General features: G+C 43.8%; 7 protein-coding genes and 2 long non-coding RNA genes across 18 annotated transcripts; 4 read left to right on the top strand and 5 right to left on the bottom strand.

The window, feature by feature from the left end:
* Nucleotides 1–2,458: 2,458 nt before the first annotated feature.
* tiprl (TIP41, TOR signaling pathway regulator-like (S. cerevisiae)) lies at nt 2,459–6,980 on the bottom strand. 2 transcript variants are annotated; one of them, XM_030360530.1, is made up of 8 exons: nt 6,705–6,980; nt 5,497–5,638; nt 4,805–4,984; nt 4,538–4,634; nt 4,193–4,324; nt 3,909–4,004; nt 3,524–3,586; nt 2,459–3,136 (listed from the first exon to the last, which is right to left on the bottom strand). In XM_030360530.1, exons 2-8 carry the CDS (start codon nt 5,619–5,621, stop codon nt 3,014–3,016), a joined length of 816 nt encoding a protein of 271 aa, XP_030216390.1. In that variant the 5' UTR covers nt 5,622–5,638; nt 6,705–6,980; the 3' UTR covers nt 2,459–3,013. The 2 variants fall into 2 exon arrangements, with proteins under 2 accessions (XP_030216390.1, XP_030216391.1); XM_030360531.1 differs by having other exon boundaries at nt 4,805–4,949; nt 6,705–6,750.
* Nucleotides 6,981–8,453: 1,473 nt separating this feature from the next.
* Nucleotides 8,454–16,310, bottom strand: riox2 (ribosomal oxygenase 2). 3 transcript variants are annotated; one of them, XM_030360520.1, is made up of 11 exons: nt 16,226–16,310; nt 15,090–15,531; nt 14,860–14,979; nt 14,417–14,545; nt 13,994–14,097; nt 13,580–13,682; nt 12,524–12,692; nt 12,152–12,240; nt 11,553–11,660; nt 9,250–9,417; nt 8,454–9,146 (listed from the first exon to the last, which is right to left on the bottom strand). In XM_030360520.1, the coding sequence occupies exons 2-10, from the start codon at nt 15,516–15,518 to the stop codon at nt 9,253–9,255; spliced, it is 1,416 nt and encodes a 471-aa protein (XP_030216380.1). In that variant the 5' UTR covers nt 15,519–15,531; nt 16,226–16,310; the 3' UTR covers nt 8,454–9,146; nt 9,250–9,252. The 3 variants fall into 3 exon arrangements, with proteins under 3 accessions (XP_030216380.1, XP_030216381.1, XP_030216378.1); XM_030360521.1 differs by having other exon boundaries at nt 8,454–8,755; XM_030360518.1 differs by having other exon boundaries at nt 8,455–9,417.
* A 7,586-nt stretch (nt 16,311–23,896) lies between these two features.
* sim2 (SIM bHLH transcription factor 2) lies at nt 23,897–37,482 on the top strand. Of its 2 annotated transcripts, none has more exons than XM_030360513.1 (11): nt 23,897–24,753; nt 28,888–28,970; nt 29,901–29,990; nt 30,340–30,448; nt 31,242–31,327; nt 31,758–31,957; nt 32,316–32,422; nt 33,075–33,222; nt 33,746–33,914; nt 34,983–35,124; nt 35,952–37,482. In XM_030360513.1, the coding sequence occupies exons 1-11, from the start codon at nt 24,579–24,581 to the stop codon at nt 36,746–36,748; spliced, it is 2,106 nt and encodes a 701-aa protein (XP_030216373.1). In that variant the 5' UTR covers nt 23,897–24,578; the 3' UTR covers nt 36,749–37,482. The 2 variants fall into 2 exon arrangements, with proteins under 2 accessions (XP_030216373.1, XP_030216374.1); XM_030360514.1 differs by having other exon boundaries at nt 24,666–24,890.
* A 13-nt stretch (nt 37,483–37,495) lies between these two features.
* LOC115546777 (uncharacterized) lies at nt 37,496–40,261 on the top strand. Of its 2 annotated transcripts, XR_003977267.1 has the most exons (4): nt 37,496–37,888; nt 38,018–38,317; nt 39,075–39,204; nt 39,320–40,261. It is a non-coding gene; the product is annotated as an uncharacterized LOC115546777 (long non-coding RNA). The 2 variants fall into 2 exon arrangements; XR_003977266.1 differs by having other exon boundaries at nt 37,496–38,317.
* A 137-nt stretch (nt 40,262–40,398) lies between these two features.
* hlcs (holocarboxylase synthetase (biotin-(proprionyl-CoA-carboxylase (ATP-hydrolysing)) ligase)) lies at nt 40,399–54,707 on the bottom strand. 2 transcript variants are annotated; one of them, XM_030360510.1, is made up of 11 exons: nt 54,301–54,707; nt 53,871–54,011; nt 53,365–53,527; nt 52,180–53,192; nt 51,042–51,221; nt 48,811–49,088; nt 44,283–44,350; nt 43,680–43,840; nt 42,588–42,702; nt 42,033–42,246; nt 40,399–41,243 (listed from the first exon to the last, which is right to left on the bottom strand). In XM_030360510.1, exons 1-11 carry the CDS (start codon nt 54,580–54,582, stop codon nt 41,072–41,074), a joined length of 2,787 nt encoding a protein of 928 aa, XP_030216370.1. In that variant the 5' UTR covers nt 54,583–54,707; the 3' UTR covers nt 40,399–41,071. The 2 variants fall into 2 exon arrangements, with proteins under 2 accessions (XP_030216370.1, XP_030216371.1); XM_030360511.1 differs by having other exon boundaries at nt 54,277–54,422.
* A 7,510-nt stretch (nt 54,708–62,217) lies between these two features.
* Nucleotides 62,218–87,994, top strand: ttc3 (tetratricopeptide repeat domain 3). Of its 3 annotated transcripts, none has more exons than XM_030360507.1 (46): nt 62,218–62,371; nt 66,550–66,629; nt 67,004–67,046; nt 67,155–67,314; nt 69,129–69,207; nt 71,528–71,581; nt 71,829–71,961; nt 72,803–72,888; nt 73,121–73,215; nt 73,918–73,980; nt 74,172–74,226; nt 74,347–74,506; nt 75,239–75,269; nt 75,362–75,470; nt 75,590–75,608; nt 75,727–75,787; nt 75,872–75,956; nt 76,558–76,713; nt 76,837–76,917; nt 78,154–78,263; nt 78,351–78,477; nt 79,142–79,264; nt 79,350–79,451; nt 79,535–79,627; nt 79,936–80,000; nt 80,183–80,325; nt 80,871–81,185; nt 81,476–81,745; nt 81,825–81,871; nt 82,127–82,183; nt 82,364–82,440; nt 82,708–82,851; nt 83,440–83,923; nt 84,073–84,120; nt 84,216–84,353; nt 84,440–84,579; nt 84,804–84,872; nt 84,977–85,073; nt 85,269–85,372; nt 85,449–85,533; nt 85,807–85,908; nt 86,009–86,271; nt 86,394–86,508; nt 86,964–87,098; nt 87,200–87,292; nt 87,445–87,994. In XM_030360507.1, the coding sequence occupies exons 1-46, from the start codon at nt 62,350–62,352 to the stop codon at nt 87,571–87,573; spliced, it is 5,247 nt and encodes a 1,748-aa protein (XP_030216367.1). In that variant the 5' UTR covers nt 62,218–62,349; the 3' UTR covers nt 87,574–87,994. The 3 variants fall into 3 exon arrangements, with proteins under 3 accessions (XP_030216367.1, XP_030216369.1, XP_030216368.1); XM_030360509.1 differs by lacking the exon at nt 62,218–62,371 and adding an exon at nt 65,284–65,512; XM_030360508.1 differs by lacking the exon at nt 62,218–62,371 and adding an exon at nt 65,285–65,586.
* Nucleotides 87,995–92,249, bottom strand: vps26c (VPS26 endosomal protein sorting factor C). The gene is made up of 8 exons (XM_030360529.1): nt 92,078–92,249; nt 91,354–91,497; nt 91,020–91,169; nt 90,419–90,499; nt 89,617–89,691; nt 89,380–89,530; nt 88,887–89,039; nt 87,995–88,243 (listed from the first exon to the last, which is right to left on the bottom strand). Exons 1-8 carry the CDS (start codon nt 92,132–92,134, stop codon nt 88,161–88,163), a joined length of 894 nt encoding a protein of 297 aa, XP_030216389.1. The 5' UTR covers nt 92,135–92,249; the 3' UTR covers nt 87,995–88,160.
* Nucleotides 92,250–122,188: 29,939 nt separating this feature from the next.
* LOC115546778 (uncharacterized) lies at nt 122,189–129,107 on the top strand. The gene is made up of 3 exons (XR_003977268.1): nt 122,189–122,317; nt 123,056–123,160; nt 128,801–129,107. It is a non-coding gene; the product is annotated as an uncharacterized LOC115546778 (long non-coding RNA).
* A 10,610-nt stretch (nt 129,108–139,717) lies between these two features.
* On the bottom strand, nt 139,718–140,486 carry LOC115546775 (putative nuclease HARBI1). 2 transcript variants are annotated; one of them, XM_030360534.1, is made up of 2 exons: nt 140,106–140,486; nt 139,718–139,952 (listed from the first exon to the last, which is right to left on the bottom strand). In XM_030360534.1, exons 1-2 carry the CDS (start codon nt 140,474–140,476, stop codon nt 139,778–139,780), a joined length of 546 nt encoding a protein of 181 aa, XP_030216394.1. In that variant the 5' UTR covers nt 140,477–140,486; the 3' UTR covers nt 139,718–139,777. The 2 variants fall into 2 exon arrangements, with proteins under 2 accessions (XP_030216394.1, XP_030216395.1); XM_030360535.1 differs by having other exon boundaries at nt 139,718–139,838; nt 140,106–140,477.
* Nucleotides 140,487–141,802: the final 1,316 nt, after the last annotated feature.

The following is a 141,802-nucleotide window of genomic DNA, read 5'->3' as shown; positions in this document are numbered from 1 at the left end:
CTTCCCCAGTAATCTGTTTCCTGTAGCCCACATATGTGTCTTGTAAAGAACCGCTGGACATCTTCTAGAACTTTGATGTCTTCCAGCTTGTGGGGGTTCCATAGTGGGCAACAGCATTCGAGTTTGCATCGAATAAGCGACTTCCATATCGTAAGCATGACCAGTATAGAACGGTCTCGAAACACTCCTAGCGCCCATGCAGCTAGTTTTCTAGCCCCAGCGGCCGTCTGGTTTATGTGAACCGACCAGTGGTAGTTGGAAGCCAAGGTTACTCCAAGGTCCCTGACGGAGGCTTTTGGCTTCAGGCTGAAACCTGCTAGGGTTTGGTAGTCAAAGTTGTAGCTGTTGGTGAAGGGCAGTTCCTCTAGTAGTTTGCAGTTACCTGCCCGGTAACATAGGTACTCAAACTTCCCTTCGTGTAACACCATATTGTTCTGCAGTGACCACTCGACAACTCGGTTGATATCTTCTTGAAGTAGATGCATGTCGTCTGTAGTACTGATAGCAGCAGATAACCTTGTGTCATCCGCAAAGCTTGCCGGTGTAGCGTGGTCTACAGTTTCCTCTAGGTCGTTGACATGGAGGAGGAAGAGTAGTGGGCCGAGTACTGTACCTTGTGGTACGCCACTGAGAACGTCTTCTGGTTCTGACTGGTGTCCGTCCACAGTAACCACCTGTGTTCTGTTGGACAGGAAGTCCTTGATCCAGTCATAGAGCTTCCCCTTGATACCGTAAAACTTGAGCTTACGTAAGAGAAGACCATGGTCGACCTTGTCGAACGCTTTTGAGAAGTCCAGGTATATGACATCTGTTTCTAGTCCAGCGTTGAGGTTCTTTACGATACCGTCGTAGTGGGCCAGGAGTTGGGTAAGACAGCTTCTCCCTTTAAGAAAACCGTGTTGTTTACTGGAGAACAGGGAGTTCTCCTCCAGGTATCCAACTAAAGAGTTTCGTATAACCCGCTCAAAGATTTTTATGATGTGCGAGGTCAGTGAAACAGGGCGGTAGTTCTCTGGTTCTGCCTTGCTATCTTTCTTGTGTATCGGGATGATGTATTGTTTCTTTAGGGACTCCGGTATCATCCCTTTGGCGAAAGAGCGCTGCCACAGCATGTGGATTGGGCCACAGAGGTGCTGCTTACATGCTTTCAGAATGCTTGCAGGTATGCATTCGTGGGAGTTAGACGAGTAGGTACCAATCTCGTCGATTGCTTTGATGATATCGTCAGTGCGAAACACCAGGTCCGAGATGCTGCAACTCGGTGGTGTTAGTTGCTCCGTGGTGTCTTTGAGGTTTGGGTTAGAGGGATCGCTGAATACTGAGACGTATTGTCGCTGCAGAATATCAGCCATAACCTTTGGGTTGTTCTCCAGGTCGTTGTTGCTGTTCCTCAGTGGTCCCACGTTGCTCCTCAACTTAGAGTATTTCTTTGCATAGCTGAAAAAGAAACGTGGGTTCGTCTTTACAGTAGCAACAGCTTTGAGCTCTCTTCGATTTAGCTCGCTATGTATCGCGTCCCTGATATCGATGCACAGCAAGCTTATCTCATCCTTGATGTCTTGTATCGCTGGTGAGTTAGGCTGCTTCTCCTCAAGAGCCTTCACTCTGGCCTTTAGCTTCCTTCTCTTCCGCTTCAGCACTTGCCTTTCTCGGCTCTTAGGTTTCTTCGGTCCGCAACTTGATGGAGGGAAGAGTTTACGTTTGGGGCAGTGTTTGAGAGCCATTTGTAGCACGGTGAGTCGTAGTAGGTCCATGAATTGGGTGCCATCGTCGTCTTCCTCCTGATGACAGAGCTCTGCTAGCTCCTGCCAGTTAACCTTCTGGAGGTCCTCGTTCATCTTCTCGAAGTCACCCTCGTAGTGGTTGATGGAACGGAAGGAGAACGTTCGAGCAAAATTAAAAGTCAAGAACACACTAATGGAAAATATATAAATATGAAGGACAGATGTTCCCCTTTATGCCATACTGTACCTCGGCTTTCAGGTAAGTGGGCTGCAGAGCAATGGCCGAATACCAAGTTCAGCTTGTCCATAATTCTCTTATCAGGATTCGAACTCTCAACCTAACTATCCGCTAATGATAGTCGTATGGTAGTTATACAATAAAATAAATGGTCATATAGGAAAAATGGGCGTTTGACTGTTCTATGAAGTTGTGGGAAAAGTAAACATTTTTCAGGCATAAGGGTAATGATGAATCTGATTCTAGAGATTAATATGATGAAAGAATTTTGAGTCCAGGTCAATCTGGTGAAGAGAAATCTATTTGGTTTTATGGGTAGAGGGGCTTATTGGTAACCATACCCGAAAATTTCAAGTTTTCGACTTACGGCATAGGCTGCAGTATGACTTTTACAGAATTCGAGGGGGAAATTAACGGTACAGAAACAATAGGGGACCAAGCTCGGACCCCTGATTAAAGGACTTGTTTTGTGAAAGGACCACACTGGAACTACAAATAAATTGTCAATACATTTTATTATCATCAACAAACATTCCTTACTTCTACACATTTCATCAGTTTAAAGTACATTTAATAGCAAAGTAAAATGAATGTTCTTTTTGTGCTAGTTCAAAATGTTGGGGGTGGTATTTCATTCAGCTGTCCTATGGAATAAACCTGGCAGTCACTTTTATCAAAAGCTCCGTGAACATCAGAAGTCAAGAGTCAAGATCAACTACAAATGTTGAGAAAGCATGCGGGGGATTGTAATTTATGCATGTTATATTCAACATATGCAAACTAATGATTTGATGCATCAAATGCTTTTGGAAAATAGAATGCCTTTTATTATCTGTTAAAATGTTTGTAAGAAAGCATAAAATAATGTAAAAACCCTTATCTGGTGAATTATTTGCAGGTACCGTGCTTGTATTTACGATCACTTGAAGTTCCACTTGAAATGAAAACTGTTGCAAATCCTTCGAGACATTAACCATTGTTTTATATACAAAAACCCACTACGTGCACAGACGTGCGCGCAAACACATACACACACACACACACACACATTTCATTCAGCAATTGTTGTCTGGGATTCATTCAAAGGGAGCTCCAGCTTTTCATACTTGCTTAGCTTTAAAGTCAGGTACTGAGCGATCTCATTGGGATCCGTGTATTTACAAGCAGGAACGTCCTAAAAGGAGAAGTTTTGAATCATTAAAAGCATGTATATCCACTCATTCAACTAATTTCTCAATCATCATACATTTCGGCAATTCAAATATGTCTCTAAATATGTGCTTTTCCACAATAGCTGTTAGCAAAGCATCTTCTGAGTGTGAGTGTGTGTTATTTGAAGACACACATTGATGACGTTATTTGTCACAATAACCTTATCATAACACATTTTCAAATCCATATTTCACACCACTAATGCAAAAGGTCTTATTAGTTTAGGGATCGAGGGCTGATTGACACTGCTCTGCTCCAATCAGAACTCTGGAGTTTCAGACTGAATGGTCCACTTACAAGACAACATGGTGAGAACATCCTGTGTTTGGTACTTATCATCTTTACCAACCTTAAGGTCTGCAATTTTGCTTTCTTTTGTGCTGAACTCCCGGAGCATGTATTCACATCCCGCCTGAAAACATAAGATTAGCATTCATTATCTTTCTGCAGCAGAACCATGGAGATCTTTCTGTTCAGTACTGTAGAACCGTGAAGAGGTATTTCTGTTTACTGCAGCAGAACCATGGAGATCTTTCTGTTCAGTACTATAGAACCGTGAAGAGGTATTCGTGTTTAGTGCTGCAGAACCATGATGCGATCTTTCTGTTCAGTACTGTAGAACCATGAAGAGATCTTTCTGTCCTATGATGTAGGAACGTGTAGAGATCCTTTTGTTTCGTAGCACAGCCACATGAAGAGGCGTCTGTGGTCCGTGGTCCTGCGGTGCTACTTGCCTCATGGTAGAGCCGCGTGTCGTTTATCCGGATGATAACTCCGTCCACTCGAAGGAAGAACCGCAGCAGCACAAAGAAACTGGTGGGCATGACCCTCTGACAGGAGAACCAAGAAAAAAAACTGTCAGGCACAGCGAGGGAGGGGGGCAGGTAGGTAGGTCGGTAGGTGTGTGTAGGAGACTTTCTCTTCTTGGATATGCAAGAAGAAGTCGGCGTCCATCCATTTATTTATTGGAGGAAAGAGAGGGATAAACTGAAGGAGCGAGGATCAGAAAGCCACTCACTATTTTGACGCTGATCATGGAGACCCCGTGGTCGTGCAGCTCGTCCTCAAAGAGCAGCACTTCATCAAAGAACATGATCTGCTCACGGGCCTTCAGCTTCTCCAGGTCGATCCGGTCTGACGTCTCGCTCACCTTCAGAGGAGCGCATATTAAACTACTGTATCTTCTGCTGTATCTTCACAGTCCAATGGAGCAACCACTGAACAAATGCAAGGCTATAGAGGACATCACGTCTCCTTGATTTGTTACCGAGCCTGTTTTTTTTTTCTATAGCACAAAAACGTTACAGGAAACATGGAGACTGGTCATTTAAAGTCAATCTTTATAACTTTATAAGTGACTCACTGTGATCTGCGTGTCCCCTAGTAAGGTGCCCCGGTAGTCCGTAGTGTATGTCCAGTCGTAAGGTTTCACCACCTCTTTGGAGTGTTCTGAATCTGCCCTAGGAGCCCAACACCACAATATTATGTACAACCACACAATAACCCTGGTCTGATATCTTTGTGATTAAATGTATTCCTTTCTTAATCAAAACCAAAATCATTCTAGTAACAATGCATAACATATAGTAACCATATAAAGCATGTATTAAGCAATAATAAGTCTCCTTGCCTACTCTCCTGCCACTCCTGTGCGCAGGCGACTTTGACAGAGTCTTCCATGTTATTGACTCTCTTCAGAGCGTCAATGGCGTTAAACTCAATGCCGTAGCCGTCGGCGTGCTGAATCCGCAGGACGTTGTCCCCAAACAGCATCTCTGGAAGGGAAGGCAGGTTCATATCCTCTGCCAGACTGGAGTCACAAAGTTATGAGAGAGTTTACACAAACAACAATACTGGAAGTACTTCTATAAAGAAACTATTATCATAGTCACAGTAATATCAAATGACTGGAAAAGGAATCATAACATAACAACATATTGACTTTCCTCGACACATCAACAAAGTATCTTTGGAAATAATGTTTTCTGAACAACCTTCCCATACACTCAGGAAAATAATGGCGTTACTTCCCATTCAATGCATTTATTCTGATACCATTGAGATAATTTAAGATATGCAATGAATTTGGTAAGTTTGAAGCTGTCCTGTATTCAATTTTAATACAAGTTTACTCATGATGAAATTAAATCAATAAAAAAAAGAGTGAATATAGGATGTAAAACATATCATACTGCAGGCTTTAATGGAACCGGTTCTTGTGTTATTGTGCTTAGTTCATACGTCTTAATAACAAGCTCAGGAGAAATGTTTACATTTCCTTTTGCAGTCACTTTAATTTATGCAAGTGTAAATTAAACTCACTGCTCAATATCCTTTGACTTCATGATGTGTGTTTTGGTTGCAGTCACTTTCCACGGTCCAAATGCAAAGTCCTGTTTACTGCTCTTAAATCCATGTGACGTCATGTTTAGAATTTGGGCAAACATCCACGAAAGAAATGCGTCTGATAAAGAGCAGAGAAAAGAATAGCAGATGTCAGATCAAAATCATTTATCAATATAACTATATGATATTCGGCAACAAATAGCATTTACAAAAGTAAATTTAATACTTCCAGCAGAGTCCAGTTCTTGTTTGTTTTTAATTGAACACCATGCAACATGACTATCACATCTAGGTTGCTAGATGTGATATGTTTCACATACGCATGATTCGAATGGGAGTAACACGCAGATTGCAGCGATTAAGAGAGGGACCTATTGGTCGACATGTGCCGTGTTTCTAAACATCTTGCAGACATTGAGATTCATCACAACAGGTTGCCCTGTCGTCGGGATGAACATGTTGTCTGCCGCTGGTCATTCATTCCTTATAAAGCAAAACTGGAAAGAATGTCATTTGGATTTACATCCTGCTCCTGTCTCGCTCTTTATTGATCGCGAGGGACTGGGAGACAGTCACATCTCCCATTGAGTTAAAGCCCCAATAGTGGGGAGGGCGTTTAGAAATATCTTACTAGTATAGTGACTGATCTGCACCTGAATGTGGATGTCTTTATAATAATCAAAGTAAAGTCACTGATTGCACCTGAAGGGGTCTTTATAATTATACCTGAAGGTGGATGTGTCTTCATAATTATAGCTGAAGGTGTCTTTATAATTATACCTGAAGGTGGATGTGTCTATATAACCATACCTAAAGGTGGATGTGTCTTAATTATTATAATATTTTTTTGTTGGTCTACGTGCAGATCCCCTCGTAATGCTAAAGTCAAATGGGTTGAAAGCATCAGATCGTTTATTTTGACACGTTGACGGTTTAAAACCCGTGATAACAATCAGTTCAGACCAGCATTAAGGTTTAGTATATTGATAGATATTAATATTTGGTCATATTGGACGAATGAAGCTGCCGTTTGGAAAGGAAACGCTTCCAGAATCCGGTCGTCATTCTGATGATCTAATCTGCTCCCAATGACACAATGGTTACATTATATATGCATAATATGTGTACATATATATGTCCAAAGTAAAACAAACTACAATCCGCCACTATGTGTTCATTCTTACCTCAGGTTTAGTTGATTAGCGTTGGTATCGGGAGTGTTTGTATATGTCGTCCGACTGCTGTCCGTTTCCTCAACATTTATTCCGTATGGTCGATTACATTACAGCCACCCATGAGACATATACGATATACGTCGTTCTACGGTTGGTCATTGAGTCAATAAAAATGGCATTATTTTAACATATAAATGTCTACATACATAGTATTGCTTTACATAGCAGTTTGCATTACTGTACGGTTGCACGGAGCATAAAGACAGACGCACCGGACACTGACTACAGTCTGTGATGATAGGCTATATTTCTACAAATGACTTACTATTACAAGCGATTAACATGACGAAACAACACGAACTAAGCTAACATTAGACTATAGCCATACCAGATAACTCCATACCAGCTAACCCTAACTATTTCTATTAAACTCTGAACCATTTTGCAACAGGCAACTGTGTGTTGGTGCGTCTTATTGCTTCCCACGTCTGCGTCTGCATCTTTCCCACTCCTGGCTAATAGTTTCAGCTTTTGTACTGTATATCAGAAATGATCACCCTGTACCACACTGCTGACTTGTTGATGTTTTGTGAGCACTCACGCATTTCTCTAGGTATCTTAAGTTTCCTACTGGAGTCATCAAAACTTTGGACTTTGTTATTGTAAGAAATATTGTGTTGCAAAAACACTTTGTGTCTTACCCTTAGCGTTACCCTAACCTTAACCCCAGTAACATTTCTTCATCATAAACTACAAGTTACGCAAAATGGCATACAAACATCCAGTCCAATATGAAAGAAAAAAGCTAGCTTCATTAAGGAATCGAGCCCCTTATCCCCGCGTTAATGAGTTGTTCTCTGACCACTAACCCATCAGGTCTTAGTACGTGCGATTCAAGAGTTAACCACTTGACAATCTTTAAACTTCGGTTGCCTAGAAATTGTAAAGACAGTGATGTGTGTACATTGTGCGAGCATCCGTCACTCGCGATGTGTGTGCAGTCCAAAATGAAAGAAAAAACCTTGCATCACTAGGGAATCGAACCCCCAATCATCAGTTGGTCGTTGGTAACTGTAAACAAAGAGATCGCATTTTGTTTAACTGCTAACTAACAAACGGGTTTATGCGTTCACTGAACAAAGATTATGGAAATAAAAGACCACTTTTCCATCAGAAAAATCATCAGAACCGTTATTACCAACCCATAGACACTAAAGCCAAAACCTCTCACATTGCACACCCATCGCGAGTGACGGCTATGCGCACACATGCACACACCCATAGCGAGTGACGTAGGACGTAAAGTCCCGCCCAGGTCGAAGTGGCGTCGATTTAGAGAGTCCCCCACATCAGTACCTGGCAGCCTGCCTGGCAGGCCCTTCTTTCTAGGTCCATGGGCAGGCCCCATGCAGGACCCCAGGAGCAGCGCATACTTCCGCAATCCACCAGTGCTCAGTGGCCAAACCTGGTATTGCAGTTCTTTTAGCGGGCTGTGCTTTCTTTAATAGGCCCATGGTCAATGATCGGCAGAAACATAAAAAAATTGAATTTACTAAATGTAAGGATTTTTAGGTCAAATAATGTTTACTGCATTATTAAATGCAAAATATTGAACATTTATAAAGTAAAAGAACCCTCATAATTGATAAGGATGGGTGAACCTTGAATACAGATATTCGTTTTGCGTTCTATACAGATGAATACATTTGCTTTAGGCCTACCCTGGTGAACACAAAAATAAACGCAACCAACAACCAAAACGTTGAATAACAGCACTTAAATGTGAAGTATGTTTAATTGAGTGGCATCTATTAGAACAAACAAGGAAGGAATCGAAAATCATACCCATGAGTCACATATTAAAATAGTTTTTAGTTTGGCATTCATTTAACCAAATAAATATCAGGCATTTTAATAAACAAAGATGGCTGACTGGATGTGTCTTGTCTTGTTGCTCTGATTGGTTGTAGGTCCATCCAATGGCTCCAGAGATGCTCTGATTAGTTGATGGTCCATCCAATTGCTCCAGAGGCATTTTAGTCTGAGCACGATGATGACACCATTGGAAATCGAAAATGAACAAGAGTTTCAAGACTAATACGATTTTGTCAATTGTTCTGTGAATCTTGTACATGTAGAATATTGAGCAGTACGCACCCAATGGTTTGCAATGTGTATTAAGCTTAGAAAACGAGACAAAAAACAGCAGAAGGATGATTATGAATGCCTGCTTATGGTATAACGTCGATAGATTACCATGTAGTGAACTTGTCACAGCCATGAGAATAATTAACAACTGTCTAAGTGTCAACATATTAATATTCATGAGCAGGCTAGAACCTATGCCATTTTAAAATCCATTCATATATTTTGTAAATTCCTATTTTCAAACAGAGATTTACAAGGAAAGCTCCAGCCGGGGACAGGCCACCAGAACCAGGGACTGTCGACCTAACCCACAAAAAAAATAAAACTCACAAAAAAACGAAAAGGTCAAATGGTCTGTGTCTCTGTATTCTTTAAAATAGACAATGAGTTTATTCCATTTGTTTACATTTCAAATGGTGGTCTCGCACACTTCCAGCAAACTCTCTGTCCAGAGGGCCAGAGCCATATTGACTTTGGCCTCATCTGATGGAAGCTCCAGTTCAGCTACGGTTAGCTCCTCTACCTCCTGGAGCTGCCTGAGGGCCTTGAGGTGGGACACAGGGAAACGCAGACCCTGTTGGAGAATCACAGAGCACGGAAGGATTGATGCACAATCATTGAGTCCAACATAAATTACCACACCTACCATAGATACTGCACTGGTCCAAAGTTCGGACAAATGTACTCATTATTTTATTTTTTTGTGAGGGCATCAAAACAATGAAAGGACAGAAAAAGAGGATCGAACGTATAATTTGTCGGAATCAGAATCTCCTTTATTTGCCCGTCTGGTGGGCAACTGAACTGCAGTCTGCTTAAGCTCACGCATTCTAAATTGTTACTAAACTACAACCATTTCAAATATTAGCAATTTAAAGTGATTTTTGCATGTACAAATTCTACACGTAATGCCTTTAAAGGAAGACCAAATTCTAGAGGCACCTCATTTACATGGTTACATTACTTATTGACCATGGTTTTAAAACCCTGAAAAAATGTAGGTTAAGTATCAAATTGTCACCTGTCAATTCAATGCTTTGTTTTCGAATAAATAAATAAATTTGGTGCTTTTACTTTGAAGTTTGTATTTTGTTGACAATATGGAGATTAATAGAAAACGGTGAAAATTGACCATTATGGTCCATGCCCGCACCGACAACAAACATTTGTTCACATGCTGTGCTACGCTGCTATGCATTCTAATCTAACAACAGACATTTCATACCAGCCGATGATTAGGTGGACATATGGATACTAGAGCCAGGCTGGGAATGAGGCCAAGACACCTGGATTAACACTAAGGATGTACATTTCCGTTCGTTTTGCTTTGATATTGTAACGTGGGATGGTGCAGGTCAAGGTTATGGTCGTTTAGCAATAGCTCAGATTAGCATTAAGTGACGCTAATCAGAAATTGGGATTATCCTCACGGTACCTTTATGACATTCTTTGACCATATTAAGCCAGGTCTCAATGGCACTATTCAAGCATGCATGCGTTCAAGTACGTAGCTCCGAGATCCCTGCCTACAACAACTCTTTAATATGTAAAAGTGAGACTTCACTGATAAGACGGCAGTTACTCACAGTAGAGCGGAGGAGCACGCGCACTACTTCAGAAAAAAGAAAAAAAGGTAGGCGCCACCTTGTCGCGCTTCATGTTTTTAGACCTGACTTTTACAATATGCACCCATTAACCGGTAACTAACCTATACATTTGTCAGAAAAGAAAATTGAAACACAAGAAAGTGGCGCTTTCTTTTTGGTGAGGTGCTTTGTCCTAATCTGGTACAGCATAGTGCTAATACTACTACTAACCTATATGTAACGAGGAAATATAACATGGTACGGAGGATCTGTAACGAGGATATGTAAGGGCGATATGTAATGAGGATATGCAACAAGGATATGGAAGGACGATTTGTAACAAGGATATTTAAAGAGGATATATAACGATATGTAACAAGGCTATGTAACGATGACATTTAATGACATGTAATGAGGATATGACACAGGGATATGTATTGAGGATATATAACAACAATATTCTTACTCACTGCTTTTTCATCCTTTTCCTTTTCTTTTTGTTTCTTTATAAATTTCACATTTATTTAACAAATTTGCTGAGCTTCTCAAATTATTGATTCTGTCTTTGTGGGAGGCAAGACCTGGGGGTGGGTGGGCTTGGGGGGGGGGAGTATGGTTGAGTATTATATGTGTTATGTTGTCTTACTTGTGTATATGTGTAACTGTTTCTTGTATGAAATATAAAATACAATAAAAAATTGATCACAAAAAAAAAAGGATATTCAACAAGGATGTACAACGAGGGTATGTATTGTGGATATGTAACGAGGATATGTAACGAGGATATGTTACGTGGATATGTAACGAGGATATGTGACAAGGATATGCAGCAAGGATGTGTGACAAGGATATGTAAAGAGGATATGTAGCAAGGATGTGTAACAAGGTTACGGGGATATGTGAAGACATGTAACGAGGTAACGAGGATATGTAAAGCTAGGCCGACATGCAGAAGTATTGTCGGCGGACCCCTACTCTCGTATTGATTGGATTTTTGGTGACAGCAGAGGACCTCAGTTCATGTGATTGTACGCCATAGCGTACAATCTGGAAACAAGCAGCCTGTGTCCTGAGGCGAAGATCTCTTGATTCAAAGTAAAAAACTGAAACTAAAAAACATTACCTGAGAGACTTCATCCTCCTCCTCTGGGTCAGATTTACCGATCATGTGGACCTCTCTTTGGTTCCGCAAGGAATGCAAAACAAAGACTACCAATTCTGTTGCCTCGTCCTAATACACCGACAAGGCAGAGAAGGAATAAAATAGCATCCATTAGAAAAGGTCAACAGTCATATTGTGCCTTTCAATTTGGTAGAACCTTAAGTTGTTGTTCTTAACCAGAGTGTTCCTCATCAATAAAACATGACCAGCAACGAGTCAATCCATCCAGGAAAAGTTTCTCTATACAGTAAATAGTTCAATTCTAGTCCCCTTTTTTGCCCCTCAACCAACCTGAAAATTATTTAGCTATAACTTAAGCTGCTCTTTGTATTGCAGATGGGAAAAGATTCATAGTGCAGGATTAAATCAAAAGTAATAAACACAATAGTGCATATTTTGTACAATAAAAGTGCATTTATTAATAGTTGAATTTGTTAAACATAAGACATAAATATTTACGTGAATAATTATGGATTTACAACTCTATTTCCTGCTATGGATCCTTACTCATTTCTTTGAAAGTCAAATAAATTCACGACTGTTTTGTGTATTTAACTTACTGTTCTTTCCTGGTTGGGCTCCACTGTAATGACGATGTGGTCTCTAAATCTCAGACGTACCGAATCCTTCAGTGCTGGAATCTTCCCCGCTAGAGGGGGGAAACATACGTTAATAAACCAAATGTACAGCCATAAAAATAAAAAAAGCCATGGACATTTCACACCAATACAAATACTTTATGTAAGAACGTATACACCGACATTTAGTTCCATATGTACATATATATATACATATATAGCCATTTAAGACAGATGAGTGGCCACCTTTTAAGTAACTGGATCTAGAAAATCAGAACTGGATCAAAGGTTATTTCAACAAATCACTGTATGTGATTGCTCTAAATAACTCTCAAAAACCACACAGAGCCTTACAGGGTGCTATGTCCTCCTCGTTCTGGGTGTATGGGGGCAGTCTGCTAGTGACAAAGTCCCGCCTCATTTCAGTTGAGTTCGGTGCAACGGCTCCACTCTCCAAACGGTCCCCCAGTCCCCTCAGCATGTCTGCCATCCGCTTGCCGGCGTCCAGGTCGCCCCCGCTGCCCTGATCAGGCCAAAGAACAACACCAAAATAGTCCCACACAGAGGGAATGAGTCTGTGATGGTTAAAAGTTAAATTGATGTGTTTTATCAGAACCTTTTTTTAGATCATTGAATTTAAATACATTTTCAAAGCAGTGATATCCTGTTATTCTTACATCAGGTGTGGGAAAAACACAAAAGAATATGGCTGTGGACGTTAGTGTCTTTATATGTTAGGAAGAGAAAACTAAATACATTATAGGTTGAAGTTAGCTGATCTATTATACATGGTTGGGAGAAAATCGTATATTTGTGTAATGATATTGTCTCGTGGCATCTAGCAATGAGGCTGCACATTGCAACCAACTGAATGCACCCTGCACCCTCTGAAATGACGTTGTCATTGTCTAAGAAAGCACAGAGTGGCCAGGTGTCAAGGTGAGGTGATTCCTTGACAGATTTATAAATGTATTTACATTTGTGTATTTTTGCTTACAAGAAAGCGCTTCGATTACACATTTAAAAAAGGCATCCTCTAAAGACATTTTTCCTTCTGGGCTGCTTCAGAAACGGCGGTGCAACATAAATTAACTAATTAGCACCTAAATATGAATATTATATAACATTTTCCCAATCAGTTCCACTGAGTGCCAATAAATCCCTAAAAAGCCGATCCTGACTTACACTGCAGTGTTAGGATGTGCTTTTAAAGGAGGGAACGATTGGCCAAGGTACTGTACTTTATACAGGCTCAGAGGTCAAGTGTCGTTTGGCGATAAAAGTTCCAGAAGATAAAATTGAAGTGTTCAGGGATAAACCAATAGACATATACCTATACCTTAAGTTCATGACAGCAAAGTCCCATTTCAGAAGTCAAAACTGGGTTTTTTCGTGGTGAAGAATTCTTACCAATAAATGCCTTCTGGGCATGCCCTGTCGCAGGCTTATATCACTCTGCATCGTGTCAAACAGCATGCTGGGAAACACATCCAACAGCAGGTTACCCCATGACCTGAGTGGAGAGAAAGATGAGAAAATAATGTTGTGAAGTCAGCTCACAATTGGTCATTTCCTCCTATTGAAGTCTAAGCTAAATAAAAATACACAAAACTTTAGATCTTCAGAAACTATCTTTGTATCCGCTCTACACAGTTTGTCGGTCTGTATGTAAAAAGGTCCCTTTGGTGACACGAACACAAGTGGATAGCTGAACATACGGTTCAGCTATATAAGGTGGACACAAAGATATAACCATCGGTAATCCCAGTACATAGAAGAGGACACAGAAACCCCATTGTATTAATAATAACCATGACAACGTACATGTTCTGGTAGGTGCTGAGGGTCAGGTGGGTGGAGTGGTCTACTCCTGCTGGGGTTTCTGCTTGATGGATGGTTCCTCTGGGGAAGTAGAGGAGGTCACCCGCCTGTGTGGAACAAACCCATACATCAGTTTTCTAAACTCTAAAACATGTTCTCTGCGTCCAATAAGATCTGGTGCACAATAAGGTCCTGTTATTAACCCTTGCGGGGCTACACTCAGAAGTTGTCGAGGCCCCCCTGGAACCCAGGAGTTGAGGTTCGGTTTTATTTTAGAATTTGGCAGATTAATAAAAAATAACTTTGACACATATCAACAACGCCTGAACACTCTCTGCAGTGTCAAAGCGGAATGTGGGTGCTGGTAGAAACACCTTCAGTATGATGTCATGAGGATGATGTCATGAGGGGTTGAGTGATGGTAACCTTGAGTATGATGTCATGTGTGGGAGTCCCGATGCGGTGCTCGGGCTCAAGGCCGTACTCGCGGGCCAGCGGCACCGTGGGGCTGTAAAGACGCCAGCGCTTCTCCCCTTCCAGCTGTAGAATGAATACCTGACCAAAGATAAAGAGAGACACACTCACTCACTCTGAAGAACCAGGTACTGTCGATTATGAGTGGCATTTGTCAAAGTTGCCGTATCTATCCATGATGAGGAACATAGCGAGGCAGGGAGTGGAGACACAGTGGATGCTTTGCGGGTTGTTTGCTAAATATTGCCCTATTCTCCTTTCTCTTTACCACTCAGGATTTTTCAGTAATGTGTGTCGTCGTCTATCCTATACCGTCACATTGACAACAAACAGGCAAGGCTACTGGCTTGACCAACACATTGTCAGGACGGGTTCTGGTGTTGGTTGATTTGTACCTCGACATCGTCGTAGTGTGGCGGGAGGCCCTGGGACTCCTGGGGCGTCATGTAGACGTTAGAGCCGACCAGAGTACCAAAGAAACACTCCAACTTCTCCTGGATTCTCCACAGCTCATCCTGACAGGAATCCAACAGAGTTTAAGATTTCACTATGGCTCGGATTTCTTAATGTGTGCAAATACGAATACAGCTAAACATTTTGAACACTCCCCATCCCCGTTCCTCACCTTGAATCTCTGCGGCTGGTGAAACTGGATGGTGGCTTTCTTCTGATGGAAGTCTTTGTTGAGGACGTTGTGGTTCACACGGCCCACCTTGTTCATGACCTTCTTTTTGCCTTCAACACAGCGGCAGACGTTGAGGTCCGTGCCGTATTCCAGACCCTGAGCACACAAAGCCTTCATGTCTGAAAGCTGGAACAGGGACTGGTAGTAGGAAGAATTGGCAGGATCAGACCGCTGTAGGTGGAGGGGCCTCTTCTCCCAGACGTCCCTGAAGAACTCCTTCTGGCCCATGGGGTGGATGAGGCTCTGGAAGAGGCCAGCGGGGTCGTCTGAGCTGAGACAGGCCGGCCCGGTGTGATGGGACTTGGCTGTTTTAGGAGCCGGCCCCTCAATGTGGCCAACGGAGGCACCGGTTTTCTTTTTCTTTGGCATAATTTGATTTGACCTGAAACAGAAAGCCAACTGTAGTGAACAACCACAAGGACAATTTCTCTTTTTGAGCTTTTTTGTTTGTGTTGTTCTTACAGTTTAAAGCTCAAGAAGAGAAATTGTACAGAGTATGTTTAAATAAAAAGGTATTTCTATAGTAATAACATCAAAGTGATTTTAGGTGTTTGGTATGAAAATGAAGTTTAATTAAATTGCTAAATTAAGTGTGCTTGTTTATAATAAAATAAGGTATAGCAAGAAAGGAGAAGTATGATACAACATAATAGGGTGAGAACAACAGACGCCAAATGAGGAGCTGTCTAACCCAGTCTCAACAGACTGTCCACCAGGTCAAACGAGATGTTTGCAGAGGATCCCCACAGCCTAATGCTGCCACCACCAAACTAAACTGTGAGGACTGCTCCTCACTGTTTCTTCAGTAAACACATCTCAGCACATATTTCACTTGGTTTTATCAGACCACACGGGTAGGTAAACCAATACAGAACAGCTTACAACTCTAGACTCAAGACTGACTTGCGTAAATATGATAGAGGTTGCAGTATAGTGAAGCAGCCTCATGGGACCCATGTGGGTAGACGTGCTGTCCTGGAACATGGATCATTTAGTTTGATGCCATGACGTGGCACAGGTTACAGTTTCACGATGCTAATTTAACTTTGGTGAACATGATTTGTGGGATTACTCACGTTGTTGAGAAAATATCAAAGCGTGTTCAATAGATCCTAGTGGCATGGATATATATTCTTCATCTGTGTTTTGAGATGGGTGATTAACTCATGAAGGTGTTTTAGCGCCCCCTACGGGGCTGGAGCACCAACAGCTCTGTGCTGCTCTTAGATCCCATTGAGGCCCATAATACTAATAATACTAATACTAATAAATAATAATACATAATTTGGTTCAACTTCTGAATAGTAAAACTCACAGGATTAAAAAGGTAAGGGATCCAGAGGTTTTTATAAAGGCGTAGAACATAAACTTTTTACTTTGATTATCATCCAAGTAATTATTTGAGGATCTTGGATGAAACGGACTGATACACATATTTTTGGCCAGTGTAATAATGCCAGTGATGACCTGACCCCACCAGACACACATGTCTGTGTGTCCCAGTTCCCTCAATGCTCTGAGGGCGGCGCTGTCGAGTCAGTATAAATGCCTTCAGACTAAAGTCCATAAACTGTTGAATTCCATGTCTGTTTACTACTGTCCATGAAGCCAAAGCAAATCTCCACCTACTGGACAATACAATGTTATTCTATGATATATATTCTATGATACTAAATTAAATGTGTGTAACAGATACAAAATATCGTACAACTGCATCATATCACATTTGATGAAGGACACTAATAAATTAATTGAATATCAAACATATGTTTGCTATCCAGTTTTATAGAAAGTGGCAGGATTGAAAGATGAATGCTGAGAGCTGTTTGACTGAATCAACCCCATATGGAGTATGATCTGTATGAAGTGATGAGGGCAGAAAGGGTTTGGGTGCTCTGGACTCATTTCAAGACTGGAGGAAATACAAGCTCGTTTCTGGACCATGAGGTGTGAGTAAAGAACAAAGTTTGTGTTGTTCTTACAGTTTAAAGCTCAAGAAGAGAAATTGTACAGAGTACGTTTAAATAAAAAGCTATTTCTATAGTAATAAAATCAAAGTGATTTTAGGTGTTTGGTATGAAAATGAAGTTGAATTAAATTGCTAAATTAATTGTGCTTGTTTATAATAAAATAAGGTACAGATTGAGGAGGGAGAACTCTTTTGAGGTGCATTCTGACAATTTGAGGCTGTGCAGACCCAATATTGGTAATTGTGGTAATTTCTTTCAGACCCTTTCGGTCTAAAGCATAGCAGGCACGACATATTTTGCTTGAAATGGCAGAACAGAGTTTTTAGAACAGAGTATGTAATTGCAGCCAACTTCATAGGAAACAAAAATTCTGCCTAATATCCAAGCTACCCTCAACTGCTGGAAACACTTAACATTTGTTGTAATTATATGTAAACCTTAATGAATCTGAATACACTGACTTGTTCCAATGTGGTGTGCATGCAATGACTAAAACCTACTTCGTTTTAATACTTAAATTTACATATTTTTGTTTTGAAATAGAAAATGAATTTCAAACGAAAACAACTTCTTGTGCCCCTAACTGACAGTTAACTCCTTTCCTTGCAGGAATGTTGAAAATGTGAGCAATTTGAGCTATGCTGACAAGCCTATTGATTATCTGCATCTACATTGTTTACTACTGAGGTCTTTTTCCCTATTTCACCTAACTAAGAACCAAATGGAAGAGGAGACTGGGGCCTGAAGACCACTGATCAGCCCCATATCACCAATAAGACCACTGTCCAGTCCAATATAACCCAGTGGTCTGTATACCCCTGATCAGTGCTACTCTCTATTTAATGGATCTCAAAAGTTGCGACAAAAAGGCTGTCTGTTTAATGATCACGCATGCACATTTGTGTGTGTAAATCACACACACAACCTACTTCAATATATGTGTGTATGTGTTTGTGTGTGTGTGTGTGTGTCAGTGCATTTTTTTTTGTGTGTGTGCTTCTGTGTGTAAGTGTGTCCGTGACTGTTGAACGTACATAAGTATGCGTTGTGCGTGACAACACGGGCTAAGTAAGGTTAATTAGGCCGGCCTTTGTGTGGGTGGAGGGTCGACAGTGCTGAAGTTTGTTCAATTCTGGATTTGTATAGGATTTTTTAACTTTCAGACACAAATGGTTTCCACACGTTTCTTTTCACCACTGGAGATATGAAGAGCACACAATTAGGTCCTGACTGACTTTACAATGGTCTGTTACAGACATGTTACAAACATCATGCAGAGATCATTGAACGATGGGTGTTCCCCTGACATGAATGAGTCAGCCACATGCCCCTAACAGGCCATCGACATACAACTCAACAAATAAGAAGAAAGGTGGCTTGATAATTGTTCACATGTGCTTCCCTTTTCTGCCAAACATTGACTTTCAATGAAATTATACTAGCCTCTGTGCAATGAGCTGTAGTTTGACACAAAGATTTGTTTTCGTTAAATTGGCACTGTTTGGTGCATCAGCATTTTCCATATAAAGAAACGTAAAATTCTATGTTGCATTATATTCATTCATGCAGGCTAACACGAGAAGCCAGGGCCCTGCTCAGCATGAATGAAGAGGAGGGAAATAGCCTCAAAAGGATTATTATAGTATGGCATCTAATTATTGGAATTATTGGTAGGTTTTTTGGTGCTAACTTTAAAAAATATAATCTTGACCATTTTATAAATGCATGGTTCCAGAGGCCCTTTAGGAGCCCTCAGAATGTTGTGGCCGTTTCTTACAGAATAAAGTTACCATCGGCCTAACTAGTGGATTCAATAAGGTTACTATCCCCTAACTAGTGGGTTCAATAAAGTTACCATCGCCCTAACTCGTGGATTAAATAAAGTTACCATCGCCCTAACTAGTGGATTACTGTAATTAAAATAACCATCACCCAGGTAGCTGATTCAATAAGGTTAACATCACCCTAACTAGTTGATTCATCATCACCCGAACTAGCTGATTAGTAAAGTTACTATCCCCTAACTAGTGTAATGGAACAAGTTAGCATCACCCTAAATAGTTTATTGAATGAAGTGTTTGAGTTTGTGTGTGTGTGTGTGTGTGTGTGTGTGTGTGTGTGTGTGTGTGTGTGTGTGTGTGTGTGTGTGTGTGTGTGTGTGTGTGTGTGTGTGTGTGTGGGTGGGTGTGTGTGCGTGTGTTTGTGTGTGTGTGTTATTTGATGTTGTATCATGCCTGTATGCGTTGCAGACCTCTTTCTATTTTTTTCTGAAATGAGTTTAATCTCAATAATCTTTAATCTTATAAAATAATACTTATTAGAAAAATGTCAATCATTATATTGCGGTTGATGAAGCTGAAGGTTCTCATATATTTAATTAAGACCTGGGGTACCCCACATGACATACAGTTAGGAGGGGAGGGTCTCAGACTATATATTACTGCAACAGAGGAGCTGATCAGAGATGAAGGACCAATGTACTTTTCAATCACGATTTCATGGCTATGGTAGAAGTTTTCAAATGTTTCTGATGTGATTGGAACTTTGAGCATGTGTTCTGTTTCTCCACAAAGTTGGAATGCCTGAAACAATCAAATGCAACAATGTTATAACCCTGGAAGTCATATCGTCTGAATACCAATCACAAAATAGACACTTGTAGACAATGGTAGACTTGGCTATCTGAATGGGTTTGGAGTTCCATAACATAGGATGATACTGAACCAGTGGTCTGAGAGCTGTCTATGACAGATGGTAGTAAACAAGACCTAAAGACATTCAACGGCCTGTTAGTGACCATACCGAGGGTTTGTGGTGGGCCTCATTCTAGCAATCATTTCCTCATGGAGAGAGAGAGGCACGGGGTGAACATTCTGAACTCAGCAGATTGTTGACAGGATGGAAAGAGATCTGTCCTGGGACCTGTTCCACAAAGCTGGAAAACCAGTCAGAATTTACAGTCGTTTAAAAAAATGGTATCAGGTTCCCAAATGTTTGAATTATTCATAAGTAATTAGCCAATAGTCTGATGTAGTGCTATGAGGAGAAAGAATCATGAGTGGATGGTGCTAACGTGGACTTTAAGGTATTACATACCAAAACAGTGACACTGGAAACAGAAAACATTTTGCTTCAGCCTCAACAGCCGGCTGACATTTTCAAGAATCCTACAAATGGATGAGAACATTCCTGACATGGATGTTCATTCTTCAGAGTCTCTTTTTAAGGGTAGCCTTGGTATCCAGGATTGTCAAACAGTCATTGAAAAGTATTAAATGTTAAGTTCCCCTAAAAAGGATGGCCTTCAGTCCCGTACTGGAAGCTGTTCTTCCATTTGGTGACATGTTTCCAATGTTCACCAACACTGAGCATGCTGTAGCATCTGGTCTTAGCTGTAAGTCTGGACCAGGTAGCAAGTCTGTACCTTGTGTCATTTATATTCGCTGAGTTAGTAAGTTCTATGTAGGTGTTGATGAGAGTGAATTGCACATGTTTAACATCCATTCTGAAGCTGTGTTATTTGTACGATTTGAGCTGAGACTGCAGTGTATTCGAATGATAGATAGATAGATAGATAAATACTTTAATAATCCCAGAGGGAAATTATTTGAATGCTGCAGAAGAACAGTCGTTCTCTGTATCAGTCAAAGCAACAATACAATGACAAAGTGTGGATTCAACATCCACCATTCACAGTCATTAATCATGTCCACGGCAACACCCAGGTGAATGCCTTGGTAGCCACTAGCCAGAGTGATGTCTCAAGTGAGGAGATATCTTTCTCAACAACAACATCTGTGTCTGCCCAGCTAGGAAATAATCATTCTCTACGACAGCCTCATAACAAATACGGTTGGTGTTCACCAAGCGATCTATTATCTATAAAGGATCCACTTCGTTGGAATGGATGCTGCAGGAGTAAGGCACACCTGGCGTCTGTGATGCTTGCAGAGACAGATACTGTCTGGACATGCACCTGAGATCTGCTCACACTTGAGGCCTCATACAGTTTGGCACTGAAGCCACAACAAACCTCCCTGTGTGTGACGTGCAGAAGAACATGTATGAGTTGTAACTTAAAGATCCATTGATAGTTTTATAAACAATGCAAGCTCTGTGGTCATTAATAGTCTAGTCTTTAATTATTTAGTTAGCACATTGAGGATTCTGCTCACCATGGTGTGCAGGTGATTTTACTGTAAATCCTGGCTCCTTGGTCTGTATAAATCAATACAACTATTCATTTTCCAAATAATAATTACAAAATAATAAACAAATACAAACATGGCTGTGATTAGGCAATTCAGGAGCATTGCCTTGTCGTGGACATGACAGATGAGAAAAAACACTTTATTTCATATTATATTCCATATTCTTATTTCCATATATGTGTCCCTATCAGTGGCGATTGCTCTATGGCTGCAAGGGAAGCTGGGCTTCCCCTAAAATGTCAAAAATTAAATGGTCAAATATATACTGTTGTGTTAACGCATCATTGATAAAAAATGCGTTAGAACGCATCCATCTCGAAGAAGAGTTTGTTAAGAATCAGCTGCTTATCGCAGGTCGAATGACCGTAGCGTCACATTGCGTTTGCCTGTTGAAGCTCAGCGTCCATTGACTTCATCAGCTGCATAGAAAAGCTTTTTTTATTGAATTGAAAGTCGACGGTCAGTGGATAATGCCGCTATTATGTCCCTCCCACGGACGCTCAGCGTCTCTGTGGGTGAATGGAGGATTGGGCTGGCCTGGACTCTAGGCTTCCGCGTGATGATTGGAGGGTCTGCGAAAGACTGAGTTGGCGTTTGATTGACTGCGATTTTGAACCATTTATCGTCGCCGGAGCTCTCATTAGGCTTCAGTCCCATAGCGGATTTTGCAAGTGAGTTGAAGGAAAAACTGCAACCTATTTCTTGATATTTTCTTTGCGAAATTGCTAGACAATATCCATCATAGGATACATTTCATACACTTATACACAAAAGTTTAATATCGTTTTGGTAGTTGGCCATCACTTTGATTCAGGGAGACTGAGATCTGAACTTCAAGTCCTGTATTCAGATCAGGACTTGCAGGGTCACAGGGGAATGCTGTGGGATCTCTTGGAGTTCCTTATAGACATGTAGTTGGACAGTTTTACAAACTGTTCTCATTAGGCAACAATTGGAGCTACATCAGCAGGTGTAGATAGGAGCTTCTCCTGTTTGAAGCGGCTCAAGTCCTACACTCTTAACACAATGGGCCAAGGCCCTTTAAAGGAGACATATTATAGTGTTTTCCCAACAAGTAAACATCGTATTTGAGTTCCAGCAAACATGTTTTTGAAGCTGATTGTTGCAAATAGCTTTTAGAAGAAATAAAACTCGCCTACTGCTTTTCCTCTCCGTTTCAGTCCCTTGAGAATGCGCTGTTTCTGGTGTCTGTATCTTTAATTCAAATGAGCTGCTGCCCATTGACCAATGAGCTGACAGACTGAACCACAGCATGGAGGAGAAGGGATTATGGCCGTTTGCGGACTCCTGGAGCTCTATATCTATATAATATAATAATAATAATAATATTATGTATGGGTATTTATATAAAATTATATCTAATATCACAGCCAAAAGCTATGTGCGCCTCGGATGATATTATGAATCATAAAGACCGCGTCTGACGTCTCTGGTACTTCCACAACAAGTAAAGACTTGTAGTGGGGGATATCTCGGCCATGGTTGAGAAGAATTGGGGGGAAATGAACGTTGGCCTTGACACTCTGAAGTCCATGAACTGCGACATGGAGGAGATGGGGATTGTACCCCGGGAGCTGAGGTGCCGGACTGCCGCCAAGCTCCTCCCGCGCAGGAGATGCCAGCTTCGGCTGCAGTCCGGCAGCTCAGCTCCCGGAGTACAATCCCTTTCTCCTCCATTTCTCCTCCTCCGGACTGCCGCCGAAACTTCGGTGGCAGCTCTGGCGGGGGGAGCTCGGCGGCAGTTCGGCAGAGAAAGGGATTGTAGTAGGCTACTCCCGGAGCTGAGCTGCCCCCGAGTTCCCCCCGCCGGAGCTGCACGTCCGCTGGTCCACAAAATCTTAGCTATGCTCTGATTGGAGGGGAGTGGGGAAGTGGGAGGTAATATTCAAGTGTTCCCCCTTAGGAGGGGGCGCCGAAACTGACTCGCTCGTTTCGTTACTGTATAGGCGGGGTAGGCCCTACTTTTCAGAAATGCATATCTCACTCAAAAAAGTTATGTATAAGACTTTTTTCAAAGTTTGTATGTATGTGGGAGCATGCAATGCAATTAAGCAACATTAAATCACTTTGAATTAACCAATCTTATCATGTAATATAATTCAAACCTTTAGCCTGTGCCATTGTTGTGTGACTAATAGCCTACTGCATTATAACCTAAAACGTGCATTAATATTGAAGCTGTCAGCCAAACACCAGCCAGGACCTTCAACAGATATCCTTATCAACCTAGGTCACACGTCAACGCAGAGTTATTGCGATTTTATTTTCAATATCGGAAGTTAACAATTCCGTTTGTAGGATTCTCATCCATTGAGTGGGGGATTACGCTGATAGGCCCGACCAGCGTCGGAACGCAATTTAAAAGCCACAGGGCGATGCCAACACACACACACGCACGCACGCACACACACACGCACGCACACACGCACGCACGCACGCACGCACGCACACACACACACACACACACACACACACACACACACACACACACACACACACACCCGTCATCTCGTGTGTTCTGAAAAAAGCTGCATACCCCAGCCTATGGGCTCAGCTGTCTGGAGCACCATTCAGCCTTTAGGAGACCTTCCCCAGTCCAGAGGCTCTTCACGCCCTCCTTACAGCGTCTCTGCTGCTGCTGCTGCTGCTGCCGCTGCCGTTCAGCTGTAGCCTTGACGGGAATTTTGCTGTTGCACGTCTCTGACAGCTGAACTTACATCATTTTAACTTATACATCTTCGAAGCTATTCAATACTCCGGTGACCGCTGTGCGTCATGCTCCGGGTCTGATGCACCTGGACGTCCCGGTTACGCTTCAGGCGGACTTCATGCCGACAATAAAGCCCACCCGAATGCCGAAGAACACGGACCATCAGTGCAAAAGAAAGGGATTAGATCGATTAGGCAATTGATTAGGCGTGAATGCAGAAACCGGAGCACGTGTTCTCAAAAGGAACTAATAAAGGAACCAAATAAGGAACGAATTAAGGAACGAATAAAGGAACAAATATAGGGACGAATAAAGACGCAGAGAGTGGTTCCGCTGGTCTTGCTCTCTGTGTATCAAGCCCCAGGACGCACATGATGCTGCCTCACCCGGGGGACTCTGAGTCCGGGGGTTTGGGGGTCTGCCTCCTATAGGGTCAGAGCCACATGTACTGGTGAGGCATTGAAGACCTCCGGTGAAGAAGCACAGATCCTCTCCATCACTCGATCGTCTTCAAGAGATGAAGGACAAATCGAAGAACGCCGCGAAGACGCGCCGGGAGAAGGAGAACGGGGAGTTCTACGAGCTGGCCAAGCTGCTCCCCCTGCCCTCCGCCATCACCTCACAGCTGGACAAGGCTAGCATCATCCGCCTCACCACCTCCTACCTGAGGATGAGAGCCGTGTTCCCCGACGGTAAGACCACCACCTCCTATCCGATGATGAGAGCCGTGTTCCCCGATGGTAAGGCCACCTCCTACCTGAGAATGAGAGCCATGTTCCCCGATGGTAAGACACTTTCTACCTGAGGCTGAGAGCCGTGTTCCCCGACGGTGGGACCATATACCTGAGGAGGAGATCCGTGGTCCCCGACGGTAGGAGGCTGAGAGGGCCCAGAGAGGGCTGGGGTCTCCGTTAGGGGGTCAACATATCTGTCATAATAATATACTGCTTCTTATAATAATAATTGATATTATATTAATACAAAATAACAATAATTATACAATATATAATATAATAATCTTAGAATAATAAAATTACTATTAATCTTCAATCATATCTTAATTAAGCAATCTTATTTATAATGTATGAGTGTAATCATATAGCATAAAATAATAATCAACCATCTGCCATATTGTATCTTAAAAATTATAATTAGCCTATGCATGCCTAATATACATGTTTGTAAATTATTATTATTATTATTATTATTATTATTATTATTATCATTTGTTTCAGAAAATAAATAGGGCGATTATATTGAATCTCACTGGACATTTTATAAATATGTTGTAGTAAATATGCAAAACGTTTTTCATTAACTGATCAGGGCTTTACCGGAGAGCGAGCACATTACAAAATCGTTTCATTCAAAATGATTAGGCCTAACATGAATTAATATAGCTCTTTGTAAAAATGTTGTTACCGTAGTTTATTCTATGATGTAATTTCTACAATATGGCAGATATTGTATTGATAGATTAATATCTTATGTTAATATGCATTACATACACATTATAATAAGATTGCTTAATTAAGATATAAATTAAGATTGTAGTAATCTTATTATTATACGATTATTATATTATACATTATTATATAATGATTGTTATTTTGTAGCAATATTATATCAATTATTATTATAGGATTAGTAATAGTATTGTTATTATTGCTAATTATAACTTATTAATAATAATTTCATAAATATCACGTCTAATGATTGATTATGTAGCCTAAGTCAAATCATCTCCCTGGCTCTACCTTTGAAAGGCTCACGTTTTACAGCCCAATGATTGAGTGTTGATTTAAGTCCATTTCAAATGACCAAACACATCAACCAGATGATTAATGACTTGCTGTGGAGCCTCGGACCGGCCCTTGGACAGGTGAAAGGCCAGACAAACAGGTCCTTCCTGCTCTCGAAACGGTCTGTCATTACTCATAAAGTCAAGGAGCACAAGGCCTTTAATGTTGGGGCCACCCTGAAACTGTCTGCCGATGCTGTTATTAGCTACTGCAATGCAAAAAATGCGGGCTATGGATTGAACCAACTCAAAGAAAATCTTTGTCGTGCTTCCTGCTGGTGAAATAGATCTTCAAGTTGCTATAGGTTACAGATAAGATACTAATTTATTCAAACTTAAAAACATCCATGTCTCTGACCATAAGTCCTGTTATCAGTTTGGTCATCCACTCAGACTAAGAGGCCATCACAGACTACAGGCCTTGGTTTAAGAGATCTCTGAGTCTGGACGATTCCCCTTTATTACGGGCCATCTAAAGCTAGCCTATCTGAAGAGGGTGGATTGCCCGAGTGGCTCATTATAAATCCCTGGAAACCTCTGAAATCTAATTTTTTATAAATCCTATTGATTAGGAAGTATAAGAAAAACTTCTGTTAAACATTTGGGTGGGCCTATAATATGAGAATGTGGCTCAAATGGATGGATTAGCTCAGGGGCCTATTTGCATCAGACGCTGTGGTCGGTGTTGGTCTGTGGACGTTTCGTCCCAGAAAGGGACAACCAGGACGCGTGCATGGGATTAGCAGTTTGTTGTTGTGGATGAAACTAAATGACATTAAATTGACTTGCAGATGCAACGTGGATTCACAGGCCTTTACTGTACTGATAAAGTTACTGCATTCACCCAGATCGGATGCGTCGCAAAGTAGAAGACCATCACCAAATGGATACACATGGGTGAGGGGTGACTCCTGCTTCCATTAGGCTAACAGTCCATTCCTCTGCTCTTTCTGCAGCCTACCCGTCAGCATGGCCTATATATTTCAGTTTGATATTGCAGATGGCAGCGTTTAGAGACTGTCTGCATGGGTTCGAGTCCCGGTCAGAGGGCTCTGCGCTCACCTGTTGTTTGCGTAAAAGGATACAATGTAAGCCACCGATCAAGACATTTCCTATCCAAGGGGTCATAACTCATCATATTCATACTTTGGATGAATATGAAAAACTATTTAGGAACTCTTATAGAAAGTTTATAAACTGCTTATGTTTATCCGCCCTGTCCTGTTATATTTAATGTCTCTATGTTTTATAATCTGTTTTTATTTAGGTCATTGGATCTTTTTTTTCATATTTATTTATATTTCCCTCCAGAAATGTTTGGAGGCAATGATGCAATCTCATAATCTTAATATAATAATCATGCAGTGAATTATTTTCGTTAATCGAGTTTGTCAGTGAAAATTGCCTCATTATTATCTGGTGCTTGCACACCGCAGCGCGGCAACCGCCCTGATAACCGCCTCGCTGCCGGATGGTTCAGCACGGCGGTGTGAAGGGCCAGGCGTTTTTAAAACGCTGTTGCTGCCGCCGCCGAACATTTCAACACGGGGATCGCTGAGCGGTAGTGCAAAATCTGGGCGCTTTCACGTGGGCGGCAACCGCTATCTGGTCTACAGCCGCTTTTGTAACCGCCTCTCCGCTGCCGCCCTTCCCTCATTGAATGGAGGCGGCGAGTTGCCGCGTGGCGGTGTGACAGCAGCTTTACAATATAATAAGTGCCCTATTTGGATGTTGTGTAGTGATATTATTCTACTGATTAGTGTAGGCCAGGCCTTATCTGCGTGACATTTTAATGATAGCGACCGATGGACACAGCAGCGCCTCAGAGCAATAAGCGCTGCGCCGCTACTACCATAATTACTGTGCGGTCAATTAGGAAGAGAGGCCTTCATCCAAACAGACAAGTCATTAGAGAAATTAGGGGGGAGGCAACTTGCTCAAACAGGCGGCAGACTGAAACCCAGAAACGAGGCCAACAAGACAAGCCTTTATTGAGGGAAAAATCGGATTCCTATTAGATGGGATGACATATTTTTATCGCACTTGGAGAAATAATAATCTATCTATATAGACAGTATATATATTGCAGATTTTATCTACGACTGACAACGATTCATATGAACATTCACACACCGAAGGTGGAGTCGACCCCTCAAGGTGACAGCCAGCTCGTCGGGAGGAGTCAGGGTGAGGCGCCTTGCTCAGGGACACCTCTTAGCTAGGAGGAGCCGTGAATCGAACAAGCCACCTTCTGGTTAAAAGAAAACCCGCTCTACCTCTTGCGCTAACAATGGACACATACAACATATCAAGTGATTAGGCAGCAGTATAAGAAAAAAAGCACATATTGTATATTCTGTGTAGGCTACTTCTGCAATGAGAAGTAGTGCTGACAACCTTGAGGGGTTAGGTTAGGGTGTGACTGACTGGTGTGAGGATTAATCTACTTGTTTAGACATATTTATCATCGTCCTTGTGCAGGCCTGCAATCCTTTAGTGTGTATGTTTTGTAGTGGTTTGGCAGAGGCAGATTATTTCACAGACAACTTTTTGTATACCTACTTCTTGTCTAAATTCCTGTAGTATTATATTATTGAAAGTAAAGTAGTAAAAATAGTTACTAGTTTGTTAAATCGAAATGATCATTTAAATCTGATTGCCCTGATCATCAGTCATTTCATAAAAAAAATATTCGGCGCATGGAATAAAACGGACTGAATCACGCTTAAAAATAAATAAATAATAATATAAATATACTATTGTAAATATATACTCACATACTTGTTTCTATTTCATAAGGTTAAGTTGTTTGATAGGTTTTGAAGGTTCATTTATAATTGAGAGGCAATTCAACGGTGTATGAAGGATATCAGGTCATAAGGTGTTTCCGCTCATAAATATACTACAGGATAGTACAGGCTGTGTTATTATACGGTTATTATAAGTTAATGCATGCATGGGCTGGGTAGTACCCTCATACACTCCAGCAGTGTTGGGGGATGAGACGTCTTGTTCTCCTGTCCAGGTCTGGGTGACGCCTGGGGCCAGGCTTCACGAGGGAGCCATCTGGACAACATGGCCAAAGAACTGGGCTCCCATCTCCTGCAGGTCAAAGCAACCACACAACCAAGTCCTATACAGTATAAACATAAACAAATACAGTTTGCTTTACCCTGTTAACACAGGAGTGAGTTGCTATGCTATTCTAACAAAAATATTGATGTTAGCTGATGGTAATGATTATGACTATAATATGAACGAGAAATTGTTCACTGTTGGGTTAGCGTCCAACAGACTGGACTGCTGGATATATATTATTTAACCTCTAGTCAGGCAATTTTCCCAAACCAAATTGTTGCTCTAGGGTCTTTCTTGCCACAGGTTGTTCCAAGGAGCTGAAGAAAAGCTTATGTTCCACAGTTGCAAGATGGAAAGACTCTGATCAAACGACAGTACAGCACTCAGTTGAGGCTGCTATTTAACGGGAGGTGATTTCAGTTGCTAGGCTTACTGGGACATAGTTGTTTGAAATAGGGTCTTCTCCACCCATATGCACTGCATATGAAGGCAATGTCCCCAGCTGCAGAGGACCTGGACCGTAGCGTTGATGTAAAGAACCAGTCTCAACATGAGGTTTCTGTTGTCATAATGGGCAGAATAAATAAAATATAAAATTATGTATTATAATATCCTATATAAATTATCCTAAATTATATCATATAGAATCTCCCATGTACACGTTGGGAAAGTGTAAAGTGTGGACGGTTAAACCTATAATATACTTTGCTCTGAATCAGACCTTTGTCAGGGTTAGGGTGAGTCCTAGGGTTAGGGTTACGGCTAGGGTAGGGTTAGCCTTAGGGTAAGTGTAAGGGTTAGCCCTAGGATTAGTCCACTGGATCATCACCTCGACTCAGCATCAAGTCTTGGAGATTAGTCCATCACGTAATAATGATGTTTGAATTCACATGCAATTCATGCAAAGGCCTACAATAGGCCGTTATAATTAAATAACAACTTACTTTATACTTTCTGCAGACTCTCGATGGATTTGTATTCGTCGTTGCTCCTGACGGAAAGATTATGTACATCTCTGAAACGGCATCCGTCCATCTTGGCCTGTCCCAGGTAAGATTTCCACATATGTCTGTAAAACTGCAGCGGTTTATGTCCTGAGTCTAAAAATAATATTTGACTGACTTGCAAGGCCGTTAAAAAACATAATACATCAAGCGAGATATCGCTATGCCTAAAGTTGCTTCCTTAATTATAGTATGATGAAGACGTACAAAGAGAGGCCACATTATCTTCGTCACATCGTATTTCAAATTATCAAAGAAAGAACAAATATCTCCCGGATATTTTTTTCACAGATTACCAAACAATTTGCCCGAGGCAGTAACCTGTAATTCTGAAAATCCAAATGTACAGTATGTACAGTAGTGAAGGGTGTGCGGTGTGATTGTGTGTGTTCCAGGTAGAGCTAACAGGAAACAGTATTTTCGAGTACATCCACCCAGCGGACCATGATGAGATGACTGCTGTCCTCAGTGCTCAGAAAGCCCCCCACTGCCACCTCTCCCAAGGTCCAGACCCCTGCTTCTAGAAGTCCCCCATTCAGATCAATGTTTTCCTTAAATATCATTCTCCCCATCGCTTGCTATGTACAAAGTCAACAAAACAAGTTAATCCTGCAGATTCGCCGAAAAAAACAAACATCAGCCATAGTATAGTCTTTGTCAAGAGGGAAGCAGAGTGCTTGCACACTGGCCCAACAAACAGCCAGCGATAGGATGTTGGCTAGCGGGCTAGCGCCAATTCAACTTGTTCGCCAGGGAGAAACCTAATCCGACACCCAAGAGCACTGGGAGCACTGGGCCCATGTTGGTGTTGGTTGGTGTTTGTTGATGTTTGTTGGGGCCGTGTGCAGAAATGGTCCCCGAAAGCGAACCTCTCATTGAGCACTAGTACTAAAAAAATAAAACATTTGTACTGGCAAGTGACAAGACGGCATTTTCTAAAGTAACCTCTTTTATTATTTGTCCTGATTCATCCTATTCTATGTGCATTTTGTTAATATTTGAAGCGGCAGCGAATCTGAAATGGCTAGTCGAAATACTGCTTGAATAACTAACAGATTTTTACTATTACTGCAAACTGTACTTGTTCCAGCAAGCTCAGCATAATGCAACACTTGGGACATGCTAAGATGCGCATGCTCAATGGAACGCACATACTGTACACTTATTCCTGCTGCCTTAATGAACTGCAGAAATCTCACTCATATCAAACCTCAAGTGTGTCATATAATTGCTTCTGTATAATACTCTCAAAAAATTTATAATGCCCTTATCCTTCTACGTCTTTTTGTGTGCACAGAGTATGAGATTGAGCGGTCTTTCTTCCTGAGGATGAAGTGTGTGCTGGCGAAGCGCAACGCCGGATTAACATGTGGAGGATTTAAGGTAGGCCACGCCCTCGCTGAAACCGCTCAGAGGAACCACTGCAGTCCTGATGTGAACATCAGACAGGCTCTGGTGGTCGTGGGGGGTTTGGGAGCAGAGATGTGACAGAAGAGAGACTGAAGAGAGACACCAGAGAGCTGAGTTATGTGAGAACACGACAAAGACTGGCGGGCGGGGCTGGGTGGCGGCCTGGAGACTTAGGAGTGCAAATCCCTTTAGCAGGAAAGGGGATTCCAATCCTCCAAGGTGCTGTTAAGGGGGATTTGCGGCACGTAGAATGAGCTTAGAAAAAGCTGGACCTGATCTGATGAGAGGAGCGGGAGGCCATTGGAGGAAACCTCGGATTTAATTACATTTCTTAATTCATCAACAGAACGAGGCAGGTTTAGAAGAGCTAAAGAAATGGACCTTTCTTGTTGCCGTTGGTCAGGTGATCCACTGCAGCGGGTACCTGAAGCTGCGGCAGTACATGAGGGATTTGCCGCTCTACGACGCCTGGTATCAGATCGTCGGTCTCGTCGCCGTGGGGAACTCGCTGCCCCCCAGCGGCATCACGGAGATCAAGCTCCACAGCAACATGTTCATGTTCCGGGCCAGCCTGGACCTCAAGCTCATCTTCCTAGACTCCAGGTGTGAACAGGAGCACTTGGGGGCAACGAGGAGAGGAGAGGTGGCTGTGTGCCGAGGTGTCCCTGAGCCGCAGACCAAACCCTGCCTACTGCCCCGGAGCTGGCTGCTGCCTTGCATGGTCGACATCGCCGTCGGCGTGTGAATGTGTGTGAATGAGAGGCACTACAGGATTGCAGTCCATTTACCATTGAATTACATGTTGGGCAGATGGATTGATTGATGATACAGGAAGGTATCAGCTGTGAATATCAGGGTAATCTAACACCCTCAATTTATTATTTCATCTCTTTGGCTCAGGTAATATGAAGATCGAATCTTCCGATTGTAACGTGTGATGTTTGTCCTGATGCTGAGACAGGGTGGCTGAGTTGACGGGATACGAGCCCCAGGACCTCATTGAGAAGACGCTCTACCACCACGTCCACGGCTGTGACGTCTTCCAGCTCCGCTCCGCGCACCACCTCCGTAAGTGGACCAGTGCCTCTCACAAGAGGCTGTGTGTGTGTGTGTGTGTGTGTGTGTGTGTGTGTGTGTGTGTGTGTGTGTGTGTGTGTGTGTGTGTGTGTGTGTGTGTGTGTGTGTGTGTGTGTGTGTGTGTGTGTGTGTGTGTGTGTGTGTAATAAACATCATGACTGAAAATAAGATGAGGATATATTTGTGTAAGCATGCACAGCTCTATTAGACGTATTAAATATATTTTGATTTAATTCAATATCAAGCATCACATATGCTGCATATATACCAACAAATCAATGAATAAGCAAATGTGCAATATTCCCCTTTGAGTACAATAATGTACAACACATCATTAAACAAGCTTTTAGTTTGATTAATGATGTGTGAAATTGCTAACATAGGTGCCTCTGTTGTATCTTTAATTATTTATTATATACGTGTCTTTTTCTGTCTTTCCAAATGTCCGTACTAGTGTTAGTAAAGGGCCAGGTGACCACTAAGTACTACCGACTGCTGTCTTTTGGTATGTCCGTAGTGTTGGTAAAGGGCCAGGTGACCACTAAGTACTACCGACTGCTGTCTTTTGGTATGTCCGTAGTGTTGGTAAAGGGCCAGGTGACCACTAAGTACTACCGGCTGCTGTCTTTTGGTATGTCCGTAGTGTTGGTAAAGGGCCAGGTGACCACTAAGTACTACCGGCTGCTGTCGAAGCGTGGAGGCTGGGTCTGGGTGCAGAGCTACGCCACCATCGTCCACAATAGCCGCTCCTCCAGACCTCACTGCATCGTCAGTATCAACTACGTCCTCACGTGAGTCAGAGCATGCCATAGCTTCATTTTCTCAAGGAGATTTGAATGAGTGTATGTTAAAAGAATTTTCCATTGAAGCTTGGACGCTTCCGTGGAGGACCCACATTAAGGCATTCAAATTTACTGTTTATGTGTCATATTCACAACAATTAAAGCAACAGCAATGAAACTGTATGAATTGAATATGCTAATATTTAAACTTTCACAACAATTCACAAAATGTTTCCCTTTTGCCCCTACAAATAAGCGTATGGAGTTTATATGTTGGATGAAATAACATGACTCGTATAGACTGAGTTAAACAATATGACATCATTTATATTTATATATTTTTTAACCTCTTCTGGAAATATTTCAAGGCCCGGTTCTAACGGGTCCAGGGACCGGGGCTGGGTATCTCTGCTGTAACAACGATGAGTAGAAAGCGAGTGATCACACATTGATGAAGCACGCTAAAGAAAAAGCTTCTCCATCGTCCCATTCAACCAGTACAAGGAGAACAATGTGGCTCGTTATGTTTCAGTGATGTTGAATACCAGGAGCTGCCGCTGTCTCAGGAACAGAACGCGGCCGTCAGGTCCGGCCTTAGCTACAAGAGAAGCCTGGCTTCTCCTCCTCCACCGCATCACAAACACCTGAAGACCAGAACGCTGAAGGTCAAAACCAGAGTCAAACCCGCCCCGTACCCCACGGTAGGACTGTGTTCTAGTTCAACTAGTTTAAACTGAATTCATTGTGTTCGTGTTTTTCAACCTCAACAATGTATTACCATAATGTTGCATAATATAACATCATTCTGTATTATTCTTTTAGAGTTTTCAGCATTACACTGTATGTGGATGCTAGGAAGGCTGGAAGAAGAAGGAATTAGGCTGATTGACTGAAGCCAAGTCCATACTATAGCCTGTGTGTGTGTGTGTGTGTGTGTGTGTGTGTGTGTGTGTGTGTGTGTGTGTGTGTGTGTGTGTGTGTGTGTGTGTGTGTGTGTGTGTGTGTGTGTGTGTGTGTGTGTGTGTGTGTGTGTGTGTGTGTGTGTGTGCGTGATCGTTGATCTTACTCGGTTTAGAATAAAAAATTAGCTTCCAAAAAACGATGTGTAAATCCACACCGAGCCCAAGAGTGACCCAAAGGTCTCAGGGTCTCGTCTCGTCTCGTCCCTGAGCACATTTATCAGAACCAGGACTGGAGCCTATGCTTCATCTGCCTTCTGTAAAGTGTTGTAATAAAGTCCTTTTATGTCCCAAATAAGGCATCGAAACATTAAAAAAAGGTAGCTTTTAGAAAACAGTAGATAACGTGCATGTGGTGTTGCACGTTAACAACACCAGTGATGCTGACAGATCTGAACCACGACCGCTGGAGGAAACATCTTGAAGAGCTCCGTTCAAAACAAAAAGCCTGTCACACATTAGTGAAGCATACATACTTACATAAGTCTTTTCGGGTATCACAGAAAAAACACATTTCGGTCGATACCACCATCTTCCATTTTCGCTTAAAATATATGAACAACCATGCCAACCCGGGCAAAAAGAAAAGGTAGACTTTTGAATCTCTGCAAATGGTGTGTAATGTATCCACGTTTTCATTACCCAACAACTCGACGTCTATATTCAAAATGTATTTGTGTTAGCATAGAGCAGTGCTACAGGGCTATGTTTCTACGTAGGAAGACACTAGAATAGGAATCTTTTGCCTCAATAATCACATCTTCTTTTATTTCCGGCTCACCCTACCGTGGTCGTCGTTTCTCCCCCCAGCCTGCCAAGCTGAGCTGCTCCCCACAGGGGGGGGGTTGGAAAGAGAGCGTGCACGGCGCCACACCTGGCGGGTCCACCACGGCCCACCTGGAGGAGGGAGAGGGGGGTCGCGGGGTCCACCACAGCCTCAACACCCCCCACGGTGAGGCCCTAGGTTACCGGGTCAACGAATACTAATATACAAAACGTCAAATCTATGCAATCATACGTTGGTTTAAGATGAGCATTTTGTCGAGTTATGGATTATTCAAATATAGTATATCAAATGTATGTGACCGTATGTTACGCTCCTTTGAATAGATGTAATGGGTAAAGTAACTAACACGACAACCAGAGGTGGAAGACATTGAAGAGACACAACTGAAAAGTAAAAGTATATTTATTGCTGTAGAATCACAAAGGGAATGGTAAGGGGACCTATTGAAAGAACACCAAAGATCTGAGCTCCTGAGAAGGAAAAGAACCAAAACCCAGGCTAGCCTAGCCAGCAACAGTAACACAAAATGTTCACAGGTGGTGTACACCGCTTACCTAGTGTCTCTAGACAAGGGTTTTCTACTCGTGTGTGCTATGCACAGATTACCCCTAGTTTTCCTAGCTCCCTTCCCTGGGAGAGAGGGAGGTCAACACAAAGGGCAGGTAGCACAAGGCAAAACACTCCACGTGGTAATCTCAGATCCAGCAGTCCTACCAAAATATAGCAGAACCTCTCGGGGAGACGGTGCAGTACCTCGGCCAGAGTCCAAATGCTGCGAGTAACCCCTTGTTTCCAGTTTCCTTAAAATACAGAGAAAGTCTACTGAAGGCCAGACCCATTTGAACCTAGAGTCTGTTTTGTTAGCCTACTCACGCGAAGACCGCTATGGGGAAAGCACCTATCTCCCCTCCCTGGTCTCTGTCAAAAACTCCCAGGCCAGGAATGTAATCGGACATTCGGTTCTCATTGGCTGTTGCCGTCTCCCTCCTCAGATCCCGAGGCGGCTCCTTACTGGACCGACCCCGAGCCGGCCAGGGCCCACCAGCTGCTGCCGAGCTGCACGGCCCTGCAGCACCGGGACGGCCTGCTTAAGGCAGAGCCCAGCCATTCGCCGGTCAGGAGAAGGCCCATCGCGGGCGCCGACACACTCCACCCCTGCGCCAGGGTGACCAAGGGGGGCGGCCGGGCGGCGTTCGGCCCGGAGCACGGCTACAAACCCACGGGGAGGGAGAGTGAGGGCCAGGGGGGGGCAGGCGCTCCACTGCCGTGTCCTCTGTTCGGCAGCTTGGTGCTGAGCAAGGGCATTAGGGAGCAGCCTCGCCCCTTTCACGCCCAGACCTTCCCCAGGCAACGCCTGCTGGACCAGAGGAGGAGGCTGCCCGCGCCCGAGGCGTCCTCGTCCTGCCATTACAAAGGATACCTACACCACCACCACCCCGCCGGGCTCGGCCAGCAGATCTCCGCCCAGGAGCAGGAGGCCGGGGCGCGGGAGAAGGAGGAGAGGAGGATGTGGATAGGAATGGGCATGGGCGTGGCCATGGGCGGACCCGCCCAGCCGCCGTACGTGTCTTTGAACCTTCACCAAGTCTTCAGCAATCGCAGCAGCGCCGTGAAAGCGCCTCCCTACACCGCGTTGGGCCATTTTGCAGACGGTTACGGTTGCCACGGTAATGACGTGGTGTCCTACAGCAATAAGAGTCTAAGCCCCGCCCTAGGCCCCGCCCAAGGAGGGCAACGCGAGATTCCACATTACGTCGGTACATCTGTGATCATCACCAACGAGAGCTGACCGAGGAGGAGCACAGGCGCACGACTCGTTGTCCACGACCGCGTGGAGGACGTCTACTCAAGGGTTCACTTCTTTCAGGCCTTTTGAATTGTTCAATTTTTCACGTTCAGACCCTGGTCCTTCTGTAGTGAGGGGGCATCACAGGTGGGAGACGCTCAGGCCTTCTAGCTGTTACAGTCCATCAGCATCCATGAGGAACACCTTGGGGATCGAGTCTGAACGGACGGTATACAGTGTTTTGTAGAACCTTTCAAATGTGAGAATACAATAGTACTAGTAGCATTAATAATGTAAGGATTTTGAATTGTAGCAATATGTAAGATACAGTACATTGTCTTGACCAAAATAACTGGTTTTAATCAAATAGTTCAAGTTAAGATTTTTTGAAATAAAAAACTGGTTGGATACCAAAAAGAAACATGTTTCTTAGTAATGCACTTTTCACTTGCATATATTGTATTTAACATATTTTATTTTACATTATTAATATGACATTTGATGATACCTTAAATGGAAATGGAACCAAACAAGCATGGAATTCCCCCTAAATAAATTTGACCTGTGATTTTCCTTAACTTCATTGTTTTGATCTAATGAGAATTTAAACAGTCTGTTAGACTTGTGTATAACCCTTTTATAAAGTGGGAGCTGTAACACTTTTGAAGGAAGAAAAGATTATGATTATGAGCAATCCCCTTTAACAACATTTTGCTACCCGCCCCCGCTCCTTTAGACTTGGGAGAGGAGTGGCCCAGCAGACCTACAACTTGAGGTTTAACCAATGGGTTATTGCATGATATTGCACGATGGAGAAGTTGTCTATCCAACCCAGTCTCACGGAAATACGTGACACTTTCACGTCATTTCATCTATTCAATCGTGATCGGAGACACGTAATTTCAATCTCATGTATTTCAATTGGAAGTATTTTTTGTGTCACTTAGCACGACTTTCGCCCTTATATTTAAACTATGCAAGTAATTTATCATATTAAGCAAAACATTTGGCAGACGAATAGTCATACAGCCCTTAATAGGAGTTTGAGAGCGAAAGAGGGAAATCCCCGCTAAAACTGACGACAGTGCTTACGCCACCGCTAGCTTGCGTCTTCACCATGGCAACGGCAGAGAACGCTCATGGGTAACGTAAGCCGTTTGTCAATACCAAGTACAATATTAACATTGTATTTTTTTGCAAACCAAAAGTGCACATTGCTGCTAACTTTGTTTGTGATTGATGGTTGACAGTTCTTTTCTTTTCTCCCTGCAGCTCCTTTATAGTCAACCCCCATCACACGTTATCGTCGTCATTTTGAATCCCCAAAGGCACTTTTAAGAGCCACGTCCCTCCGTCTGTCTGTCCGTCTATCTGCCTGTCTGTCTGTCTGTCTTTCAGTCTGTCTAGGTCAGTCTGCCTGTCTGGGTCAGTCAGTCTGTCTGTCTGTCTGGGTCAGTCAGTCTGTTTCTGTTGCAATGGTGGCCACAAGACATACCATTGACTGCCCGCTACAAAGAGGGGAAACGTGTGGCGCTTAAAATGAAACAAGACCCCCTTATAGCTGAACCCAAGGTAAGTGTTTTTACATCACTCAATTTCATTCAGTTTGTACTAAACAGATGGGTGGCAAATTACTGTAATGGAATACCTGGATGATCTTAGTGACTTTGGGTTCATTATTGTAGCATGGATGGCGGGAGCTTCAGTCGCAAAGAGTTCAGCTTGCCAGAAGTGAATAAAGTCTGCATTGAAACATATGGGAAAGTCTGATATCAATACTATGAATAGATTCAGCTATTGCGGGCGAAGACAGACATTTGATGACCACAATGTTTGTGTATTAGTGTGACAGGTCAGGAAAAAACAGAAAATTCCTCAGGTGACTGAGAATGTCAATGCAGGATGAGATCAGACATTGTCTGAACCAAGAGTCTTACTTCAACTATAGAGAGAGGGATATTATGGTAGAGTTGGCCATTGCATGAACTCCTCATTACAAAGGCAAATAAATGTACACGGCACAAGGGCTCACTGAAAGGTTTGACAAGGATGAAAATCATATCCTGTGGACTCATCACATCTCTATCCAGTTCAACAGAGATTCTGGTCTATCCACCACCACCATCAAAACACCAAATTAGGGAAAATGTTCTGGAAGAATTGAGCTCCATCCCTCCAGTAGTGTTCCATAGACATGGAGTATCTATGCCTAGGCAAATTTAAGCTGTTTAACACCTTACTAAAACACTAGGTTGCATTTTCGTTTTTCATTTGTCACCTGTCTCAGTTTCAGTACCTTTAACTATTGAATTTTCATTTCAACACACAGAGAGCAGTTGAGGAGAGGAAACGGGCACGTTCTGGTGGAGGACCTCAATGCGGCTCCAATAGTGACTGTGCCAGACGAGGCAAGCCGAGGGGGGGGGGGTGTGGAGGGCGACGCAAAGCCTCAGCTACAGGTTCTTATCTGAATTATGACATTTATTGGAATTTAATGCGTAAATACTAGATCAGTTTGTAGCATGAAAAAAATATTTATTGATGTTAATTATTCTTTAATGCACTCTTTTACAGTTACATTCCCCCCATCTGTGTGCTCCCTGTCATCCAATGTGGACGTTCCACTTACTGCACCCTGAGCACAACTAAATCCTCAAGAGGCATTTGGTAAATCCCACTGATGAATTTAAGTTTAAATCTAAAATTTAAAAGGTATCACTGAGAGAAAAAAGCCCTTTGTATTTGACAGTGACAGTGTCACGTATTTCCGTGAGACTGGGTTGGTCTATCTGATGTCCCTCTAGAACACATGTACTGGGGCATTCTAGGGGCCGTCCCTCCCCCTATGGTTGTAGCCATGACCGCTCAGAACAGGCCACACCACCCTTATGAAAATGTACAATAAACTCATGTAATTTTTGTGGCATAATCGAATAAGACTTTTATGGGAGGAATATGGTGGCAACCGCATTATTGAACATAGCAATTCATATCGAGAAAAAGTCCCTGTACAACTCTAAGGAATAGTTATTTGATGATTGTTGTTGTTGTTGGTGTTTTGCATTTTTTATTCCATGTTTCTTCACCAAGGAGAAAAGTGTACCAGAGCCCATTCATGTGGCTATTCCAATGGTTCTAGGTTAGGACGATTTGACTCTTTTAGGGGAAGCCGAGCTTTCCTTGCAGTCATAGAGCAATCGCCACTGCAGTAATCTGTAGTGAGTCTCCTCCCTAAACATCCAACATCCTGAAATAAAATTGATCCGCAATGGTCACTCTGTGAGACAGTGGTCCAGTCCTTATGCGATAGACAGAGGTCAATCAAAGTCCTAGTGCCATAGACAGAGGTCCATTACAGTCCTACTGCGATAGACAGAGGTCCATCAGTCCTACTGTGATGGCTGAAGCACACGCTGGTTTGAGTGTTTGTGCTGTCGGTATATTCAAGTTATTATTTCTAGCAGATGTGTACGGTATTGTCCATTATATTAATACGTTGAACAAAATATAATTATCATATGTCATATATGAGAGCCAGCCACATACAAATGTAAATGTATGAAATTCCCCAAAACTGTTATACTGCAAATGCAGTTTATCATTATATTTAAAAAAATGCAATGAGTGTATTAAATTTGTGTGAATTAAGTGGATTTCGATTAAATTTTCTTTATTACTTTTGACACAAGGAAGAACTCCCCAAAACCCTGTCGGAAGGAAGGATGCCATTATCAGTTAAACTGCAATATTTAAATAAAGGTTTGTGGTATTGATGAACAGATACAATACATATCCACACTTATTAAAGCCAGTCTTTGTTTGAATAAATTAGCCGACAATGACCAATTTTTCTCTAGATACAGTTCTAATGCTACAACACACCATTCAATAGAGCAACCTAAATTAAGAAAACTCTTAGTCGCAAATAAAGTGTTTGTGGTTTGCCATGTTAAATCGCAAAAAGGATGCATTCAACATGTTTTTAAACCATCTGGAATGATCACTAATTAAGAGCTAGTTTTAGCTTCATGGAGACGCCATGAACAGGAAATATTTACATACAAATGCGAGATCCACGTTAAAAAATCAACTGGAATTTTCAATTGCAATTGATCTTTGTTTGATACACAGTACAGAATCCATTGAAGACTAGGCTTAGCATACAAACACAGAATGAATTCCCAGCCCGCGGGTGCAGGGTTCGACCTCGCGGTGCAGAAGACGAGTCCAGACATGCAGTCCCTGCGGCAAGGCGTACTCATCGATACGATAGAACGGGCGGGACGTCGTGTCACGGAGGACACCGTTGGTCGTTTGCGTGCGGCCCTAGTGCTGCTTTGACACCACCAGGTTCATCAGCATGTCAAAGGAGTTCCCGTCGGGCTCCACCGAGACCACGCCCTGCTCCTTGCTGTACACCTGCAGGAAGCCGTTGTCGTCCAGACCGACCACCTCGGCCTCGGGGCCGTCGGCACTCCACAGCCGCACCCGCGTCCCGCTGGAGAGAAGACACACACACACACAACAGTGAAGGGGGGGTGAAACCTCTGTCTCCAGGTCAAACACTGAGGGACAACGACAGCGCTTTGGGCTGAGCGCTCTGAGGAGGAGGCGGGAGGTGTTATCCCCATGGTAACAGCCCACGCTGACTGTGGATGGTTATTGTATAGCTAGTACACAGCGTTGAGTATGCGCGATAGGAGTAACGCCACACACTTATTACTCACAGCGTTATTCTTATTAACATTATTATAGTATTATATCACAGTTCATTAATTAATTGTCCTAATCTAATGTCCCACCATAGAGTATTGTTGAACTTCAGCCGATCTGATTCAAGATTCCCCCCCAGCTGCATATGTATAACCTAGATCTAAAACAGATAGATCCTTTTCTTAAAGACTGGATCGAGAAAATACCTCCTTCCCAATGTGCTTTTTGTGTACATTCTGAGCACACAGGTATTTAACGTATTTAAATGGCGGCCGATGATTCAAATGATAAGCCCGTGGCCGCCAGAGGGGTCACCGAGGTCCGAACCTCCCGTCATTATTCCAGAGATAAAAACAAAATCGAACCTAAATAAAACGACACGACATCAGCGGTGGAGAACGTCTCAGGGGTGAGCAAACGCTTAATTCAGTCGAGACCTTTTACTTTGCGTCCGCCGTGCGAGACATCTGTTGGTGCGTGCGCGAGCCAAGCACAATCCCCCCCTCCCCTCGCTTTGTTTCCACCCCCCGCTCCGGCCATGTGTAAAGTGTCCCCCCCCCCCCCCCCCCTCTACCTGTGCATCCATCTCTTATAGTAGGTGGGCAGTGCGGCGTCAGGCCCCTTCTCCTGGACGTCTGCGATGAGGGCCTCCAGGGTGGAGACGGAGCGAGCGATCAGCAGAGAGATGCTCAGTGGTGCCAGGCTGGTGCCGTGCTCGCGGTTGTGGAGGGCCACCAGGTCGTTGAGGCAGATGGTGGGGTTGCTGTTGCTGACGTTGAAGCCGCAGCCTGTCGGGTGTATTGAACACACCAATGAGGCCATCGGGGTGTTGATCCACCGGCTAGAGCTGGATGCCTTTGGCTGTACATTATGCTCATGTTTCTTTGCAGAAATTAATATCTTAATTATGGCAAATGTTTATTCGAAATCCCTTGGGACGCATGCAATGTTTGTGCTGTTTTGATTGTGTAAATAAAGTTGTAAATTGTGACCAATAGTGGGCGAGTTCAGTGTCACTAGTACAATTTGTATTCAGAACCAATGAAGGTCTGGGATTCTTTGGTATCGGATCTGTAGGGGCGACACTTGATACACGTCTGAAACAAGAAGACAAAAAAAATAACCTTACCTATAAGTAGATGGAAGTCTGACCCCATGAGTGTGGAGGTAACCAGCACTCCTCCCAGCTTGATTTTGTTGCTGTAGTAGATGTCATTCGGCCACTTCACTCTCAAGTCTATGTCCTAAAGCAGACAACAGATACACCCAAATTAATTTGCTGTAGATTTACAAAATCCCTGATTTTAACTGTGTATAAAGAATTAGAACCAACCATCAATATTTATTTGCCCACAAAAAATGTACTTTCCGATTCTTGATAACCTTTTCTCTAACATTTACATATCTTTAACATAAAAATTCTCTACTAGTTTCCTCAACACTTTTCCCTCTTCCTTTAATATTGTGCGTATGCTCACTCCATGCTGCCACTACCATCATTTCTTAAGGGCATGGACATTGTTAGAGGTTTAAATTCTGGTCAAAACAAGCCAAATCCAAAACGTCAAGAATCAGAGTCCATCCAATCCGAATTGCTCTTAGGACACCCTTGTGTTTTCTGTCAAACTGAAGATAATGCAATTATCATTATTATATACAAAATATATATTACATAAGAAAGGACATATCTTTCTTATTTCTTATAATCTTCATATCAATTGAAAGACCTTTGATTGACAAAACATTATTGGTGATTATATTTCAAAATTTGCAATTAAAAACAAAGCTTACATTAATTACTAAATAATGCCAATTTGACATTCAGAGCATGCATTGTAAAGATGCATTTATAATGTCTCATGTTAAAAACTGAAGCCAAAATAAACAGGCTAACTTATCCATTTTACCACAACTGCCCCAGTAAAGGTAAAACAACTATTATGCAAGAAGATTTATTTGGGGAATTTGGACTTAATTGGTGATGTCAGTGAAATAGCATTACTTTGTTACACTAAACATGAATCAATTATTAGGTATGTAAGTTTTGTACCAGACAAAGATTGAATCATGATGGCTAGCAGAAATCTACAGCTCTTGTTTCCCTAGATGATGGAAAAGCGGTTCCTGAAGTGAAGAGTTTGAACACAAGGAACTGGGCGACCCATTGATCAAGGAGGGGATGGTTAAGGGGTAAACTTAAGGGATCCTGTAGTTTATTTACTTGGTAACCGGGCAGGGTGCACACGGCCTCCACAACGGCCAGGGCAGCCAGGTGCTGCAGGAAGGGGATCCTCTGACCCAGTCTGGAGCCAAGGGCCACTTTCACATGCAGAGTAAACATGGCACAGCCCAACGGACTCAGCCAGGTATTACCTCCCCGACCTGGAGCACCACAAACACAGACACAGGGAAACTTACTCACGATTAAACCTAATGATCACATCAAATCAACTGATCGATCAACCAAAACAATTGATTGTAATTATGTCTTGAAGGTGACAGCCTAGGGACAGACAGCTGATTACTCACACTGCTCTGAGTAATAGAAACAAATTACTGTTTACTAACATTTACTTTCATTGGACTTTTATTATTCATATTATCGTTTGCTCAGTGTAATAGATTTAAAGTTAGCCTTCCAAATGAGAGCAAAAAATGCAATTCAAAAGGATACCCAACTACCTCGCAAAAAACAGGCCTGGGGAGGACAATTCATTGTACATTAATAAAAACACACACTGCCTATTATTCGAAGTAAAAATGTTTTCTGAAAGGTTGATCCGTTGATATTACACAGTGGTTTCTCTTTGTGTTAAAGACTGACCTCGGCCGTGGCTCTGTCGACCGGCTACAGCGATCAACCCAACGTTCTCCGGTAAGTTCACAACCATCCTGAAGAAAAGTCAAGATATATTTCAGAATACACATGAAATTATTACTATGGATCATTTGAACATCGCAAATTTAACAATGCAAATGTTGGCTGCAAATCAACACGCAATGTAATGAATAATAAACATATTTCAGCCCACATATATTCAATAAGAGACGCCCAATAAAAGCAGTTGATTGCTCTGTTTATTTATGTGTGTAAGTGTGTGTGTGCGTGTGTGAGTGTGTTTAATGTTTCTAGGTCAAAATAAAATGGCTCAGTAAATTCTGAGCTGAAAAATCGTACAATAAAAATCAAATTGTTTTCTAATTTTTTTTTAAATGCACACAGCCCTTGAGCCATTAGCAACTACAAAGCCAAAATATATTAAATATTTTAAAAAGCGCCACAAAAAAATCCAAGCAACAACAATAAAGAACATTTCAAAACAAATTGGAAATTTCTATGCACCCTGTACACAAGAAATTATTCAAGACAGTTGATTCACCTGCACCTGAAGTTGTAAAACATGAATTTGGGGAGGTTCTTCAACATTTCACATGTGGCCAGAGAGTACACAAAATTTCGTTGTCTTGTACAATGACAATAAAGATTATTCTATTATATTCTATTCTACACGCAGTAGCTGCAGGATCTGAATTTCAGACTTATAAACCTCTAGATAGGACGCAAAGGTTTTCAGGCTGATATCTGGGTGCTAGGTCTTGCCAGCTTCACGCCTTGAAGAAGTTAAGCCTTGCGGTGCGAGGGCAGTTACCTCTGCTACCCTCTGGTTGACTGATTAGAGCCAGATGGAGAGGGAAACGGCAAAAATAAATCCCTGAACACGGTTAAACACTGGCCTGTATTAGTGATACAGAGATACTCCTTATATTTATTTTTCATCTGCCGCTCCCTTGGATGGATACTTTATTTCAACAGTGAGCAACGGGATCATTTTGACCAAAGCCGTATTGACCGGCACAACCTCTTGCTCTTCTAGTGGCAGTTAAACCTATAGGACTGCATTTTGAAATTAAAAGATTTCATCTGCTACTGATGCTAATTGCCAAAAAAAAGGGTTGCCTGTTCATAACAATGTTTGCATTGATCATTTACCAGCTTCAAAGAGGTAATCAATATAAGAAGACAAAATAAGCTGTAAATGCGATTAAACTAATCGCGTTAACTGCAGAACAGAATTTTTTTAATTTCCATATAAACCTATACTGGAATTGATCAATAACATAAGCTTTTATCCATTACTCAGAGGCAGATAATGCACATGAACAAGGGCAGCCTCTTTCTCCAGCCCTGTTCCACACAGCAAGACAACGTTGTCCCAATATTGAGGGTCAGCAACACATTGGTCTAAATTCCTTTGTTCAATCGAAGAAAAACACACACTCCCACGACATTGGAAAAATGATTAGGTTGGTGAATGTAAAATCTCTGTTTACCTTTATGTGGATTTGGTCATTTAAAGAATAAACAAGAGTGCAAGTTAAAGTGACCTATTTTTTTTGCCATTGGCCTATGCCCCCCGGGGTGATGGTCTGAAGTGACCCAGGCTCCAGAGGCTGGCGTTTTCTCACTGAGGAAAAGAGAAGGAAAGTGCAATGCACCACATGTTCTGGGTTCAGAAAACAGGGGTTTAAACCATCTGCTTACAATCATATAATTGGAAGTGGAGCAAGAAAGGTCAATTGGACCAATTTAATTTTTATGTGCAAACCTTTGGCTGAAGTTTTGAGGCTTCCAGTTTCTCTCCAACAGATCCCCGTTTGCATTCACGGGTTGGTGTTTTTCATAGGAAACAGGATCCTAATGCCGTACAATGTCAGCTTGAATACTGGATTCCATGTCAAAACAAACACTGATTGCTAGGGCTTTGGCTGTACAACTGGAACAGCTTTAACAAGAGGACCCCCTTGTTAAGTAAGTGTTACCTTATTTGTATTGATGGTGTTACAATGTAGTGTTGGTTCAACAGTATTCAACCATGCTTGGAAATGTTTTTTTATTAATGGAATTAAAAGGCTTTTTGCTATAATATTAAATAAATCTGAACAAGAATGATTTCTGACTCTGGTAGGACCAAGAAGATGGGATAAAAATCGAATTACACTGGATGATATGAGAAAATTGTCTGTTGCATTTTTGCACCGAAAGCTGGATTGTTCAAGCTGTAAATGGATTATTTGGACTCTCTGGTTAAGTGGTTCTTTAAAAAAAGAAAACTGCTTCTTTAAGCTGGTACTGATAAATAAAATTATGAAAAGACATAAAAAAAATATGGAAGACAAGCTAAACTTAGAAATGTAGGGCAAGGAAATTTCAAACAAGAGTCGTATCGTATGAAATTAATTGAATGCCTTTTTCTTTTAATGCAGATTCAGAGAGCCTGCCTACACCAAACCATAAAAAAAGGTAGCAAATGGTAAGGAATTAGTCAAAACTAGTCACCATGAAATGATAAAATGCTAGACGCAATTGTTAGTAAGAAGAGTCATCTTCTTATTGGATGACAGTTAGGCATTGGTTTAGGTGATTGCAATGTTACCTCAAAAACAAGCTGCTAGTTACACGGTCACAGACTCGCTGAGAGAACTGTGTACATGACCTCGATAGAAGTATAGTTTCTGGGCTGACACTTCTCGTTTCAGTTTAAAGATATGTGACTTGTTATCATATGTGATCTGAGTTAAGACGGAATGTTTTAAGATTTAATTACTCAAATTGCCTTCATCCCAGCTACTTAATAAGAAATGAGAGGAATAGTGTCTGGTTAAAAAATTGAATGTACAGAAGTACTGCTAAAATAAAGTTGAGTGCATGGGGGGGAGCTTTTCTTAATTATTGCGTCTTTGACATGAAATAAAAAAATTTGGACAACCTCACTTCGCTGCAGAAATGTCCGAGCTACAAAGGGGCAGACTGTTGAGAACACAAGCCTCTGTGGAAGCGCTAGCCATTATTAGCAGCTCCCTGTCTAACAAAGCGTTAATACTCTGAGCAAACAGGCTGCCCCTGTGGCCATCAGGCCTCAGCCTTAATCAGGCCTCAGCCTTAAGCCTCTGCACTGTCAACACAGCAGTGTTCTGGATCCCTGATCCTATAGGGGCCATTGGGGACTGACCAGTCCTCTGTCTATTTAATAAGACGCCCTATGTGGTCTATTTATCCGTAATATATAATAAACCCCTCGGCCATTGTTCATTCAAATGGGTTTAATAACCCACTGATCTTTAGTGCCAAATTGCAGATAAATTAAAGGAAAAGTGAAAAGAGGAAGAAAAGTGTGAAAGTGATTCTAGCGATCAAACAGTCTACCTCAAGCTTGGGTGAATGTGATTTGTATTTTAAGATTATGAAAACAAATTAAATAAATAAAGTAATTTACTTTATATTTATACTAAATACATTTCAATTTCAAATTAGCAGTTATTAAAATCTTACAAAAAAGTACAGACCTGATTATAGAGTTGAAATATTAAGTACTTTTTTATTTAATCTTAAATTTAACTATCAGGGCAACATAGAAAAAATGAATATATATGGCTCACATATTTTTAGTTAAACAAAGATATCTAAGTACCAAAAATAGAGTAAGAGGTTTGATCTAGCAGGCATTGCATTCTACTTAGGAAACTCTCTCATTACGATCATCATCCTAACAACAAATGCAGCTCATTGGGAATGCATCAAAATAAACAGGGCTTTTCTCAGGCAACAGTATAATCTGGTATTATTTGAAAAACATTGCGTGGAATCCAGTATTAAGTGGAAAATGGCACTGGAGCGATTGTGTTTCTGCTGACTTGGCCAAGTCATTTAGCCTACTTTCCTTACGCTGTAACCCTAATGACAACAGTGTCAAATCCAATCAGTCCAACACCGGTCCGCAATCCATTTTTCAATCTTTATGACAGCTCTAATAGCTCCCACCTGCTGTGGGCGTCCCGCCTTGAATGGCAAGTACCAAGAAGTGAGCATGTTTGGACCGAGACAAAGACGTCTATTAGGTGAAACTTGCCTCTCCTACACTGAGGTCACTCAAGCACTTAAAATTAGTTCCAGCCCCACCAAACTCCCCTCCAACCCCCTCCACGCACACGCGCACACACACCTGTGGTTCAACAGCAAACTTCTCAATTATAATGCACAATGCTCTCTTGCTTGCTTTCATTCCTCTGAATACATATCACCACAGAGACGGAGCAAGATGAGGGGGGGGGGCATGATCATATCATTGTCTCATGTTATCATCGGAGCTTCGGCCAGGGTGAATCACTGGTCCCATGCCGATACTTCTACTGCATTAATACCCCCTCTTTCGTCATTTTGCGAGTCAGAGGAGCTTGGAGGCCAGCTCAGACAGAGTAAAAATCCTTCTCTGACCCATGATAATATGAGCATTCCCCCTTCAAACAGACCTCTACAAACCCTCCCCCTCCCATAGAGTAGGGGCGCCCCTCACCCTTCCAGCAGGTCCATGGTGGTGGGGGTCACGTCGGCGTAGAGCACGGTGCGCCCCAGGGTGCGTGTGCGCAGGTGGCTCTTGTAGGTGTCCAAGCTGAAGTGGTCCCAGCTGGGGGGCTCTGGAGGACGGGTCACCAGCGCCAGGCAGCCTGCTTCCAGGACCAGGCCGTCGGGCTCAGCGCTGGACACCACCTTGAGAGACACCTTGGGCAGCCTGAGGTACGAGTCTTTGTCCACAGAGCTTTGCAACGTTTTCAGGAAGCTGGCCTCGCTGGCCTAAGAAGAGGAAGGATGGGAGTGATTTGAAAATAAATGAGCCCAGGGTCCTTTTCTGCATGAAAACAGATCAAATAAAGACATATTTTCGTTGATGCTTCCAAATCTGCATTTTTTTCACCACTAATATTGCTCAACATAGCACCAAACCTCTGCAGTAGCACAACTAGGGTCATTACACATAAAACGAAGCAACACCAACGTAGTTGGGGAACCCGGAGTTTATTAAAAAATAATTACTAACGGTCCCCCTACCAGCTACTCTCAAAGGAAAGTCCTTACTAGTCGATTATTGAATGCAATGCAAAAAGAAGGCAAAACAACACGTATACTTTGTTGTTTGTGGCGGTTTGGTCAAATATTAGTTAATAATAGTTAGAAAATACTTTGGAAAAGTTGGTAAAAACTGAAAAAATCCCTGACAGCAGCACTAAAATGCCACTCGAGATCTCACACGGAGCATGATGTCTATTGCCGGAAGGGACTACAGGTACTACTATTTCACTCACGTGTGCAGTGCGTCTTCCGGCAACAACGTGTCACGCGAGATTGTAGCCACATTTATGAGACATTATTTTTTGCTGTATCTTATATATGCAACTCCTTTCATTTCCATGTCAGGACTCTCTAGAAATTGTTTAGAAATATAAACTACATAAATTATAAATTCCAAAACTTTCCTCCTTGAACTGAACTCCGGTGCATTCGACTTGTATGGACTTCCCGCAAACATGGACCATCCGATAAGGCCCAGACTTGTAAAACAGTATTTTTTAATGAACTCCTGGTATGCTAAATACATTTTTGTTTATGGACCCTACTCATGCTATTGCAGTGGTTTGGCGCTATTTGAATCAATATCAGTGGTTAAAAAAATGCAGATTTGGGAGCGTTTGGGGCACCGCACCTAGCCAATGCACTATTAGCCATTTGGGCTGTTAGCGTTACTCCGGACAAGTTCTATACTGGTGGATCCACGAAGACATTAATCGGAACGGCTTATTTGATCTGTTTTCATGCAGAAAAAGACCCTGGGTTAAATTTTCGCCAGACTTACACTTTAAAGCCACATTTATTTATTATTATCTATTATAAATTGAATTATTACAATGTCATAAACATTGGGAGCACCAACTTAAATACCTAAATAAATAAATAATAATAATACATGTGACATTGACTGTAGATTTGTATAGAATCTAAATCCCCAAAACATCGAAATTGTCATCACATCCATAACGTAATGTGTCATTGGTATTACAATCACAATCACTTTAACTTAATTTAAACATGCTTCATTGTCTGATCTTTGAATAGAGAAGGAGTTCCAACAGCAGTTTTTCTAGTTATTTTCATTTTGCTGATTACATATTGGTTACTTTTTTGTTAAGGTAAAACTTCATTAACAATTGAGTCGTCTTGAATAACCTCAATAGCATTACCGCAATACCTTTCTCCCTTTAAACACATCTTCATTATCCGAACAAAATATCCTATACAAAGAAGGAAATGAGCCAGCAATGTGGAGTGTGGATGCACCCTTGTGGCATGTCTCGGAAAGGCACACGTGAAGAAAGGAGAATGAATGCTAAAGCCAATCCGACACAAATGATACCTAAAAGTACAAATGTGTCAACCCATATCTCTGAACGAGGTACTGTACCAATAATGGCACACACTTCAAAACACTATGTTGAGAGGTTGAGAGAAGAAAATTCCTCCAACGTACCCCACACCTTATGTTGATAAACAGACCTAAATGATGCTGATGATGATTAAGCCTCCTACACATTATTCAACATACAATCGTAATGTATGGCTATTGTATGATATCACCGTTGAAGCAATACAGGGACACCAGTCATACCGCCTCCTGAATGCCAAATATTTTATATTTCCATAACAGGTGCAGCACGGAAATCCCAAACAGCTGATATAAGAAACCGGGCTTACCAACGAGGTCGAGAGAAGGTAGATGGGGCTCGACACCGGGGCTTGGTTTAGCTCACAGTTCAGGCCCAGGGAGGTGAGGATTTCAGTCAGCACCTCGTAGCGCCTTGCATTGCTAACCTTTAGCTTATCATAGCATTCTGAAGCCACAGCTTCACAGTTAGGAGCCAACTCCAGGTGTACCTGTAGTCAACAATGTTATAGATAGAAAGACAAAAATTATATTAAAAAATAATGCCTGCAATTCTGTTGAGAATTTAAAATTAACATCAAATGGACAGACATTATCATATTAATTAAAAATGGTATCGTAGGACCAGCATTTCAATGAAAATAACTAGCTCTCATCAGATTTGGTTCATCACCTTAAAATGTATGTGAACACTGAGGCTATTGTGAAGCACGGGCAACAGAGAATTCACCTTCTCCGCAAACTAAATTCAGCCAGTCCCGTCATCCTCGTCGTTTTTAATCAATCTTTCATTGAGAGTCTCCAGAGCTTTTCTTTTATCTGCTGGTTTCACAGCAGATAATAAGTGAAACAAAGGGACTTGAGTTATTTTTGCAATTGGCAAATCATCATGAAAGCAGCAGGTATTTTGGCATCTTCTGGTCATGTTCTTACAAGTGAATTTTCTGTGTTGCCATGAGGGCGTCGCTACGCTTTCCCTGCTTGTAGAACTAACCGTCATTCCAAGTTATTCATCCCCTCTACAATTCGACTACTAAATGCTCCGTAGTTGTGTATGTGTATTTGTTGTTTGTATGTTACGTACAACAAGCTGCTCGAACAAATTGCCCCTAGTGGGATTAATTTTAAAGTTGTACTGTATTTTATTGTTTATCTTGTTCAGAAAGGCCTGTCAATATGAAACAGGCCATGGCCTAAAAAGGAAATGACTTTACCTTACAACATCAAGAGGCGTAATGACTAATACATCAAATCAAAGGCCATGTTTCCTTTTTCCTTCATAAAATGGGCTTCAGGTTCTCTCTAGTTCATACCATCACCAGTGTCATCCTGTCAAATTATGCAATATTTGCATACAACTGCACACACTGGTTTATTAAGCGAGACCAAAGTAAATGAATGAACGCGGACGCAGTCAACGTAGAGCAACGAGCCAAACGGCAGTGTTACCTGACACAGGACCGCCTCCCCGCCGTCGTCACCATGCGTTATCCTGATAATGACCATGTCCGTCCGGCCCTGCGAGACAGCCCCCTTCAGCTCCCCCCAGAGCTCGACCTCCCCGCCGCCCACCACGTCTCTCACAAACACACTCCCGCTGGGGAGCACACTGAGCTCCAGCTCCGTGCTGTCCTCCCTGGTGAAGCTCAACGTCTTCGCCCGCTTGCCGCTGTGCCGCGTGGGCCTGTCCAGGGAGAGCCCCGCGGGGCACAGGGTGGAGGACAGCCCCAGGACCCGGCCCCCCTGGTCCAGGTAGCTGAGGAAGCGGGCCTGCAGCTGAGGGGAGAGAGGCTCTTCTTCTGCCAGCACCAAGAGCTTGGTGCTCTCCAGCCACGGCTCACTCAGCACCTGCTCGGGCCGGAGGTGGTACACCACACTGCCGTCCGTGTCGACGCACTCGGTCAGCAGCTGGTGGATTCTGTGGAAGCGCTCCTGGCACCCGGCCGTGAACACCAGCACGTTGGGCGGCTTGCCGCCGACCAGGCCGTTGAGACTGGGAAGTCCCCCCGCGTCATCTTCAAACTCAGCCAGAGTCCCGACGCCGCCGTCCACGCAGGAGGAGTCGTCGCCGTCGTCGTCGGGAAGGTTGGGAATGTTTTCGGCTGAGGCGAATTTGACCGAGAGGATTGTGCTGTTTTCCAGCTCCAGACACTCGTTGCAGCTGGACAGATGGAGGTGGTGGCCGTGGCCCTCCATGTGCTCCGTGTTCCTCGATGAGCGACCCTCCTCCCTGACCAGGGACCCCTGACCGAGGGAACTGCAGAGAGGCTCCGAACCCCTCCTGTCGTCCAGCCTTCTCCTGGCCTCTGGATCCAGGAGAAGGCTCCCCTTCCGGCACGGCTTCTGCTGGTCCTCCGCTAACCTTTTGCACGATTCCGAAATCAGTGAATTGGCTGACAAGGGGCTGTTTGAACGTAGCTTCTCAAACAGCGTGTTGATGTTGGACTCCTGGAGGATGACCGCTATGGACGTTTTTTAAATAAACATCTTCAATCAATAACTCTATTGCCACTTAATTGCATACAATTGTATCAGTTTGTAAAAAAAATACATATGAAAGATATGGGATCAAAAAAGATATGGGATCAAAAGAAAAATGCATTCAGTCCAACAGGAACACTGATTTTCACTTACAGACAATTTTTGAAGGCATGAGACCATTGTCGAGCCGCAGACGATCTTCCATGAAGGCCACTCCCAGACGACTGAAGTTATCCAGAGTGGCTTGGGCCACAGCCTTGAAGGGTGGGCCAGGGCTACAGGCCAGGGGGATACAGTAATCAGACCACTTCAGCACCTGGAAAGGACGGGTTAGAGGTCAAATCAATGCACATAACACTGTCCAGTTATAGAACACTTAAAACTCATCACTTAAAACCAGGAGCTATTAAGAATGATTAACTCTCAAGTCTGAGACCTTCTTGAAGAGTTATCATTATACGACCCATGTTCATACAAAGGTGGCTGTTTCTATCCAATCACATAATTTCAAGATGATGAACAAAAGAGTCATCATGCTTTCATCAAAGCAGAATGCAAGTTCTAACCAAACAGCCTCGTCCACAAAGTCCACCACATTGACATACCTGCAGTAAACTATGACTTTAACAACTACAATGGCTGTGGGGTGTTGTTCGTACTTTCTTATTGGATGTCTGAGGAGGAGGCTGGACAACATCCTTTCCCAAAGGGCCTTCCACAATGAATGAAACGTCCTCTATCCTTTGGCCACCCACCATAGCAGACCCCAACAGAGTCCACCTGGTGAGGTCGAGGCATACCTGAAGACGCAGACATCCACAATCCACATCTTCATATAGAGCACATATTTATAATTGTATATTTGTGTCTGAAGTAAGTCTACAGGTGACAAAGTCAAAAGTTTAAGTTATTGACATGATGGTAAACAATATTGTCATGGTATTGGTAAGTCATCCGTACACGGATATATAGATTTGAGACGCGCCTCTGCTGCAGAGAGGTCAACTGGTGATGAGCTAATGTAGCGCTGAAGTGAACATCACCTGGTGCGCCTAAGAACATCACCTGGTGCTCCTAACAGAACATCACCTGGTGCTCCGTGATGTACACAGCTTTATTCCGGAGCTTCAGTAAGATGGTTTCTTCTGGCGGAGAGGACTTCTGGTGTGTGTGTAAACCATTGTCGTTGGTCGGCTGTGTGTGTACCGCCTGGTCGTAGCAGGTCGGGGGTCTCTCTGGGTTGAGGACGGAGAAGGTGAAGCTGATCGAGCGGTTCTCCGCAAGGCGCCGTCGCAGTGTCTTCTTTATCACCACCGAGTAACACTTCTGGCAGCGCACCCATAGATACACGTAACATAATGTTATCAACATCTTATGGACTTTCTTTATGAAGCCATGGTTATTCCTCTGGTGAGCCTTGTGATTGACCCCATATCAGGCTAACTAGGTTATCTGTGTCAACAAACACAGCGACAGCGAAAGAAGTACTTCCGAAGTCGCGTTTTTCAAATTAAAAGCCCTTGGTCCAACAATTGTGGATGATGAGAACGCCCCGTGTTAGCAGGGGGGGAAATCCAAAGCATTCATTATTGCATGCTGTCTGGATCAAGTAAAGAAGGTACGTTGGTAGAAGGAAGAGAAAAGCTGGTATTCCAGATTGCCATGTTTATTATTTGTGAAATAATTTTGAAGGGCAGAATATTGACACAAGGAAATGTCCAGAGTTTAGAGAGAGAGCCAGCGAGTGAGTGAGTGAGATTACTAGACACTGAAATCGAATGTTGCTGTTTGCAGATGATCTGGTGCTGCTGTCCCCAACCAAGGCTTACAGCCAAACCTATGCTGCACAGATTCTCTCAATCCTAGGCCCTGACAGTAAACTTTAGTATAACAAAAATAACGAGAAAATGCATTTCCTACAGAAAATGTCAGCAGGGAATACGTCGTTAGTGCTGTAGTGCAAAGTGACGTTGAAAATATTTTTTAATAAAGCTATATAGATTAAGACATAAAGAAACGGTAAATGGCTTAAATCAAGTGAAGGGATCTGAACGAAGTTCAAAAGTCTAAATGGAGTAAACTGTGTGTGTGTGTGTGTGTGTGTGTGTGTGTGTGTGTGTGTGTGTGTGTGTGTGTGTGTGTGTGTGTGTGTGTGTGTGTGTGTGTGTGTGTGTGTGTGTGTGTGCAGGGCCGTCGGACTGCGGGGGAAAGTGAGGCAGTCGTGGGGGGGCCCAAGGCAGAAAAAAAGAAATTCGAATTATTCACCAGCCCATAGTGTTAGGAGTTTCACATGGCCCCGTCCCCGGTTTGAAACTAAAACTGTGATTCTGAAGAAAGTTTGAATGATATCGAAATTCCGTTTCGATATTATTGAAGATCAAAGTGTGTAGATTTGTTAAATGGTTTGAACGAAGATAAACGGTTGAACATTTATTACGGCGTCTTAAACAGTTTGAAGTACCAGAGGCCTCCCATTGCCTCCCATGTTAAAAAAGAGAATATTTTTAAAAGAGAATATCTTAAAAAAGTATAAAATATTTAAAAAATCTGAAAAGGAGCGCGCGACTCCAAGCTATTCTGAATATTTGAAAATTGGAATGGAGTCTCAAGGTGAAAAATTGAGGAAGGAGAAAGAAAGAAAGAAAGAAAGAAAGAAAGAAAGAAAGAAAGAAAGAAAGAAAAAAAGAAACCCAACTCCGTTGTGATTGGTTACGTTCCTTGAAGCGCGCGCTAAGGTACTGCTCGCGCGCTTCAAGGTACTGCTCGTGGCACCCCCCATGTGATTTGCCGCCCCCCACAAATATGCCGCCCCGGGCGGCTGCCCGGTTCGCCCGTGCCTAAAACCGCCACTGCATATCGGGACGCGGCAGGAGTGCATCTACATAGGCCGCTTTTCCACCGCACATGTAGCTCTACTCGACTCGACTCGACTCGACACGACTCGACACGGTAGCAGCACGGGTCGTTTTCCACCGCAAATAGTACCTCCTGGACGTGGGCGTGGTCGGCTGCGCGAAAGGGCTGTGACATATTTTTGTACGCGACGCAAACAACACCTACGCAACCCACACATGGACAGAACCCACAGAACAACAATGGAGGACATCGATGCGATTACTATTATTAGCTGGCATGTTGAAGAACTTGAAGAAGTGGAATATGTTGGCTGCGGCACTGCTATGGCTGTTACCAGCATGGTTGCCATGTCGCTCTCGTGACTTCGTCACACTCTCTGGCCAATCAGTGGCCGGCCGTCTGCCGACGTCACCTTTTAGCATCGGCTCAGCTCGCTTGGAACCTAGAGCGAGGCGGTACTAAAAAAAGCAGCCACTTCAGGTACCAGATACCATGTTTTCGCGGTGGAAACGCCAAAAATGCGAGCTGAGTCGAGTCGAGTCGAGCTGGTACCATGCAGTGGAAAAGCGATAGATGATTTCCCGGAAATGTGAACAACTGAATCGCAAACGTTGTCCCGAGTGTTTACCGCTCTGCACAGCCACCCCAGACTGTCAGCAGGGAATACGTTGAAATGCATGTACGTCATTATTTGACACTTTAGTATGGTTAAACATGACTATCCATCATTATTACAACGTTTATAGGTCATAAAAGTCGAAAAAGCATAAAAGGTCCCCTTTAAAGATGATCCAGATGGTAACAAACTGCCATACCTGTTGGAAGACATACAACAATGTGAGATCACAGCCAGGGGCGATATTTTTTTACCCCGAAATTAGATTCGGGGCTAATAAAAAAAAAATCCAGGGCTTTATGGTGCGTTCACTCTCCTGGTGATAACGACACGGCTCGTCAGTGATGACGCGCACGTTTACGCGTATTTTCCGACAGCGACCGTTCATGTGCACTCCGCTCGGAATCTAGAAGTTCTTCTTCGTCAGCGGTATTTATCACACCAAGAGGATTACCGCCACCATCTGTTTGGCGTGGAACATAGGTTCTGACTGATTGTCGGGGATCATGGAAGCTGCAGTTTTTCATCCATGTATACTGAAAGAGATTGAAACTTTATGTAAATGACACAGATGTTGTAGCAGCCATTGTACTAAACAACCAAGCCTACAGATTGAAGCCGTCCCATTACCTCAATAGCCTAAAATCCCTGCATTGGCTCCCAATAAATTACAGGATTTACTTCAAAGCACATGTTCATAATTCACTAAATGGGATGAGGATCATCCATACAAACTGCGCAGTCAGGTGCTTCTCAGTCGGACAGTGCCTAAATGGAATCACACCAGGGTTTATTTATCAGATAAAAACAGCCAGAAGTAAATGCCTTTATTTCCTTGTAGCCTATGAATCTACTATCCTTTTGCTTTTATTTATGAGAAGCACATACAGTATTGCCACTGTATGGAGGGCTACACTTGCCCTTATCTACAGCTGGTTTACCAGCACACAACCTTTAAAACTGAGCAAAGTCGATGGCAACAGACGGTTACAACGTCAATCAATAGTAAAGTGTAGACATGGCAAAAAATATGTGATATGATGGTTGATTCTTTTATATTGAGTCAAACTTTCACACCGTTCAAAACTTTTGCGTTGAGGTCCGACATGGTCATGCGCATCACTAGTAAACAATGAGTCACCATAAGTCACCAACTGGGCAACTCTGTTAACTAAATTTGGCCCCAGTTGCCGAACGGAAGTAGAATCATAACAGCGTCATGAGGTGGCGTCCACGCAAACTTTCCGACGTCGCGAAAAGGTTTTTCCCATAATTCCCAGCGATGTGAACGCACTTATAGCCCCGAATAAAAAAGCCTATTGACGCTGTCACGCCAAATTTGTACCGGGTGCCAAATTTGTACCGGGCACGTCATCAGTTGTCCGTTGCCAGGCAACGGACAACTGATTACGTAAGGGTTGTCCGTTGCCGGGCAGGTTACGAAAAACATTCGCGCTCATGTTGCCAAAGACGAAATAACATAATACAGATAACGGATCGCTAGATAACACTTGTTTTTACTTTATATTTGTATTGTATTTAATTGTTTAATCAAATTTAGCTAGTAAACAGTGTTTAAAGCGGGTTTCAAAAAACATTTGCGCTCATGTTGCCAAAGACGAAATAACATAATACAGAAAACGGATCGCTAGATAACACTTGTTTTTACTTTATATTTAGATAGATATAGATAGATAGATAGATAGAGATAGATAGATAGATAGATAGATAGATAGATAGATAGATAGATAGATAGATAGATAGATAGATAGATAGATAGATAGATAGATAGATAGATAGATAGATAGATAGATACTTTATTAATCCCGGGGGAAATTCAAGTATCCAGTAGCAGCCGAAAACACACATAAAAACAGTGCAGATGGATGTGCAAAAATACAGATATAAATAAATATAAATAAATAAATAAATAAAATGTCCATTGTTGTTATCTATTGTCCTCCCTGCCTTTACTGGGAGCTGTTGTACAGTCTGATGGCCAGGGGGACGAAAGAGTTTTTTAGTCTATTAGTGGAGCTGGACTGGGACAGCAGTCGGCCACTGAAAACACTCCTCTGCCTGGTGAAGGTGTCATGCAGAGGGTGGTGGGTGTTGTCCAGGATGGACAGCAGTTTGTCAAGGGTCCTTCTCTCTGCCACTGTCACCAGAGAGTCCAGCTCTGTTCCCACTACTGAGCCAGCACTCCTCACCAGTCTGTCCATTCGACCAGCGTCTCTCCTCCTGCTGCTTCCTCCCCAGCAAACCACAGCATAAAAGAGCACGATGGCCACCACAGACTGGTAAAACATCGCAGTACTTTTTTGCAGATATTGAAAGACCCAAGCCTTCTTAGGAAGTACAGACGGCTCTGCCCTTTCCTGTATAAAGCTTCCATATTTGCTGTCCAGTCCAGCTTGTCGTCCAGCTGCAGTCCCAGATATTTATAGGTCCTGACCACCTCCACATCGACCCCCTCGATGGACACGGGTAGGAGATGTGGTTTCTTCCTTCTGAAGTCCACCACCATCTCCTTGGTCTTGGAGGAGTTCAGCTGCAGATGGTTGGACATGCACCACCTCACAAAGTCCTCAACCAGGCTCCTGTGCTCCCTTCCATCCTTGATACAGCCAACTATCCCAGTGTCGTCTGAGTATTTCTGCACATGGCAGAGCCCAGAGTTATGCTGGAAGTCGGATGTATACAAGGTGAAGAGGACGGGAGAGAGCACGGTGCCTTGTGGTGCTCCGGTGCTGCTGACCACAGTGTCTGACGTGCAGCCCTTCAGTCTAACGTATTGTTGTCTCTCTGTGAGGTAGTCCGTAATCCATGTAACCAGGAGTGGGTCCACTCTCATCTCTGTCAGCTTGTCTCTCAGCAGGAGGGGCCGGATGGTGTTGAAGGCGCTGGAGAAATCAAAAAACGCGATCCTCACAGCGCCGCTCTCCCTGTCCAGATGAGAGTGGGCCCTATGGAGCAGATAGAGGATGGCATCCTCCACGCCCACCTTCTCCTGGTATCCAAACTGCAGTGGATCTTGTGCGTGGTGGACCTGGGGTCTGAGGACATGGAGCAACAGCCGTTCAAATGTCTTCATAATATGTGATGTCAGTGCTACTGGTCTGAAGTCACCCGGCTCCCTGGGGTGTTTTTTCTTAGGAACCGGGATGAGACATGAAGCCTTCCAGAGCATTGGGACCCTCCCCAGCTGCAGGCTCAGGTTGAAGACATGCTGGAGTGGCTCCCCCAGTTCAGCAGAACAGGCTTTAAGCATCCTTGGACACACTCTGTCCGGGCCTGCTGCTTTCCTTGGATGAAGCCTCCTCAGCTCTCTGCTCACCTGGGGTCTCATTTATAAAACTGTGCGTGGGATCGTTACTAAAAATGTGCGTACGCCCAGAAGCCAAGTTTTGCGTGCGCCAAAAAATATTCAGATTTATAAAACACTGCGTACGCACACCTGTACGCAAACTTTGCTTTATAAATCACATACTGACTATAATTGTGCGCAGCTGAATCAGCTTCACGTTCCGCCCTCTACACGCCCCTTTTTAACCATAAATGGTCAATGCAAATGACCTCATGAATGCGATCTGCATATAAAACAGACTTAGATGCCGGTATTATGTCTTGTTGGAAACAATGGCAGAAGTACTGAGAAAATCCAAAAAGCGAAATTTCACGGAGGTTGAAGTGGAGACACTTGTGGGTGAGATGGAGGCCCGAAAGGTAGTTTTGTTCGGCGGTCACGGGATTGGGATCGCCAACAACAAAAAGCAGAGTGAGTGGCAACATGTTGCTGCAGCAGTGAACTCTGTCAGTAGCACGGGGCGCACTGTCCCAGAATTAAAAAAAGAAGTGGTCTGACATAGTTACATATTTTTTATCTAGCCTACCAATAAATCGTTATGGTCCCTAAATACCCTCTCCCTCCGAATCCTGCCATTTGCATGGTCCGCCAGAAGTGCCATATGATGCAGCATTACCACGGCGCTCACCTCTGTATTCATAGGGTTACGGTAATAAGACTGACGAGAACGCCTTGGATAATCAGTTTGTAATTACCCACGTAAAATGTTCTTGAACATAACCCCTTTTTAATGCCTGATTTGTCATGAAAAGCATCAAGAGTAACGGACAACGATTGTGATGAGTGTGGCTTGGTTTTTCACACTTGGGATTTAATTGACATTCGATCATGTGTTTACAGTGTCACATAAAAATATTATGTTATTGACACATGTTGGACAGATGCTTAAATCCATGCAGTCGCGCCGTCAGTGGACAGTATGGAGTGACGGGATTAAATATAGAGAATTTCTTTTTATTTCTATTCTAAGGAGATATTTCTGGAGTTATAACTGAGAAATAACGCAGTGGACTTAAATTATTCTGATTAGGATTTAACGCATGATACGGGTTGAAATTAAATTGATGAAGGGCGATGATAAAACATAATCGTTCTTCTCACTCTGCAATTCTTCGGTCTGACTTCAGTTCACCACCACACCGTCTGTGTCGCCAATTCTCCTTTTCCTCCAAACCATGCGTACGCATGGGTCAGAGTTTGCTTAGGGCTGCGCACATTTTCCCGTCAAGTTGGTTTTTTATAGCTCACAACCTTGGCGTGAAAAGTCACGTACGCCAATTTCAGCCCCGTTTTGTGCGTACGCGACGGTTATAAATGAGACCCCTGATCCTTGGTGATGGTGGTGGGGAGGGGGGTTGAACTGTCCATGGGTGTGGAGGGTGGGGGTGGGGGTGGTCTGCAGTCTGAGGTGGTGGAATTGGGGGAGGTGATGGACATGGTGTGGGTGTGAAGTGGACCATCGCTGGTTGTGGGAGCTGGAGTGTCAAACCTGTTAAAAAACAGGTTTAGCTGGTTTGCTCTTCCAGCATCCCCCTCTCCTGTGATGCTGCCCTTCTTCTTGCAGCCTGTGATGGTTTTCATGCCATCCCAGACCTCCCTCATGTTGTTATGCTGCAGCTTCTGTTCTACCTTCCTTCTGTATTCCTCCTTCGCCTCTCTCAGTTGGACCTTGAGTTCCACCTGTATGCGCTTCAGCTCGTCTCTGTCACCTTCCTTGAATGCCCTCTTCTTCCTGTTCAGGATGTCCTTGACATTACTGGTGATCCAGGGCTTGTTGTTGGGGAAGCAGCGTACTGTTTTGATAGGGACCACAACGTCCATACAGAAGTTCAGGTAGTCAGTAGTGCAGTGTGTGACCCCCTCTATGTCCTCACCATGTGCTCCCTGCAGCACGCTCCAGTCAGTACATTCAAAGCAGTCCCTCAGAGCCTCTGCTGCTTCAGGAGACCATTTCCTGAAGGAGCGTTTGGTCGTAGACTGTCTCTGGATCTGTGCTTTGTACTGTGGCAAGAGCAGGACCAGGTTATGGTCAGACTTTCCCAGTGGGGGCAGAGGAGTGGCAGTGTAAGCTTCCCTCACGTTGGCATACAGGAGGTCTAATGTCCTGTTCTTCCTGGTGGGGCAGCTTACAAACTGGTGAAAGTCTGGCAATGTGGAGTCCAGTATCACATGGTCGAAATCCCCGGAGACAGCGATGAATGCGTCTGGGTGTTGTGTTTGCAGTCTCGCGATTGTTGAATGTATGACGTCACACGCGGTCTCTGCGTGCGCCCGCGGAGGGATGTAAACAACAACAGCGATGGCGTGGGAGAACTCTCTTGGTATGTAGTACGGTCTGAGACCTACCGCAAGCAGCTCGATGTCTCGGTCGCACACGATTTCCTTCACCGTAACATGCCCCTGGTTACACCATCTGTTGTTGATAAACAGCGCGAGTCCCCCTCCTTTGCTTTTGCCGCTGCGTCCACAGTCTCGGTCCGCTCTCACTGTGGTGAATCCAGGTAGATCCACATTAGCGTCCGGGATGTTCTGGGTTAGCCAGGTTTCAGAGAGGCAAAGTAAGCTGCACTCCCTGAACGTCTTGTCCGTCCTCACAAGGGCAGCCAGCTCGTCCGTCTTGTTGGTCAAACAGTTCACATTCCCCATCACTATCGACGGAACCGAGGGCTTGTACTTCCACCGCTAGCCTAGCCTTCACCTTCGCTCCGGCTCTGCAGCCTCGGCGCCTCCTCCTCAGCTCCGCAGGTATGGGGTGGAAAAAGCCGTTACGTCCCATTGTTTGGAGCGAAAGCAGTTTCTCCCTTGAATAAACAAGATGTCCATCGCTTTGCTGTCCATGACAAGTCAGTGTATCCATATAATATCTATAGATCTACACATATAAACAGTTGATAAAGTTAAAAGTTTATAAAAACACACTTAAATTACTAAAAACAACGCAACACGCACAACGCAACAAGCACGGATCAGCCAGATTCATCATCTGATGAGAGAAGGACATCAAACTACCCATAAACAGACTCATCCCACTGGACTTTTACCACTAGCAAACCAGTGTAAATATGAAATTACCTTAATGCTACTTTAATGTATCTGTTTATAGGAGATACTAGACTTTGGAGAGAGAGAGAGAGAGAGAGAGAGAGAGAGAGAGAGAGAGAGAGAGAGAGAGAGAGAGAGAGAGAGAGAGAGAGAAGCTTCTGTTTTGTACCTCTATGCGCCAATTCAAAACAAAAACAAGCGTATTTACATTTCCACGACTTCCCAAATAATACCCAATACAGCAGTGGCGATCAGACGGAATGAAGGAGTTAATTTCGTAATTCAGAAGGGGAGTACACTGGTCTGTAGTCGGCATTTCTCAGCGGCTGATTATGACGACGGGAGTGCTACGCTGAATACTGGAGCTGTTCCTAGTCGTTTTGACTGGAACAGCTACACCATAGCCCCGAAAAAAACACCCGTGTATAAACCGGTGTCAGCTCGAAAAGCTGAAGGAGAGGACAAAACACAAACGGACCGGAGAGGTACCGGGGAACATGACTACGCGACACGCCCCCCTGCCGGTAAGTAGATGTGTGCTAACTAGCTGTTATGTCTGTTATTTGTGTTCAACACTTGTTGGGCTATTGTATAATTTTGCCAAACATGGCATGGTTAACGTTAAAACATTCAATCAACATCAGACGTACTGTTAAACTGGGGTTGCATATTAATTCAGATTCAGCTTTATTGGCCAGGTTTGCGAACAAACGAGGAATTTCACTTTGGTTTTTACTCTCTATGTACAACACTCAACCTATAGTTAATACATAAAAAAGAAAAACAGAAAACAGGACAAATAAATGTAATAATAATAAATATAAATAAACTGTTAAGTATACAGAATAACAATACAATAAAAAGAAAGAGTGAATACGAATGAATGGTAATGAAGACTGATTTGTCTTCTTTTTTTGTAGGTGCACTGGATGATGCCCTGGAGTATATTGCTGAGCTGGAGGCAAGGCTGCAAGAAATGTCCATGGGGCCACAAACTGTCCTCAACAGATTTTGTGTGTCTGATCAGACCATGACATATTATACTCGGTTTCCATCTCAAGAAGTGTTTCAAGTGTTTTGGGAGTCTGTTTTAACCCCTCAACACAATATATTCTTTATTGGAGCAAAGCACAGAGGATTGGACAAGAGGCGATTCCAACACCAAGCCCTTCAAGGAAGATTCCAGTCATTGATGAGTTTTTCATCTACTGTTGTAGAGTAGGAACTGGCCTTAAAGAACAGGTCATTGCTGACATCTTCCAGGTCAGCACAGCTGAGATGGTACCAACTCCAAGCTGGATATTCCCTCTAGGATGTGGGACATCAAAGGGCGAGACGTCAAATAAAAATGTGACTGTTTTTTTTTATATTGTAGTGATAACAGATGTATTCTAATATGCATCTTTTCATAATGAGCAAGTTTAACAGAGTGCAAATTGCAAAATAAATGTCTTACCAGCATACGCTCTGTAGAGTGTGGACTTGACTCCAGTCTTCCCCACCGACTTGGGTTTCTTCACCACCAGGTCACTCACAGCCTCTGGATGGATTTGTCATACAGGAAATGCTCATATACTCTAGACAAATACTGAAGTGTATGATTTGAACAGAGGACACAACAGCACACGTGTGTTCGAGGTCGATGCCACATCTGTGGTTGACTGGTACAGGCCAGGGAAGGTGGAACCACATCAAGGCCCAGCTGCACATAATGCGCTGTCTGGAACAGCAGAGCGGTTATATGGCTACAGAAGCCTTTGCCCGCAGCACAGCTACAGCTGTGTTCTGAGAGACCCAGTTGTCCAACAGCCTCCAGGGTGATCTGTGAACACCATAAGAATTGAGTTACTGAACTTAGTAGGTAGGACCTTGATATAAGGCCATTGGAAACTGGCAAGGAGCCTGCAACCGCAGAAAAGCCATGTACAGTTCCGTGCAAAACTCTTGGGCCACCATTACATCTGTTGTTTTAGCAATGTTATAACATGAACTAGCCTAGATGTTTGTCCTTTTAATGCACTCAACAAATTTAAAAGAGGAATCCCAACCAAGTCACTCCCCAAATCCCTTTCTTCTTCTTTTTTAACACGATTCGGTTTCGGTCTTACAAAGTGATTTTTGTGTTAATTTAGTCCTTAGTGTTTAAAGTTGTTTAATGTGGTGAGAAGTTCTCTGTCAAATACAGAAGTCCACTACTTCCGGTTAAAACCCCTTGTCCGGAGGGTGACGTGGTTTAAACGACGTTGGCCACCTCGCCTCGCCTCTCTCCCATCTCTCTCCTTTGGACCCCCACGTGTCTATTTCTTCAGAGGAGGCGTTTTCTTTTAACTCAAGCGGAAGTTGGCAAAACGGGAGTGTACACAAAATGGGGCGGGTTTAAAAAACATCTTCGTAGAAAACAAAACCGAGACGAGGGCCAGGTAGGTAGTTTAACTTCCGCCCTGCAGTGGTATAAATAACATGATCAAACGTTTATGCACACCGGAGTGAACAGGTAAATCATCTTAAAAATCTACGTTACTTGTATGTTGTACATATTTCAGATACGCAGTTTAATTTACGTTCTTTTTAAACATCTGTGTGTTGGTAGCCGCTAACGTTAGCTCCGCGGGAACAGTTTGGTCATTACGTTGAAATGAGCCTCGTAACGCACCTCTACCGGAGGGGATATGTGTACAAAGTAACAAACCTCTAAATGATGGGTTGTGTGGGATAAGTAACACACCTCTACAGGAGGGTATGTATGTACAAAGTGAACATTAGTACGACATACAAAGATGTAGTGCCTTCAATGGATTCCAGTGAACAGAGACCATGTCGGATACACAATGCTTTACTTTACTACACCAGGGACACGTGTCGTGTTGAGATGTCTAGTTGTGTTCCTGGGGCTGACTGAGTTAGTGCGAATCATTTACCACACAAAGTAAAGTCTGACCTCGAACCCCTCAGTCATCACATGATTCTCCGTGTTGGTAGACCATGTGAGCCAAGGTGTGTTCACGCATCATGTTTGAATGTGCCCTGACACAGCAAAGAGATCAGATCAGATGTAACGTGTTGCCTATACAAGAAAGATATACATATATATAAGTCTAGAGTGAAGTATTATGGTTAACATTTACGTGAGAAGAACCTCTTCTCTGAGCTTTGACTTTGAAAGTAACAACTAATATATAGTTGTATATTAATAACAACTTCAATGTTCAAGATTTAAAAGGGTATACAAATCCACCAGTCAACTATTGTCTCTGTATGAGAGCATTTAGATGATTATGTGATATGTTTCGGTGAACTTGCCTGTCTGTGTATTTCTCTGTCATTGTATCTCTCAGATATAATTACCATTAGCTTACATACTGAAATACACACTGGATCTTTGTTTAATTCTTTGCTGCAGCAGATAAACGTATACAACTCTTTCATATTCTTATTGAGGCTGTGTTTCTGAATTCAGAACAGATTGTCAAGATGTCAGATTCAGACTCCGGTTCTGAATATCTTGATTGCGGGGATCTCAGGAGACAGACACAACGTGTAAGTTATAGTTGATTACTACTTGGATTTACCGTTTAGCCTATGGACCTACACAAGTTAGTGAGCACCTAAAAGCTTTCTTTCCCATCTCTGTCAAGGAAAGGGGACACCTGTCAAAGATATATCTTGGGATCTGAGATTGTAACTATAGTCTGATCAATGTTCGATGAATTCCGGATGTACTTTTACAATAGCTATGTAAATATGGCAAGATTGCAGCAAACCAACCCTGCAGTATAGTAAACAACTTTTAGTGAAGAGTCTTTATTGTTAAGTAGCAGATATCAAATGACTGGGACCCATTACAGCTCAGGATATTGATTAGCATATGGAATTATACTTGCTAATGCTTACACAACTTTATTTTCCCACAGATATTTGGTCATGACTTTCCAGTTTTAACCCTACATCCGTCAGGTGTCTGTTTGAGTCTTTCCAAATATTCATAAACAGCATCAGTATGAATACATTGTAATGAGGGGTGTTGTCTTTTTGCTCATGTTTTATTTTTTATTTTTTTTACAGAGGAGACGTATAAAACGTGGCACAGCTTTCCTCTTAGTGTCAGATTGAAACATGGCAAGGCGCTGAAGGTGTGTTCCTTCTGGCTTCCCATGGTGCTGCAGCGCCAGCGGGTCAACAGCACTACCCGCTGGGCCATGCAAGTGGGCTTCATAGACACAGTGTGAGTATCACCCGCTGGGCCATGCACTTGGGCTTCGTAGACACTGGCTGTGTTTCAATTCAGGGGCCGCATCCTTCGAAGGACGCAGTCTGAAGTTCTGGCCTTCGTAGACTGGGAAGTCCGAACTGAAGGCTTGTCATTCAATATGTAATTTGCTGCAGCTGCCGCTTCCACTCTCTCCGACACATTTCTGAAAAAATCCCAACGCGTAATGACGCTGTGACGCAATCGGTCTTCAAATGCTGCCTTCGAAGTATGCGGCCCCTGAATTGAGACACGTCCAGTCGTCCACTGTGTGAGCATCTAGTCTCAATGACAGGATGTCTCAAACATGTATATGGAATATACATTAAGGTGACTGGCCTGGTTCCCTAAAGCAGTCAGAGAATTGGATTTAGCCACTTGCGCAACTTGGGGATAAAGTGGTAGTGACGAGGCAGTGATAATAAAGCTTGAGCAGAGATACTGAGCCAAACTTTTAGGGTCAGAACCTAAAGGAGGTAATTTCATATTTATTTTATTGATACAATATTTATACCCAACTTTAAGCACAGATCAAATGACAAGGTTCATGGGTCATTCAGTGTTTCCGCAATATGCCTTCAGCAGCAGCGCACCGCCGCCTCTGGATTGTCTGCGCCACTGCAAAAAAAAATAAAAATCTGCCAAGCTCAAGGAACATTTGCACAATGATCTGGTCTCAGCAGATACCTTGACTTTGTCGGTTGTTATGTCATATTTGGAAGCTCGCTCTGCATTTTTCCAAAAAAAAAGTAGTAACCATCTAAAGGGTTAATTTTCCGGGGGCAGGCCCCCGACCCACACTAGCGTTGCTAGGTTATCAAGTCACAACACCACTGCTACAAAAAAATCGAGGGGAAACAATGGGTCGTTCATGCTATTATTGGGAGCTTGATTCCTTAGGTCAGGTTTTGAAATTAGAAATATAATTTGTAGGGATGAGTCGGTCGTGACCGATTCGTCACAACGAACGAATCCCGAACGTCAACGACAAGAACTGGTACCCCGAAACAAGAACTGGTTCTTTGATTCTTTTTCTTTAAACATAAACCAAAAATATGGTCACGTAAATAAAATATACAAACGAACAGAGCTTCGTCTCCCCGCGACTTATATTGATTGAGTCTACAACATTCTCAAAGATTCAGCCAATGAGAGGTAGCAATGGTGTTGCAATGGCACCTGGGTAAACAAATGACAAGGCGGTACCGTCGAATATGCGCGCTTTCTCTGTCTGACGTATCTTGGGTCATACCATTCGACGTGGGGCCACTCATATATCCCCCTACATTTTTTCGAAAATAGACTTGACCTCCATCTGTTTATTGGATAAACGCATTTCCCAATCCCAGGAGTCTTTGCTCCATTCTACGTCAATTTAAGAACAAACAAAGAAATTAAACTGCAGTTCGTGATTTTTTTATTTATGACCATGAAAGTTCTGTAATGCCTGAACAATGAAGAATTAAATGTAAAGTAAAATAAAATTATAAATGTAAAACCATGAATGAAATATAGAGAGTAAGCAAGTGGTATAAGTATTGGTGGGACATTCGGTTAAACTATATAGTATGTCTTCTCGATTTTCACGGGGGTTAGAGCCTAGAAGTGGTTTAAATTATGCTCACGGAGGTCTCGCGCGGGGGGGGGGGGCAGACACCAAAAGACGTAATCTGACGTAACGAACAAATCAAATAAATGAATCGTTATAGTGAACTGAACTGAAAGAACTAGTTCCCGGAAAATAATCATTTTGCCCATCCCTAATAATTTGATTCTTTTATTTTTTCTAGTGAAAGTGACTTGGAGTTGACCCACGTGTACAAGATAGAAGTTATTGAGTCTGTTCTCAGAGCACTGGACAGAGGATGTGTAAGTATCATACATTTTTGGAAATGTTGTAAGGAAAACGGCGATGTAGATGTCCTCCTGTATCCATGGTATCCTCATGATGAAGACATTTTAAACGTCATGAGCTCAGCTCAAATTGGGCCTTTAGACATTAGTCTGGAGCTAGCTCAACACAGTCAGGAAGTGCTCTGAACCACATTCAGGGCCCTATCTTGCATCCGGCGCAAATGACTTAGTCACTGGCGCATGTGTCGTTGCTAGTTTACAACTGGCGCAGAGCGCTCTTTTGCCACCTGCGCCACTCGCCGGTAAATTAGGGAATGATCTTGCGCCCCAAGGGGCGGTTCGGCGGAAGGAGGAGGCGTGTTCTGGCGCAAACGGTATTTTGCCGTCTCTGAATACCATTGCGCTACTGACCAGGAAATACCTGGTTTAAAGTCAGTGGCGCGTTGTTCAGATGCTATTTTAAGGGCGCAAGCATACATGCGCATGCGATGCATACGGATTGCTTGTGCACCTCGCGCATACACTTTGCTTCTCTCATCTACCTAGCCGCACATTCTTGGTAAATTATTTGGGAAAGAACAGCTGATGCAGCAGTAATAAGTTGTAGGCTACTTTTTAATCAATGCATCTGCAAACACCGTACAGCAAACACATATTTTCTTGACACAGACATCGTGTAGGCCTACATGCCCATAACTTTTAGGATTGATGAGTAGGCCTATTTGATCGTGAAAAACATTGTTTTACCGCGAGTGAGTGTTAAAAAGAATTAATGAATGCGGGCGCGCGTGTGTGCTCTGTTTAAACACACTCAAACTAAACACTCTCATCATCATCTCATCTTCGTCCGCTTATCGGGGGTCGGGTGGCGGGGGGAGCAGCTCAAGCAGGGGGCCCCAGACTTCCCTTTCCCGGGCCACATTGACCAGCTCTGACGAGGGGATCCCGAGGCGTGCCCAAGCCAGTGTTGAGATATAATCTCTCCACCTAGTCCTGGGTCTTCCCCGAGGTCTCCTCCCCACTGGACGTGCCTGAAACACCTCCCAAGGAAGGCGCCCATGTGGGCATCGTTACCAGATGCCCGAACCACCTCAGCTGACTCCTTTTTAAGTAAAGGAGCAGCGGCTCTAATCCGAGTTCCTCACGGATGGCTGAGCTTCTCACCCTATCCCTAAGGGAGACGCCAACCACCCTTCTGAGAAAACTCATCTCGGCCGCTTGTACCCGCGATCTCGTCCTTTCGGTCATCACCCAACCCTCATGACCATAGGTGAGGATAGGAACGAAGATAGAACGGTAGATCGAGAGCTTTGCCTTGCGGCTCAGCTCTCTTTTCGTAACAACGGTGCGGTAAAGCGAACGCAATACCGCCCCTGCTGCTCCGACTCTCCGGCCAATCTCACGCTCCATAGTTCCCTCACTTGCGAACAAAACCCCGAGGTACTTGAACTCCTTCACTTGGGCAAACTAAACACGTAACGCATAATACAATCAATGGCAATGTATATTACCGCGGGGACACATGCATATTAGGATAGCATACAATACTCATAAGAAACAATGTTTATAATGTATTGCGTATATCATTAAATAGAACCACAGTTACCGCATATCATATGTTATAGCCTATCATACGTTTTCTTTGCCGAAATTTATTTGAGGACTCAGTATTTCTGAAGTTGTGGAAGAAAACCCCTTATTCCATGTGTGAATTAGGCCACATTATTTGGCAATAAACTAAGCCATTTGCAAATTCATATGCATCTGTCTCATCGGAGACTGCAGACGCGCTGTCAAAATATCAACTCGTCCGATTCAAATGCGCTCATGGCTCTTAAAGGGGATGGGAGCTGGCACTCTCATTGGTTTGTTGCACGTTACGCCCAAACCACACCTACGGGTAATTAGGCTGCTTCAGACCAACCCTTTTGACGCTTGCGCCACGGCGCAAGCGTCATTTATCCGCCTGTAAAATAGCGATAGCGCCGTAGAACCGCCCACAAAGCTACTTGCGCTTTGCGCTTTCCCACTTGCGATAAATGACGGATAAATGACGCTTGCGCCGCGGCGCAAGCGTCATTTATCCGCCTGTAAAATAGCGATAGCGCCGTAGAACCGCCCACAAAGCTACTTGCGCTTTGCGCTTTCCCACTTGCGTTTCAGACCGTTAAAATAGGGCCCTCAGTCTGTCAACCAGCAAACCCCAGCGAGTCAAATTCAATTCTAATAAATTACAATAACGCCATTCAATTGCAGCTAGCATTATTTGTAAATGGCACATGATATAATTTATAGCCTTTGATAACCACAGCTCGTTCTGCCCCTTCTGTTATAGGTCAGTTTGGACAACACCAAGCACCTGATTTGGATTAGCAATAATTTGAACTTGGTAAGTTACATTAATGACTGTATTGCACCTGAATCTTTTTTGCGTTGCACGCCCATCCCCATTACGCCCATCCCCAGATGTTTTGTATTGGCAAGTATTATTTGGGTAGACATTTGCTTTGACCCGGTTCCGAGGAGACACCTAACTATTATTGGACATATTGTCCAAAATGGTTACGCAACACCAAGTGAACATGAATAATGAATATTGCAATTTTGTAATGAATGTCATTATTATGTGCCAACAGCATGTCCCAGAGGTACTTGATGATGCCCTACAGTGGCTACAGCGAACAGGAGAGCCCAACATCTGCCAACAAGTTCTGGATCTTGGCCCCAAAGAAATCTGCTTCCTTGCAATACAATACATCTTTGCAGAATGTAAGCATTGACTTTTACGAAGCCCTCCCTGGCTCACATGGTTGGGAAATCAATCCCCCAATTTAGTTATCTGTGTGCACTTTTTATAAACCGTACCCAAGGATTACCAAACCGTACTCACAGATGAACAAACTGTACTCCCATATTACCAAACCGGTCTCAGATTAGCAAACCGTGCTCCCATATTACCAAATTATACTCCCATATTACCAAACAGGTCTCATAGATTACCAAAACGGTCTCAGATTACCAAACCGTACTCCCATATTAACAAACCGTACTCCCATATTACCTAACCGTACTCCCATATTACCTAACCGTACTCCCATATTACCTAACCATACTCCCATATTACCTAACCGTACGCCCATATTACCTAACCGTACTCCCATATTACCTAACCGTACTCCCATATTACCTAACAGTACTCCCATATTACCTAACAGTACTCCCATATTACCTAACAGTACTCCCATATTACCTAACCGTACTCCCATATTACCTAACCGTACTCCCATATTACCTAACCGTACTCCCATATTTCCAAACCGCACTCTTAGGTTACCAAACCCTACATTTGTCTATCGTGCACTATGGTTTTATCAAACGAAAACTGGTTGGTTATCGAGATAAACACGCAATCAATTCAACGTGTGTGTGTGTGTGTGTGTGTGTGTGTGTGTGTGCGTGTGCGTGTGTGTGCAATGATCCTACTAAAGGTAAATGTACAACAGAAAAATTAACACAATTAATCAATATGTAGCCTTGGATATAGGTAAACCCTCTTAAGCCTTCCATATAACTTATGTGTGTGACACAACCTTCATATCTGTTGGTCCAGACGCTCAGTTTGTTCAGTCCATGGGCGTTAATGCAGAAGGAATGGTGAGAGCCTTGACTCGTCATCACAATGAGGCCGACAAAGTGGTAAGATACTGCAGGATTATCTGACATGACAGTTTTGTACGGTTGCACGCTCCCACAGTGTATATAATGTAGTTATTTCACCTTGATTGCCTTGTTCGTAGCTTGACAGGTTTGTTAATAACTACTATTGTTAGTGGACAATCTACGTTTGTTGAGATTGTAAAAAGAATAAAAAAGGACAGGAAATATGATCTGGTAAAATGTGTGTGCTTCACTGTTTTTGTTTTCCTAGAAAAGTGAAGATATGAAAACGAAAGGGAATACATTCTTTCAAAAGAAAGATTACGGGGCTGCTATTAAGTGTTACACTCAAGCCATCAGACATACGTGAGTAGTTTTCGGAACATTGAGGTCCTTATACATCAGATGCCTAGCGAATTATCTATGTGAAAAAAACTTGGAAATATTTGCGTCTGACCTATTTAGAACAGCAACATGAATATGCTGCATTTTACATTAATCATCGCACCGGTGAAAAAGACTGATGGATTCAATTTCTTTATAGCCAAGTGAAGCGCGTCACTTCACCAAAATATCCTATTTATTTAGAGGATTCAATCCTCCTTCTTTATCCTACTTTTAATCCAAGTGTTAAATTGTTTAGTGAAGGCTAAGTTGGCAGGTTGTTTCCCTGTTCAATAACTAAACGAAGGCCATCGCTCAGTTATTTGTTGTCCAAATTGAACTGTTTCAAACTGCACACGGTCAAGTTATCAAAAGCAACCTATATCCCCTTACCATATGTAAACATTGGCTTGTAGCGCAGACTGCTATCGACATGATCAATACATATTACAGTGGTTATTAAAGGTCTATGAATGCAGTTTACCACAATTGATGAAATTAGAGGACTATTCAGTAACTTGAATTGGTCATTCCCTCAGTTATGTCCTGCACCATGTTACCATGGTGATTATGACCAAGATACACAATTGTGATATTGCGTTCAATGTAAAAGGAAATGTTAATGTATGGTTCTACCTCATATCGTGTTAACCATGTCACCACTTACTAACTTATATTTTACAGCCCTGAGAACCATATGGTGTATGCAAACCGAGCCTTGTGTTATATCCGTGTTGAGAAATATTTGTAAGTACAAGTGAAATGGTGCAAATGCCACTAACTTTATGTTGTACATTTGATATTTTGTGAAAACATTATTTCATGCCCAGAGGCCAGAGTGCTATTTCAGGAATTTCAAAATAAAAAATATTTAATTATGAAACATGCATGCTGTGTTCCAAACAGATTAATGATCAAAACACAATTCAATATTACAGAAAAGCTGTTGGAGATGGAAAACGAGCCACTTTGCTTGAGCCATTCTGGGCAAAGGTATTTATTCAGTACAGCACTTGTTTTAGTAACGTTTGTTTTGTATTTAAAAGACGTAGAATAATGTAGGGTACATGCATGCATTGAAATACTGAAAATACCCTTTTATTTAATTCCCAGGGTCACTACCGTTACTGTGAGGCATTGTTCTCCCTTAAAGAGCACAGAAAAGCCATCGAAGCTAATGAATTAGCACAGTTCATTTGCATACCCAGCGGGGATGGTCTGAAGGACCTTGTGCAGCAAAAGAAAAAATTCATCTCGGAAATGACAGAGAAAGGTACTGTATTACTGTATTGTCCTGTGTAATCTTGACATGAATATGACATTGTTCCCTACGTATACAGTTGATTTACCAATAGGACTTAGGGCGCTGCTGATCGTAATTTTCCGGCGTTGTGTTGGCCGATCACCCGAGACTGGTATATTCAGTTTTGGCCCATGAGTTCAATGATGCTTTAAGGTCTTGCGGAGGACCGTCATTCAGACATTAACCATACCGACTGTGTTCCCAGCTGTGGTCTGCTGAAGGGTTAATCCCCCAAAACCAATGCATTCCAACTAGAACGAATAATCAAATTCAAACAGACATTGCAATGTAATAGAACGCGATTGGCAAATTGCAAAGGCTGTGATTTGTTACTGTCTGGAGATCAATAAGATTCATATTTATTTTTTCTTTTACAATTCAATAGTTAAATAAATATGTTATATCAATGCATGCATCAATTCATCTCAACACATAGGCCTTGCCTACAGGAAAGAGCAGTTTATATGTTGACTGCTTCAAATGTCGTGTTGCTCATACTATAGAATGATTTATTGCCTGTTCAATGATTCATACAGAACAAAAGGAACTTTAAAACATACTAAAACCCAATCGCAATATTGGTTGAAATAGTCGCCATTCGATTATTCCCTCAAATCGTTTTGCCCTAATTCGAACACTGTTTAAAATACATGCAGTGTCTTCCAATTTAATAATAACTGTCCTCATTTGCTTTCCCTCTAGCCGGACCACTGCCAGAAACCAAGAATAAACGGTAGTAACCACCACATATATTCTGTGTATATATATTCATATTCTGAATGAAGTCCCAAGATTGTTGGAACCCTTTTGTATTTTTTATTTTAGACAAGGTATTAGCAGCAAGTCCAATCCTGGAACCTCGCTCCCATCTACAGACATGCCTGCAGTTAAAGTCGACACAAAACTGGCAACTGGCAAAGTCCCACATGTCAAGGTTTGTACATATTGCAAAACTTCAATGCCACCCACCATCCATATTCAAAAGAAAGCAACTCAACAATGATCCCAGTCTGACAATTAAGAATAACACTTATGATGTTCATTATATTTCAGGCGAAAAAGACCAATCCAGGTGGGTTTTTTACCTCAAATACATTCTGATTGACTTATTTAATTCTAATCATGAATTTCTGATTATGAAACAACTACTTTAAATTGAAATTTAATTCTGATTATGACTTAATTTTAAGGGTTGAAGGAAGGCATTACCCCTGCAATGATCAATTCCAAACTCTCCAAACAGCAGAAAAGGTGAGTGCTATGAACCAATTGATAGCGACACTTGCTTTAAAAAACCGTTGATAAAACAAGTGTATTGACTATCTGTCATTTAAGTGAGACTGATAGGAGTAAGAACGAAGGCCCGAAAGTCGTCATGACGAACAAGTCCAACAATGAGAAGGATCATTCTAAGGAAAAGGTAACATGGGACAAATTGACCATGATTTGGTGTGTGTTATTTATTTTCCTCAGAGCCGTGGGCCGCTCTTACTGTTCTTTTTAGATCAGAGTGCGTGTAGCGACACGCACGATTGGAGTATGTAGCATTTTTCACCAGTTCTGGACCGAAAAAGACTGGACTCAAGGCTCGCCCTATTTAGCTTATTTAAGACGAGTTTATGCCCCAAATATCCTATGTATTTAAAGGATTAATTTATAATGGAGTTAGAATTTTTTGATCCAAGTGTAAAATGGTGATAGCAAACGGCCGTTGAAGGTGAGTGGGGTTATGATGAGTGAGGGTGCATACTTTAATAGAGCCATGTTTTGGTGACGTTTCTCTGTTTGAGAAACATCTAACTTGCGACACAACTGCTGTGTTATCCAAAGCAAGATTTCTTCACGTACCGCAGTAAAAAAAAAAAGTGCGTTCGCGACACAAGACGGGTCTCGATGTTGGCGACCATAATGTTAGATATTTGATAGGGTAACTGCTTTTTTGAACGATTTAGAACGATTTCTATTATTTTAATATTTTAAAGATAGGGGTCTCTTACCCCAATATTTTGTCTTCCCTCAAGAATGTAGCGAAGAGTCCCAAAACAAACGTGGCCTGCATCGCAGCCCTGCGGTCAGCAGTGCAGGACGGCTACGTGGCCCTCGCTGACCTTAGATGCTGGCTGGCAGAGAAGGCCTTCTCCCAGGCGCTCGCGTTGCTCCAAACGACCCCACCCAAGGTACAGCCAAAGGAAACAACCCCGTACACCACCACGTCATTTTGGGCTGTCCGCTTGCACCCAGACCTTTTTGAATGTCGGTAGAATCCCAGCAGATTGACTTGACATGCAACATGTTTTTAGGACCTTGGAATCTCGACCCTGGATGAAGCGGTGTTGCACTATGGCCGTGCGTCCGCCCTGATTGAAATTGGCCAACCACAGGTAACCCCGTAGCAGATGGTTTCAGAAGGGGTGACGGAGCGTTATTTCATACAGGGTACAGTCTGCCCCAGGGTTGAAATGAAACCAAAACGCAACAGCTCTCTGGATAAAACCTAGTGATGTCTTTTATTCTTTAAAATTCACCAAGCTATTAGTAAATCTATAAACATCTAATGGCAGGAACCATAACTTAAGAGGCAGCACTTTTCAGATAGAATGCAAAATGCATGCAAATGTATACTTTTCCTGGAAAATTGAATGGTTTCATCGTTCATTTACTTAACATGACTATTCCCTGATCCATACATTCAGTAAAACAAACTTGCGTAGTTGCGCAAGCACGGAAAAACGCTGTGAATATGGTTTGTGCTGTTGAATTCATGGGGTCTTGCACATTGGCTGTTACGCACACACACTTAATTTAGCCTCACTAGAAGCTCTCGCCTTATTTATTTACACTGGCTTACTGGTTAACATTAAAAAATATTTATACACTGAATATATGTCTGTCTGTCTGTCTGTCTGTCTGTCTGTCTGTCTGTCTGTCTGTCTGTCTGTCTGTCTGTCTGTCTGTCTGTCTGTCTGTCTGTCTGTCTGTCTGTCTGTCTGTCTGTCTGTCTGTCTGTCTGTATGTATGTAAATGGGATTGGTTAACCTATTCAAGGTTCTGTCTCTATCCTAGGGTGCTGCTCAGATATGTTCAGATTCGATCATGTTATGTTATCAGTACGTTCATGTATCTGCTTTTGGGTAAATTCTTAGTGTGAACATTCATATTTTTAATAATGCACCAGGTAAGACTCTTCTTTGTACAAATTACAGCATTAGATACATAATAAAGATGCATATCTAAGCAAGATTGGTATTGCAACCAAAATATCTCTAACCGAATCGATATTGAATCGATTCCGAACCTTGTGTATCGGAATCGAATCGTTTTGGGAAATCAGTAGCGATACCCAGCCCTATGTGAAACTAGAAAATGCTAAAGGGGAAACTAGTAAAAAGCTTATGGGCTTAGCTTATAAATGCTAGCGTGTGTGTGTGTGTGTGTGTGTGTGTGTGTGTGTGTGTGTGTGTGTGTGTGTGTGTGTGTGTGTGTGTGTGTGTGTGTGTGTGTGTGTGTGTGTGTGTGTGTGTGTGTGTGTGTGTGTGTGTGTGTGTGGCCTTGCAATCACACTAGAATTCAATGCGATGTTTTTGAGATGCTAACGATATTATTATTTTTTTCCACAGGAACTTGGAGAGGCACTAAGAGAATTTGACATTATCAAAACCTTTGAGAAACGCACATTTGAGTGTCTTGTATACTATGGGATTGGCAGGGTATATTTTAAGGAGAACAGGTAGGCATGCCGTATATCTGACGCATCTTGGGTCACAAACGGGTCAATTTAGAATAAAATCACGAGGGTCATGTCTTTGTCTTGCAGGTTCAAAGATGCACTGGCACATTTCACAGACTCCATGCAGATGGTCACCAAACGGATCACTCCTGGAAAACTCACCTGGCCGTTGACCAAAGAGATTGTCAAAGAAACCCAGCTGGACTACTTTAAGGTATGAAGATGATTCTCAAAATGTCATACTGCAGTCTTCCTGATCTTCAAAAAATGCACCCTATTTCCTATTGTCACATAATGCATATGAGCTGTGCAGGGCTCTACACTAACTTTTTTTTTTTCAGGAGCACTCGTGCCCCTACGTTTAGGAGCACAGGGAAAAAAAATGGGGGCACAATAGGTTTTTGTTTAAACAGATTGGCTGTTACGTTACGCACGTCACTCAGTGGCCACGCTGTTGAACGCTGATTGGCTGTCATCACGCTAATGTCGCGGCAAAGTTAAAATATTTCAACTCGAGCAAAAGTGGCGTGCTGCAAATCCACCTGAAATCCACGTGAACGCGCTCGCCCGTGCCGGGCAAAAGTGTTGCGCTGCAAATGGTATCGCTGCTTTGTATGGAATCGTTTTGCCCCTTCGTGTTTGGTGTGAACGCACAGTATAGTGCGCTGTGGAGAAGTCACTCGCACGCATGCTCCTTTTTTGTTTTTCTCGTTCGCACGCCGATATATTCACTCGCAAATGCGAGTGTAATGGGCGCACTGTAGAGCCCTGGAGCTGTGACATAATTATGTAACACTGCAGTGAAGAGTCAAATGTGTGTACGTGTAGCAGGTAGCCAGTTAATATTTCTTATATTTTGTCCATTTGTTTCTATGTAGGAGTCACTTTTGGAATTGATGGCGTCATGTCAATTTCCACCTATGCCAGATGCAATTTGTCGCCATGGAAACTGCATTGGTCCCATAAAAACTGCGATCTACTTCACAGATCCAGATTTTAAGGTAAATGGCAAAATGTTGTTTCTGTACACGAAATGATTTGGAGTTGTGCTGTTATCCTTGAAAACCATTGCTATTGGATTCTTAGGGGTTCATTCGACTAGTTTGCTGCCAAGGTTGTGTTGTGGAGTATCACATTAGCTGTTGGAAAAGCCTCAAGACGACATTATTCTCCGATAGTAATGAAAAGGTATGTGTAGAATTAAAAAGCACAGTACAAACAATCTTCACTTGTACAGCAATTAACAAAATATTGTACTGTGTGTTGCACAGGATTTTCTGCAACGGGACTGTTTGACTCCGGACTGCAAATCGTCAATTTGTAGCATACAAATCTATGGTTCTACTGGTCTAATTAAGTGTAAGGTAGGGTAACTGTATACTTGAACCGCTTTTTCGTCCGTCAATCGAGGGATGGGGGGGCCTGGAAACTTCAACGGACAATTATCGGGAACATGGGTTGTGTGATTGCGCAACGTTCCATTAGGAGGAAAAATAGTTTGTAGGATGCACGCATTTAGAAACCATTTAAGACGATCCAGAAAATGTATTTCCTTCCGTTGGTGAAAATGCTTCTCTATTGGTAGGCTTGGTAATGCTTTTGGATGCGTCTCTTTTCTCTATCTCCTATGTATCTATCTCTTTTCTAATATGCATTTGTCCTCCTTTTTTAGTTTGAAACGGTCATCCGAAAGCCTGAGCGTCTGAGGAAGTTCAGAGTGAATCAGAAATGTACAAGGTAAACAAGTTTGTCATTGGCAATTCAAGCCATATTAAGTGTATAAGAATAAAGTTACTCCTGGACGCATTTCAATCCAGACCTTGCTTGGCTTATATATCTAAATATCTCAATATGTTGCTCTGAGACACAGGATTGTTGTTGAGTAAATTGTGGGGGGGGAAACCTTTTGTAATTTTAAGTCTCAAGAATCTACAATCCAAGGAAGAGCGAAAGCTCAGGAGAAAACAAGCGAAGCAAGTATCCAAAGACACAATTATCACAGACAGCAACGACCGCCAAAAAGAACGAGATGCCGCCAGAGAAGAGCAGAGTTGCCAGGAAGGTAATTTTCTTTGAAAAAAACAACTTCGCCTTCATCAGTTTATTTTGCCGTAAACTCAGGTCCACTATACATATCACTTTGCGAATACCTTCCACGGTCTGGTCCTAAATCATCAATATGCTTTTTGTCATGTTTATATTTAAAGCACTGGTATAGACCTTTAGCAAAGAGCCAATGTGCGTCACAAAGTTGTACTGCGGAATGCCATTTATCTGAACCGCATTCATCCAAACGTGCTAAAACAAACTTTCCCTACTGCTTAGTCGCCTTTACAGCTGTCAGCTTTCTGGCTCCCAGTTCTAGGAACCTTTTGCATGCAGGCTAAGATTATTAAGTCAACAGGTTCAGGTGTTTATATTTACATATTAAATGTTTGGTCCTATTGCCTCTTTGAAAGTTCTACTACTACCCTTTTGTTTGTAATAATGAATGAAGAACCGAATAACATTAAAATCCACCTAAATAATGGTGTATGCGTGGGGGACAAATGCTTAAGATATTGAGGCGTGTTTGAGAACATGTGTGTGTGGTGCGTCTCGTGGCAGCGGGCCCCAGCAGCGGCCGGTCCCTGCTCAGGGACCGCGGGCTGTTCCAGCTGCAGCAGAACCGAGAACTCCTGGGAGAGCGGCGGGGGGACGACCTGCCAGCCCTGGTGGCCCGCCTGATGCCCTGGGTGGAGCTGGACAGCTCCAAGGGCAACGCGGTGGCCGCCAGGATCCTGGGCATGGGGCCCTCGCAGGTGGAGACGCTGGGGCAGGTGGTGGACCTGCTGCTGGAGCGGGAGAACAGAGTGTGGGCCCGCGTGCTCATCGAGTTCCTCGGCGGTAGCCTGAAGTGGGCCCGGCGGCTGGACAATGAAGGTGAGCGCTCGCCCCCTCCCATGGCTCGCCGTCACAGTGCATTGTGCCGTTTTATTGCTCTGTTCCATCCAAGCCCTGGCTTGTTTAAACTAGTTGTGAATCAAGGCCCTATCCCATTTCTATCCCTTACCCCTTCCCCTTACCCCTCCCCCTTGTTTTGAAGGGGGAAGGGGTAAGGGGTAGAAATTCTACCCCTTACCCCTTCAATGGGATTGGGCCTTAATGTGCCCTCAGTAAGGGTCGTTCCAGAAGCATCCCGCTACAACTTAATGCCTTCCCGGTCTCCGCAGGTCTGAACGCCGCCCGTGTGTTCATGGAGACTCACGCAGGGCATTTGGAGTTGATTGACCCGTCCTCTCTCTTACACTTTGCGCCGATGAAAATGTTGAGGAAGTTTGAATCCCAGCCTGAGCTCCTGAGGCAGCCTGGCATCACGTTTCCGCAGTACCTAAAGGGGGCCCCTGCCCAAGACTGGAGAGTGTTTATCTGGACCCTTGAGGAGCACCGGGGCCAGTTCGAATGCTGCCACACTATGCTCGATGAGTTCTTTGATATTTTGGGTAAGGGACTGGAAGGCATCGTTCTACATCCAGAGGGTTGAGTTGGCCGCTTGTTGACCGCCTTCTTTGTTTATTCCAGACGGCGATTGCGTCATCATGAAAAAGTCTGATAATTTGAATGAAAATGTGAGTTCAACATCCAACTTTGTGTGTTGATCTTTTGTCGCATAACCAAATACTTTTGTTGTTGTTAGACTTGATAACCACAATCCAAACCGTAGAATAATGGTGATATGTTTAAGATGCATTCTCACATGTTACTCTATTCCACTGAAAACCTGTCCATGGTTGAAGAGTTGTTGAGGATACAATATGAAGGCCTCATTTAGAAGTTTCAGTTGGTACCTTACATACTTGTTATTTGTTTTTTTCAAAATACAGAACTCACCTGTTAAGACTCGTAACAAACGCCGAAAAAAGAAACCTAAAGACCAAAAGGTGGGGGGGGGGGGGGGGGGGGGGGTGTGTGTGTGTGTGTGTGTGTGTGTGTGTGTGTGTGTGTGTGTGTGTGTGTGTGTGTGTGTGTGTGTGTGTGTGTGTGTGTGTGTGTGTGTGTGTGTGTGTGTGTGTGTGTGTGTGTGTTCCATGCTTACCATGCTTGCACTTTCATTTCCCCAGGCTGTTCTAGTCCCGTCGGGCATGAGGGGCGGCACGCAGAGACATGAGCAGGACTTCTTTGATGATGATGACTCTTTGTAAGTAGTTTAATTCACCATGAAAACGCTTTTTGTTTTTAATTAAAATTCTTTAATGTTAAAGAAATGCACATGTTCTGTGTGTGTGTGTGTGTGTGTGTTGGATGGTTTGTCATTATGGGTCATTAATTGCTTAAGAAATGTAAATAACTTTGCAGGGTGATTTTAAGAGTACAAACGTAGTACTTCAGGTGATGGAACCATAGGATACAAATTTGATTGGAAAACAAAATGACATTCCCCTCACTGGTATTTTTATATTTCTAGGTCATACCTGGGCTCCGGTGATCCATTCAGCGTACCCGATCACCTGCGAGATCAAGTGGCGTCTTTTGAGTCCCACTACAATCCCCCCACCCCTAAGACCATTCTGGACGACAACCCTGACCCCACCGAGGAGAGCCTGTATGAGTGAGTCTGCCTCGGGGGGGGGGGGGGGGGGGGGGGGGGGGGACACTCAAAGAGTTGGACCGACAGAGCACTGTGTGCACACGGCGGCCATGCTTGCCAAATGGGGCAGTTCAGTTTGGTCATATCGCGGCCACTTTGTTTGAGAACATACCCTGTTTTCATGTTGTTCTCATCATGGCCTACACTGGGGCCATACTAGGCGTCATTACTTAATTTTCATCTCACTTCAAGTGTTATTCCAAATGCTGATTTGGAAGCATTCGCTGTGCCCCTAGCCAATAAAATGAAAGCCATTTGGGCTTTTAGCGTTGCTCCGGGCAAGCTCTACACTCGACTATCAACGGAAAAAAAGTGTTTGGAGGGCTTATTTTATGGGTCTTCATGCTGAAAAACACCCTGGGTTAAATTTTCGCAGGAATTACACTTTAAGCTTTTCTTCCCTGTGCAATTAGTTTTGTATCATGATTAATTGTGTATGGCTCAGAAACTACGCTTGACAGATATTTTAGGAAAGAATATGCTGGGATTATCCAATAAAAATCCTTTCCTGAATGTGTGTCCTAATTCAAAACTATTTTCCCCTTTTAGCTACTTTGCCCAAATCCTGGAGGAGCACGGCCCCCTGGGGGCCGGGGACCCCCTGCTACTGGGCCAGCTGGACCTATTCCCCCCAGAGGCTCGGCAGAGGATCCAGCGCTCGGGGGGCTTCAGGGCCTTCCTGCTGCAGTCACCGCGCTTCGTCCTGATGGGCGAGCACATCGGCCTTGACCGGCCCGCCGTCTCCCTGCAGGGAGCGTGGGGCCGCGGCCTGGACCACCGGGACAAGCTGCAGCCCCAGAGCACAGGGCGGCCCGCCACTTCATCACCGAACGATGAGTACCAACAGCTACTGTCCCTGCCGTGTCCCTACCCTTATTATGCCGACCAAACGCCCAGTAGCAGGTCAGCAAGCGCGGACTGTGTTTCAAACTCCTCTGGGACGACTGGAAGTGATGCAGGGGTGAACACCAGTCATCACTTCAACCACTCCTCAGGAAGTGACTCCGGGGACTTGGAACCGAAGAGCAGCGAGGTAGAGGAAAATGTTTGGGTAGATAGGTACTCTCCAGTAAATAACGCTGGTGTGAACCAAATGTGTAATTATTATAAGACTATTGAATATTGTGAAAACCAGATATGACATTGAGCCCTATAAATGAAATGTATATCCCATGTGTCTAGGCCTGTCGAGCCGACTGCGAGGATGTGGCGGTCAATGCAGAGTATGGGGTGAGTTCCACACATCACTGAACTCTTTGAATGAATCGTCAAAAAACTATTGTTTGTGTGATGTTTAAAGAAACCCACATCCTTTTCCAAACCAGTGTGAACAACACAACGAAGTGGCGCAAAAGTGCCGGGATCTAGATCATCGGTTACAGTACCTGGAGAAGGCCGTCCAACACAAACGCACCGTGGCGGCTCTGGAGAAAGACATAGAGGAGACCAACACCAACATACAAGTAGGTCCCCACACCAGCAAGGGCTTACAGGTCAAGGTACTCTCGATGGTCTCACCGCCTTAACCGTCACACTGTTTCTCATCAAGGTGACCAATAAAGAGGTGGAGCTCTTCCAGCAGAAGCTTGAGGAGATGGTGAGGAGAGACCAGAAAGAGAAGAGGGCCAATCAGGAGGAACTCAAGGCCCTGAAGATGGAGAGCGAGGAGCTGGCGGGGCAGCAGGCCAGGTAGGAATCATGTGTTGATTTAGAAAGTATACCCGTGGCTTCTGAAACTGACCATCATACGGGCTGAGGTCTGACCATCAAGGAGCTCCAACTATTGTAGAGCCAACCTTTCTGTATACTTCACTCCAACCACTACTCATGGTTTCCCAGTCAACAGTCCCAGTCAGGGTTCTTCCTGAATAAGCCATTTCTTTCTTATGATCCGAATACTGTGCTCCTCTCAGGCTCTCCAGAAGTCTGCAGGAGAAGCGTATCAAGTATGATAAACAGCTGAGGGACTTCTGTGATCTGAGGTAAGTGGCGAGCCATGACATTTTCTAAATACCCGGGTCAGGTGTATCATGCTGCAGGGTCCTTCCCTGCCAGCTATGAGTTATTGAGCCTACCGTTTCCATAGTAATCAGTCAGCAGCAGAGAAGATGAGCCTGGAGGATGAAATAAAACGATGTCGGGATTTATGTACCAAGGCAGCTGCAAGGTCTCGGAAAGCAGAGGTAAGTACATCCTATTTATTTATTTGCATTTTTTTTACAGCAGTTTGGCGTTTATATGATAAACATGAGAATATGTGAGGTATAAACAAAGGCATTACTCACTTACTTTGAAAGTTGACATTGGAAAAAGATTTCCAACCAAATGACATCATTTCTTTTCACAGTATGACCTTTGCCCTTTCATCCTTCTCCTAGCTGTCGACACTGGAAATCAATCAAAAGCAAAGCTTGCACTGCCTGAATAAGTCCCTCTCCGACAGCCTGGAGATTCTGCTCAAGCTAGAGGAGGTGGCCCCCAGGTAACCTACAGGAACCACGCCCTCCACATGTGCTGGGGTGGCGTGGGACCAGTACTCACCCCGATGCCGTCCTCAGGTATCCTCCACAGGTCATGGGCGTGTTCCAGCTGCGATGGAGGCAGTGTGTCCAGGAGGCCAGAGAGAAGATCTCCGTGGTGGAGGTGAGTAGGAACCCAAAGTCAACCACAGTGTTCATATTACAGCCAATCGGAATGACTCATTTTAACTGTCATTATTAAATGGTACAACGTTGCTGGGCAGAAGTTGTACCCTGATGCTACTCAAGAGTAGCGTTGGAAAGATATTTGTATCATTTGAATGTGAAAGCAGACATTTATAAGCCAGATCTTAAAAGCATATATTTATAGAACCTCACAATGAGTGGAATTGACGCTGATGTTGATGAATATCTGATGACTTGATGTCCTGTGCAGAGTCAGTACCAGGAGCAGGCTGAGCAGGTGAAGAGGGGGGCGAGGCTGAGTGCGCTGCCCCCAATCCGCGTGCCCAATGCCCCAGAGCCCCCCGTCGCTGTGGTGAGACCCACACTGATATCAGCTCTTTATCACCCTACGACCGTCACTACACAGGGGTCCAAGGCTCAGACGTCTGTCTGTGTGTGTGTCTCTCTCCCAGACGTTTTCATCCATCCAGAAGTTGTCTTTCGCTGAGGGCCACAACGTCCCCCTGGCTCAGAGCCAGCATCGGTCTGAACCACTGCCATGTGGGCCCTCGCAGGCCCAGTCCTGGGGGTCCACACAGGTCCAGGCTGCTGAGGCCCCCCAGGTCCCCGTCTACCCACCACCCAGCCAGAGGAACCGGCCCCTGGAGCCGCAGCAAGCCACCAAGTTTGACAAAATCCTGGAGCAGCTCGGCATCATGTTCCCCGACTACAGCAGGTAACGCTTTGTAATCACAGAATACATCAGCAGCTGTGGGCTTCGTTGGATGGCCCTGAGGTTTTGACTCTTTGGGGGGTGTGTGTGTGTGTGTGTGTGTGTGTGTGTGTGTGTGTGTGTAGGCAGGAGTTGATGAAGTCTGTTCATACGTTTCGCCGGTCAAACGGCGGCGCTCTGACCACAGTGACCTTTGAAGACGTCATCAACGGCGTCTCTCAGATCATCCTGGACCACCAGGTACGGTACCTCCACGCTTGGGCCCAAAGCAGGGCTGATCAATGGGAATAAAATCTACTCGGTAATCCTGTATTCAAACAGACCAATTAAAGGGCTCATGTCATGCCACCAGGTGTGGGTGTGATTAGCTGGTTCGGCACAGGGAAGGAATGATTTTCCTAGTGGCATCACAAGTGGGTGTGTCCCACACAGATGTATGAAGGCTGGATGAGCAGCGTTTGCTACAGTCCACTGGGAAGGCTGGTAGACTGATCTATCCAGTGCACAACTAGGCTGACAAACCCGCGTGTGATGTCAATATGAAAATCATTCCTTCCCTGTGCCAAACGGCTTGTGCCAGCTAATCACAGCCACACCTGATGGATTAGCTGGTGCAACCCCAACCACGTTCGGATTATAATCCAATGACGGAAAAGGTTTGGAGGATGATCATAAGGTCACTTTGTGTGGGGAAGGGGTTGGATTACAGCGCCCAGCCCCCCAACGCAGGAAGCGGTGTGCGGCAGCAGAACGGGACCTCCGCCGCCCTCCCGCCCGCCTCCCACGTCTGGCTTCCGCTGGGAACGCCCAGGCACTGCCCCACCAACGCTGTGAGTGCAGAACCCCCCCCCCCCCCAAGGCCTTACCCCATGTTACCCCTAGCCCTTTAGACTGAGCGTGCGTGTGTGTGTGTGTGTGTGTTCTCCTGTAGCTCAACATGGAGGACCCGTGTATCATCTGCCATGACGACATGCCCCCGGAGAGTGTGTGCGTGCTGCAGTGCAGGCACAGCTTCCACAAAGAGGTGCGTGTGGCGGACTCCTTATCAGACGGCGTTCGGTATTGATGCATTTCCACCTAATGAACCTGTCCTCAGGGGCTGGTAGAGAGCCTGGATGGTCCGGATGACCTCCCTGCCGTCGGTATGGTAGTAATGACGCCCTGTTCCCCCCGCAGTGCATCAGGTCGTGGCTGAAGGAGCAGAGCACGTGCCCGACGTGCCGGAAGCACGCCTTGCTGCCAGAGGACTTCCCCATGCTGGCGGGGCGGTGGCCAACGGGACGCCCCGCCCCTTCCTTCTCATAGGCCGGCCTCAGTCTGTCATAATGTCTGCTTTATCATCTAGTCTGCTCTATCAAAATGATTGCAATGTATTTGCTTCAGGCTTTTAATCAAGCGTATCGTCTTGCCTAACCATGGTTTTGCTTATTATTTTCTTACAACACTGCAGTTTTAGAAATCGATTCTACATTGCTTTATTTTATTCTTTTAATCAGATTTATCGAAATTGTTCCTCAATGTTTCCGAGTCAAACATGCCTGTGCGGCAAATATTGTATAAACAGCGGTACATTCCTTCAAAGAAGATTGCCTAGCGAAATCAACATCTAGGAACTTTAAGTAGGCTCATGTTATATTTCATGGGCACATAGCTAATAACTGACAGAAAGGTATGCAATACACATTCCAAGTATATAACCATTAAATAATTTTGTTGTATACATTAATGCTTTTAAGTTATCATTTATTAAACAAAATGTTGAAACATGTTATATTGAAGATAACAGGACAAATCCAGAGTTGATAGGGTGACATGTCCAAAGCATTAATGACTGATGCATTGGTCCTTTTATCTGAAGCCAGGCAGGTCTCATCGGCAGAAAGATTTGCATGTCAAACTCTGCACAACTTCAGTGGAAAGTTCTCAGTAATCAGGTGGTCGTCATGGAGGACGATCACCACGTTGACCTCAAATTCTAAAAAGGTGGAGAGAAATGAGTTACATCTAAACGGTAAAGTACAAAGCCAACTCTTTGATGTTAAACGAACCAGCTGCTGCTCCACTATACTCCGCGCTTGAAAACAGAATATCAAGACCCATATGGTACCAACTACTCTACGGTTGGCAACAGAATATCAAAATATGGTACCGACTACTCTACGGTTAGCAACAGAATATCAAGACCCATATGGTACCGACTACTCTACGGTTGGCAACAGAATATCAAGACCCATATGGTACCGACTACTCTACGGTTGGCAACAGAATATCAAGACCCATATGGTACCGACTACTCTACGGTTGGCAACAGAATATCAAGACCCATATGGTACCGACTACTCTACGGTTGGCAACAGTGTTGCTTTTACTTCATCTTAACCATACTTGAAGAGCCAGGCCACATTTAACATCGTAAATGTACATAAAACTACACTATTAAGTAGAAGGAAGTAACTGAAACCATGCCTTAAGGCCTAGCATGAAGACTACGTTGAAAGGATGGGAGAGGCAGTGGTGGCGAATTGACTAGATAAACACCGATCCATGTGTCGACAAGAACATCAACGATGGACCATGGATGTTTGGAGCTTGAAGTCTGCATAGGGAAACGTACTGACCCACTTTGAAGTTCGTGGTCTCCAGGGTTGGACAGGTGAAGAGCCGGGGGAATACCATGTAGATGGGGATGGACAGTCCGTGGCAGACGTCGCCCTCCGCAATCTGGATGTTCTGGATCTCTGTGGCGTCTCGCGCGTACCCTTCAGCGCAGCCTGGGAACACGTTGGGGAAAGACCTCTGAAGACTGGGGCCGCTGCTATTAAATGGGCCGGTAACGACTATGCAACAACTACTGTTCTGTTAAAGATGTAACAACTTTATTTTCTTTTGTTACAACAGTGCAGCAACAGCGGAAGACACAGGATAAGATACGATACAATAAGAATATAAATTAATAATAAACTAAAATAGTCGCTGAAGTAGACAAATAGGGTATCTGCGTCTGCACACATTCTTAATGGAAGTGCTTCAAATAAAACAATCAGAAAAGTTTGAAGGGGAGGAGATGTGAATGAAACACGGTGGTATGTGCATGTAGCGAGACAATCTCACCGCAGGTCTCCACTCGGACCAGCTGCAGCTCGATGCTCTTGATGGCCACCTGCGAGTTCTCCACCATCAGCTCCCCAGTGAGCGGCTCGGTGATCACACAGTTGGTGGCGTTCAGGTGACCCCTGATCTGGAACCGAGGCAGCAGACTCCTCTGGATGATAGGAGACATGTTCCCTTGTGCTCAGCAAACCTGATCTTAAAGGGGCTGTTTAGGTCCATTTCTTAAGTGACTTGTACCTCCTGGACGTTCTGCAGGGTCTCTGGGGTGATGGTGAAGTCTACAGACATGGCCACCAACTTGGCTTTCTGTGGCTGAGATTCAACATAACAAGATGTATCACTTGCCAGTCGTGGATACATTTACATTTTTCAAATTGAACTAATAAATACGAGGGGAAACACTTTTGCCGCATGCAACTAGAACTGCTTTCATGACCTTATGTGCATTCCAAAACTATTGAGTATGCTCAAAACCTTTCGCTTAAAGCAGGCATCTGTATGGAGGAGTAGCTGCATCTGTAAAACTGCTCTGCTTTGGACAAGCGGTTCCGACAATGACTCTAAACAGCCTAAGAAAATACGCTCAGGGGCAGGACAACCATTCAGATTCTCCTTCCGGGGCATTCCTGACACAATCCCACACACGTTTAACCACAAATTAAGCATTAACTTCAAAGTCACACCCCGTAACAGTTAATAGGCAGGAGACTTGTATAATTCATTTGAAAAGCTCAATAACAGTGTTCTGTCCACTAACTGGCTGTGCAAACTTGGGTAGCAAACTGGAGAAGCTGGGCTGGCTTGGTGGCATGACCGGGAGGTTTGGGAGTGTCGATAGTAGGACTATTGTAAACAGAGAGGTAGGTGCTGGCCTACATTTTTTATTGTAAATATGCAAGTAATAGGATGGGATTTCACTGATAAAATTATTGAAATAAATGGGGATCAGCATTGACTTGCGAGAAATTGGTGATGTAATTAACACTTACGACTATTTTTATTCATTTAACCTGGAGACCCATGCACCTTTGCGTCTTACCTGGCAGTGCACCATGAACTCAAACGTTCGGCTCAAGTCTTTGGCCAGCAGCGAGCGTTTCATGTCGCAGCGCAGGATGTACTAGAGACAGGGTCAGACAGACAAGCAGACATACAGTCATCTACACAGGAGCCACTCCTTAAATCATGGGAATAACTCCATTCTTTCCTCCCACAATACTAGCATTGACCCATCAACTCTTTGTTTAAGTTTTTAGGGTGTATTATTTAATTTCTTTATTTTTTCTAACAATCTAAATAAGTAAAAGGGAAACAAAGGTAACATTCTTTTCATATCACTGATTGTGTGCACTAATTCAATTCCAATTCAAATGTACCAATCATTGGAATACATTTCAGTGCATTGTGCATATATTTTAAGACAAAAACATGAAAGAAAACATAAAAAGATATCACATTAAAAACAAAATATTGTACCACGATATCATCAGATTCGATTCTGCTTCTTAATCTTAAAGACACCGAGCACAAAAGAAAGACAATACCCAACCTCCCTCTCCCATTTAAATGCCCATTTTAAACTGAACCATTAGGATGATTGTGAGAACAATCCCAGAGAGTAAAAAGGCCTCCGAAGTCACCTGAATGTTGACAAACACGCCGTGGTACGTCTCGTACAGAACCTTGTTACCCTTGGTACTCAGGGGGAACTCAAAGGGGATCTCCGTCTTGCCTCCGGGAATCCTGCCAGCTTTTGCCACCTCGATGTTGGAGTTGATCAGTTGAATGGGCTGTTGAGGTCAACGTGAGCAGAGGAGGTCAAGACGACTACTAAGCACTTTGAATACAAGCTTTACTGATGCACCAGTTATTTTATTTGAGTAGGAAGTTACTTCAGTAACCTGAGTTTAAGTCACTTTCCCACAACTAGTTGTATTTTGAGTGTAACTATGAAGCCAATGTGTCAGATCTCACCTTGACGGAGTTGTAGAAGGCCTCGAAGACGCCCACGCTCTTGGAGCTGAGCTGGAGGTTGACCACGCCCTCCATGGTGAGGGAGATGCCCTGGTGTTGGACCGCCTCTTTGCTGGCCAGCACTACCACACCCGCAAGGACCTCCTGTGGAGAAGACCATTCAAGACATTGTTTTAGACCCTTTTTGTCAAGTTTACCAGAAAGTTAAACTTGAAGAGTTGAGATTCTGATGTGCGGTTCATTGACATGTTGGTGACAAGAAAAACATGGAAATACACCAATCCAGATACACAAATCCCATAATAACATGTTCTCTGCAGAAAGCGGTGCTCAAACATTTTGGTGATTGTCTTAATCACCAGTCGATCCTAATAACTACAATCATGATTACAATCATGCAAAATCTTAGGGATATTAATTTCATTTCATGGTCAACATTTGGTAGTCAGTCTAGTGTTTACATTGGCTATAAGGCATGAGTTGGAATCACACACCTCCTTATGTCGCCCTGTTGTTTGTAACTAGTATAAATACCATTTCAAAATAGGTATTTATCTTTAATAGATCTTCATAAAGCAAGGGTAGGTGTCACGAGGGAGCAGGACATGTGACATTTATGCTGTTCAGCTGTAGTTTCTAACATTATGTGGTCCTCCAACGCATGCATATCGAATCATACTCATAGTACTAAACTATCAAACACGATCTCTGCATGTCAACTCACCCCTTCATGGTAAACTTTGTTGGCTCTTTTGAGACGTATATCCAAAGTGATGCTCATTATTGACTACTTACCGTTTACAATGTAGCCTACTATTAACTCTGATATTAGTAAATATGACTCTGATACCTAATGCAGGATTCCTGAGTCAATTCACACACAACTACAGGAGTCATCCACAATAACTAGGTACATCTTTGCATAGGAATTATAGAAAAATATAAACTTCCGCCGCCAAAGGATCTCTTTCTTCAAAATAAAAGCTCTTTTTCGTTTCCTCATAATTACGTCACCTGGCTCCGCCTCTAACCCCTGGCTCCACCCTCACGGACACGCAGTTCTCTGAGGTTTCTATGGCAAGCCGATTTGACATAAATTCGCTAGACTGGATATGTGTGGCAGATATCTGCAATTCAGTTTTCCCTAGTCAGAACTTACATTTCGGATATCCGCAACTACATTCCTCCTAGGAGAAATGACGTCATTTTCGCCATTCATGTCTATGGGATTTCTCATTGCAGATATCTAGAATTCATTTGCGGATATCCACTTTGTGAATTACGGATATCTGCAACTGAATTGTAGATATCTGTAATTCCAGTTTGAGATATCTACAATTTGATTCTGACTAGTCATGATTCCAGTTCAAGATATCTTTAATTCACCTCAATTCAAAATATCTACATGTCCCTTTTCAGATCTTAAATTAAGTCTTGACTAGGCGAAATTACCTTGTAGATAGGCTATCTCTAACTGGAGTTACGACTAGTCAAAATTACGTTGTAGATATCTCAAACTGGAGTTAGGGATAGTCATAATTTAATTGTAGATATCTATTATCAAGTTATAGATATCTTGAAAGGAATTTTGATTAGAAATATCTAAAATTGTAGATATTTGTAACTTTCATTCCGCCTAGTCAAAATCTTATTACAGATATCTTCAATTTGAGTTTTGTTAGGCAAAATGACGTTACAGATATCTTGAATGAAAATTCCAACTAATCAAAATGTAATTACGACTAGTCAGAAAGAAGTTGTTGATATCTACAATGTTAATTCCGGATTGTCAAACTTAGTTCCTAAATGACAATTCGGCTTGCCATAGGTTTCAGCTTTCACACTCTGACTTTGGGCACATCCATGCACTGTGTAGGCTACCTCAAATGCCTTGATGTGTTTCGTCGTTTTCTTTGTGTGCTTAAAACAGGGCAGGGTAGAACGAGAGACAGTGTGATGATTGAGTGGAGATCTGCGGCAGTGGCGGTTTTAGGCACGGGCGATCCAGGCAGCCGACCGGGGCGCCATATTTGTGGGGGGCGCCAAATCACATGGGGGGCGCCACGAGCAGTAAAAAAAACAAAACGCGCTAGGTAGCGGTTTTCAATGAAGTACATTACATTGTGTGGGGAATTTGTATTTTGGCGCCCCCTCTGGCTGCAGGCGCACACCTGCTCGTTGAGCAGGTGTGCGCTGGGAGGAAGTCTTGCCCGGGGCGTAACTGGACGTAGAACCGCCAATGGCTGGGATTCACCGGCGGTGATCTACCCGGGTTGTTGAGACATGAGCGGTGGACACGGCGCAACTAAACAGCCATATCAGCCACGTTTCAAAAACTTTGTTTCAAAAACATAGTTTTAAGCTATTTTTTTAAGAGAATTGTTATAGAGTTGCAATGCAGCCATTTATCCGTGATGCATTTTGATAAAATAACCATCCAACAAAATGCACTCAATGTTCTACTCTACAGCATTCCTTCTTTATCAAGGATAAACAATGCGAGCGCATTCCTGGGCATTGGTGTACTTTATATGAATGGGGTTAATTTATTCAATGCAATTTAATTAATTGCAGGACTATACATAATGAATGATCTGGAAGAAGTAGGGAGGTGGGGAACTGTTAGTGCGTGTTAAATCACAGGGTAGCCAATTGTTGCATATTCTCGAAGAAAGTTGTCCAATCCCGGGTTGCTTTAAACTCACTTCATTTATTATAAAGTAGGCATGTTTCGGTATGGTAACTGAAGCTATACGGAGGGAATTGTATCTAACACGAGTGAGAGGAAAATACCGTGATCTACTTCAAGCCCCCCGGGCTAGCCCGGGTGGCTCGCTGCCGTCTACCTATTGAACTCTGGCCATCTCCACCCCTTGTCCTCAGGTAGAGACCGTCAAGTGGGCGTGGCCTAGTGGGCGTGGCCGGGGTGCCGTACTGGCTTCGGCTTCTTCGTATATATAAAAGCGCTGCTATCTGTGGCTGGAGCAGCCTTCAATAAGGTCTTGCTCCCCTTGTGGCTATGTATAGTATTTACGGCTTATATGTTTGGTTCTGCTTCATTGGGTCTATGTGTGGGTAGCTTAGATTCTTAAAATACGTAACACTATGAACTTCAGAACATATGTAAGCAACAGTATGCACCTATTTTCTAATAAGGGTATGGCCAAAAATGTATCACCTGTCCATATGGCCTGCATCATTTGCACCACTAACCGAATTTATGTCATTCCAGTTCCATGACACAATTTGTCTTGAAGGAGGGTTATTGCAACCTGTCACAGTCGACGAAAATATATATGGGTACCATGTGTGCTGTAGGGGCAGTTACGCATCCATGGTCGCTCATGTGCAGACTCATGAACGGACTGCTGTTAAGCACAATGGTAATTCTCAGTGCATTTCATGGTATAAACAAACAAAACCTGTGACTGTGTTAATTGTGATCAAAATAATATTAGATATGTGGTTTTTATCATGTGCACGTTTTTGGAGCAGTCATGCTCACAACACAAAGTAGAAATGGCGAATGGCTTGAAATTTGCTTTGTTTTTTCCCTTTTTTTTGGTAGGATACAAAATCTACAAGTGTCACCTGGAGACATGTTGCAAGAAAATCTCACATCATCACTGTTTTTGTTTTAAAATAATCATTCGGACAAATGTTTTCATAAATCCCTTAAGAAAGTGCCAAGACAGCCCCAGTCCACCGTTTCCCTCCAGCCACCAGCACAGCCAGTCTCCAAATGTTCTGCAAGGCCGCAGTCTGCAGTCTTCCTCCAGCCACCAGCACAGCCAGTCTCACATCACCAAGAGAACTATTTTGAAGACACAGGCCAAAAAAACAACTTGCACTCACACAACATGGTTCTCAACAAAAATAATTTAACAACCCACATGAGGAGACGCCACAGTTCATCCGTGCCCGATATCAATTCTAATCACCTTCTTGATTCTCTTTGCCTTGACCGGAGTAGGGGTATTTTTTGCTGTGAGGAGGGACTTCTCTGGACCCTGTGTTCCAATCCATGCCCAGCGATGCACCTGGGGAGCGGAACATCATCTCCGGTGTGAGCTTCAACAATGCAAGAGAGGTTTGGACTTCTCACAGAGGAGTGGGGTGATGGGTTTTCAATGCGCACATCTGAAATCAGTTTTTGGTAACACTTTAAATTAAGATACACATATTAATCATAAACTAGCTGCTAACTAACATGGATATTAGCAGTACATTAGCCGTTTATTATCCATTATAAATTATTAATTCATACTTTACTCAACATGACCATATTCTGCCATTAACAGACCACTTACTACAAGTTTCTCTGATGTAACCCCCTAATTACTTGATAATTGATGGTAAATAAGGACCTTGTTGACCATGAATTATAGTAAAAAAGTTTAGTAAGGGCCTTATTAAGTGTCAGCATCTCATGAATAGTTATAAACCCTTTACAACACATCATTATTATGGTCTGTTCTTGTGGAATAAAATGCATAACTACAAGTGTTAATATTGTCCATATACCTACATATTAAGCCATTGTAGGTCTGAATATGTTCCCTCTTCTAAAGTGGGGTGTAGTTCATGTTTAATTCATGGGTAATTCAATAAGTATTAAGCCTCACATGTTCCATATTCTCAAGTTGCCCCCTCTTCACACTTAGTAAACCATAATTACTGCAAACGATAACAGATAAGCAGATTGATAGCCAGCAATTATTTTATTAATGAAGAACTTTCATTAACATTTTAAATAAAGGAAAATCATCCACTAGGACACAGTAACAAAACATAATATGTACGCTTAAAAAGGCGTAAAGAGAACAGAACAAATCTTTAAATTCAACATAAGGGGTGTAACTTTACAGCTTCCGGCTGGGAGAGAGGGAGAGACAAGCGCATGGGCGGGAATGAGAGAGAAAGATAGAGGGGAGAGAGAGAAGAGGGAGGGGAAGAATGAGAGAGAAGAGTGAGAATGAGAGAGAATGGTAGATGGAGAGAGAAGAGTGAGGGGGAGAGAGAGAGGGGGAGTGGGAAAAAGGCCATGTGATGTGACCCCTGGAACGACCTTATCTTGTGGTGTGTGTGTGTGTGTGTGTGTGTGTGTGTGTGTGTGTGTGTGTGTGTGTGTGTGTGTGTGTGTGTGTGTGTGTGTGTGTGTGTGTGTGCCCTAGCTAGGTAGTGAGTGAGTGAGTGAGTGAGTACAGTATGCAAGTAATTCCTAATTCTAAGCAAGTTAATATTGAATAAGCAAAGGAAGTTTTCCCTTGGACTTCATGTCCTCGACGATAGCCTTTTTTTCTGTTTTCATGTGGGATGCACACTTCTTGGCGAACTGAGCCAATGTTTCGCTCGCAGGGTTGTACTTTAAGGTCAGGAACGTGTCAGGGTCTGCAATGTTTAGTTCCGCGATTGGAGCAGTCATTTTTATGGTCCCCCGGTCCACGTTGTTGATGTTGAATGCCTCCGTCATGGTGCGCACACGCTTAAATGTTTTCAGCACGCGTTTGTATCTTTCCACGGCTTCATCTGGCCCTTTGACTGACCACAAAAAAAAAGAAGAAGAATGAAACTGCAATGTTACTCTTATTTTGATGAGCATATTTTACATATAGCATAATTTCATTCACCCATTGCTTATCATCATACTTTTAATAGCAGATAGTCACTCACTTTGTAGGGGTTTGAGTAGAACAATTCTTACCTCTCATGTGAGCTCGCCCAGACAGAGCCAGAGATGATGTCCGTTTGGGTGACCGAGATTGACAATGGCGTTTTTGGCTTCTGGCTTCTGGGCTGGCATCTCTCTCTGAGGAGTCGCTGATGTTTGGAGAAGACACCAGAAGGTCACCTTCGTCCATGTTATCATCCTCCTCATCTTCCACAGTGTAGTCTTTAAAGGACAGAAGAGGACACAAGAACAGCTTGTGATCAGAACAATTTTCCCCAACTCTATAAAACTTATTTTGTTTATGTTTATACAGGGATACAAACACATGTATGGTCTAAAAAGAGAGCTCATCAGTGTTTCCCCTTGACTCTGTCCACATTTTTGATGGTGGGGGGTTCTATAAATAAGAAATAAATAATGCTGACATTAGTGACACATTGTGTAGCTCTATGCTTGGCTTGTGGAGGCCCTGATTGGAATGAGCTTTCTTCATTGAAAAAATCTAATTTTCTCACGCTTCCCCTGGATTTCCATTGTAAGTTGCTCCAATATTACTCACTTGATTTCTTCTTCAGGATTTGTTAGCGAAGAAAGTTGCGCTCTTTTTCAAGCTCTTTAATTGTTTTGTCTTGCCACTGGATCTTTGCTTCGAGAAAGTCAACAACCGACACTGATCCTTAATAAAACATTACCACAAATCAAAAAATATTATTAAACATAATTATGACAAAGCTAATGATTTACAGTATGCAATAACATGATGGTAGAGAATGACAACCATTACCTAATCCACTGCTATTGCTGCTGCAACTGGGTGCCACACTTTCATTATCTTCAGGACATAGACAGAATACAACAATGAATACATGAATTAAGAATTTAAATATATTCAGTGAAAAAGCTTTTACCTGTAGATCTATCTACATAGATATAGATATTTAGTATATGCTACACGTGAACCTCCTAAGATGGCGCAATTTGATTGGTTTGTATCTCGGTATATTGGGCAATAACCCATGATTGAGATCTCAAATTCGGGATATTGTGGGGAGCGCGTGTGACGGTCGTCTTGTCACGCTAATAAAAACAAATATATTCCGGCAAAAAGTGTTCATGTGTAGTATAGATTAAAACAATTAAATACAATTATACATGTGTAGTATATACTAAAACGATTATACATGTGTAGTATATACTAAAACTATTATGGGGGCTATTCCCCACTATTCACTGAGCCTTCGGTGAATAAATGTTAAATATATATAAAACCACAAGCTCTGTGTGTCTGTGGCACCCTCGCATAACCACGCCTCTGCGATACCGCTCTCGGCCACGTGATTTTGTCGCGGTTTCAGACTTGCAAGGGCATGCACACGCTACGGGCATGCACTACTAGTTGACCGAAACAACAAGAAAAAAATGGAAATTACCTGCACCCGGGATTGCATAATGTTCTTCTGAGATTCTAGCCATTGCTGCCTTCTTCTTTGCCTTAGGCTACATGGAAGGAAAACAAATTTATAAATAACTGCAAAAAAAATTAAAATAATATGCCTAATCATATAATACCATGTTGATTGAAATATAGTTGATATACTTATATTGTTTCTATACAGTAGTGGCCTAAATCAGACTAAGAATAATTTCACAATATCCCGAATTAATCAAATTGTGCCATTTTAGGAGGTTCACGTCTAGCATATACTAATATACAATAAGATTAACCTTGTAGTTGGAAGCAGGCTACTGCAGCGGCGGACTGATATGAATAGGCACATACTAGGTGTCCTGACTGCAGCGCGCTTCTCGGTTTACGGTCTGCTGTAGTGAATTGGTTGCAACACCGGAGCAAAGTAAAAATCTGCCGCTGCTGAGAATGTAGTTCCTAAAAATGTAATACGCTCATTACGACGCAAGGATAGTTTTATTTCTGACATTCTATCAACACAGACATTTACATCGATAGTCTGGCGTTATAATATATTTGCCTCGGGTGTACTGTGGAGTGGGTAAAACTGGCAGGCTAGCAGAAACCGTCGACTTGCGCTAGCTAGCCTATCACCAGCGATCTCTGCAACCATTAGGACTGAATTAAACGTGCAGAAAATGGTCTCCAATGATAATAACACACTGGCTCACTTGGAAATTAGGTCCGATGTCCAAAATTCCGAACTACCCCAGTCAACTTACCCATTTGCGCAAAAAGTGTGTATGCACTATATGCGGCGCATAGGGGCACCGCACCAGAGGGGGCGCCAAAGCGATGGAATATCGCGATGATCAATAACAGAGGGACGTCACTGATAAGGCGCCCCCCCGCTCCTTTATGGCAAGCCAACCCCGCCATAAAACGCCACCATTTAGACGTGTATCACCTTCATTGTGCCGTAAAAAACGCTGTAAAATGTAGGAAAACTGCGTATTTTACGCCGTCATGCGCAAAAAAGCGTCGCTTTTTACGTTGCAATTAAGCCTTTCAAGAGCGTGCATAAAAAGCGCAGTTTTGAACATCAAAACGCACGTAAAATACGCCGCGTTTGTGCACTTCACAACGGCGTAAAATAGCGCGTTTCTCTAGTATGCTAATAATCTCCGCCCTTCTTTTCTCTCAGCCAATGCATTTGAAGTGTTTGCGCCCAATCGCTGAACAAGACAAGCCGACCAAATCAGTTCAGCACAGATCTGCTTTGAGGAGTTCTCCTCTCATTTGTTGTTAGTTGTAGCGTCATATAGATATATATATTAGTAAATGCAGTCACAAGAGTGTGGTCACCTTGGCCCAATCGATAGAGGCGCTTGCTCTGTAGGCAAGTGGTTGTCGGATCGAATCTATTTATTGTCAGATTTGTGCTTTTGTCAGATGGTCACGCTTTTATGATCGCAATGTCTTGTTACACGCTTTATAAGTTAATTATATTTCAATTATTATAGCCATGGAGCCTTTATTTTCGTGGAGTTACCGTTACATCCTCTCTTGTTCAATCGATTTAAATACACAGTGGAAAGGAGTGAGAGGGATCCATAGAGAGAGACACTGATGAACTGGGGAGCCAAGTAGCCTAACTGATTGGCTTAAGAGGCCCATCAGCCCATCATTCTTTCGAACCTTCGTAAAAAAAGTCAGTTTTTCCCAAAACTCCTCTTAACATGAACGCGCGTGCACTGCACTAACAACGTTCATAGGCTTGTAACTGTCTACTGACACAGTGCTTAAATGGGCTCTGTAGGAGGGGGAGACGCAGGAATGTTGTTGGATTCAACTATTTGTGCATGGCAGCAAAAAAAATTCTCCTCATCAAGGCCAACAGCAGAGTAGCCTGCGAAAAGAATATTCTAATATGAATGCTTCAAATGTTAAAACACGATTGATTAGGCCTAGTCTGAAATATGCTATATCAGTCCTAATCCTGAACGCACCGTGTACATTTTTCACGGCATTTTCCCCCAAACAGACGGACACTTTATTGACCCCAACCAAACTTTCATAATCCAGCAGGTTACACAATACAAATAACTCTTACACAAATACAGACAGCCTATACAGTAATACAGCGACCACCTCAGCAAAAGGCTAAAATGTAAAAAGAAGATATAAGCTACATTTTAAATACATGATGCTGTAGCCTACGCCTGGCCCGGAAGGAGTGGGAGGAGCCGCTGTGACGTATTACCCTCGGCTTCCTCCCTTGTCTGTGGTGCTGCCTTCTGTGGATGGAGCAGTTATTGCAGCCTTCAGTAAGGTCCTGCTCCCCTTGTGGCTATGTATAGTATTTACAGCTTATATGTTTGGTCCTGCTTCCTAGGGTCTATGGGCGAATCTCATTCCTTTGCTACATAGAAAATCTCAACCCTAACCCTTGCTGTTGCGCGTTCACGCGCCGTGGAGCCATGTCCCAATACCAGTTTTGAGGTAGCTTAAGGGGTAAGGGGGAGGGCTAACATCCCCTCAAAATTTAGATTTTCGATGGGCACCCTCAAAGCGCTTCAGTTGTGACTTGCTCCCACAATACCTTGCGAGAAAACGGAAAATCAAGAAATATCCTAGACAAGATGGAGGGCGAAAAGATGTGTTGGGAAAAATAACCTGCTGAGTACATCACATGTACATTACAAATATAGCTAACTCCTACCCTAGCCTGATGAGCACATCACATGGCAGTCACATTACAATATAGTCAACTTTTAACACATAACACAAACATGATAATATAGTCAGGTCAGGGCCAGAGCCAAGGCCCCATTTCCCAAGCAGGCAAATGGTAGACACTCAGACAATGCACCAGTCATCCTCAAGAACGGGAGAGCCACATTAATTTATCACACAGGAGACACTTTGAAGCTCTCCCCCGTTAGGGAGAACACAAGAAGAGACACATGCATATATCAGGGCCTGGGAGCCAAGGTCAAGCAAAAACACACAGAACCACGCACACCCCAAACGCACACACCTCATCGAGAGGAAGATACAGCATAAGACTGTATCACACAGGGACTCTGGATCTTCTTCTGAAGCAGAACTTCCACGGAGGCGAAGCTCTGGACGAACCATCAGCGCTGATTAGGGACTTAGACATATTCGATCTCTCACGCTTTATGACTCTGTATAACCGTTGCCACTTTACTTAATAAATACAAGGTCCTCGTGCCGACAGACTTTATTACCTCTCCGTCTCATTTCATCTGGTCCAGTAACTAGACAGACCGTTTTTCCCCTCAATTTGGTGACCCCGACGTGATATTTTTTCTGAAATTAGGAGGTGAGACTGTGAGAGCGGTTCGCTACGGGATATCTCGTGGGGACGAATAGGACTGTATCCCAGCATTTCCCCATAAACCCGATTGACCCTGAACGCGTGACACATCGAATATCGGCTCGTTGCATGGTGAAGGAACACCCACGAGACCATAGGGCCTATAAGAATCGGGCATAGTGATACAAGACTACCGATGGCCAAGTAATGGATGTGTAATAAATACTCGTGTAATAATACTTGTGATCCCCACCGGCGTGTTAAAGAGGGTTTAGTATCCCCACCAGCGTTTTGAAGAGGGTTTAGTATCCCCACCGGCATGTTAAAGAGGGTTTAGTATCCCCACCGGCGTTTTGAAGAGGGTTTAGTATCCCCACCGGCATGTTAAAGAGGGTTTAGTATCCCCACCGGCGTTTTAAGAGAGTTGTGATCTCCACCGGCGTGTTAAAGAGGGTTTAGTATCCCCACCGGCGTTTTGAAGAGGGTTTAGTATCCCCACCGGCGTGTTAAAGAGGGTTAAGTATCCCCACCGGCGTTTTAAGAGAGTTGTGATCCCCACCGGCGTGTTAAAGAGGGTTTAGTATCCCCACCGGCGTTTTGAAGAGGGTTTAGTATCCCCACCGGCGTGTTAAAGAGGGTTTAGTATCCCCACCGGCGTTTTAAGAGAGTTGTGATCCCCACCGGCATGTTAAAGAGGGTTTAGTATCCCCTCCGGCGTTTTGAAGAGGGTTTAGTATCCCCACCGGCGTGTTAAAGAGGGTTTAGTATCCCCACCGGCGTTTTAAGAGAGATGTGATCCCCACCGGCGTGTTAAAGAGGGTTTAGTATCCCCACCGGCGTTTTGAAGAAGGGTTTAGTATCCCCACCGGCGTGTTAAAGAGGGTTTAGTATCCCCACCGGCGTTTGGAGAGGGTTTAGTATCCCCACCGGCATGTTAAAGAGGGTTTAGTATCCCTACCGGCGTTTTGAAGAGGGTTTAGTATCCCCATTGGCGTGTTAAAGAGGGTTTAGTATCCCCACCGGTGTTTTTGTATTAAATAATTCTATGTGATAAGAAGGTTAGAGTCCTTTATCAGGGTTAGAGTCCCTTTGCAGAGGAAACGGTATGCCTGGGGCATGAGTGACACACAGAGAGAATAAGATAAACTAGGCTCGTTGCGTGGTGAAAGAACACCCTCGAGGCCTAAGGCTCGCCGCCCTTGATAAGTGAATCTGAGGTGCCCGAAGAAGCACAACGATTTCTTGGCCATATATTCATTGCATATGCGGGGACTGACGGACAGACACCTGAACTGACGCAGACTAGGGATAGCAGAGACCTCTCACCCCCACCTTCACGACCAGAGAGACAGTGTGTGTATGCGCGTGAGAGAGAGAGACAGAGTGGCTGTGTGTGTGTGTAAGAGGCCCAGAGAGAGAGAAAGAAAGAGAGCGAGTGTATTTGTGGGCCGGCTAAATATATAAATAAATAAATCAATGATAACCCGGCTATGTGTACAACGCTTGCTTGCTTTGTTATGCTCAACGCTATTTTGCCGTGTCTGATGATTGTGAGTGCGGTAGCAGACGGATAATTGCATTGACCACAGCGGACGGGAATAGTAGACACCTGTTGCCCCTCACTAGTAAGAAGTGAGCGGCTGGGCATATATCTCTGTCCAGACTCCCTGTGCATGTGTGTCAGAAAGAGAGAGAGAAAGGCTGTGAGCGATTCTGTGTGTGTACGTCAGTGTGAATGTGCGTGACAGCATGTACATGTCAATGTGCGTTTGTGTGAGAGGGAGCGAGAGAGATAGCAAGGAGAGCTAAAGTCGGAGGACGATCGAGAGGGACCATTTTCCCTCTAGTCAGTTGGAGGTAGCGATAGAGTGCGTGTTTTTCTAACAATGAACGGTTGTTTCAGGACCACGAGAAGGGACTCTGTATAGTTTTCAGGCCCAGAGTGTAATCCCCTTTCCCATATGTGTAGTCCTCCCATTTGAGGTCCCCGTCCACCATATTTGAAGTCCTCTACTCCACCTCATGTTGTAGTTCCCCTCCCTAGAATTGTATGGAAGTTAGAACCTGTGAGGGTGTTTTGGTTCGGCCTGACGAGGCCTGTACCAATTTCGGAGGTCAGCTTCGTAGTTTTGTGGATATAGAAATTTGGAAAGGGGGAGCAGTATTAAGTTATTTATAATAAAGTGAAAAGTTATTTGTGAATGAAGGGACAAGGTTATTTTTGTCTGTGAGAGATAGTTATAAGGCCTTATTCCATGATGGGGAGTTCAGGATGTTGCATTCCAGGCTTATCTTTTAACAATCCTAGGTGCTGCTTGACCCTAAGGTGAGTGAGGAAGAATAAGAGAGAGAACACATTTCACCCCCATTTGTCGACCTACACCATTAAGGCAGTACAGAGACACACTAACACACAGTACAGAGAAAGGAAATAGGAGTGTGTTCAACTGAAAGCGTGTGGTGGCCATACGCCATAAAATACCACATATCCAAGGAATACAGGCAGAGCTCTGTTGAGTTTTCAGGCTTTGATAAATTTGTAGTTCCCCGTCTGCCATGTTTGAAGTTCTTTGTAGTCTCTGTCCATAGGTTTCACCTGAACAACCCCTCTGCTGGCCGAGAAAAGGAACTACCACTGGTTTCTCCCACACCCAGCCCCCGGAGCACGCTCGCTTCAAGGCGTTATGGCCGCACCCAAAGTGGGAGGGAGACACGCAGAGAGAGAGAGAAGCCACATTCCACCCTTATCTGTTGTCTTCCACCAAACAGCACCCCGTACTGAGGAGGGAGAGAGAGCGAGTTCTCCTGAAGGAGGGAGAGAGTCACAGGGAGACACGCAGTGGATATTCACATTATGGCTAATTTGTTTTTCTTTAAGTTTAGTTTTTATTTTGTTTTTTGTCTTCCTAGGACAACAGTAATGATAATCTAATGCAATTGGACTAAAGAAGGTGTTGCTATTAACTAAGTGATTATTATTATTTTCACACAGGAAAGAATAATTGAATAAATATGGATATGATAAAGATGAGGATAATAATTAAAAATATATACATAAAGTAAAAACGTAATCTTGATAAACTGTACAAGTAGGACTATACCAATTAAAATATAGGGTAAATCTCTTTGGTCAAGGATGACGGGGATTAGCGCTACATCTGCTGGGAAGGGATCCCACATGCTATGTTGTCAATTTGGATTCGGAAGTAGTGGGTTTACCTTTCAAATGCCACTACTGCTGCTGCAACACTTTAATAATTTTAACTCTGACAAATGACTTTTTGTTTTATAGTTTCCCTGAGGTGTATCTTTTACGCACACACACGCTGCATAGGGCAGAAGCGGCTGAAGACTCTGTCTCCATCCCTCCACCTTGCGATCTATACCACCATATAGGTGGGGATTGATCGTATCCCAGGTACGGCATCCTGCAATAAGCCAGTATGGAAGGCTGGTTAGCCAACGACGGGTTAGATCCCACCTTGAAGCCCGGGACGACCTAAGGCAGGCACAGTCACGATTACTTGGCAGAGTCGCTGTGGGCACTGGCTTACTTGATCATGAAGTCACAAGCTGCAACAATCATAGGAAGTGCCGGGTGGGGTGTAGGGTGGAGGAGGAACAGGAGTCAGATATGTCAGCTCTTGCAGCAGAGGTGGTCTTGGAACGGGGCATGTCGCATTTTATTTTATTTTATTTTACCTTTGTGGTATAGAAGCCCACTAACGCATGTACGTTTTTCGGATTAGTGCATGACTTTGGAACAGCGTGGTTTCAGGCGGCTGATGGTAAACCCACCCATATTGGGCTTTGGTTTTGGACACACTGGTTCGATTTCCCTTCCCAAAAGATTGGCTTTAATTTGCTGATGGTTAAGGTTAGACGTTTCGACGTTGGTTGCACCAACGGCGTTCTTAGATTTGCTTATCATTTAATGCGCATGGTTTTTGACGCATTGAGGAGAATTAGGAACATTTTTGAAAACAAGGTTTTTCTTCACCATACTTGCAAACAATGATTGACATCCAGCTAAATGAGTGTGAAATATTTGAAAAAAAAACAGATGGGTAGAAGCAGTCCCATCAGAAGACCAAAGTGCGGCTACGGTAATCAAGGTTCTGACTAGAGAAGTCATGCCAAGGTTTGGAATTCCGTCACAAATTAGCTCAGGCGATAGGGCAGTGTTTATTCAGAAAACACTCAAACGAGTGATTTAACATCTGCATGTCAAACAAAGACTAGATTACGCCCCAATCCTCAACCACAAGGTATGGTGGAGAGAGGAATGGGACGCTCAAGACAAAGATTAACAAAATTAAATTAGAGTACTAAATTAAAGGATTGATGCACTACCACTGACACTAATGAGTTATCGCATGAAAACTAACAGAACGACGCATCTAACCCCGCATGAAATGCTTAAGGGTCGACCCATGCCTTCACTTAACATTCGAGGGTCACAAAAGGGACTTCCATTAGAGTAATTAGAAATAGAATTAAGGAAAATATGTTTGAGCATCTAACTGTTGTACATAAGTTTGTAATTCCAGCAAGAGAAACACAAAGTTCCAGGGCCGGAGGAGGAGCCAGATGCAGACACGCCCGGAGCCGACCAACTACCCAAGGATGATGCAATCAAATGTCAGCAGGGTTTGAATCAGTCCTGTTTTGGTGGTCCACTATTAACAAAAATGTTGATTGGATAAATAATATATACTATAATCAGCAACGGGTTGTCAATTTTTCCACGGATAAGGTCAAGGGACTATATAGATATAGATATGCTATTGGCAGAGCAAGGAGGGGTGTGTGGGATGATAAGGACGACATGTTGTACTTTTATCCCCAATAACACAGTACAGATGGGTCGGTGGCCAGGGTGCTGGCAGGGTTACAGTCCCTCAGATTAGAGTTGGCAGAGAGCTCCGGCATTAATGACCCCTTCACAGGATGGATGGAGAGCCCAATGAGCGACGGGTGCTACAGCAGCAGGTGCCATCCAAGCTTACCTGGGGATCGAGTATACACCGGAGAGTTTGGACGAGGGACCACCAGAGGGGCCCGACCTGATCTGGCTGGAGAACATAGAATAGACCCCCTGCACCATTGTCCAAGAGCCCCCACGCAATGCAGCGCACCAATACATGAAGATCATCCGGCCCCGGCGTCCTGTTTCCACCACCGTATGCTGAAACCCCACCACCACACCCCCTCCACCCCCCCGCCTGTGACGTGCTAGTAACCTCTCCAGGTGGGCTGCCCCATTCCCGTCCCCGCCAACGGCACCACCCCCCTCCCACCTGATGCACCCACGTCGACCGGACCAGGGATCTGCGTTCCGGTACCAGGGGCTGCGGCCCGTTCCCTTAAGGCTTGAGGGCGCCCCTGGCTGTATTCGCTTCTGTACGCTTCACTGTTTTTAGACGCTCCCATATCTATGCCCGCGTCTACGCAACCGACGCCGGGAACGTAAATGTCGTTGTTTATATCGCTGTCCCACTAGATGGAGCTCGGGGATACACACGGGCGAGATTCCAGGGGCCTTGATTGCCCGTTTATCAGATGAGGTCCTGAGCGCAGTTGAATAAAAGGGTCTAATGCTCAGGTGGCGCATTGCGTCCACCTGCCCGTGATGACGCTCAGGACTATTCCTTGGTTTCAGTTGTTCCCGTGCCCCGGGCCTACCCTGGATACCCCATGCGTGTGATTGCTTATTGTTACACAACCAGTTAACTCCTTCTCACATCCTTAGTGTGTGGTCATCTAGGGATGGGTTGAGGGGGATTGCCATTTGTTGTGTACCTCATATCTTTCTGATATTATTATTATTATTTAGGGACACGTTTCATGGTTGCATTTCTTTCCTGTGATTGTTATTGTGTAGTGTTTGTGTGATTGTTGCATTTTGTTTACATCGTTATTGTTTACTGTTAGTTTTGTTGTTGCATTTTGTTGTTGTTGTTATGGTTTGGTGTTGGTTTTGTTGTGTATCATCTGCTGCCAGTATTGTTGGTATTGTCTGCTCGCGATGTAAGGCCGGGGTGGATGCCACCCCCTAGGTGGGGTGTGTATGGCATACCCATGTCTGAAGCATGGGTGGCGTTTCTCCCACGTGGTTCCCCATACACCCGGTCCAGCGAGTTGTTTTAGTCCCATGCTCATGGTTGTTTGTTTTTATGATCATTTTGCCTTCCTTCTGTTATTTCTAATGGTAGTCCCGCGCTGGAGTCCTATCCCTCGTACCCCTAATGAGTAAAAGTCGTCTTGCGACGACTTGAGGGGGATATGTTGGGAAAAATAACCTGCTGAGTACATCACATGTACATTACAAATATAGCTAACTCCTACCCTAGCCTGATGAGCACATCACATGGCAGTCACATTACAATATAGTCAACTTTTAACACATAACACAAACATGATAATATAGTCAGGTCAAGGCCAGAGCCAAGGCCCCATTTCCCAAGCAGGCAAATGGTAGACACTCAGACAATGCACCAGTCATCCTCAAGAACGGGAGAGCCACATTAATTTATCACACAGGAGACACTTTGAAGCTCTCCCCCGTTAGGGAGAACACAAGAAGAGACACATGCATATATCAGGGCCTGGGAGCCAAGGTCAAGCAAAAACACACAGAACCACGCACACCTGAAACGCACACACCTCATCGAGAGGAGGATACAGCATAAGACTGTATCACACAGGGACTCTGGATCTTCTTCTGAAGCAGACCTTCCACGGAGGCGAAGCTCTGGACGAACCATCAGCGCTGATTAGGGACTTAGACAAATTCGATCTCTCACGCTTTATGACTCTGTATAACCGTTGCCACTTTACTTAATAAATACAAGGTCCTCGTGCCGACAGACTTTATTACCTCTCCGTCTCATTTAATCTGGTCCAGTAACTAGACAGACCGTTTTTCCCTTCAGATGCGACAGGATTGGAAAAACCCAAGTGTGGGTTGGTCAGGTTCTTAAAATACATAACAGGCTATAATGAGAATATGGTTACAGCTGTGCAATGACTATCCTCCTAAATGAAATTAGTTATATGGAAAGATTTTTGTCTATGGAGTGATCCTGTCACTTTACTGCCACACATTGTGTGTGTGTCAGTAAAGTGATAGAATATGTAAGGAATAATCACCTCAAGGCAGGGCAATAAACAGTTTGATATGCCCGGCTCGTGGAAGGTTACCGCCCTCGACTTCGTAAGCCGTCCACGAGCCGGGCATATCAAACTGTTTATTGCCCTGCCTTGAGGTGATTATTCTGTTCATTCTACTTCTCACCGGCCAACATAATAAAACAATTCAAATACTTTAATAATTAGCCTTTTTCTTATTCGTATTGCATGCTTATTAAATGTACTCTGTTCAAGTTCAACTCCCTCGAAAAGTAGTTCCCTTTAGAACTACGGTGAATAACGTTAGCTAAGCTGTAGGTAACTCGTTTCTATAGCAACCACACATCTGAGGCTGCATCTGATCACTAGTTTAATAATGTAGTTGCTACATTCGTATCAAGTCAGCTTTAATGACGATCGCTCAAACATGCACTCCAAATTCTTTTTATTTGCAATAAATGTAGGCTATAACAAAATTATTGCGATTCATGCAATCATTTTATTTGCAATAAATGTAGGCCTATAACAAAATGATTGCGATCATTTATGTGTATTAAACTGGACATTCCCATTGATCGTAAAATGAGACATAGAGAAGGGCATAGGGAAATTCAAGTCAGAGAAAGATGAATTGGACGAGGTAGGCCGAGAGGATTGCGCAGCTTGGGGGGAGAGTGCATGCTTGCTGCGGAGGCCTGGGGTGCGGACAACACCCGACTCCAAACTTTTTTGTCCGTGTTGGATGGCGCCCAGTAGTTTTTTAGGCTGGATTCACACCTGCAAAAAATGTTTATAAAAAATGTTATATTTACAGTAGGTTATTATTACAATGAACTTATAGGCTTAGGCTTACCTGTGTCCCGTAACAGACATGATTTGTCTGGACTCCAGCCCGGCCTCAGACAGACGACGGACAGCCGTGCTTCTAAGGCTGTGGTTGGTGTATATGGTGGTCAGACCAGTTGCTTTTGATAATCATGGAAGCATGTCCCCCAGGTAGTTCTTCCCCATCGGCTGTGTGGAGTACCAGAGATGTGGTTGGGGGTCCTTCAGTGGATGGAGGTAGAAGGCGGTGACACCCGGCGGACGTCTGGCGAGATATTTTTTGAAGCTCAGGACTGGACATCTGGGGTTGCCTGGCTCTGCATACATTGCGCCTCTGAGGTTTTCTTTGTTTTGGTCATTTGGTTGTTTGTGGTTCTTCTTCTCCGGATTGAAAGACAAACTGACATATACTTCCCCGGCTTCATCCACTTTTATGGAAAATGAGGACGCAGTCAGCTCCCGAGTGCCCTCCCTGCCTCGCCTCGCCAAGCAAAGCTGGAGGTCAAACCAAATCTTGGAGACGAGAGCTAACGGGTTGTCCGGGGAGAGAGCTGTAGATTCACGCAGCAATTTCAGGTCAGCCTCGGTAACGTGCGGATGGTGTTTCGCCTTGTCTTGGCCATTCTTTCGATGCCTTTTTATTATTGATTTGAACACCCTGTTGCTGATGGTAAACTCACTGTCCGCTAGGGATGGGCGTGAGGAATCGATTACTCGAGTACTCCTCGTTACAAATGAACTCGGTTGGTGTACAGGCAAACTCGAGTTTGCATATACGCACACAAACAAAGTTTTCTGAAGCAAATGTATCAATTTTCTGTGCGGCGCCACTAATACATGCCGTGGGCACAAAGTAAATGAAATGTATCAATCTATCAATTTCTGTGTGGCGCGTGCCGTGCCATGTGCAGGCACGCCAGAATTCAAAAAGTTAAGAGATGGCGGTTAAAGCAAAGCGCAGCGAAGAATTGAAATACTTTAAAGTAATAGGAGATCATAAGGTGAAATGTAAAATATGCAAAGCGAAATCGAGCTACCAGAGTACTACAAGTACTATGCGGCAACATATGCTCCCGAAACACAACAGTGAGTTCGGGAAAGCAGACCCGCAGCAACTAAGTGTGTCAGCTATTTCACCGCCGCAAGACGCAGCTGTAATCCCGGACGAGAAGATCACAACGCTGAGTATTTCCATAGTCCATTTGCTGCCGTTGTATTTGCATCTTTAAATTATTTGCAATGCTACTTGTTTCGTTTTTGTTTTTTTTAAACCGTTCAACGTGATTTAAATTGTGAGACGCATATTTATTTTTGTAAGGAAAATGTGTTTTGAACGTTTGCAAAAATAAATAATGAATACTCTGATAACTCTGACTGTTTTGATGGAGAATAAGCATTACATGTTTGGTTGGTTATATTGCCGTTCATCATAGGCCTATTCCTGCTGCAGATGCGTTGCATTCTAAAAATAGATTTGATTAAACGAGTACTCGATTGATCCTCGAGGAATTCCTTCGATCACTCGAGTTTGGAATTTACTACTCGTGCCCATCCCTACTGTCTGCATATAAATTGAACCTCGAGAAATGACGGTTCAGTGAGGCTCTGATGCTGGTCATTGTTGCCACACTGTATGGCTTGCCTACTGCGCTCTGAACTGTAGCATAAAAAGGTCTTAACAATTCATTAAGTTCTTCGGCACTGCAGGTGTCCGGGTCAATTGTCACTGTCAGTCTATCCTTCTGGTGGCTCTTCCACTCGGTGAACACATTGATAGCAAAGGCAGTTGACTTTTTGGTGTTTGCTTCAAGGGCCGCGTCTTCAATTGTACGCAGCTCCTCATCTGTCAGATTTCGGAAACGGGTACCCTGGGCCTTGTCTTTGGTTTTTTTGATTTCGTCGTCATCGTCGGTCTTTAGCCAGTCCTCGAATGTCTTCCCTACTACAAATAGATTAAAATTGACCTTGAATTCGTCCATTTAAAATGGACCTCATGTTTGAAATGTATGTGATAGAAAACGATACAAGCGGCGTATTGATCTACTGTGCTCAGTCAGCAGCAAGTAGAACCGACAAGTCAGCGGGCAATATGCCGGATTAATGCACCCCTCCCAGCCAATCAGAATCGAGCATTCTTAAATGAAGTAGAATAAAGGAGGTATATAGCGTACATACAATTTTACATATTTTTTAATATGTTTTTGATTAATTAGTAGGCTACCTATTATTGTTTGTGTAGACACATATACCCATGATATCGAAATGTAAATTGTATCCTTTCGATTTTGTTTCGAAATAACTACTTATGACGTAGCCTGGTCCTACCAGCTCTCGTACTTCATGTCATTTGTACAGAGTCTGGACCATGGAGCTATTATAGAATGGACAGCGGATTCCAAAATGGCGCCCATTCATCCCTCTAAAAACTGCGCAATGTCGCAGGGTACAAGCCATAGATATATATATCTATGGTACAAGCCCCCAGGAACAGTGCATACTTCCGCAATCCACCAGTGCTCAGCGGCCAAGCCTGGTATTGCAGCTGTTTAAGAGGGCTTAGGACGGGTCCCTCGATTCAAGGGGCCCAGAAGTAGATATCTCCGTTCACTCCAATACAAGTGGGGAACAGGAATATGTCTCCGCAAAAAATATGTTATGTTATGCTTAAGAAACAGATTCCATCCAACTATGTACAATGCTATCAATAATTTCTATACAAATAAATGGTTACATATCGATCAGCAACGAGGTTGGAGTAGCCTACCCACATAAATATTTGTAATAGGCCTACACCAACATTGTTAACTGCCATACACAGCCAAACAAGCAAATGAAAAATTAAATACTAACGCAATTATTTTGTCAGCCTGTAGCTGCTAGCTTAGCTCAATTACCTATAGTCATAGGTACGTTACGTGCCCAGGCTGCCTATTAGCCTGCATGACGATGTTGCTTGTAGCTACTAGTTAACAGGACTATCTGTTTTGGGGCGTACGTGCAGGGCTGTTGCATCAAGGCCCGAGTTGGAGGACGCCTTACCCGAGTGGGTAGTCGAGCTGCTGAACCCCACAACCTTTTGGCCGGAGAGCTACATGCCACTGCCACCGGACTTTGGTGACCGGCCTAAGCCTCCACGCTCCTGCTCTCAGCCTCTGCCCCCGGTCCCCAGCTACCAGCCTCTGCCCCCGGTCCCCAGCTACCAGCCTCTGCCCCCGGTCCCCAGCTACCAGCCTCCTCCCTTACGGACAATCAGAGTGGGGGTGGTGAGTTTGGGGTACCACCCGGTTCCTCCTGGCACTCCAGCTCCCGCACTGACTCCGGTCCCCGAGCCCTGTCCGGTTCCTGAGCCCACTCCTCTCCTTCCAGAGGGGGTCCGGCCTCTGCTCCTGCCGGAGGGGGCCCGCCCTCCAGACCGTCCAGGGGAGGCACGCCCTCCGCTCCTGCCTGTTGGGTCCCGCCTTCCAGAGGGGGTCCGCCCTCTACCTGGCCTTCCTCCAGAGGGGGTCCGCTCTCTACCTGGCCATCCAGAGGGGGTCTGCCCTCTACCTGGCCTTCCTCCAGAGGGGACCCGCCCTCTACCTTGCCTTCCTGAGGGGTCCCGCCCTCTACCTGGCCTTCCTCCAGAGGGGGTCCGCCCTCTACCTGGCCTTCCTCCAGAGGGGACCCGCCCTCTACCTGGCCTTCCTCCAGAGGGGACCCGCCCTCTACCTTGCCTTCCTGAGGGGTCCCGCCCTCTACCTGGCCTTCCTCCAGAGAGGGTCCGCCCTCTACCTGGCCTTCCTCCAGAGGGGACCCGCCCTCTACCTTGCCCTCCTCCAGTTGGGACCCGCCCTCTACCTTGCCTTCCTGAGGGGTCCCGCCTTCCAGAGGGGGTCCGCCCTCTACCTCGCCTTCCTCCAGAGGGGACCCGCCCTCTACCTTGCCTTCCTGAGGGGTCCCTGCTTCCAGAGGGGGTCCGCCCTCTACCTGGCCTTCCTTCAGAGGGGACCCTACCTGGCCTTCTTCCAGAGGGGACCCGCCCTCTACCTGGCCTTCTTCCAGAGGGGACCCGCCCTCTACCTGGCCTTCTTCCAGAGGGGACCCGCCCTCTACCTCGCCTTCGCCGGCCTCCTAAAGGGTTCCGCCTTCGCCGCTGCCGGCCTTCAGAGGGGTTTCTTTGCCGCCGCCGGCCTCCTCAAGGGTTCCGCCTTCACTCTGCCTCTGCTTGCCCCCCAGGCCGTCCGCCTGAGGCTCCCTGCCATGCCCTGGGGCAGTTTTCTGGCCGCCCGCCTGACACCCCTCCGCTCTGCCCCAGTCAATTTATTTTTTTCGCTTCCCTCCTCCTGGCTCCTCTCCACCCACCCGATTTGGGTTTGACTTTCTTCGGGTTTTTTTTGCTTGTCGTGGGTCGCCTGGGAGTCGACCCTTAAGGGGGGGGTACTGTCATGGTGTGTCGTGTTTTGGTGTTTCCCTGTGTTTCCCTCTTGTGTTGATTACTGCCTACCCTCCCCTAATGTGTCTCAGCTGTTCCTCGTTTCATTTGTTACTTAAGCCCTTGTCTTTCCTTTGTTCCTCGTGCTGTCATTGTGGTTATTTCGTCCTGCGTGTTCTCAGTTGTCACCTGTGTTGCCTTGCTCCTTGCTCCTTGCCTTAGCCTTTTGGCAGAAATTAAGTGCTGTTCTCCCTAAACTGTCTGCATCTGGGTCCTACCTGCCTGCCTGCACCGCTAATCGTAACAGTTTGACGGTTTAAAAAATCATTCAAGATGTCTGAGAGGCCAGCAAGAATCCGGCACCGAATGACTGAGCTGCGAGATAGGTTGAATGCCCATATAAACAGAATTATAACTGAAGTCCAGGCAGAGGGGTCTTCAGTCATGGACAGGTAAGGTATTTTTGTGTATTAGCCTACACGATGGACAACTGACTAACCGTAAACCTTTGTTACCGTTTCTTTCGTCACGATGTAGGCCAGGCGCGTTGTTAGACCTCGGCATTCGAGGCTTTAGCCCCGGATCTTTTGGGAATAGCCCCGGATCGCTGTGCCGTCAAAAAATAAATAAAAAAACAGTTTTATTAGCAGGCTAGTATTGCCCGTTGCCACGTGCTAGCCTAGCACGAGCAAACTGGAACTAGAAGGACTAAATTAAATGTTCTTGTTTCTATTTTCATTTTCGTAAGGGGCATACAAACATGCTCTTAACATTTTGGATGTAGACTACAGGGCATTAGGCAGGAGCCAGGTGCCAGGTCAGTGCCCAGAAGGAGGCGAGGCACCAGGACAGGAAGGACCCGACAAATAACTATTAAAGTTGCAGTCCTAAATAGTGACATTACTTCTTTGAGGCTTAGGGTGCACTCACACTAGGCCACCTGGCCGTGGCCGTTGGCCGTTTTCACACCTAACCGTGGTCAAATGGCCCCATTGTTCTCTGGCCTGCACTCACACTAGGCCATCTGGCCGTGGCCGTTGGCCATCGCAACTGTGGCCTGGCCACGTAGGCTCTTGTACATACGTCATCACGTCGTAAGCCAGTCAGAGTTTTAACAACGATGGACAACAACACAGAACACAGTTCGCACTTTGCTGAGTCTGTTGCTTATTTGGATATATGTTTACCGTTTAATGGGCAAGAAGTCTCGTCGCCTTTATTATGTCCGTGGTCGTCGCATGGACTATACGTCATCCAGCTCAGGTTGCGTAGCCGTGCGTGTGTGCGTCTCGGCTCATTAGCATCTGTACCGAAGCGGCCCGTACCGTAGCAGCACACCTCTCCCAAGTGGCCAAATTGGCCTGGCCTGGCCACACTCACACTGGCAGATTTTAGCACGGTTAGGCGTGAAAACGGCCACAGCCACGGCCAGATGGCCTAGTGTGAGTGCACCCTGAGAAATGGTAAGTCGATACCTTTTTTTGGTAGAGGTAGTTTGGATGTATACGATTTTGTGATTACAGCCAGTTACACCCTTATAACCATTTATTTTGAGCCATAAATACAGAGGTAAGGTAACAGATGGAGTGTTGTCATGTAGACTATTGAGATTTTCCATCGTATTGGCCTTCATGTAAGCTCTTGAGTCTCTGAGTAGTATTGCCTCCTCTCTCACTGCTGAAGTACCACAACATGTCTTTGTCTGTTCGTAGATGCCACAGCGCCCGTTAGGGTTGTGTTGGCCCTGGACCTCACACCCCAGCAGTTCCATCAGTTATTCCGGGACAACATTACTGGGGTATGTTCTAGCTTTTCAATTAGCTATTTTAAGAGTAATTGCCCAACACCGATATGCAATGGTATTTCCAAAACCTACGGTTTTAATAGTGACATACAACAGATGGTGCACGTGTTTTCCTCTTCTCTGCCTTACAAATTCTAATGATTTCTCACAGGTGCCTGATGAATTCGAACTTTGCCGGGTAAATCGACAGCGGGAGGTGGTGCCCCTCACACAGCAGTGCCCAATGGACATTCATACCCACCAGGCACTGCAACGGTCCAATTTATACCTTCGGCCAAAGGTCAGCTAATATATCACACAGTAAAGTGGGGGTGGGTGGTATGGCAGCATGGAAAACATGACCTTTGTGATCATCGTAGATATAATCACACACAACTGCTGAAGATGGATCAATTCTCTTTATAAGAATGAAATGCTTAATTGACTGGTCTGAATTTATTGAGCTCACAGGGATTTTTAGGTTGGGTTCTTCAATGTCTCCATGGGGATAATTGTTTTCACACATCAGTCAAGGTTAGATGTTATGTGGCAGCGTAAGAAATAAGAAATAGCGTATTTTAAAATGGGCCTTTTTCCCAGTCCAGTACTCTGTATCTGCGGCCACATGGGAGAATTATAAAAAATAAGTTCAGGGGATGGTCATGGCTGTTTACTATTGCATATGCTAGGTGGGTGATGGCGAGTGGATCTGCCTAATTTGCTACATTTTGTTTTTCTTTGAGATCAGAATTAGACATGCTCTGCAACTTTACTTTGAGGACATGCTACCAGGCCTTAGCAACAGGAACCGGGCTATACAATTAAAATCTGTTGGAGGTGGCTTGATTGCAGATATTCTGAGATTGGTTGTAGAATTCTCCCAGACACAAAAAAAACCTTAGAGATGAGGTAGACGAACCAAGAGTTGCTCGGAAGTAGTGGCCTACTGTTTACATTTTGTATTATGTAATGTAATATGTCGTGCTTTAAATTAATGCTGTTAATTTCCTTTAGAATTCCACCAGTGAGGAACTCACAAGAGGCAAGTGTTTTTTTCTTGTTTTGGCCTACTTCACATTGTAAGTTGTCCCGTTTGTCTCTGGTAATAAGGTTATATTCTGACTCATGACTTATTGCTCTACAGCAACCCCACCACCACAGAAAACGTTGAGCCACCCGGACCTATAACAATGTAAGGGGTATTTGTGGAACTATAACTTGCAACATGGGCAAGGCAATGTCTTGGAATTAATATCTAAAAGCTGAGATGTTATTTTTGGTTTCTTAGTCCTGCCCCTGAGAATGAATTATCCCCTGCCATCCCAGATTTCCATCCTAGAGCATCAGTGAGGTAAATCACTTGTTTTTCAAGAAAGCCATCCTAGAGATTAGCTATGGATTTGATTAATTTTATACTCGCTGACTGTGGGTTTGAGTCCGTTACTGTTATATTTTGAATTTTTTTTATTATTGTGTCATGCATTAGCGTGCCCAGCCCACAAGACACCATTATAAAACATAGACGGACCTAAAACCAAAAGTAGATGCTAAACAATACTAACATTAAAGATATAAACCATCCTCACGGTTCATGCTGGCTTTAGTAACAAAAGAGGCTAACGTATAAACATTGAAGGTAAACAAACATTCCATCATGACATCATCATTAATCCAGAATATTTCAGGGTTTTGAGCCAACAGTTCATTTACAAAAGGTACTCTTTAGTTCATCATAGAAGGAACAGTGTAAAAGAGAATGAGATTCATTGTCCACTTCTTGTCAATCAAAAAGTTCACAAAGTCTCTGTTCCTCTGGGATATTTTTAAATCTGCCGACCGCTATAACTTTACTTTCCCCCCTTCCATAGCAATGCATCTTCAGTCAGTGGAGAACATGAAGCTATGCTAAGGCAAGTGATTATAATTCCATTCTAATGTCTTGTAATGGCATGCACATAAATGAAGCCTTGAGTCTTGGTGTTTGCTGTCATTATCATTGGCTACATACTACACAGAAAGATACTTGATGATATAAAGGGAAATGGGTAAAATTACTTTTTGGAGAATCCTACTTTTTGAGAATACCATTGTCCCAAGCTCCCCATTGCCACCACCTACAGTTATTTATTTAGTTTTATATTTAGTTTTTACTATTGCTTTATTTACAGATATAACATGATGCACATAAAGTTACAATTTGTGTTTAATCCATAGCCTTCCAAAAATACATTGTGCTGTGTAATGCCTTGTGTGTTTGTCACCATGAGAACGTCTTTGACATTTATGTCTATACATGAATCATTTCCCTTATTTAGAGAGAATGTCATCACATTCTAATCAGATGAGGAGTTGGAGGAAGTCCTGCTTGGATCCCCCAACAGGAGTGATCCTGATATAAGCACATAAACCCGCATGTTGTCTTATTATACAATGTCAAATTGTTTGTTGTTGTGTTAATATACAATGTCAAATTGTTATTTCTTGTGAAACTTAAAGTGCTTGATTCCATTATAGGACAATGTGGACATCAAGGCAATTCTCAGCACCTTCAGTGATTGCCAGGAGGCGATATGTCCTGAGAAGTGCCTGTGCTGCACTCTCAAAGACCTACTTTGGCTGGCACAAAGAGCCGTCAGTTGAATTCGTTTCTGAGATGGCAGCCGACTACGGGGGGCCTAGGAGAGAGTTTTTTAGGTGAGCAATAACTATTGATTCTACCATGTGCCTTGGTTAGTTTCCTGAATCCTGTGCCTTGTCATTTGGTCATTTTTCATGTTTGTCACAATCTGTTCCTGTGCTTAGTTAAGTAAAGTTTTGTCTGGATTCACAAGCTAATTTTGTCCTGCACTTGGTTCCTATATGCCAGATCGTGTCAACCACCCTATCATGTATGCTATTCGAAACAAATTTCCCTTAACACTTTGTTACAGGTTGCTGATGCTCGAGGTACAGAGCTCCCTGGGGATCTTTGAGGGAAGGCCTGGAGAGCTTTCTTTTGCATATGATCTACAAGCCCTGGACCAGAATAAGTTTTTCACGGCGGGAAAACTTACGGCCTGGTCCATTATCCACAATGGACCAGGCCTCCGATGTCTCAATTATTCCCTTTTTGCACTCATGTGCAGCCAGGAGGTGGACCTCACGAAATTGGACCTTGGGCTTGTCCTAATTGAGAATGAGAACCAGAGCAAGATAGACCAGGTAACACTAAGAGTACAACTTCAGGTGTGTTACAACCTCTAAGAACAAAGTGCAATGCCATTTATGTACGACACTTAGCATTTATTGCAAGTATGCACATTCGCAATTATAGTGCAACATGAAAATACAAGAAAACAACCAAATACTCTGGAATTCACAATGCTCACCTTCTATGTCCCCCATAATGTCAATCTCACATTGTAAAGATTAAGACCTGCAGCACTGAGGAGGACCTGGAGACCCTGAAACAGATGTGTGGGGACTGGATTGCTGGCTGTGGTGTGCCAACAGTCTACACTGCCAACCTCAAGGATCTCCCACAAGTCCTTAACAGAGTTGTGGCGCATTTCATTTTTCATCTGTAAGATTGTTTTACTTTGTGCAAAATTACACACCGTTTTCATAATTGGGAGGTGATGGCCTGTATATACTGTACTTCCCTGAAAGGGTTTGTTGGTGTGGCCTGCATGTATTACTGCTATAACTTTTTTCAGGAAAATTGAAGTTTGTGTACATGAGCGTGTGAAACAAGTGTTTTGAATAACTAATTTCCACAGAGAGCGAGACCATGTCTTTGTATTTTCTAAGCTTTTTCAGTTCACTCTTGAGACCTCATGGAGTAATGTACAAACTGTAAATGCAAACTGTTTACAATTAAAAGTTGTTGTAATTACATGACCTGGCATGATTCCAAAATAAACTGGCTAACCATATATTCAACAGAGTTGCAAGCATGATCAAGCAATTTACAGCTGGCATGAATGCTTGTGGCCGATTCTGGGACCTGGTGAAGTCCTATTGGAGGCAGTTTGCTCCTGTCTTCACTCACACTGGGGAAAAACTCACCCGGCGCAACCTTCTGTCGCTTTTTGACAAAGCAAGGAGCGAAGAAGGAAGCAACAGGTGGGAGATGGAGGAAAGCACCCTCTCTCTATTTGAGGACTGGCTGTTGGCCATTGAAGGTGCGTGCCGTGGTATTGTTAAATTCTGAATCACTTTCTGGCATTGTCATTTATCATTCCATTGACAGACTATGCCTATTAGTCTGGGTCTGATGCTTTCCTGACTTTGATCTTGACTCTTCTTGACAATTTCCGTGTAAATGAGGAGAGGATTAGTTGCGTGATGGTCTGTTTCAAACTAGCTCTTGGCTGCCTTCATCATCCTACAGAGCTGTAAATAAATTAGTGTATAGATTGTTGGCTCCTGCATCATGTTTGAATCACATATCAAGGTCCAAATATGTCTTGCTTGAGGAATTCGACGTAATATACATATCTAACAATCGTAATATGAATGCAACATGGTTTAATGTGGCCTGATTTACTCTACTCTCAGACTTAAGATCCTAAACTGTACTGCATTTTCACATAACATTTAAACCATTACAGAAGTGGGGATGGGACATGACTGACAAAATATATAAAACACTTGTTTAAGATGACTTTGTTTAATTACTATAAACTGATGTCTGCAGAGGGTGTTGTGGATTTCAAATTCGAAGACCTGCTGATTTTCCTCACCGGAGCAGACTGCCTCCCCCCGCCTGGATTTTCCGACCGTTGCTCGATCAATTTTTATGATCAGGAGCCAGGAGTTAAACGCATCCCCTTTGCCTCTCTGTTTCTCCCCAGGGGTATGGAATGTGAAACGGAGTTCAGGGAATTAATGGGTCTTGAACTGAGGGGGTCATTGGATTTTGGGAAAATGTAGCTTTTTAGTTTTGTCTTTTTGGCTTTTTTTGTTCTTTAGAAACAAAAAGAATCTGTTCATTTAAAAATAATAAAATATATTTGCTTACCCTTTTTCCTCGTTCTTTCATGGGCAGTGGGTTCGTTTCTACATTGTGTTATTAAGTTATTGTGTTTTACTTGTAGCTAGTACTGTAGTTTCTCATGTGTTTCTATGTCTGTTCTTCCTGTAATTTCCTTTGTTAACCATGTGTTTGTTTACCTTGTTTTCATGCCCCTTGTATTCAGTTCCTGGTTTCATATATAAATTATTTTATAAATCAGTTTGTCATGTTGGCCCAATTTGTCTATTACAATGGCAAAAACATTCTTAAAAAGGTAATGAAGGTGCCTGACGGCACACTGCCCAAGTAAATAATATTAGAACTACCCTTGCAGACCAACTCCATTCTTCTATCAGTGCATGAATGTTTGATACTGTTTATGGAACTAACATGATCAAAATGGCCCTCATTTATCAAAGGCACGTAGAAATGAGCGCAAATCTGAACGCATGATTCATCTTACGATAGGACCCACGTGAGATTCACAAAACTTTCGTATCACACCAATCCCAGCGTACGAAGGATCTTGGTGTTGATAAATACGGCGGCTGAGATCGATCGTAATTAACGTAACACGCCCATATAAAAGCACGTCTTCAGAAGTCTCGCCCCTAACTTTTACGACATGGAGAAATGTCCAACGGTAAAAAAAAAAAGGAGGAATTTTTCCGAGACCGAAATGGAGATGCTCGCCTCGGGTCACTGGTGGATGCGAACCGTCTGGTTTTGTTTGGTAGCCTAAAAGCTGGCATCAAAGGCCAGCAAAAGAATGCTATATGGAAGGAAATAACTGTTGCAGTGAATAGTGTTTCCAATGTTCGTCGGAAGAGTTTGTTAATTAAATTATTTAAATAATAAATTAAATGTAAAATTTCTGTTATCCAGCTTAAAACATTTCACATATATGCTATTGTTTGCATTGCGTGAAAGTTATTTAATTCCGAATAAGGTGAAGAAAAAATGGTCCGACATGAAGCTCAGCACCAAAAAACGTGTTGCGGCTGTGAAGCGGGCCAAGCAAGAAACGGGAGGAGGCCGGTGCAGTGCGACTGCAGCAGGCACGTGCAGAGTGGGGGGCGGAGGGGGCTTGATCACCTGCCCCTTTGCCCCTTGATGCCCAAAGTGCCCTTTTGTCAGTGTGTTTTTCTTTTCTTTTTTTGTGTGTGTGTGAGAAAGTCCGTCTCTGTGGCCCAAAATAATAATAAATAAAACAAAAGAATTAATAATAATAATAATTTAGATCTACCTTGGTCGGTCACATGATCCACAACGTGCCCTCACGCTGCCCTCACTGCCCTGACGTGCCCAGACGTGCCCTGCTCGCTAAGCTGCTGGAGACGGCCACTACTAGTCTTGTTAAACCGAAGAAGACCCGAGGGAGTGAACAACTGGTCCGGTGAGTAGGTTCTGCAGCGGTATTCGTTTGTGCACGGTGTATTCTTGCAAGATGACTGACAAAGTGAAGTGAGCAATGAGCATCCTCTGTATCATCCAAATCTGCACACAGACCTCTCACAAATTATAGCCGCTAGTTAACCACACACAGCCTGCTGTGGGGAAAAAGTACATCAAACTTTTTTTGTTGTTGTTTCTGTATGTTTCTCTTGTCATGGGCAAAGTGCATTAGAGAGATATCATGTGTTATTTTACTGTCAAGCTGTTTTTCCCTATGTTTCTAGAGGCAATGAGGCATAGACTATGTTATTTCACTAAAACTATGCAATATGCATATTCACACAATTGTGGACTATTAGCCTACAGTATAAATACAACAATAATAGAAGAATTTGAGTTTTGATTTTCTCAACCTCTCATTTAAACATCAGTACTTGTTTAATTATAACATTTACACACAAATTAAATATAATAGCTATACATACAAATTATATAACTTTTAGAACCTTGTTGTCTTGCGCAGAGTCGATAGTCAAATTGAATAAAAGAATAAAAAAATATTTGTATTTTTTTACTTTATAAGTAGCACTAGGAATAATAAAGGGCAGATTACGAATGGATTAGCCTAAATTTGTGGCTATACAGTACAATTTTTGAAAAGGTATGAAATGTCACTGTGTTTGTGTGTGTGTTTTATGTGCATCAGATTGTAGTTTAACGATCATATTTCATTCTGCAGAGATGCCTCGTAAGGAGAGGAGGTTAAAACAAAAACAAAAGGAGCTGCGTGAGGCTGCGAAAGGCAGTGGATCACTCACCAGTTGGATGACAAAGAGCACAAAAGGTAAGAATAACACATGCACCAGTTATTTACATTGCAGAGGTATTCAGTTTGAGAAAACAACAGTAACAAACACAATTTCAATGTTGTTGTTCTGTTACATTATCTATCATTATGTATGGTGGGTTAATTATTGATTGATTTATATTATTATTGATTAATGGTTAGGTGTAAGAGGTGTTAATTAGACTAATCCAAGAGCAAATTGTGTCTTGTTCCCAGATGGACAGGGAGTGAGTGATGAAAGGTCAGATGAGGAGATGGAAGGAGAGAAAGAGGAGGAGATGGAAGGAGAGAAATAGGAGATAGAAGGAGAGAAAGAGGAGATGGAAGGAGAGAAGGAGGAGGAGATGGAAGGAGAGAAAGAGTTTCCTGGGAACAGAAACCCAGGAGGAGACAGAGGCTGGAGGAAAGGTGTCAGAGGTTATTGAGGAGCCCACACAGAATGTTGAGGTAGAGGGAGCAGCTAGCCAGGAGGAGACTGAAACCAGAGGGAGGCAAACATTGTCACACCTACTTGGACTTACCCACCCAAATGATCCTGCCCATGTCCTACAATTAAACATCAAATGTGATGAGGCCTTCATTCTAGGGCTGGTAAATTAATATTCGAATTTCGGATATTCCTCGAATATGGGAAAAATATGTATATTCGAACGTGAAAATGAATATTCGAATAATTTACAAAATATATATTTTATTGCTCAGGGCAGCGCGCGCATTGATTCTCCTCCGTTGTGTCCCATGGTGCGTCGCTTACTGGCCTGCGTGTAGCTGCAGTCACGTGTCACAACAAGGTAGCATGGACTGCGCTCCACCACCTCCACCTGCCCACCTCACTGTAGACACCGATAAATGTATGAAAATGTATGAAACACAAACCAGTGAGCCCGAAAAACAAACCGGGGAAATGGAATCCGGTGAAGTCAAGAACTCCACCACGGACAAAGTGATTGTTAAGCCAGATAATTTAAGAAGTACTGTTTGGCGCTTTTTTTTGGATTCTGGTCAGTTGGAGGCAAAGTTGTCGACAAATCCAAGGCTGTTTGCAAGTTATGCGATGCGGAACTGGCATATCACTCGACTACCACAAATTTGAGGATGCATTTAATAGTTGTTCACCCGACCGAATGGAACAAAGTTTGTGAAGACGAAGCAGACGGCCCGCTTCCCAAACAACCCAAGCTAACAGCGTTTTACAGCCTGACCACTTCTCTTCCCGCTGCAAAACAAGAGGCCATCACTAAAAAGTTAAGAGGCACAGTTGAGAGGCACATGAAGACCATGAACGTGCCGTGTTTCGCACATACTATTAACCTAGCTGTCCGAAAGGGGCTAGGGGTGAGATCTATAGAGAACAGTGTTGCCAGATTGAAACGTACTGCTGCCTACTTCAACCATTCAACCACCGCCAGTTACCTCCTGGAAGAAAAGCAGAAGCAGTTGCAAATGCTGAAAAGGGACAAACTGATCAACGACTGCGCGACAAGATGGAACAGTACATACGACATGATTTGTCGGGCTCTGGAGCAACAAGCACCAGTGGCTGCTGTCATCTTTGACAAAAAGCTGTCCAACCTTGAGCTGTCCACGAGTGAATGGATTCAGCTGGAAAAGGTGAGCTATATTAATTAATTTATTTAATTTATATGTAATTACTAAATATGTGCCAAGTTGAAGTTTATGGCAAAGGCAATAGGCACAGCTCTTCATGGATTTTCTTTTTTTATTCATTTGTCCTACTGCAGGTAAAGGACATTCTCAGGCCATTCAAAGTCTATGCTAAAGTGCTTGCCGAGATTACAGCTATAGCAGCAGCAGAGAAGTCAAGACAAGGGTCAGAATTGCCCGCCCCACCAGAAGCCCCCTGCAAAAGTTCCCTTTCTGCAATGGGTGATCTATTTTCCCAAGTCTACCCGCAGCAGACAAGAATACAATACTGCTGAATACGATCTGCATGGGGAGCTAGTCATCTACGAAAGAGAGCCACAGCTGCCTCCCGACGCAGACCCTCTCCTGTGGTGGAAAACTACAGGCAGTGCGAGGTACCCGCACATCGCACAGGTTGCGAAAAAATACCTCACGGTACCCGGCACATCTGTACGATCAGAGCGCGTCTTTTCCTCAGCCGGCAACATTGTCAATAAAAAACGTTCAGCACTCGCCGCTGAACAAGTAGACCGTCTGGTATTTTTGGCGAACAATCTGTAGGCCTAGTCCACCAGTCGTGTTTTGAGTTAATTTGTGGCCTGCTTGTTTCTTTCAGTTGTGGTTGATTTTATTTAACTTGTGAAAAATGACATTGGCTAAAATATTATTTCATTTAGTAGGCAACTATGTCGGCATAGCCTATTACACGCCAGCCTAATAACTGTGAAAGGTGTTCTGTTTTTGCAATTGTTTGTTTTGCAATTTGCATAAATGAACAGTATGTCAAATACTTTCATTGACTGTTTACAATTGGCTGCTGGCCTACTTAATGTTCGTTTATGTTCTACAGGCTAATATTCATTTCTGTAACTGTGAGCTGTGGGCCAATTCAACCTCCTGTTCAGTGGTTCAACTCTAAAAGATGGCTAAGTAAGAGTGTACAGTTTTGCACTAATTGCACTGAAGTTGCACTAAATGTAACATGTTAAACATGACGCTTGGATTTTGTCTGAAGACAGAAAATAAATCAGCGTTTGACTACCACTGGTCGTTTTTCTTGACATTTAGCGGTGTGCACGCCCTCTGTTGGATATAATGGGGTACTGTTACAATAACAAGTCCTATTCTCCGCGGGGAAAAAATAATTAATTAATTAATAATAATATTCGAATATATTCGATATTCGGACCATTTTTTAAGACCAATATTCGAATTTAATTTCTGGGGAATGTTACCAGACCTACTTCATTCAGTTTTGCAACAGTACTGGACCCTGTCAACCAGCGCTCTCATCCTTTCCAAAAAATGAAGAGGGGCGATCATTTCAAAAGAAATGGTATCAGAACAACGCATGGCTAGAGTACTCCCCAAGTCTTGACGCCATGTTTTGTTTCAGCTGCCGTCTTTTTTTGAGTGAGGAAAAATACACAGGCCGCAAAACATGGAAATCAGAAGGAGTTAATCGGTGGAGAAAGGCTCTGGAGAGAATTAAAGAGCACAGTGCCTCAGAATCACACATGTGTGGTATGGTGATGTGGAACAACTTAAAAAGGGATCACTGGAGGCAGCTTTCGAAATGAGTGACCGTGCATCACAAGCTGCTAAAGGGAAAGAGAAAAAAACAGAGACATCTTGTCCCGCTTACTAGCCACCACTCTTTACCTGGCAAGACAGGGCATGCCTTTTAGAGGGGACGATGAGACCCTGTCAAGCCAAAATCGAGGTAATTTCCTAGAGTTGGTGGAGCTGTTTAGCAAATATGACAGTGTAATTAAATTACACCTGGAAGCCATAAAAGAGAAGCATGGACCTGGTAAAAGACCTCTTGTCTCACTCCTCTCCAACAGAAGTCAGAATGATATGATCAAAGCTTTGGCCATATCAGTCAAACGAGTAATCCAAAAAGAAATCCAAGAGAGCAAAACCTTTTCAATTCTCATGGATGAAACCACAGATGCTGCACACACTGAACAGGTTTCTTTTGTTATCAGGTATGTGCATAACATGCAAATCAAGGAGCGCTTTCTTCAGGTGTGTAACGTTCATACCACAAGTGGAGATGCTCTTGAAAAGGTAGTGATAGCTCTACTGGAAGAAAATGATCTGAAGTTGGAAAACATCTGGGGTCAAGGGTATGATGGTGCTGCAAACATGAGCGGACGCTTTAAGGGACTTCAGTCAAGAATTCTAAAAAGAAATCCAAAGGCCTTGTATGTACACTGTCAGGCACATTGCCTTAATCTGGTGTTAGTTGAAAGTGCAAAGTCTAACATCTGTTTTGTCAGCTTTTTCAACTTAGTTGAAAAACTTTATGCTTTTGTGGCCAACTCATCCAAACGACACTCTGCATTTACTGAAATGCAGAAGACGATGTACCCTGATCAGCGTCCACTGGAGCTGCAGAAGCTGTCAGACACGCGGTGGGCCTGCAGAGAAACTGCCCTTCGCACTCTAAGGAAGGTCCTCCCAGCTGTCATGCAGTTTCTTGAGGAAATGACACAACAAGACCCACCAGACTCTTCAGCAGGTGATGCAATGATTCTTCTCAAGAGCATCAACTTTGAATTCTTACTGTGTCTGGAGATCACCTGTCCAATCTTCCCGGTGACTGCAATGGCCTCTGATGCTTTGCAGCAGAAAGATATAGACCTGGCTGCAGCATACAAAGTTGTTGATGGAGTTTTTCAGAGGCTGGCCCACAGCAGAACAGAGGAGGAGTTTGAGAACATGTATTAACACGCTACAGAGAAGGCTGCATCAGTGGGCCTGGACCCCCCAACTGAGATTCCTGGTCAAGCTAGGAGGAGGAAAATGCCAGCAAAGTTCAAGGTCATTGCCACAACAGCTACTGCTGACCACACATTCCCTACTTTGCAAGACTACTACCGTGTTAAAGTGTATTACATTTTTGTGGACACAATGACACAAGAGCTTCAGAGACGCTTTAAAGCAGAAGATAACTCCACATGGGAAATCCTGAATGCCCTCCACTGCCTGACAGTCCCAGAGAACTGGAAAACAGCACAAATTCCAACAGAGGCACTGCAAGCTGTGAAGAAACTCTGCCAGTTCTACAACATTGAAGAAGAAGACAAATTGCAGACAGAACTTAAGGTCTTCCATACTTCATACTCATGCCCCTCACCCATCAGTGTGACATCTATTCTTTCAGTGGTCAAAGAAAACAATGCACATCTGGTTTTCCCTAACTTGACTGAGCTGCTGAAGACATATGGCACCCTTCCGGTTTCTACAGCAACTGTTGAACGTTCTTTCTCAAAACTGAAGCTGGTGAAAACAAAACTTTGCACCCTTTGCACAGAGGAGAGGTTGTCAGAGCTTCTTTTACTGGCAATTGAAAAGGATATTCCAATCAACCTCAGTGAAGTCATTGACATTTTTCAGAGAATGGGCAACAGGAAGTTGCTGTTATAACTGCAACAAAGAAAAATGCCACTGTGAAAACTCAGAGACACAGACAGACCAGACAGACACTGACAAACAGACACAGGCACAGACAGACACAGACAGACACAGACAGACAGATACAGACACAGACAGACAAACACAGACACAGACAGACAGACAGACAGACAGACAGACAGACAAACAGACAAACACAGAGAGACAGGTTCAGACACAGACAGACAGACACACCCACCCCTTCTCTATTATCTTTCTCCCATTATTAATGTTCCCCTTTCAGTTACAGTTAGCTATACAATATGAATATGTGTCTGTTAATAAATACAGTACTGAGGTTAGAAAACAAAAATAAAGCTGTGAAATTAAAATAAAGTGTCAGAATTGATTCATTTTTGTCCTCTAATTTGATTAAAACTGAAAAGGAAGGATTCCAGGAAGAGTAGCCACAGTTAAACAGTCCAGTGTCTAATGGTGATCTAAATTCAACCTAATGCATTATCTTCATATGTCCTAAATTAGTGCACAGCTTGAATTATGGGCTTTGAATGAGTAACTTGTTCTGTTTAGTTCAAGCAGTCAGCCTTGGCTGCAGCCTCTCTCAGCAAGTAGTCTTCTCCAAACTATCAGCAGTATGGCAGGTAAGTCACAGTGAGCCATTTTCAATGTTAGTTATCTTTGCAACTTGTTATGATCACATAACAGCCACTATCTCTCCCATGCTCTTTCTAGTGTCTACACTATGAGATCAATACAGCCCACCTCCAGCAATATCAGCAGCAGCAGCCTCCTCACCAACCCCCCCAACAGAAGCTGTTCAATGTACCCATGAGGTAAAACAGAGACTCATTTTGCTTTGCACTGACCTCTCACAAATATATGAGTATGTACAATGATATGGTATATGTTGTGATTCCATGTTACATTCTTTATTAATATGGGTTGCTACAATTCAACCGGTTGTATAGCAAGGTATGCTTCTGTATCGTGTTTCAAATGTGTGCTCCATGTGCCCCTTTTTTAACTTTGAGCACCTGCCCCTCCAAAGGTCTCTGCACGGCCCTGGACTGCAGCGTAACTCACCGAGATGACTCTGACCATGTAGTGCGCCCTGATGTAGACGATGCCCAACGTTGCTATTTTGGAAAATAAAAGAATTGTGCGTGCCCCCAGGCCATCGGGCTACCATGTTCAGGATTGACATTCTGGCATCGCAAATAATCTGAACATTAACTGAATGGTAGCTTTTGCGGTTGATGTACGCGTAATCATTAATAGATGGTTCATACGCACATGGGTACAATCAACCGCACCAATCACATTTGGAAACCTAGCAATAGCATAAAAATCCCGTTTGATTCCAGTTTGCTGATCGTTATTATATGGGAATTTAATATAACGTTCGGAGAGGGACATTATAGCTGCCAAAACTGCTGGCATGGTTCGGCTAATACTTGGCTGAGAAATAGCAGACCTGTCCCCGATCTCCCGCTGCAAGATCCCGGTGGCCAAAAACCCCCAAGGTAGAGCAAACCTGCACTGGCACAGGTATTGCGTTTGATCGCCTAGTTTCTCGCCTTAACTGTGGCTCCAAAGCATTGCATAGCTCCATCAGGAGATGCCTTGGGAGACGAAAACGACTCAAGAGCCATTCATCGCTCTCCATAAAAAAATCAGCGCGGTCTCGAAAAACTCTCTCGTCTTAGACGTGCGTTGAGGTCCTCTAACAGAGCCAGATCTGCCATCGCTGAGACACGACCACCTATTTGGCAAAGCTCCTGTTAATATAGACAGCTGAATAAACATTTCACCTGTCACATTCTAATTATTTTCATAGCAATACTGTTTTTAATTAGGCCTGACTTGATTGTAATTGTTTGAACGGCTGGGCTAATTCCAATTTATTTGGTAATTAATACAGATGTTCAACATGGGCTACTTGTGCTGCACTATTCATCATTGAAATACCTGTGTGTTGCGCCAAAAAAAACTTGCGTACACGAGCTCAGACCTGACGTGGGATTTCATCGCAGCCTGCGCTCACGTTCAAATTGATAAATGCCAAGCTCAACGTTGAAATTAGCGTACGTCCATTTTACGCACGTTTTCTGTCGTACGATCGTTTGATAAATGAGGGCCAATGTGAAGGAGTTTACCATGTTGATGTTTGAAGGCAATAAGAGCCTGGGGAACATAGGATAATTTTTTTTAAAAAAGGGTCCCATGTTCCCCGCTTTTCCCAAAAAGGGTCCTATGTTCTAATGTTCCCCGATATGTATGTTCCCTGGTCTTGTTACTTTTTCCACCATTACTGCCAAATTCTGGCGGAGATAACCACCATTGCATGTCTTTACCTTTTGTGGAAGAGCGAGGGACGTCGGAGAACCCAACGCAGTCTATTCATAATATTGTAAGGACCACGGAAGAGGTAGTGAATGTATTGATCAGACAGATTTATTAGATAGGCCAACCTTTTCACACTAGCCTTCCCCACCTAACTCCCACCTTATTCTTCATGTTTAACCTCTGTTTTTCTTTTATACCTAGTCTGTCTTACATAGTTTTGATAGGGCAATATGTAAAGCGTCTTAGAGTACCACATTAAGCGCTATATATATATATTTATTATTATTATTACCCTAATAAACCGTTGGAACACACAAAGACCGGAAACCATAGTAACGCCGGTAAACAAACCCCGAGAAGCCCAATCCCTACGAGAGCTCCCCGCGCTACGGCCATCCGGAGGTCCACAGAGCTTTTGGCCGTGATATTATATCAACTATTATATATACTATATAGAGCTCCGGGAGTCGCAAACGGCAACAATCACTTTCTCCTCCATGCTGCAGTTCACCCCGGCCTGCACTGCACTGAGTTGGCCGGTTGAACGCTGACTGGCTGTCATCACGCGAATGTCGCGTCAAAGTTTAAATATTTTTAAAGATTGATAGATTGCGGGGAACATAGGACCCTTTTCTGGGAAAAGGGTCCTATGTTCCCCGCAACAGTGGGGAGCATAGGACCCTTTTTCAGAAAAAAGGGTCCTATGCTCCACGGTATATATTGCTACAGGGGAACATAGGACCCTTTTTGGGAAAAACGGGGAACATAGGACCCGGGGAATATAGGGATGACCCCCTATGGTGCTAGACGGCCCTAATGGTCTGATTTACATAGGCCAAACAATGGCCATTAATAAACAATGCAGGGGAATTCAATTTACACATGTAAGGTAGGAGATGTTATTCAGATGAGCATCGAAAGGGGTTATCTTAAAGTACCACAGGGGCATTACCTGCTCGGCCAATTAGGATTTTTGGGGGATTTCCCACAACAGTTCTGTGAAGGACTACCGCTGGAGACATAGGCTACCCACAACAGATAATTATGGCTCGCAGAACGTTCTACTTGGGTTGCAGGAATATTCTCATTTGTCTGCACTCGACGTCTCCTGATGGACGGGCCTCGTGTAGGCGTACATCAATCAGCATTTCACAGGTATTTTTTCTTAGATCTTTCATATTGTTGGCTGCCATCTTCCTATTTGACCCCTGAGGTGCGGAGAATTTACTGTCGACTTAAGGAAATTAGAGTGATGACGTTCTGCGTAGTAAGAAGTAGTTTAAGTTATCTAGGGGGGGTCATTGCAGACAGTGTATTCCAGGTATCTGTCCGCCTTTTGTTTTCCTTTGATGCGTTTCAGTAATATCTCCTTAAATATGGACTCATTGCAAAACGCATCGAGCTGTAGAAACACTGTAGTAGCCCTAATATTGAAGGCGCTGGTTCTCCACCGTCTCTCCACTGGCAAGATGGATGCCTTCGGGCATCCATCTTGCGCGCTGTATGCAAAAATTTAGTCGAGGAGAGATAGCAGTTGTTAAACCTTTTAGATTTAGCAGAAATACTTTTTAATGTAAATTTACCAAGGGGCTGTATTTAAAGCTACAAAAATAATCTGGCTGGTGGTCATGGTCAACCTAACTTTTGATTTATTTTCCAAGGTTGGAGATAGGAGAAATTTGATAAATGTCCAAGATTCTGACCTAATTCTCAGCGACCTAACAGAATTGTTAGAAGAAGTCAGAATGGCTGGTAATCAAGGAGAGCAAGGTATTATAATATAATTTGTCTTACATGATTGTAACACATGAACCGTGAACAGTTTACCTATTTTTGCTCCTCCTGATAATGACCTAGGATATGTTAAATGACACATGGGTAAACCCAAGACCAAAACACAATGTGACCTCAAAAATATCCTGTAACAAATTACATAATGTCTTTAAGCAATGAGCAATGAGCAATGATGAGAAACGAGCAATGATTCTAGGTTGATTATTGTAGGCCTATGTGCTTAGGGAATCGTGGAGATATACGTACTGTATATAAAATATTCTCCCAAAAAGGGATGACTACTTTTCCTGTTTTTGCAGTTGGTTCTGGTTACCACGCCCAGTTGGTTCGGGCAGGAAGGAGAGGACCACCTAGTTTTTCCATCACTCGGCAACAGCTGTTTTTTCTGAGGTCTTGTGGCTTCAACGTACCTCAGATGGCTGGTGTTCTTAATGTGTCTGAACCAGTGGCGGCTGGTCGTTTTTAAAGTGAGAGAGGAAGGACCGCGCGCTTGGTTGCCATTGGCCTGCTTACACTGTTGGTGTATGCTGGCATAAGAATGTGAGACTCAAGTTGTTTCAGGGTGTTTTGGTGAACTACAAAATAGTAGGGAGGGATAGTTATGTGAATACATTTGATACAAAGCCACCAGTGGCATCACTGTAATTTGAGAGCTGGTGGGCAGCATGTCTTTGAAATGGACTACAAGGGCAGAAGGAAAGGATGCAAAGCCCATTAGTCAAATCAGGCCTACTCTTGATTTGTAAAAGTAAATCTGGGCCTATTTTTGCCCTCAATGAATGAAGTTATTGGTTGTAATTTAGCTATGTTTATTTTCAGGTACAATTGTTTTAAGAAAAGACTGACCAAAAGTGATGCCATTTAAAATGCATCATGCTCTGAATCATTCACCCTTTCCACAATATCAAACAGAACGGTCAGAGTAGCAAACTAGCAAAAGAACGAGAACATTATTCTAGATTCAACCTGATCTATAGGCATGGTGCCTAGCAAGGAAAGTCGCATAGCAGCACCAACGTGAACTTGACACTAGTCGTGGCGTTTGGTTGCCCTATCAAGATTTTTCACATCAGGGAAACCATGAACAGCCCACGTTGGAGATTTGCCATTATTCATTAGCAAACAGGGCCAGCAATACAGTCGATTGCTAGTAATGCTACCAGTAAGCCATGAGTACCTAGCAACCCACCCACAACACTGACGTTGCCATTACTTTTGGTGATCTCGATTTTGCGAAGTGGTCTACCTTTTTCTTTGGTCGCTAACTTAGCACTGTAACTCAATGAATAGAATGCTTTGTGTAATTAAACATGAACAATGTCCTCTGTTTCCAATGTTTCCATTGTACACTTTCGCAAATGTTAGAATCTCGTTATCCTTCAGATGATTTCACCTGCTTTGCGTCTCTTAGGCCCCGTCCACACGAAGCCGATTTCATGGCGAAACCGCAAAGGTCTTGTACGGTTCGGCCTTCCGTCCACACGAAGCCGGCGAATCCGCTGACCGAAACCGCAAACTTCTGAAACCACCCTCGGACTTGGTTTCAAATCTACCCGGTTTCGTTTTGGATTCGTGTGGACGCCTGAAACCGACTGAAACCGTAAACCATGACGTCATCGCCCCACCCCTCGACCCTCTAGCCAATGACTGTTAAGCCCGCGGAGTCTCAGAACTCACAACAACAAGGATTTCTGTAGCAGAAGCAGCGCCCCTTATGGGCCTGGAATGTGTACTACAGCGTTTCTACAGATCTACCCGGTTTCGCTTGACTCCGTCTTTACGGAGATACTGCGAAACCGGATAGATCGAAACCGTAACGGTTTCGCCTGTTTCGGCTTCGTGTGGACGGGGCCTTAGACTGAGCGGCAATGCGGGCAGAGCGGGTTTGTTTGTTATCGACAGCGTTGCCAGATGGGTAAATTTCCCGCCCAATGATATTTTTCCCTGCCTAAAGCGGTTAAAAGTAGCCAAATTGGGTGGGAAATCTGCCCAATCTGGCAACACTGCTCACCAGCCAGGGATCCTGCTGATTGGTTCATAGCACAGCGCGACTCGATTTTTGCGCGAATCAGACGCCTGTAAGGTCACACGCACACCCACTCAGCTCTTTCCCATTGAAACCCATGTTATTCACCGGCCGCCAGTACTTTCTGAGAAATGAATGGGAGTCAACGGAGGCTGAGGGAGGACCTTCCTCCCTGAAGTAATTGTCAAAAGGCGATAGGAGGTGCTAATGTCCCTTTACCCAGGGAAACAAACATTATATATTCAAAGGCTTTAAAGTAGTCATATTTAAGGGCATTAATTCATAACAGTAGTCTGGGCAATCTACATTTTTTATTCTCAACAATGTTAAGGAGGATCTTCCTCCCTCTCCTCAATGGAGAAGCCTCCACTGGTCTGAACGTACGTACTGTTCAACGACGTTTGAGGCAAGTGGCTAAATCATTTTTAATTTTCTGTATTTGTTTTACTCTGTCATTATGTGATAGAGCTTTCCATCACTGCATTATAATTTGTATATGTATCATACATATACACACACAGACATACACACTATAAAACAATCAATATTGATTGATAATGTGCTAAACATATTTTCTTCCTTCTAATAACAGAGTGTTAAACCTGCGCCAGACATTTTCAAGTATGCCCGAATCGGATCTGGATGACCTAGTCACAGAGCTGGTTTCTGGCAATGACTTGGTGGGTCCTGAGTCTGTACGAGCGGCGCTGCATGCAACGAAGAAGGGTGCGAGAAAGTATGCTGCGTACAAACCCTGGGGCAGCTGCACTTAGATCCTTACTGCAGAGACCAGAGAGACGGACTTACCAAGTACAAGGTCCTAACTCTTTGTGGCACATTGATGGCAACCACAAGTTGATATTTCTAAACTCAGTTATTACATCAGATATTTGCACTTGCAATATTTTATGTCAGTGGCTGCGTTGTCATTTATATTAAGTATGTTTTTGTAGGTGGAGGATGGTCATCCATGGAGGGATAGATGGCTACAGTCGCCTGGTTGTTTTCCTCCGTGCCTCCTCCAACAACCGCAGCAGCACAGTGTTGGAAAGCTTTGTCAATGCTGTGGATCGCTATGGCGTGCCCTCCAGGGTCAGGACTGACAAAAGAGGAGAAAACAGTTCTGTGTGCCTCATGATGAACCTCTTCTGAGATTTTAGACGAGGCAGCGCCATTCAAGGGAGGAGCGTACACAACCAACGCATAGAGAGGCTCTGGGGGGATCTCTGGCGTGGACTCACAAACGTGTACCACAACCTATTTTCCTTTTTGGAGGGTGAGGGCATAATTAACCCTGACAGTGATATGCATCTCTGGGCTCTCCATTATGTGTATCTTCCAAGGCTGAACAGAGGTTTAGCTGACTTTGTCAATCAGTGGAATCACCATGGGCTAAGGACGGAGGTCACATGAGTCCATTGCAGATCTTTGTTCAAGGGTGTCTCCAGCAGCAGGGAAGAAGTTAATCTGCCATCCAGTACATTTTTGGAGGAACTGCTGCTGGCCTTGCCCCTCCTCAAGCTGCTGGCCTTGCCCCTCCTCATGCTGCTGGCCTTGCCCCTCCTCAAGCTGCTGGCCTTGCCCCTCCTCATGCTGCTGGCCTTGCCCCTCCTCATGCTGCTGGCCTTGCCCCTCCTCATGCTGCTGGCCTTGCCCCTTCTCAAGCTGCTGGCCTTGCCCCTCCTCATGCTGCTGGCCTTGCCCCTCCTCATGCTGCTGGTGCTGCCGCTCCAGCTCCTGCTGCCCCTGCTGCAACTGTTGAAGAAGTTGCATGGCTAGTAGACTGGCAAGAGAGGGTAACTGTGCCTCATATAGACTATCCTTTGGAAGAGGCAGTGATGGAGCACATTCAGGCACAGTTTGACTCTCTCAGTGGCCCCAGGGGAGAACACGGAATGCTAGTTATCTGTGGCCTGATATCCTTTATAGACTCCTTGTGATAGGAGAAAGACTTGCTTGTGACTTACAAGCAATTTCGGGCCAATTTTTAGCTTTCTTGCTCAACTCTGCATGCCAAGGACCATATAAATAAAAATGGAATCAAATGAAAGCTTCTGAATTAATATTTTTTGAACAGTTTAAGAGAAAACAACTAGAACATAAAAAAAAAATCTCTACCTAAAGAGAACCAGTTTTCAAAGTGAATATCAGCTTGGAAACATAACATAGTAGGCCTATACCAACACCTCTATCAATCAGTACCCCTATCTATGGGAATGAGTCACACCAAGTTTAAAGCTTGTAGGGAGAGAAAGTGCAACGTGGCAGAAGTTAAAGTAATATGCGTTAATTTAGAACTCTAGATGGTGGTCTATGGTGCTATTTCACTTCATTAATGTACTGAGTTTTAACACAAATCATATTTAATTGACATATCACTATAGTTAATAATTAAATCTTAATATAATGCTTTCTAACTTCTTAGGGGTTAGGGGCTAACTAGTCAGTTGTAACAACAATGTAGTAGTCGTATGGCAAAGGTAGGTTTTTCCCTATCCTAGCAGTGGCACGCCAACCAGCAAACATTTCCTCGATCTGCGTCGAGGCGAACAAGTCAAGTAGATGTCGAGTCGCAACCTGACTTGATTTCGAGCATTTGACGACATGAAAACATAATTTTGGAATTGGAGTGTTGTAACTGAATAGACACTGCCAGCAAGCATTTCTGCATTTAAAGGTCCCATGACATGCTATTTTATGTATTCTTTAATATAGGTATTAGTGGGCAACTAACACAGTATTCAAAGACGTTCCTGAAATTCAGCCGTGGTGCAGAGTTACAGCCACTCCGAGCCAGTCGCACATTGAGCTTCCCCCAAATGCGCTGTTTCGGTGGGCGTGTCAAGGAGGAGGGTGGGGGTGTGGCCCTGAGCAGCTTGCAGCCACGTGCGGTACCATGCGCTCTGTTTACAGTGGATGTATCGCAATGGCGAGGCGCACACAGCCTTTAGCCGTGTTCTGTAAATATTCTAGAACACACGGGAGTCCTGGAGCTCTATATCTAAATATTATCATATAGCCTACACAGATATCTATACCATATAGCCTAATATATATTATCACGGCCAAAAGCTGTGTGAGCCGATATTATGAATCTCAAACGACCGCGTTGGGTTCTCCGACGTTCCTGGTTCTTCAACGTCCACATCAATGTGAATACACACACTGTAACGCAAGTGTTGTACACTTCCTTGTTATTTGGATAACCGTTCTGTTGGTGTGATGGCGCATAACACGTCGGACTCTCGTCTCTGGTATTTCTACAACGAGACTCGTATTGGGGGTTATCTCAGCCAAAGTTGAGAATGAATTGGGGGGAAGGAACTTTGGCTTTGACTCCCTCAAGAACATGAACTACGACATGGAGGAGAAAGGGATTGTTGGCGGCGAATGTCTCCCGCTTGAGCCCCGCTGAGGGACCACCGCCAGAGGCGGAGGTGCCTAAGCGCTGCCCGGCAAAGATCCCCTTCTCCTCCTTGTCGTGGTTCATGTTCTTGACTTGAGGGAGTCAAAGCCAAAGTTCTTTCCCCCCAATTCATTCTCAACCTTGGCTGAGATAACCCCCAATACGAGTCTCGTTGTAGAAATACCAGAGACGAGAGTCCGACGTGTTATGCGCCATCACACCAACAGCAGAACGGTTATCCAAATAACAAGGAAGTGTACAACACTTGCGTTACAGTCCTGGGGCCTCATGTACTAAGACTTGCGTGGATTTCATACTGAAACTTGGCGTACGCCAAAACCCAGAAACTGTCTTACGCACAAATAAATTCAGATGTATCAAAGTGTGCGAACGCATGGATCCAAGCACGTTTCTTTTGTACATCTCAATCAACGTGGAATTGAGCGCACATGCCGACGTGCCAAACTCCTCCCTGTCCACGCCCTCATTTAAATATGCAATTTCATTTAAATAGGCCTCTGGACCTGAAATTCACCTCTTATTCCGATCACCTGGCACCATGAACAGAGTTAAAAAACGCAACTTCACGGAGTCCGAGCTCGAGATTTTGCTCCACGAGGTGGAAATGCGCAAGCATATGTTATTTGGTACCCTGTCAACAGGGATAAATGCTAAACAAAAGAGAAATGAGTGGGAGCGTGTTTGCGAGGCCGTCAATGCAGTGGGGTCTCAGCAGCGCACACACTCAGAAATTAAAAAAAAGTGGTCAGACCTCAAGGTGGAGGTGAAGCGGAGGGTTTCTGCCCACCGCCGAAGCGTGACCGCAACAGCTGGGGGGACGGGAGTGGGGGAACTCTCCCCCTTCGATTTGAGAGTGGCCGCTTTGATCTGTGACACGGCTCTCACCGGAGTGGTGGGAGCCCATGAAGGGGACACCGATCATCCCCAAGGTAAATATGCTGAATTCATAAATGCTGTAATTATACTGGTCATACAATTGGCTGCTTACAATATACATAAGTCGTGCGTAAAGATGCCAGGATATTAAAGACTTTGACTCGTGTTTATTAACTTAAATTTTTTATTTTTGAATAGACAAGCAAGCCGGCGTCTCCTCCGTCGGCCCCGGCGTCTCCTCCGTCGGCCCCGGCGTCTCCTCCGTCGGCCCCGGCGTCTCCAGCCCCGGCGTCTCCAGCCCCGGCGTCTCCAGCCCCGGCGTCTCCAGCCCCGGCGTCTCCAGCCCCGGCGTCTCCTCCGTCGGCCCCGGCGTCTCCAGCGTCACCGCTGACTCCGGTTTCTCCACCGGCTCCGCTGCACGCGGCGCCTCCAATTCATCTGCCAACCACCCGACCGGCCGTGTCCTCAACCGAGCTGTGCTGGAGTCACAGGCAGAAATCGTCAGAGCCATCGGTGGCATTAATGATCGCCTTGATCGGCTTATAAATGTACTCGGTGACATAAGCGCGTCAATAAATACACTTGTGTCAAAGTAAATTCTGTCCTTGCCTCTTTACATGCTTGAAATCACATTCTGCCGGGCCCGTATGGCTCCTCGGGGTGGGTTGCAGTTGACGGGTCCGGCATCCGGTTCCTCCAGTGGGGGGTTGTGCTGCTCTGGCAGTGGTATGCCATGGTGGTGTGCCACATTGTGGAGGACGCCACAGGCCATCACAATGTGACACACATTCTCAGGTCTGTAGAGTAGCATCCCCCCCGACCTGTCCAGGCATCGCCACCGTCCCTTCAGCAGGCCGATTGCCCTCTCCACAATTATTCGCGTCCGGGAATGGAGGTCATTATACCTCCTCTCTTGGTCGGTGTTGGGGTTCGTAAGAGGGGTCATCAGCCACGTTCCCCTAGGGTCAGATGAAGCCGCAGAATACAATACACAACGTAAAAACCACACAATGAATGCAGAAGTGCACCGCGGGCGACATTTCTAACTTTACGCCCGCTTTTTACACGAATAAAGCATTTACTCACCCAGAAGCCACCCATCGCGCACAGTGCCAGCCTCCAGCCTGTTCCCAACCATGCTGTTGGTCAGAATGAATGAATCGTGCGTTGAACCAGGCCACCTTGCCACCATGTTAAGGAGCTGCATTTGCGCATCACATATCACTTGGACATTGATAGAATGAAAGTGTTTCCTGTTAACGTAAACAAATTCATCCTGTGATGGCGCTTTTATGGCAATATGTGTGCAGTCAACAGCTCCGATTACATTAGGGAAACCGGCTGTTGCTGCAAATTGCGCTTTAATGTGGGCCTGTTCAACAGCATTGTATGGGAATTTGATGTACCTGGATGACATTCGGATGATTCCGTCCCACACAGCTGGCATGGCTCGGCTCAGGGTGGACTGGCACACTCCTGACCGATCGGCCAGCTCCCGCTGGAAGGCCCCTGTTGCCAGGAACCCCAGCGTGGTCAGCACCTGTGTGGGCACGGACAACCCCTGGCTCCTGGCTGTGTGGCGCTCTAGGGCCGGCCGCAGCTCTGCGCACAGCTCCAGTAATACTGGCCTGGGGAAACGAAATCGGCTCATGAGCCAATCGTCATCATTTGCGAGTAAGTCCTCGCGTTCCCTAAATATACGTTCCCTTCGGATGTGACCATTTGCGATGTCCTCTAACAACGATAACACAGCCATTGGTAAAATAATTTTCTTCATCCATTGCGCATGCTTTTATAGCCACCCATATAATTGCAAGGTGTGTTAATTGTTCATTAGTGTGTCTCTGATGTGCAAATCACTCTGATGAGTCATTGTTTTCACCTTTTTTCCCAGTTTCCCAGCGTCACCTCTAAGTGTCGCCAAAGGAACAATAGCTGTAGAAACGTGCGTACGACAGCTCTGGAGCTGGCGTGGGGACCGCACATTTTTACGGTCATTTCACGTTTTGTACATCTGAACGTGAGCGTGGAAAAGGACGTACGCCACGTTTTTGTGCGTACGCAGCCTTAGTACATGAGGCCCCTGGCAGTGGCGATTCTGGGGGGTGGCCTGGGGTGGCCAGGGCCACCCCTGAAAGCTCATTGGCCACCCCTGTGGCCACCCCAGATCTGATAGGTAGTTGGTCAAGTTCGTCAACACAAGAAATAAGAGAAATGCTGTCAATCAATGATGACAGCTGATCAACTGCTTTAGGGTCAGTTTTACATTTTTAACTAACACAGTAATGGTCGTACTGAGGCTGTGAGAGCTGATTTCTGCTCGGCGGACATTTAGCTATGCAGGTCACGTGACCCATGAGATGAGCGCGCTGCGCATGCTGCTGGTCCGTGAAGGGGAGGACGACGACGGTCACAGTGACAACGTTACGTGAACAATATAAAAGCAATAAGGACGTTGAAATCGTTGAGGTATGGTAATTTAATGTTTAGTTATATCGTAGTTCCCTCTGAATGTGTAGGAAAACTTTATCCAGCACTAAGTAGCAGCTAAAAGACGAACTACACTGCACTAGCTAGCTTAGCAGCCTGCAAACCAAGTTAAGCATGTAACGTTAGTGTTTTGGATACCGCCATGAAATATGAAAAGATGTTTTCTGGACTGAAGACTGATAGTGTTTTTTGCAGATGTGTGTGTTCAATAGAGCTAATGTTATATTTTTGGCCAACCAGTGTGTGAAACATAGTGTGACAGTCTAAATTTAAATAGCTATAACACAAGAACAAGCTGTGACTTATTTGTTGCATTCAAATGCCACAAATGCTTGAGATGCAATATGTGTTAATTGTGTTATTAAAAGTGAGTTATAAGAGTGGTAGTTATGTACAGATAAACCTTTGTAGATCCTATAAATATACATAATTAGGTACATTGTTGACACCTCCTTTCTTTTTGATAATGGAGTCAAAGCTGTTATTTAAGGGGTTCCAGAGCCCCACGAACCCCTCTATTTTGCACACTGATTCTAAGCCATTTGACAATGATCCTGCTTGACGTTTTAAGTTATAGCTATTACTTCAAAGTGAATTAACTGACATTAAAAAG

The sequence above is a fragment of the Gadus morhua genome, chromosome 7, assembly GCF_902167405.1.
Source record: "Gadus morhua chromosome 7, gadMor3.0, whole genome shotgun sequence".
NCBI classification, from domain to species: domain Eukaryota; kingdom Metazoa; phylum Chordata; class Actinopteri; order Gadiformes; family Gadidae; genus Gadus; species Gadus morhua.
Note: the sequence above shows the minus strand (reverse complement) of the source record. Positions and strands in the feature narration are given on the sequence as shown.

What these genes read in the sequence shown, in the direction of transcription:
- ttc3 (XM_030360507.1), top strand. Translation starts at nt 62,350, where the DNA reads ATGGCGTGGGAGAACTCTCTTG. An exon ending in CTGATAATTTGAATGAAAAT is followed by an intron (nt 81,872 to 82,126) that starts GTGAGTTCAACA and finishes TTCAAAATACAG; the next exon opens with AACTCACCTGTTAAGACTCG. An exon ending in AGACCAACACCAACATACAA is followed by an intron (nt 84,354 to 84,439) that starts GTAGGTCCCCAC and finishes TTTCTCATCAAG; the next exon opens with GTGACCAATAAAGAGGTGGA.
- hlcs (XM_030360510.1), bottom strand. Translation starts at nt 54,582, where the DNA reads ATGTTGATAACATTATGTTACGTGTATCTATGGGTGCGCTGCCAGAAG. An exon ending in CATGCCTTCAAAAATTGTCT is followed by an intron (nt 53,193 to 53,364) that starts GTAAGTGAAAAT and finishes AAACGTCCATAG; the next exon opens with CGGTCATCCTCCAGGAGTCC. An exon ending in GCACCCTGCCCGGTTACCAA is followed by an intron (nt 42,703 to 43,679) that starts GTAAATAAACTA and finishes TGTCTGCTTTAG; the next exon opens with GACATAGACTTGAGAGTGAA.
- riox2 (XM_030360520.1), bottom strand. Translation starts at nt 15,518, where the DNA reads ATGCCAAAGAAAAAGAAAACCGGTGCCTCCGTTGGCCACATTGAGGGG. An exon ending in CACACTACGACGATGTCGAG is followed by an intron (nt 14,546 to 14,859) that starts GTACAAATCAAC and finishes ATCTTTGGTCAG; the next exon opens with GTATTCATTCTACAGCTGGA. An exon ending in AGCCCAACCAGGAAAGAACA is followed by an intron (nt 11,661 to 12,151) that starts GTAAGTTAAATA and finishes TCGGTGTATTAG; the next exon opens with GACGAGGCAACAGAATTGGT.
- sim2 (XM_030360513.1), top strand. Translation starts at nt 24,579, where the DNA reads ATGAAGGACAAATCGAAGAACGCCGCGAAGACGCGCCGGGAGAAGGAG. An exon ending in TCCATCTTGGCCTGTCCCAG is followed by an intron (nt 29,991 to 30,339) that starts GTAAGATTTCCA and finishes TGTGTGTTCCAG; the next exon opens with GTAGAGCTAACAGGAAACAG. An exon ending in CAGCCTCAACACCCCCCACG is followed by an intron (nt 35,125 to 35,951) that starts GTGAGGCCCTAG and finishes CTCCCTCCTCAG; the next exon opens with ATCCCGAGGCGGCTCCTTAC.
- tiprl (XM_030360530.1), bottom strand. Translation starts at nt 5,621, where the DNA reads ATGTTTGCCCAAATTCTAAACATGACGTCACATGGATTTAAGAGCAGT. An exon ending in TAGGGGACACGCAGATCACA is followed by an intron (nt 4,325 to 4,537) that starts GTGAGTCACTTA and finishes GCTCCTCTGAAG; the next exon opens with GTGAGCGAGACGTCAGACCG. An exon ending in CCATGATCAGCGTCAAAATA is followed by an intron (nt 4,005 to 4,192) that starts GTGAGTGGCTTT and finishes TTCTCCTGTCAG; the next exon opens with AGGGTCATGCCCACCAGTTT.
- LOC115546775 (XM_030360534.1), bottom strand. Translation starts at nt 140,476, where the DNA reads ATGAAGAAAATTATTTTACCAATGGCTGTGTTATCGTTGTTAGAGGAC. An exon ending in ATCATCCGAATGTCATCCAG is followed by an intron (nt 139,953 to 140,105) that starts GTACATCAAATT and finishes TTACGTTAACAG; the next exon opens with GAAACACTTTCATTCTATCA.
- vps26c (XM_030360529.1), bottom strand. Translation starts at nt 92,134, where the DNA reads ATGAGCATCACTTTGGATATACGTCTCAAAAGAGCCAACAAAGTTTAC. An exon ending in CCTTCTACAACTCCGTCAAG is followed by an intron (nt 91,170 to 91,353) that starts GTGAGATCTGAC and finishes TGACCTCAACAG; the next exon opens with CCCATTCAACTGATCAACTC. An exon ending in CCCTGCAGAACGTCCAGGAG is followed by an intron (nt 89,531 to 89,616) that starts GTACAAGTCACT and finishes CCTATCATCCAG; the next exon opens with AGGAGTCTGCTGCCTCGGTT.